The 136,648-nt window shown below is 37.7% G+C and overlaps 21 protein-coding genes and 2 pseudogenes across 29 annotated transcripts; 11 read left to right on the forward strand and 12 right to left on the reverse strand.

The window, feature by feature from the left end:
- Positions 1-10,075: 10,075 nt before the first annotated feature.
- LOC137731118 (uncharacterized protein At4g28440) lies at positions 10,076-12,895 on the reverse strand. Its single transcript, XM_068470210.1, has 3 exons — positions 12,774-12,895; positions 12,045-12,278; positions 10,076-10,599 (listed from the first exon to the last, which is right to left on the reverse strand). The coding sequence occupies exons 2-3, from the start codon at positions 12,265-12,267 to the stop codon at positions 10,409-10,411; spliced, it is 414 nt and encodes a 137-aa protein (XP_068326311.1). The 5' UTR covers positions 12,268-12,278; positions 12,774-12,895; the 3' UTR covers positions 10,076-10,408.
- A 254-nt stretch (positions 12,896-13,149) lies between these two features.
- Positions 13,150-15,688, forward strand: LOC137732167 (2-methylene-furan-3-one reductase-like). Its single transcript, XM_068471466.1, has 5 exons — positions 13,150-13,613; positions 14,156-14,479; positions 14,601-14,760; positions 15,126-15,367; positions 15,506-15,688. Exons 1-5 carry the CDS (start codon positions 13,194-13,196, stop codon positions 15,548-15,550), a joined length of 1,191 nt encoding a protein of 396 aa, XP_068327567.1. The 5' UTR covers positions 13,150-13,193; the 3' UTR covers positions 15,551-15,688.
- Positions 15,689-18,901: 3,213 nt separating this feature from the next.
- On the reverse strand, positions 18,902-23,800 carry LOC137731395 ((R)-mandelonitrile lyase 1-like; annotated as a pseudogene).
- Positions 23,801-30,971: 7,171 nt separating this feature from the next.
- Positions 30,972-33,935, forward strand: LOC137731396 (transcription factor WER-like). Its single transcript, XM_068470506.1, has 3 exons — positions 30,972-31,089; positions 31,257-31,386; positions 33,530-33,935. Exons 1-3 carry the CDS (start codon positions 30,972-30,974, stop codon positions 33,933-33,935), a joined length of 654 nt encoding a protein of 217 aa, XP_068326607.1.
- A 2,689-nt stretch (positions 33,936-36,624) lies between these two features.
- On the reverse strand, positions 36,625-40,466 carry LOC137731028 (carbonic anhydrase 2-like). The gene is made up of 9 exons (XM_068470078.1): positions 40,308-40,466; positions 40,012-40,073; positions 39,586-39,720; positions 39,398-39,446; positions 39,129-39,245; positions 38,746-38,799; positions 38,096-38,181; positions 37,321-37,426; positions 36,625-37,006 (listed from the first exon to the last, which is right to left on the reverse strand). The coding sequence occupies exons 2-9, from the start codon at positions 40,062-40,064 to the stop codon at positions 36,842-36,844; spliced, it is 765 nt and encodes a 254-aa protein (XP_068326179.1). The 5' UTR covers positions 40,065-40,073; positions 40,308-40,466; the 3' UTR covers positions 36,625-36,841.
- Positions 40,467-50,561: 10,095 nt separating this feature from the next.
- On the forward strand, positions 50,562-54,515 carry LOC137732029 (AMSH-like ubiquitin thioesterase 2). 5 transcript variants are annotated; one of them, XM_068471317.1, is made up of 9 exons: positions 50,604-50,743; positions 51,645-51,722; positions 51,849-52,143; positions 52,271-52,360; positions 52,624-52,686; positions 52,809-52,883; positions 52,984-53,046; positions 53,366-53,418; positions 54,106-54,515. In XM_068471317.1, exons 2-9 carry the CDS (start codon positions 51,700-51,702, stop codon positions 54,278-54,280), a joined length of 837 nt encoding a protein of 278 aa, XP_068327418.1. In that variant the 5' UTR covers positions 50,604-50,743; positions 51,645-51,699; the 3' UTR covers positions 54,281-54,515. The 5 variants fall into 5 exon arrangements, with proteins under 5 accessions (XP_068327416.1, XP_068327417.1, XP_068327415.1 ...); XM_068471318.1 differs by having other exon boundaries at positions 50,630-50,743; positions 51,617-51,722; XM_068471315.1 differs by lacking the exon at positions 51,645-51,722 and having other exon boundaries at positions 50,562-50,743; positions 54,109-54,515.
- Positions 54,516-55,846: 1,331 nt separating this feature from the next.
- On the reverse strand, positions 55,847-57,059 carry LOC137732106 (uncharacterized). The gene has a single exon (XM_068471398.1). The coding sequence runs from the start codon at positions 56,916-56,918 to the stop codon at positions 56,004-56,006; it is 915 nt and encodes a 304-aa protein (XP_068327499.1). The 5' UTR covers positions 56,919-57,059; the 3' UTR covers positions 55,847-56,003.
- Positions 57,060-63,711: 6,652 nt separating this feature from the next.
- Positions 63,712-69,141, forward strand: LOC137731498 (serine/threonine-protein kinase BLUS1-like). 2 transcript variants are annotated; one of them, XM_068470617.1, is made up of 20 exons: positions 63,713-63,939; positions 64,068-64,294; positions 64,407-64,661; positions 64,973-65,097; positions 65,234-65,278; positions 65,427-65,508; positions 65,797-65,865; positions 65,940-66,110; positions 66,208-66,273; positions 66,380-66,448; positions 66,581-66,675; positions 66,766-66,969; positions 67,409-67,458; positions 67,568-67,635; positions 67,908-68,006; positions 68,085-68,127; positions 68,240-68,289; positions 68,466-68,527; positions 68,605-68,656; positions 68,878-69,141. In XM_068470617.1, exons 2-20 carry the CDS (start codon positions 64,127-64,129, stop codon positions 68,914-68,916), a joined length of 1,812 nt encoding a protein of 603 aa, XP_068326718.1. In that variant the 5' UTR covers positions 63,713-63,939; positions 64,068-64,126; the 3' UTR covers positions 68,917-69,141. The 2 variants fall into 2 exon arrangements, 1 of the variants encoding a protein (XP_068326718.1); XR_011068273.1 differs by lacking the exon at positions 68,878-69,141 and having other exon boundaries at positions 63,712-63,939; positions 68,240-68,349.
- Positions 69,142-69,499: 358 nt separating this feature from the next.
- Positions 69,500-71,372, reverse strand: LOC137730436 (probable inactive poly [ADP-ribose] polymerase SRO2). The gene is made up of 4 exons (XM_068469425.1): positions 70,622-71,372; positions 70,257-70,501; positions 69,987-70,138; positions 69,500-69,872 (listed from the first exon to the last, which is right to left on the reverse strand). Exons 1-4 carry the CDS (start codon positions 71,107-71,109, stop codon positions 69,771-69,773), a joined length of 987 nt encoding a protein of 328 aa, XP_068325526.1. The 5' UTR covers positions 71,110-71,372; the 3' UTR covers positions 69,500-69,770.
- Positions 71,373-74,235: 2,863 nt separating this feature from the next.
- Positions 74,236-77,774, forward strand: LOC137732546 (proline-rich receptor-like protein kinase PERK12). The gene is made up of 8 exons (XM_068471866.1): positions 74,236-75,203; positions 75,407-75,838; positions 75,951-76,037; positions 76,290-76,360; positions 76,454-76,530; positions 76,635-76,782; positions 76,889-77,050; positions 77,143-77,774. The coding sequence occupies exons 1-8, from the start codon at positions 74,258-74,260 to the stop codon at positions 77,443-77,445; spliced, it is 2,226 nt and encodes a 741-aa protein (XP_068327967.1). The 5' UTR covers positions 74,236-74,257; the 3' UTR covers positions 77,446-77,774.
- Positions 77,775-77,910: 136 nt separating this feature from the next.
- On the reverse strand, positions 77,911-80,607 carry LOC137730505 (transcription factor bHLH90). Its single transcript, XM_068469494.1, has 8 exons — positions 80,376-80,607; positions 80,096-80,275; positions 79,933-80,020; positions 79,534-79,602; positions 78,962-79,444; positions 78,642-78,875; positions 78,364-78,540; positions 77,911-78,229 (listed from the first exon to the last, which is right to left on the reverse strand). The coding sequence occupies exons 1-8, from the start codon at positions 80,480-80,482 to the stop codon at positions 78,137-78,139; spliced, it is 1,431 nt and encodes a 476-aa protein (XP_068325595.1). The 5' UTR covers positions 80,483-80,607; the 3' UTR covers positions 77,911-78,136.
- Positions 80,608-82,515: 1,908 nt separating this feature from the next.
- LOC137731399 (uncharacterized) lies at positions 82,516-83,061 on the reverse strand. The gene has a single exon (XM_068470507.1). It carries the CDS (start codon positions 83,059-83,061, stop codon positions 82,516-82,518), a length of 546 nt encoding a protein of 181 aa, XP_068326608.1.
- Positions 83,062-85,226: 2,165 nt separating this feature from the next.
- On the forward strand, positions 85,227-86,502 carry LOC137731401 (glucan endo-1,3-beta-glucosidase-like). The gene is made up of 2 exons (XM_068470509.1): positions 85,227-85,347; positions 85,526-86,502. Exons 1-2 carry the CDS (start codon positions 85,227-85,229, stop codon positions 86,500-86,502), a joined length of 1,098 nt encoding a protein of 365 aa, XP_068326610.1.
- Positions 86,503-87,794: 1,292 nt separating this feature from the next.
- On the forward strand, positions 87,795-90,640 carry LOC137731809 (probable nucleoredoxin 1). Its single transcript, XM_068471035.1, has 4 exons — positions 87,795-88,005; positions 88,584-89,063; positions 89,182-89,661; positions 89,829-90,640. The coding sequence occupies exons 1-4, from the start codon at positions 87,892-87,894 to the stop codon at positions 90,492-90,494; spliced, it is 1,740 nt and encodes a 579-aa protein (XP_068327136.1). The 5' UTR covers positions 87,795-87,891; the 3' UTR covers positions 90,495-90,640.
- A 2,554-nt stretch (positions 90,641-93,194) lies between these two features.
- Positions 93,195-95,129, forward strand: LOC137731810 (probable nucleoredoxin 1). The gene is made up of 3 exons (XM_068471036.1): positions 93,195-93,444; positions 93,711-94,190; positions 94,326-95,129. The coding sequence occupies exons 1-3, from the start codon at positions 93,349-93,351 to the stop codon at positions 94,953-94,955; spliced, it is 1,206 nt and encodes a 401-aa protein (XP_068327137.1). The 5' UTR covers positions 93,195-93,348; the 3' UTR covers positions 94,956-95,129.
- A 1,265-nt stretch (positions 95,130-96,394) lies between these two features.
- LOC137731131 (probable nucleoredoxin 1) lies at positions 96,395-99,283 on the forward strand. The gene is made up of 4 exons (XM_068470222.1): positions 96,395-96,596; positions 97,230-97,709; positions 97,828-98,295; positions 98,425-99,283. Exons 1-4 carry the CDS (start codon positions 96,501-96,503, stop codon positions 99,076-99,078), a joined length of 1,698 nt encoding a protein of 565 aa, XP_068326323.1. The 5' UTR covers positions 96,395-96,500; the 3' UTR covers positions 99,079-99,283.
- Positions 99,284-100,039: 756 nt separating this feature from the next.
- On the forward strand, positions 100,040-102,417 carry LOC137731802 (uncharacterized). Of its 3 annotated transcripts, none has more exons than XM_068471025.1 (6): positions 100,040-100,172; positions 100,368-100,538; positions 100,608-100,757; positions 101,245-101,371; positions 101,534-101,673; positions 101,888-102,417. In XM_068471025.1, the coding sequence occupies exons 2-6, from the start codon at positions 100,398-100,400 to the stop codon at positions 102,338-102,340; spliced, it is 1,011 nt and encodes a 336-aa protein (XP_068327126.1). In that variant the 5' UTR covers positions 100,040-100,172; positions 100,368-100,397; the 3' UTR covers positions 102,341-102,417. The 3 variants fall into 3 exon arrangements, with proteins under 3 accessions (XP_068327126.1, XP_068327127.1, XP_068327128.1); XM_068471026.1 differs by having other exon boundaries at positions 100,047-100,172; positions 100,363-100,538; XM_068471027.1 differs by lacking the exon at positions 100,040-100,172 and having other exon boundaries at positions 100,179-100,538; positions 100,614-100,757.
- A 380-nt stretch (positions 102,418-102,797) lies between these two features.
- Positions 102,798-106,264, reverse strand: LOC137731801 (pantothenate kinase 1-like). 2 transcript variants are annotated; one of them, XM_068471023.1, is made up of 10 exons: positions 105,958-106,264; positions 105,660-105,851; positions 105,224-105,270; positions 105,024-105,140; positions 104,446-104,565; positions 104,254-104,348; positions 104,073-104,166; positions 103,758-103,889; positions 103,499-103,611; positions 102,798-103,336 (listed from the first exon to the last, which is right to left on the reverse strand). In XM_068471023.1, the coding sequence occupies exons 1-10, from the start codon at positions 106,043-106,045 to the stop codon at positions 103,108-103,110; spliced, it is 1,227 nt and encodes a 408-aa protein (XP_068327124.1). In that variant the 5' UTR covers positions 106,046-106,264; the 3' UTR covers positions 102,798-103,107. The 2 variants fall into 2 exon arrangements, with proteins under 2 accessions (XP_068327124.1, XP_068327125.1); XM_068471024.1 differs by lacking the exon at positions 105,958-106,264 and having other exon boundaries at positions 105,224-105,280; positions 105,660-105,793.
- A 5,661-nt stretch (positions 106,265-111,925) lies between these two features.
- Positions 111,926-115,184, forward strand: LOC137731402 (type 2 DNA topoisomerase 6 subunit B-like). The gene is made up of 11 exons (XM_068470510.1): positions 111,926-111,939; positions 112,038-112,255; positions 112,390-112,473; positions 112,562-112,588; positions 112,706-112,814; positions 112,920-113,016; positions 113,210-113,409; positions 113,591-113,735; positions 113,989-114,190; positions 114,330-114,442; positions 114,879-115,184. The coding sequence occupies exons 1-11, from the start codon at positions 111,926-111,928 to the stop codon at positions 115,182-115,184; spliced, it is 1,515 nt and encodes a 504-aa protein (XP_068326611.1).
- A 787-nt stretch (positions 115,185-115,971) lies between these two features.
- Positions 115,972-117,829, reverse strand: LOC137732334 (galactinol synthase 1-like). The gene is made up of 4 exons (XM_068471644.1): positions 117,338-117,829; positions 116,797-117,117; positions 116,510-116,644; positions 115,972-116,428 (listed from the first exon to the last, which is right to left on the reverse strand). The coding sequence occupies exons 1-4, from the start codon at positions 117,683-117,685 to the stop codon at positions 116,204-116,206; spliced, it is 1,029 nt and encodes a 342-aa protein (XP_068327745.1). The 5' UTR covers positions 117,686-117,829; the 3' UTR covers positions 115,972-116,203.
- A 7,806-nt stretch (positions 117,830-125,635) lies between these two features.
- LOC137731127 (ADP-ribosylation factor 1-like) lies at positions 125,636-128,301 on the reverse strand. The gene is made up of 6 exons (XM_068470219.1): positions 128,216-128,301; positions 127,604-127,767; positions 126,897-126,967; positions 126,629-126,748; positions 125,968-126,086; positions 125,636-125,872 (listed from the first exon to the last, which is right to left on the reverse strand). The coding sequence occupies exons 2-6, from the start codon at positions 127,749-127,751 to the stop codon at positions 125,764-125,766; spliced, it is 567 nt and encodes a 188-aa protein (XP_068326320.1). The 5' UTR covers positions 127,752-127,767; positions 128,216-128,301; the 3' UTR covers positions 125,636-125,763.
- A 572-nt stretch (positions 128,302-128,873) lies between these two features.
- The window catches only part of LOC137732096 (galactinol synthase 1-like), a 7,823-nt pseudogene continuing 48 nt past the window's right edge, over positions 128,874-136,648 (reverse strand).
- LOC137732098 (uncharacterized) lies at positions 133,544-134,751 on the reverse strand. Its single transcript, XM_068471389.1, has 2 exons — positions 133,867-134,751; positions 133,544-133,756 (listed from the first exon to the last, which is right to left on the reverse strand). Exons 1-2 carry the CDS (start codon positions 134,738-134,740, stop codon positions 133,725-133,727), a joined length of 906 nt encoding a protein of 301 aa, XP_068327490.1. The 5' UTR covers positions 134,741-134,751; the 3' UTR covers positions 133,544-133,724.

Raw genomic sequence — 136,648 nt, forward strand, 5'->3', positions numbered from 1 at the left:
ATCTGTAAATTTCATGTAAATTCATACTAATAGCAGTTGACAATTAAGTGCTAGACATAAGTTCTTCCGACTTAAGATTGTACGTATGTTGAATATTTCCATACTTCTACAATTTACTCTAACAACGTATGCTATAGCTATATAGTGATAATAACCAATCTCTCTCTCGAAACTTCTTTAAGCAGTATACTCATACCATGTAAATCTATTTAATTAAGAGTAATGCTATTTATATCATATTTTTGTACCACATTTTCATACCACCTTATGTGGTATTTGATGTGGACAGTCACATCATTTGAATTAATTAGATTTTTAAATTTAGTTCATTATTTAACAAACTAATAATTAAGAAAAACTAGTTAATTAAATGATGATTGTGGTATACGAGAAGTTTTTCTCCTTTATTTCCTTGGGTTTTGCAAATTTTTCAAATGATGTGACTGTCTACATCAGATACCACTTAAAATGATATAGAAATATAATATAAAAACATGATATAAATAACATTACTCTTTAATCGATCGGACAAACCGACATCAGGAAAGACCACGTCATTAGTCCACGAGTCCAGAGCTGCAGACTGAGCTCTGACTTTTTTAGTAGAAAAAAGCGCAAAGAGTGAGTGCACTGATGGTGTGGCAGCGCTTAGAACCGTATAAATCACACGTGTCAGGACAAGATTGGTGTTGTGGGGTCGCTATGAAAACAAATTTTTGACGCGTTTAGCCGCTTAAGTTTTTGTTCTGTAATCCGGAATCTTTTCGTGATCCATCTTTTTCCAACGGGAATGCATGCATTATTAGAATTGATTTAACACGAGCCGCATTACATCATGGACAGTGCCAAAGCTCGTGAGGATGGCACGTTTTGTAGTTTCAGCAAGAGTCCTAGGGGTGTTTCCGGAATTACAAAACGAGTATTGTCTAACTTGTTATTAGCGCCCGAAAACATGTTTGGATCGAATGTGATCGGGGATGTTTTGCACTAATTTGTTGATTAGTCTCAGCTATAAAGACGTTTAACCTACCACGAGTCTTATGGAAATTGAACAGGAGTTATTTAATAATTATTTCGTTTCTATTTTAACTTAATAAACTTATATATATTTAATGTCGAAATTTAATAACGAGGGATGATTCAACAATGTAAATACAATGCATGTCATATTTATTGTTTTTTATGAGAAAAGACAAACATGGAAGTGTAATTCCACGCTGAAAACCAACCCATAAGTATCATAATCGCTTGTTAATTAGTGTCTCAATCATTAGTTTGTAATTTTTATTTTTTATTTTTTATCAAACGATAGAATTTTTTTTTATTTTTTTTGAACAAGTTATCTACACTAAGAAGTGAGATTGGGCTAAGTTTCACAATGAATTAGCAATAATATGGTTCAAATTCGCCTTTGGAAATAATCGAACCTAACACCTCTTACTTACAAGTGTATAGGAATATCACTAGACTACAATACTAAATGACAACGATAGATTTTGTTAGATTAGATATTAAATTAACCATCGACGAAGTTTAAATCTACACCGTTTTGCAAAGGCTCAACAATATTCGACATGCGTTATCAAGAATGTACGTGATTGTGTCACTTGATATTTAATTATCTTTCATTTTCAGCATGCTTCATAAGTTATTGAATTATTCGTATTTCATGCTCAAAACAATACACTGTATACACATGTGAACGGACACAGGCTTTCCAACTGATAGATATGATTTATGTGTGAACAATGAAGACTTTTCTCTGAACTGGACCTGGTGCTAGGGTTTTTGACAAATGAGAGTGGATGAGAATGGCCCCATTAATATTTTTAATTGGTAGAGATCGAACATGCGTGACAAAACTACATCAGTAATGTGGGACTTTATAATTCAAAAATTACATCGCGTTATAATTTCGACGTGGAAAATCATGTGCTTTCATTTTCCTATGTCAATAAGTTTTGGTGTTACCTAGGCACATATATCATACAGAAGAGAAAAAACATATAAATATAAAGAAGAGTAGAGAATATTGCTAACCTTTATAAAAGATGTGCAGAATGGAGCTAGGCTGCTAGAGTGCTTTGGTCAACTTCCATATAAAAGCAGGGAAGACAAAGGCAAGGAAGAATCTGTAAAACTCATTGTCAATATCAATGGATTGTTGATCACGTCGTTTGATCCAAGTTACTCGATATTCAAGTGATTTTAAAATTCTAATAGAGCAAGAACTGTGGAGTCTTAATTATTGCCATGAGTAGTTTTTTTTTTTATTTTTTTATTTTTTTTTTGTGGAATAAATATTTACACTAAAGGGGAGAGGGTGTGCTTAGACTCACAATGAGTTAGCATAATGTGGTTCAAACTCGTTTTTGACAAGAATCGAACTTAATCCCTCTTACTTACAAGTGAAGAAGAATATCACTAGATCGTAGTACTAAGTGGCTATTGTCGTGAGTCTTTAGAAAATAGAAATGTAAATATTAGAATCCTTTATTAGGAAGGATATCTCTTAGTGCCCTTTTTTGTTTTCCTTGGAGAACAAGGATTGTATGTACTTATATACCAAATTATGCAATACATGAAAATTAAGCCGTGAAATTTTATTTGGCATCATAGCTTGGTGTATCCTAACCCTAATGTATACTGTTGCTAAGGAAAAGAAGGAAAAAAAAAAAAAAGAAAGTGAAATCTGCAAGGGTTGTATTTCTTGCTCTTGCCGTACCAGTGCAGATGTGTTTTTTTGTAACATCCCACATCGACCAACGGAGAGGGGATGATGTGCCTTATATATACATGTTCCCCTTCCTATAGTACGATGTCTTTTGGGAACTCATTGGCTTCGGATTCCATCGGAACTCCGAAGTTAAGCGAGATTGGGTGAGAGCATTCCTAGGATGGATGACCCACTGGGAAGTTCTCATGTAAGTTCCTAGCAACAAAATTGTGAGGGAGTGGTTGGAGCCCAAAGCGGACAATATCGTGCTATGGTGGAGCCGGTCTGAGATGTGACAGAAGAATGGTATCAGAGCCACTCTGCCGTGTGGTGCGAGTGTGCTGACAAGGACGTCGAGCCCCTAAGGGGGTGGATTGTAACATCCCACATCGACCAACGGAGAAGGGTGATCTGCCTTATATGTATATGCTCCCCTTCCTATAGCACGAGGCTTTTTGAGAACTCATTGGCTTTGGATTCCATCTGAACTCCGAAGTTAAGCAAGTTCAGACAAGAGCATTCCCATGATGGGTGGCCCACTGGGAAATTCTCGTCTGAATTCCCAGAAACAAAACCGTGAGGGCATAGTCGAGGCCCAAAGCGGACAATATCATGTTACGGCAGAGCCGGTCTGGGATGTGACATTTTTCCTACACTTGTCGTGTGTCTGTAATGCAGCAATTCTGTTTGCTGTTTTGTGCTGTGCAATCAGTATGGAACGTCTTGTGTCGTGCACAATTGCAAGTGTGTTTTTCTTACTGCTTCCTAAATTGTTGCGAGGGAAAGAAAAAAAAAAAAAAAGGTTGTCCCCTTCTATTTATGATGTGTGCTATTGATCATGACAAAGGGAAAATAGGGGATTGGAAGTGTAATTTGGTTTTTAAGTGTTGCTCTCTGTGTTTCTTGCAGTGTGTGGTTCCATAATTTGTTTGGTACCATAATTGCCATGTATTATTATCGATCGTGTGATTACAATGACCAATACATGTTGGATTTTAAATTCTGGTGCAACGAATTATATAACGTATGATAGAACTTTGTTTCAGTCTATGAAAGATCCTCATAGAAAATGTATGGCAACTGCCAATGATACTACTGCTGATGTTGTTGGAGCGGGAATAATGTCTCTTACACCCTCTATTCCCTTACATAATTGTTTATTGGTTCCATCATTGTCCTATAACTTATTGTCTGTACCTCAAGTCATTGAACATTTGGATTGTGTTGTATTAATGTATCCTTCATTTTGCTTGCTTCAATATATTCAGATAAATGAGATCATTAGGTGTTGCACTAAGAGAGAGGGGCTATATTATGTGGATGATGTGGTTCCTGGAAGAGCTAATTTTGTTCATGCGCCATGTAATAGTAATCTACAAAAGGTATTGTTATTGCATCGTCGTTTGGGGCATGCATCATTTGGTTATTTGAAACATATATTACCTGATTTGTTTAGTGGTAATGAGGACTCAGAATTGAAATGTGAAGTATGTATTTTAGCCAAAAGTCATCGTGCTTCATTCCCTCCAAGTATGAATAAAAGATCTTTTCCATTTGCGCTAGTACATTCTGATATGTAGGGGCATTCCCTTGTTAGTACTACTTCAAGAATTAGGTGGTTTGTTACTTTCGTAGATGATTGTACTCGTATGACTTGGTTGTATGTGTTGAAAAATAAAAGTGAGGTTTGTGATGTGTTTCGTCTGTTTCAACAAATGATTAAAACTCGGCATTCCTCTAATATTAAAGTTTTGCGTTCTGACAATGGTGGAGAGTACATAAATTCTGAGTTATCCCGGTTTCTACAAGATTGTGGAATTATTCATCAAACTACATGTCTGCATACTCCGCAACTATGGGGTTGCTGAGAGAAAGAATCATCATATCTTGGAAACTGCTCGTGCCTTGCTTATTGGTGCGTTCGTGACTAAACGTTTTTGGCTTGAAGTCGTTATTTATGTTGTGTATGTGATTAATTGTATGCCATCTCGGGTTATGGACTTCCGTACACCTCTTCAAGTATTGACAGAACATGTTCCTATAGTATCCACCAATATCCTAACTCCTCGTGTGTTTGGATGTGTAGTGTATGTTTATATTCACAAGATTCATCGTAGTAAATTGGATCCATGTGCTATTTGATGTGTCTTTGTTTGCATCCCAACAAAAAGGTTATAAATGCTACCACTTTGAAAGTCGGCACATGTATGTAACCATGGATGTGACTTTTTCTAAATCAGAATATTTTTATACTTCGATATCATCACCTTCCGATCACAATAGGGGAGAATACTAGTATTTGTGATCTTGATGGTGATGTTGGGTGGTTGGATGTACATATGTAATTACTTTAGGGGGAGTGCACCGTGACAGTGACAATGTCGTGCCTGATGTTGCAGAACCTTGGTCTCTTATTGCCTAGACTACTACAGGTGCTCAGCTATTGACTGCCGAAGAGGAATATGTCGAGAGTCCTTATGTTGTTCAGCCAGCTATTGCAGAACCTGAGGTAACTTCACCACAGGTTGCTGCCGAAGCTAGCAACCTCGAGACTTGTGCCGAAGATGCTTTCCTTTATCTCTCTAGCTTAATAGTGCCGTCGTCCAATACGTCTTTTCTGAATATCCCTGAGGTAATTACTACTGATGCTTATGTAACTAATGATGTTATAAGTACATATAAGTTGCCACCAAGGTAATATCGTGGTATACCTCTTGATAGGTTTTCTCCAGAAGGAAAAATGAAGTATCCAATAACCAATTATGTGTCATATAAAAATCTTTCACCCGAACATCAAGCTTGGGTAGACTAGAGGTAGAAGTTAATCAATTGCCGGTAAATGCATGTGCTAGTCAACTTTTTGGTGCCTACGCTGAATAGGGTTTCGAATATCTGATTTCAGTCCATCGGGGAATAGAACAGGGCCAACTTTAATCCATGTTACAACTTTGGTTTTCTGGTGTGACTTTTACTGTATATACTTCTTCTGCACCGGATGACATTTCATACATATATAACTTCATTTGGTTTCGAATTATTTATGGCCAGATCCTAGCGGAAATTTTTATTTCTATTATTTATGTATTTGATCAAAGTCTCTGTCGGTGTTTGATTTGAGAAACGTGGAATTAATATTCATTGCTTCCCGCATTACGATTACACAGACATCGATCCTTTGTTTCTGCATCTTTTTTCCTTTGAAAAAACTGGTCTATGATATGTCCCACGTCATAAATCAATATCTCGAATTGCTGTATGGGTAGAGCTTTAGATATACATGATCTCATTTATTTATCTTTCTCAACACATGATGAAAATATGAACGCAATACAATATTCTTGCATCGGTATGAAAATATGAAAATGAGATAAAGAGGAATAACCCTTAATATTCTTGCGTTCACCTTGCCCCATATGTCAGGAAAATCGTGTACTGAATACGACTTTTTTAATGTACACTAGGGCTTGAAGTAGACTCATGTTCTGTTAAATCCCAGAAGAACCGTTCGCGCATACATTTTTAAGCAAAAACAAAAGAAGGAAAGAAAAAAAAAACCCAAGTTCTTCAGACCTACCGTCAATCATTATCCACATGCCATACTCATGGATCAGACAGACATTCAAGTGAAAGCGTTCATTTTTTTATTGAAGTGGTTGGCCTATGCTCCTGCAGTTGAGTGATAATCTTATAAAATAAAGCTGCAGATCAAATTAGAAAGACATTTCTAATTTCACACTGTGGCTGACAATTTTATATAGTTCCAGAGAAGATTAATTTATTCTTGACGATTATTTTTATCTTTCATTACGATAAAATTAATCATAAACTTTCATATTAATCTATTGTTAAGTAGGGATTAAGGAGAGCAGCATCATGGTTAGAAATTTGGATCTCGAATTCAAACTCTTGACCCGATCGATCATCATGTGCTCTCACATGGACAGACGTTTTCAGCAGAGAAAACAACTCATGGTTATCGGGAATTTGAAGTCAAAGTGGCAGTCATCTTAAGTAAGATATTCTACCCAACTGCTTCTGCGCTGCGCCCACATATAATGATACTGTTTTTAAGGAGAGTGTCTCTGTAAGTTGCTCTTCTCTTTTTCTGAAAATAAAAAACTAAAGCTACTGTAAAAGACAAATCACTATAGTTTTCTTTATTATTTTTTATTTGTTCTTTCGACCGAACATTATGCTGTATGGTTTGACTGAAAAAAAAGCTCATGTCCATTTATTAAGCGTGGGTCAGCTATCCAAAGCCAAGCTTTAGTTCAGCCACTATGTAATAGACTGATCAAAACAAATTTCAGAATCCTGATGACTTCATAATGGCATCATAAAATTACAGTAGGGGAGTATGATAACTTGGTTGGTTAGGCACTCTTACAAAAAGTAGAACGTTATGTACTGGTCTAATGCTAGTGACCATTTGGGCTAGGAGAACGCGACAAATGGTAGCCACAAAATATACAGGAGGTGCGGAACATTCGAGACGTCACCTTATACATTATGTTATACACACTAGGTGGCGAATGTGTGACATAACAAATTCATTACATACGTAGTCAGATTGTTATTAAAGTGAGATGTAGTTCGCATATACATAAAATATATATTTTCATATGAAAGTGATCAACATGATCATGTTGCGTTACTAAAATTTTCTCAATCAAAACAATATACATGCTCATGCCCAACTACCCATCGCAGAAGATAGTTTACAAATTTCAATAACAAGCTAGCAACAGTTGGGATCGTGAACGTATGGATCAAATTGAGGGCTTGAAATTGATTGATTTTGCATGCATGGACCCTCTCTCTCTCTCTCTCTCTCCATGATCTAATTCCCCAAATGCAGTGATCTCATAAACGAAGCCAACTTTTTCTGCTCATAAAGAAAGCAAATTGACAACTCTTTTAAATGGCATGCATACAAGCACAACGAGAACGAGGGTAGGAGAAAACTCACATCAAAGTGCTAAAAAAACCCATAAAACCTAACTTTGATACTTTAATGCAATATATACAGACATGGTAGCTTTTATTTTTTGTGCGTTCCAACAAGTGTTTGATTTTTGAGGATATATGAACCATTAAAATGAAAAATGCAAAATGGGATCTGGATATATTGTGGTTATGAAATAGCAAGATCTTCGGTTTGCTAAAGATATTTAATGGACTTTACTACTTTAGGGTTTACTAAAGACCAGACGACGTCGTGAGTGTGCCTTTTTTATTTTTTCTTCAGTAATTAAGAACGGTGGATTGAAGAAATCCGTGTGGATTCAATGTGCCAAATGATCCGTTGAGAGATTTTAAAATGGCCACCTATAATTTTGGTCTAAAGAGGAGAGAAGAATGATATATTAAACATGGCCGCACTACCAGTCTACAGACTCTCTCTCTCTCTCTCTCTCTCTCTCTCTCTCTCTCTCTCTCTCTGTGCCACACAATAATCAATTAGCAGACCCCCAGTCAGGCAATGACTTTATATTCGACCCAAAAGCACTCAGAAGTGCAAGTGCAACATCGAAAGGATTAATAGAAGATCGATCCCAAAGCAGCTAGTAAGCTCAATCATTCAGAAACTAACCGACACTATCACCAACTGCAAATCCAACAAAATGGTAGGATCAAAATAGATAAGTTGGATTTATAATTAATTCACCTTACATTTCTTATTTTAACATACATTGAATATATCTAATAAGATAGAGTTACCTAATCTACTCCTAAGCACTAGACGTGGACGCGACCAATGTGTACAAAATGATCATATTATTCCAATCGCTGAGGTTACAAGTACATGTTAAATCCTTTAATTAAACAAGAAATTAGCACATCCTAAAAAGACGCTTATTATTCGTGTAAGATATATATCTAATATATGATATTGTTAGGTTATGAATTAGAATTGTAAACTATAAATGACAATGTCCTCCTCTTGCATGTAACAAGAAGATAAGAGTGAGAACATCAAACAAACTAGACAACAACGGACAAATCTCTTAAGATCATCAAATATCAAACAGTTATTGATCAAAACTCACCCCAAATCTCCCAAAATTCACACACGTATATATATGTGTGTGTGTGTGTGTATTTGCATGTGTGATGTCTGTCAATCGTAATGCCATGCACACACTCATATCTTCATATGATAACCCTAATTTATGTGTCATGTGATGTGAGTGGTCCTCTCAATTACTAGATGGAATTGGAATGTGGAATGTAGCCGAAGTTCCACTAAGGCAAAAACAACCATTTGTGAGTAGGAGTCCGAGTAGGACATCCCCCTAAAGTGTCGGGCAACTCATTCCCACTTATTCGTAATCCTCAAAATCCTGTTTTCACTCTAACAACTAAAGACCAATGACTTCTAGTTGCATTTGTAGGGCAGGTACAACTCCAACTGCCTGCAGAATAAGGTGGATAAGCTTTTGTCATGGTTTCTTCTGTTTGGAGCTATTTGATAATTTTCTCATCCAATCAATGGATTAAGAACCTTTAACTAAGTTTATGTTTAGTTAATGATATGTTTAATGCTTGATCCACCTGCTTCTGATTGCCTAAATGTTGGTATAACATTAGTTTAGTTTAATGCCAATCATGTGATGTGCTGTGAATCACGGCTGGCCTCTACTGCCTCATCGAAAAAAAAAAAAAAAAGACTCTGAGCATTACTAAAAATGTGATTCAATAAGCATGACGAGATAGGGAATAATGCAATATATAAAATTAGCATTTTTACTTGGTTAAAATTGAAGAAGTTATGAATCAGAGTAGTCAGAATAAGGGATCAACTACCCGTAATAATCTAATTCTTGATGTTTCATATACTACATTATGGAATTGTAGTGTAGGAATCATGTGAGTTTTTGATATCTTGGGTTAGTAAACATGGCATAATATAAGAGAAGTCGAGAATTAAAATAATTAAAACGTGTCATAAGACGGCCTCAAATATCAATTCTCTCCGATGTAACAAAAAAAAATATTAAAATGCGACTTCAACTAACATCAGAAGTTGACAACCTGCAAGTGCAAGTTCAATTTCTGCATGGGTTACATTAGATAACACGTATCAAAATCGCCGTCACTTTATTCCAACTCTAAAAGCAATTACAAGTCACAACGAAAACCCCCGCCACCTTAGGAGCATGTTTTCTACCATGTTTCGTTCCTTGTCGGAAACCCTCAAGGGAGATCCATCATGTTTTATAACTTCTACAGATCATAGGGACTAAAACCAATGTTTTCAAGAACTTTCACAAATACCAAAATAATTTTCGACACATAGCATACACGAATTAAAACATACGAAATAATGCAGAAATAACGCAGCGAAACCACGCGAAGTTACAAAAAGTATTAAACATTGCATAATATTAATCCCATATGTACTTTCCAAATGTAAATAGATTGTAAAACAGAGAAAGCCAGTTCCCTCATGATCATAAACTTACAGCCATCACCATCTAATTGGCAATCCAACCAAAGCTCCATCACAATTAGCTGCAAACGTAAGAAAAGACTCGGGTGGTACTAGTTTCAAGATTTCTTCTTCCTAAAAGTGAACTTTCGGGAACATTTTGGAGATCAGATGCCCCATATAAGCACATAACTTTTTACTTCCGGTTGTGTTTATTTTTCGGTTAAGACAAGGTAGAGAACCGAACTCCACCAGACAAGTTACTCTTCAACAACATTGACAAGTTCATATTCAATAAGGGAGAGGTTGTTGTCTTCCTTAACCGTAAAACTGGCAGGTTCAGCAACTTCGACACGGCCCCACTTGTCCACAGCAAGTCTCATTGATCCTTTCCACATGTCAATCTTGGCATTCCTTAGGGTTATGGTAGAATCTTCTTGCATCAAGTCCACTACACAACATCATCACGACATATCAGTTAATAACAGGTAATGTGTACTATATATAATGCAGAGGCAAAATCAAATGAGTGGAGATACAATATACACCCAACATTAAGACATCAATTCTCAGATATACGCTGTAAATTTTTTTATAAAGGGTTCAAAACTGTTCACCACGGATCACGCTTTTGAGAAATATACGTTACTATTCCTAATTTTAAAGATTTTTTTTTCTCAGTTTCCAGTATGTCATTTCTTTCGACGCCCCGGCAGCCACCTTCATGCTTATTTGTTGCTTTATCTTAGGTCTGGATTTCCCTCCTTGATTCCATTACAGGAGCTTTCTTGAAGTGAGCTGTGTTAAATCTTTTAATGGAGTTTTTACTCTTGAATTACTACTAGACCTAGAACCAAAAAACCCAAAGATAAAACTGGCACCGTCCAATCACAAAGTGAATTAGATTTGCTATGTGGCAAGACCAATTGTCTTGGATAGACTCAAAAAGATTGGTTCAACTGAAACACCAGCAAAAAGAATAGGTTTTGAATGGACGCTCACCCCTGCTCAGACATTACAGGAAGGTTGATCATTCAAATCTTAATTTGGTGTTTCTTTATTCTTAAGACAAACATATAGATCGAGTAAGTACTTCAAATTTCAAAATATAATTTGAAGAAACAAACCCTACTTCATAGGGTATCATTTTGGATTCCATGGATCCAAACCATTGCTCCCAGTAGGACACAAGATATGCATGGAGGAACATTGAAATATGCAGTAGTAAGCATTACGTCTTAATGAGCACACTCAGAAATTACGGCCATCACCTACTACACATGTATAAGAAGATCAATGTAATTCTCAACGTACAGAACTCTAGCATCTTAAGAAAAATGCAATTCAATACCCAAAACCTCAGAATATGAAGACTAAACAAGCTAAGAGCAAAAGCAAAAACTACACACTGAAATGTATGTAAAATATATGCTCGTAGATGGTATCACTAGCATATCCGTCTACCCCATGTTTAAGACTAAGAAGACATATTGCTCCAGAACAATTTCAATAAAAAAATATGCATGTGGTTTGGAACACAATTTATAGTTAATCCAGCTTGCAACCACTTGTATCCCCATCCTGTATCTAAAATATTGTTACCCAGGATCAAAAGCACTATTGTCAAAAGATATCAAGTAACACCACTTACTTCCTAATCACATCATCAAACATCAACTGAAAACTGATATCGGAGTGATGCAAGCAATCACTGCCAACTTAGTTACCAGGAACCGAAAATCCATGCCTACCATCCATTAGATTTAAATCAAACTTCTGATATTTTCAGAAAACCGCAATGCATAGATTAGGAGACACTGGATGTTGATCCAGCAACCGCAATGCATAGATTTTGTGTTCACCGGTAAGAATAATAAGTAAACTTGAACTACACACCTTGATCGTTTCTAGCAGTGAAGATAATCAAACCAGTTTCATCACCAACCAAGCATTCAGCAATTCGCGTTTGGCGTCCTTGAGGACCATCAGCACGACCCTTCTGTAACACCATCTTAGTACTGACAACCTTTACTGTCAGAGTGTGCCCAGAAGTACTTGGGCGGAGCTGGCCAACCTTGGTGAATACTGGTTTCCTCAATCCTGGTTTTGCTTCAGCCATTGCAGCACAACCTACCCAAAATCCACACCCACGAAATGCTCAATCACTAAAACTAACACATTCAATAAACATAATCTAAATTCGAAAATTATATGACTCAAACAAGATTCATATGACTCCAATTCAATTAATTTCTTATCTGGTTTCAACAAGGGCTTTCCTTCAAACAATTTGAATAAAGATCCCTAATTTATCTTCATTATCTACTGTTACGAAAAGATGAAGCTTCATCAAATCCTATTTTCTTCTAGATTTTCAACAACCAATCAAAATATACAAAAAGTAAAGATTAATCATAAATTTCCGAGATTTCTCGATTTACAAAGCAGATCAGAGAGAATATCTACGATAAACGAAGGATCGGAACGGTAATTGCTCCACAATGGTCAGAAACACACTACAGTCTTAACAAAATCATCACTTTTCAAACAAAAATACAAAAAAATCGAAAAAACAAACGATCCATCTGAGTCTAACGTAAGAGAAACAAGGATCGGGTTAATTACCTCCAAGAAAGTAGAAAGCCAACCTACGAATGAGAGAGAGAGAGAAAAGAGCGAAGATCTGACTAAATAGAAATCCGCCGACGCCACAACTCTCAGCCGGCTCTCAACAAACTCCCAAGTAGAAAAGGGTTATGTTTTACCAGCACTGAGTTCCTGACCGTCGATCCCTAATCCCATCACGAGATATCTTGGCCGTCCACGTAGTTTACTTTTTTCCCTTAAGTCGCGTTTCCGAGTCGCGTCTTCCGTACTTTTGGCGCGACGATATTGGTGGACTGTATATGAAAATCCTGCTCCTGACCACACCTTATACGTACTCTGTCCTACCCCGCACGGACATAAAAACAAGTTAAACACATGGCCATATGAAGGGGAGCAGAGAAAGAGACAAGCAGTTTAAGGTTGAGGTCGGAAACAACAATGTTAACCACCACCCCCGCTCTCAGTTCCACTGCTTCTCAGCTCACGTCCCCAAATCAATTTTCTATCAAATTTTCCTTCACATTCCGGGAAAGTAACAACAGAATCGCGGTACCCAAAAGCTCGACTACCCAAAGATCCAAGCTTTCTGCTGGTTTTCCTGTTCTGAGAGTGTCTGCCAGTTCCCAATCAGCCCCTGCTTCGGCAGAGGTGTCAAAGGTCGGGGTTGTGCCGTCGGAGATGAAGGCGTGGGTATATGGGGAATACGGGGGTGTTGATGTTTTGAAATTCGACAACAAAGTTGCGGTTCCTGAGTTGCTGGAGGACCAGGTTCTGGTTAAGGTTGTCGCTGCGGCTCTCAACCCGGTTGACTTCAAGAGGAGGCAGGGAAAATTCAAGAACACTGACTCTCCGCTCCAGGTAATTTCGGTTTTTGACGAACAAGAAGTTTTTTTTTAACATATGTAGGGTTGGTTTGGTGTTTGGAGTGATTGGATTTCGGTAAGTCACGATATTCAAGGTATGTCGAAGGAAGAAATGAATAAACTTTGTCCGACTTGAAGGAAGTTGATGGAATACACACTTAGGAAGCTTAGCACTTTCAATTCTCACAAAACGAAAAATCATTCACCTCTATCTGCAGTATACCTCGAATTTAACGAGTTAGGCAATCCAATCCTAAGAATTAGACGATCCCATAAAGCTGTGAATTGTGGTTGTTGTGTGTTTTGATATCTGGAATTTGTGTTGCTCTCAGAATGTTTGTTGTGATTGTTGAGATTGGAAGATTGATACTGAGGAAGAGTGACTAGAATAATGGTTTATTTTTACTTGTCAAATTGAAGTGGATAAAGAAGAAAAGTTACTACTTTTCCCTTAATTTTCTATATGATACTGCTCGTGTTAGCTTCATTCGAATGACGCTATAAACTCTAGGGCTAATTCACTTTGTTTCCCTGCAGACCGTTCCAGGCTATGATGTCGCAGGTGTGGTGGTGAAGGTTGGCAGTAAAGTGAAGGACTTTAAAGAGGGGGACGAAGTGTATGGAGACATACACGAGAAAGCTTTGGAAGGCCCTAAACAATCTAGCTCTCTTGCAGAGTACACTGCTGTTGAAGAGAGGTTATTGGCACTTAAGCCTAAGAATCTGGATTTTGCTCAGGCTGCTTCCCTTCCTCTTGCAATCGAGACAGCTTATGAGGGTCTTGAAAAGACAGGGTTTTCTGCCGGTAAATCTTTGCTTGTTCTAAATGGTGCTGGTGGAGTTGGAAGCCTGGTGATTCAGGTACCAATTCATTCTCTTCCGCCCATGATTAAAGTGAAAGCATTGCTTGACAAAATCATATGTTTCATACTTTTATTTTTTTCCCTTTTGAGTCACATTTGTTGGTTTAAACTCGAAACAGCTAGCCAAACATGTATTTGGAGCTTCAAGAATAGCAGCCACTGCAAGCACTGGAAAGCTGGAGTTGTTGAAGAGCTTGGGCGCTGATTTAGCAATCGACTACACTAAAGAGAATTTCGAAGAATTGCCAGAAAAATTTGATGTCGTCTATGATGCTATTGGTAAGAGTTTCCATAACAACAAGGGCTTTTTAATTGCAGTGGATGAGTGTGTTATCATGATTATGGCCTCAACAAAAGATGACAACAATCTAGAATTACAATGTTCGGTTCTTTCAAATGAAAATGTCATTCTTTTTTTTTCTTTTCTTTTTTCCATATAACTTGATATCAATCTAAAAACGATGGCTACTTTTACGATAGTCCTTATAATTCTGGTTATTGATTTAAGTCCATTGACAAATCATCCAGCTCAGCTATTGTTTCTGAAGTTTGATAGGAAAAAATGTGTACCAACCTAATAGCAATAGTTGTTCATTTTGAACCTAGATCTGAAAGCAACTTCATTCCCCGTTTTATAATGGCAGGTCAATGTGATAAAGCAGTGAAGGTGGTGAAAGAAGGTGGCAGTGTGGTTGCCTTAACAGGTGCAGTAACACCTCCAGGTTTCAGATTTGTAGTTACTTCTAACGGTGCAGTTCTGAAGAAATTAAACCCGTATTTGGAGAGTGGGAAGGTGAAGCCAGTGATAGACCCCAAAGGGCCCTTTCCTTTCGCCAAGCTTGTGGAGGCTTTCTCTTACCTTGAAACAAATCGGGCCACTGGAAAGGTAGTCATACATCCAATTGAATGAGAAGGAAAACAGAAAAAAGTTGAGCCATATTTTGCTGTGTATATGAATGTACTCTTTCTCTCTTTGTAATATGTATTGTTTCATATTGGCAGTAGATGTTCTTTATCAATGCAGAAAATCCAACTCCAAAGCAGCCTACTGCCTACCCTCCTCGCTTGAAGCGATTAGAAAATTAACAAAATCTGTCGAAGGTGAAGAGACTTTAGATACCCTTGACAATACAAGGGAAGTTTATTGTGTATGAAATAAAGAAGCACACATAGCAGGAGTAATAGAAAGAGCCAGCGAAGTCCCAAATTCGACTTGAACTAGAACTCAGCCGGTGAATTATTTAGGCTTAAAAAGCAAAGGATGATTCTGAATTCGGGATTGCGAGGTCCATATGCCTGCTTCTCCTTGATCTGATCTTTCTTGCAGAATTTACAACATCATGTAGAATCTCTTAGGGTGGCTTGCTGGTGTAGAAGGGAGTGTGGAGGAATCAACAACGTGCAGTGCTTTGATCCCCATAGCACGTAAATCACCATCAACCACCTTTCCAACCTCTTATAACCTCATGCAAGGTCATTCCTCGCATCAATGCGGGACTCATTCTCAACACAACAGGATGACGTGAAGCACGTGTGGCCATTTGGTTTCACACATGGGACAACCTAGCTCTGATACCGTGAAGAAAGTTGAGATTCCACTACAAAATCAATTGGCAATATAGGAAGTAGCCCAACCTCTTATAAGCTCATATAAGGTCTATTCTCTCATCAATGTGAGACACATTCTCAATACGACCCCTCACGTATGACGAATTTTCAAGCCTAACACGTGAACAACACAATAGGATGACGTGGATCACATGTAGCCATTGGGTTTCACATGTGGGATAACCTGTTCTGATATCATGAAGAAAGTTGGAGTTCCACCATAAAATCAATTGGCAATACATGAATTAATACAACCTTTTATAAGCCCATGCAAGGTCCCTCCTTCTATCAAAGTGAGACTCATTCTTAACATGATAATGCCAATATGAAGCTACTAAATCTTGACAAAATGTTTCGAAGGATACATTTTCTGCTTGGTTCTTTGGCAATGGTACTCCCACAAAGTTAAAACCTTCTATACCGGGCAACTGTTGACCGGCTTTGTAAGGTTTAATGCCTCAGTCCTTAATAAATCACCAATTTTTTCCATGACGCTAACACAATTAGCAATGCTAGAAATTGGCTATAGGCTGGAGTAGGAATGTGAGCAAAGGTCGAATTTACTACCATCGGACAAGTAAAGAGGCTATAGGCTGGAGTAGAATTGCGCAGGCTCGAGATAGAACATTGGTAGAAATCATTTGTAATGAAAATTGTTATTAGCACTTCAAAAATTTCATTTGACACTATAATATTTAAGGTTCCTAGTTCGATTACAATATATTAAGGGTTTTAGTGGACGTGGAGGCACAATGTTAACGAAGTTACGAGGATTGTCATATATAAACTCCCTAGTGTGAGGATAGTCAGGAACAACAGAGATTTTCATAATTGATAAGTAAGACTTTGGGCTAACACCACTAAGTAGTAGAAGTTGAGGGGTGTCAATAGTCTTTGAACTTAATATAACTTCTTACTCATTACACATCGATGTTACCAAGATTAATATCGATTTGTACGCATATATTAACGAATGGTTTTTTAGTCAAAATGGTCTCTAAGATTTGCATAATACATTACTTTGGTCTCTGAGATTGAAAATCAATAGAAATGGTTTCTGAGATTGTCTACCATCCATTATTTTAGTCATTCCATTAAAAACTTCGTTAAGTGTCACGGAGCTCTTAGCCGGAAGTTTAAGCAATTTTCAAAACTTTGTAACTTAATCATTTCTTAACCAAGTTTGGGTAATTTATAATCTTGTTCTACACTTTCTTATCTTCATTTTGATATATTATGGGGCGAATTTGGTTAAGAAATGATTGAGTTACAAAGCTTTGAAAATTATCCAAATTTCCGGCCAAGAGCTCTAGGATACTTAACGGAGTGACCAAAATAATGGATGGTGGACAATCATGGACTATCTCTATTGATTTTCAATCTCAAGAACCAAAGTGATGTGTTATACAAATCTCAAATATCATTTTGGCTAAAAAACCTTAACGAATTTTTGAGTATTGATCTCAATATCGAACCGTTGGTTCATTTTTCCACAGGGATATTGATTATAACTTTCTAAACAAACAAAACAAATTAAGACACACCGTATTATTAAGGGCATTTTAATTATTGTCGTTATATGAGTTCAAATCAAAATTTAAATATTTTTATATGATAAAAAGGACGCAAATTTGAACTTTTATTAGCAATAATGACAAAATAATGATAAAATATATAGAAAAACTTGATAGTTGATGCGCACACGCACATACCACAGGTGTGTCCCTGACAGCTGACGTGCACAGCGGGTCGTCCGCTTTATTTTCCAGTTAAAGAAAAAAGATATAATTATTTGCCTAATCGTAAGTAGAGGTAAATTGTCTGCCCTCTTGTTATGGTTCCCTGCTAATACTTTCTTATTTGTGTGGTCACAGTTAAGCTATATCAACATTTTATATTTCTATTGCTTTTTATTTTATTATCTCTATAAAAAAAATCAATGTAAAATGTTGACGTGGTTTAACCGTGACCGCACAAAATAAGAAGGCATGGGGAGGGCACCATATTAGGAGGGCATATAATATGCCTCCATCGTAAATTGGCATCCAATAAAAAGGGGAGGCAGACTGTCTGCCTTCTGTTTAGATGCCATTTACATCCCCTTCTATTTTGTACGATCACGGTTAAGCCACGTTAACATTTTATATTGATTTTTTTAATAGAGATAATAAGACAAAAAATAATAGGAATATAAAATGTTGACGTGGCTTAACAATAACCACACAAATAAGAGAGGATGAGAAGGGCACCCAAACAGAATGACAGACAATCTACCTCTATAAAAAGGTGTATGGCATAGCTCATGGGTTTATTATTACTTTAATATTAGAGAGTCACATTGAGTTTTGTTGGAAAATTTAATAATATTATTATTATGTTAAATTATTGAATGGAAATTAGAATTAGAGTGTTGCAATTTTTTACTCTTCATGAATAGTTACATGTTTTCCAAAGAGATATCTCACATTCTATAAATAGGGAAGTCCCCTATAATCACCAAAAGAACTTTTCATTGTTTTACATAATCATACATAAAGTGTACTAAATATTAAAGAGTCACGTTAAGACAAGTTTTTCTAATATATTATATTATGTTCATTTAACACTGGTTACTCCATGCATTATTCTGATATATATAATTGCATGAATTATTTCTTAAATTTTCATGTGATTTAATATAGCAATTAGATCCTATTTTTCCACCAATATTCCCCAAGTTGACCTTTCTTTCAGAATTTGAAGTCCCACGTACCTGCCCAAATGCAGAAAAATTGAAAGAACTAATAGAGCTGCAGTGGCATAGAGTTTGTTATTAAGCAAGCCATTCAACCAAAAAAATTATTGACAACTGCAAATAAAAGTGTATCACATACCTTCCTAACATCAAATAGAATCCCTGAGGGTGGCTTGCTGGTGCAGCAGGAAATAGGGTGGCATCAGCAACGCGTAATCCGTAGATCCCGTTAAGGCGGAAACTGCCGTCAACCACCTTCCCGACAAGGCATCCACCGTGGTAATGTCAATACGAGGCTACCGTATCTCGACAAAATGTTTCGAAGGATGCTTCATCTGTTTGGTTCTTTGGCAATGGTTGTCCCAAAAAGTTGAAACCTTCTATGCCCGGCAAATCTCGGGCTTTATATGGTTTTAATGCATCTGTCATTAATAAATCACCCATCTTTTTCATGGCGCTAACACAATGAGCAAGGTCCATCGGATCTGAGAAGTAGTTGAATCTGACATTTGGACCGACTCTCACATCAGAGGATGAATTCAACGTGAGAGAACCATGAGACAAAGGTCCTGGAATTTTGCTAGGAATGTGGGCGAAAGTTGAATTTACAACCAACGGAGTGGGGAAAAGGCTGTAGGCTGGAGTAGTAAGTGGCAAGCTCGAGAGAGAACATTGGTAGAAATAATCTGTAATGCCTAGAACCGAAACAATTGAGGCTTCTATTGGATTTGGAGGCAAAATGTTAATGAAATTACGAGGATTGTCATAAACAAACTGCCCAACGAAAGGATGATCACGTACAACTGTGATATTCAAAGATGATAGATAAGATTCTGGGCCAATGCCACTTAGTAGTAGAAGTTGAGGAGTCCCAAGTGTTCCTGCACTCAATATAACTTCTGCGTTCGCAAATACCCGATGAGATGTCCCCTTAGAATCACTATATATGACTCCTGTAGCTGACAAACCTGCATTAGAGATACTTAATGTCGAAAAAATGAATGGAAATAGGATATATTATTTCACATATTGAGGTGCAACATGAGTCACATGACAAATTTAGCATTCTTTTTATTTTAGACCCAATTAACCAATATATATATTCTAGGATAAACAATCAACCATATATATATTGGAGTTTGAGACCCTCTTGTCCCACATTGGTCAACAGTATTATTTCACTAGCCTTTATATAGGCTTATTCCTTTTTCTTAGTAATTAGAACTTGGACCATTTGGAAATGGATTGAAGGCTTGGCCCTTATGGTTGTGTGGATTAGGCTTGATGATTATACTATAATATTAATATTAATTAATCAAGACAAGGGCCTTGGGGCCAAGGAATTAGGGCTGGTTTGGTATTGTTGTGCTTTGAAAAAAAGTTGATTCTGCTGTGCTGTGAGAATAAGCGGCTGTGAAATAAAGCTGCAGAGTGTTTGGTAAATTTTTTTGTAAAAGTGCTTTTGAAAAAAAAAACAGTATTATAGTGTTTGGTAAATTTTTATGTAAAACAGATGTGAAAAAAAGCCGATTTTTCAAAGCTAGGTTTTGCAACTTCTTGTTTTTGGCTTTTTTTCACCCAAAACTGTGAAAAAAAAGCTGAAGCTGAATGTTTACCAAACACAAAAACAGCTCCCAGCTTTTTTTGATACCAGCTTTTTTCATAATCACCTCAGTACCAAACCAGGTCTTAAAATTAATCTGATCAATTAGTTTTAATTTCGAATTAAGTTTTTAATTAAATTAATTAAAAACGTTTTGATTAATAGACACAACTCTTTGGAAAGAGCTGTATCTTTTTGGAAAGAGCTGTATAGCTTCAGATACATCCAAAGGTGTTTGAAGAGGTATGAAAGAGCCTATATAACTGGAGTCCTCATTTCCATCAATCATTATCTTTTCTTCTTCCTCCTTATCTTCCGTACAAACTTTTCAGAGAGTAAACACACAAAGCAATTCGCTAGAGTTCTATAATCCAGTGCGGGTTGTAGAATTAGGTAGTTGTATCCTGGTCGAGCAGACGTTGTAGATCCACAAGCAGACGTTGTAGATCCACAAGCACACGAGTGGGACGGAAATACTGTTCGAAGGACATAGCGTTTACGCTAGCCTCTACCTTCAATTCATTCGAGTTAGTATCAAATTAATTTTTGTAATTATTGTGTTATTGCATTCTGTATTACAAGCATTTGTGAATAATAAAGTATAAGTATTTTAGTTTTGTACATTTGTTATTTTATTGTTTCAAAATTGTTCTCCAACAATATATTCTGGGAAAAACCCTCCTATTTACACTAGTATGTATAATCCACCTAGAAAAATGATTTGATAACATTTTTTAATCGAATTACAAGCATTGCCACTATACAAAGTGGTAAGTTCCCTAGCCAGAGTAATTCATTTTCAAAATTAAAATTTTTATCAATTGATTAGAAAAAAATTCTTTCCAAAATGTTTTCCATCATCATCTTTTACACACGGCACCAACCTCAAGAAGAAAACCAAGGTTAAGGGCACTGTCTCTATTGAAGGTCCATTAACCTCTATTTCAGATATCAAGTTTGATTTTTCTAAAGTGAACTATTATTAGCACTTCAAAAATTTCATCTTACACTCCTCATAAAATGTATTTTTCTTTTCAACTATAGAAAGTTTGAAACGCAATATGACAGTTTTTTGAGTGTCAATAATAATTTCCCTTCTAAATATGCACCTTTAGTTTCACCAAATTGTGTCTAAATAGTTTGACCTAATCGTATATAAACAGTCGTTGTCACCAAAGTTCAACTTATTTACGAAAATGTCATTGCCTTTTTTTTTTAACTTCAATTTATTTACAATACTGATACTAAACTTAAACTTATTTATGAAAATGCCACTGCTTTTTTTTCCTTATTATTAATAAATTTCTATTAAGTGTTTTTTTTTTTTTTAAATCTTAAGGGCTTTTCATTAAATCTCATATAAATAAGAAAATTAAATGTATACATAAATGATGTGCAAAATGCGTGCCTACTAGTTGTGGAGGGTAAAATAGGAATGAAAAATTCACTCAAATTTTGACTAAGCCCTCCTCGACTCGTCATCCTTAAAAAGAAATGTTTTCTTACGTAGAATGTTAGTCAAATGGTTTAATTTTGGGTTAAAATAAACTTTTCAATCATCAAAGATGCAACATGTCTGATTCATTGGAAGAGAAGATGATCTTGTCTACTGTAGCATGAACTGCAACTCGCAAGTTGTTAGGGTTTCCTTTATTAAGCAGTTCATCAGCTCCATGTCTCGTTCCATTATTGTGAAAAGTTGAACCGGTGACTCTAGTTCCTTTTATGTGATCTAGACTGAATCCGTTGTCCGGATCATATCCACCAGCCTCCAAAAATGCTTCTCGTATAACAGATTGCCATGGGAATGAATTTGGCTTGTATACAATAGTGTCCTCAACCCACTCGTACGTATTATTAACCAATTCCATGTCCCATTCAATTCCTGATTGATTATAAAATGACATGTTAGCTCTGGCGTGTACTCCAGCGCTGATCATGCCCGTGCCACCGAGGAGCCTGCCTCTTACAGTAGGAATACCATCTTCAGACATGATCCTTTGGACTGGCGTTGTTCCATCATCTTCTTGTTGGAGATTATATGCAAATCCGTCTTGGGTCAAGACGTTCGGATATGATGTAGGAAGACTTCCCCTTTCAAGAACGAGCACTGAGTAGTTTGCTGATAAAGTTGCTGCCAATGGACACCCTGATGTGCCCCCTCCGACTATGACGTAGTCATATTCATCTTCCAATGGAAAATCAGTGGCATTGCGTACGAATTTCAAGTAGCTAAAATCTAAAAAAATGTGAAGAGATGAAGAACTTTTAATTTGCACGCATTCATGGAGAATAAACTGTCTGCGGTGATAATATATATAGAGAGATGAAGTCTTTAAAGGAAGGAATTCCCTTTTTTTTATAAAAATGGAGACTAGGTGTAAGGCCTACTCCACATCGAACTTCAACTATCCGAACTGTCTATTTTTCAAGTTGCATCTCATAGATCATCTTTGCAAAATATTAGCCAAATAGAAAATATTTAAGACATCTAATTGGGTTTAAAAATTAACAAATACTTTGTTATATAAAAAACAATGAAATTCTATCTTGATAATTAAATAATCAAATGATTTTGGATTGAATTGAATTTTTGCAAGAATGATCTATGAATTGAGACTTACAAACTAGACGGCTTGGATCATTAAAATTCGATGTCGCGTGAACCCCACAACTAATCCTCATTTTTTGGAAAAAGTGGAAATCCCTTTGCATAAATGGTCTACATATATATACACCGCGTCTATTTGTAGGTGGCTTTTTTCCTACACACGTTTTTCATTTTTCCTTTTTGTTTTATCATTTTGAATTATAGGTGAAATAATTTACCATGATCAGAAGGGGTGGCCAACGAATGAACCTCTGATTGGAGATAGAGGACAACAAGGAGCAACACCGATGATATAGCTGACATTCTTGATTCCCCTATGTTTTCGAATGTTCTATCGTCATTGATAAGAAGAAAAAAAAAGGTTTGAAAAGAGAAAGAGATATAGCATTCGCTATGTGAAGCATGCATAATTAAACATATATATGAAGGGATTACAGATTACCTTAGACCGAACAGAAACGTTTGTTTTCTATAGCCAAACGACTCCTTTTGCATCACAGTATAGTTTACAACTGATCTTCATCGACTTATATAAGGCCAAGCGAGGCTAAGGATGGGGAACGGATAGATGTCCTAAAATCCAAAGGACTTAAAAGGCCTAAACCCTCTCTATAAATGCCTCCAGCCATATCCATATTGAAATATTAACGTCAAAGTTGTATTCATATTAATATACAACACCAAAACGAATGCTTGGTGTACAAGAGGCCACAGCTGCTAGCTTTATTGGGAAGAAAGAGTTAATCTCCCTCCAAGTAAAGGAGCCGTGTAAAATAAATGAGTGGTTGAAAGTATCTTCAACCACGTGCTTTCTCTATATATGAGAGAGTGTGTAGGAATGTGAAAGTGTGTAGAGTTAGAAACAAGCCTGGACTATAAACTTTGAGCCAGTCTCTGAGTTTTCAAAAAACACCAACCAAATCATGAAATGAATAGAAACAAGTCTAGACTTTACTGGAGTCGACTTCTAAATTTCAAAGTTCATATTTTTCTTCTTCTAATATTCCAACAAGTGTGGTTAGGGGCAGAGCCACTAAGGGCCAAAGTGGTCCCGAGCCTATTCTGACTACATTGTAAGAAATTTTCCAGCAACCTTAAACCTACAGTTGTTGTGAGACATGAGGAAGAGGGATTGTTCATCGTGAAGAAGTTGAGTTGAACCACTTCGTCATCTTATGATTCTAGCAGTTTTATTGTTTTATCCTTGTAGTTTAATAAAATGATGAGTTTGTAGATGGGGGTTTTAAAATAGATTTTAATATCATCTAAATCAACCTAATCATCTATTATTTGTGGACCTCCTTTTTGCCCTCATCTATTAAACAATTTAAATCAGAATTTTCTTGTATTATATTTTTATATTTTTTATTTGTTACCCATCTCTCTACCTCCCATTAAGTTGCATTGCACAATTCTTTTGATTCTCTCTATTAAATTTAATAGGTCTTTCAGTTTTATAAAGATTGCTTTGATTCCCATGTTATGAGTTCAATTTTTTTTTCTTTTCCATATGTGTATGAAAGATCATCTTTCAAATTCCTGACTCCACCGTTGAGGGTGGGACTATCCACACACCTATTTTTACCTCTCACACAACTTTCTTAATTTTCGGTATCAAATCGAATGAATTAAACAAAAAATCAATAAACAAAAACTAACAAAAGTACGTAGGCGTTTAAAAAATGGGTCTAAATAGCAATATCCTTCTAACAACCCATCCCTATCAGTTCCTTTCCTACTTTAAGTGTCTGCCTAAGTCGGTACCGAACTCTAGGAGAGAGTCTTTAATTGGATCCAGAAGTTTGGCACCAAAACTCAGTGGGGAGGTCCAGCGAGGCGAACGCAAGTTTCACAAATTAATTGGAGTGAACGTATGCGGTGGCTTGTAAACTGACTTCTCTCTTACAGAGGAGAAAAACTTTGATCCTTCCCAAAGGTGTTCTTTGCATGCTGAAATGAAAAATGTAACCGATTCCTTCCTTTCCTTCGGTTATTGGCCATCCACCGGGCGTTTCGGTTTTAATGGTACCAGTTGTTGCTTCATTGAATTTGCTTTATGAATAGGTTCATGATTCGACCTTGATTGTTATGGACTGGTACCACGATCCAGTCCAACTTTAGGTACATATCTCTCCTAAGTTATCCATAAGTATAGATAAGCCACCATATCGAACTATCTTAACTAATACAATGAAGTACCACGATGAAGTGACTGACCCCGAATGGCGCCCTTCCCTTTTTTCAGGATTGTTGAGGCGTTCTCTTACCTAAAAACAAACTATAATTGTGCCACTGGGAAGGTAGTCATACATCTAAAACGTTGTTACCAACTGTATACGTATAATTTCTTAAATTGGTGCCTTCTGCAAAGGGTAGTAGTGAACAATTTTGGATGGCTTTTTGTTACCAACAGGCAAAATTTTCACTCTTTTGTACGAGCCTTGTGTATCGAAGGCCACAATTTTGGATGGCTTTTTGATGTCTCAGATTTTGCCACGTCAGAGGATGTAAGGTCTAATTTACTAAATTTTTATATCAAAAATTTGCCATTCACAAACCTCAATAATTCTAATCATTGTTCTAAAAATTCCCGTCTAGTGCCGCCTATGCGTTAGGCGGTTGGCCACTACCCCGATTAATGCCTAAGCGTTTGAAAATTTAGAAAGAGCACCTAGTCCTGTTGAGGCACCCGCCTAGCCTGTCCAGACATGCCTAGACACTGGCCTGACTGCGACTCACTTGGATAGAAAATAGATAACTTTCATTTTGCATTATTTTTTTTAATAAATTGTAAGAAACTTGTTGAATACTAAAATGAAAACAAATTATATGCTTGTTCCCCATGTTTTCATTATGTTTCAATACTTCATAATATATATCTCATTCTATTTTGTAATTTATTATATATATTTTAAGTATAAACAGACACTTATTTACATGAAATATAACATATTTACTTAAATCCGCCTAGTCCACTTAGGCGTCCGCCTAGCCGCCTAAGCGCTAGGCCCCAGCCCACCGTCCGACTAGCACCTAACGTCTTTTAGAACTTTAATACTAATTGTACACATAGTTGGAGCAGTAATTTTAGCTGTTGGGTTTTATACCGTAATATGGGGAAAAACAAAAGAAGAGGAGGCTGCAGGTGAAGAATACTCCGATGTTCATGATAGCCCAGAATCGCCATCTGGCCATGACGCAGCCCCGTTACTACAAAACCATATTACTGACAAGGTTGAGATCAAATAATAATCGAAAATGTGCACAACTTTTGGAATGTTAGGGTCCGTTTGATACAGCTGCATGTATATCACAGCTTTATAATTCTCACTTCCCTACGGGACTGTTCTGATTTTAAATTCTCAAGTGCTGATGTTTAATTCACAAACTATATGCCAAAAAGAACACTCTGATTGCTGAATATTACAACTGGAAAATGGGATTTCTTACAAATGCCCTGGTTTGCATATTTTGGTTTGAATTTCCAACAATCAATCCTCCATTTGTGGCAATACATCATAAGGTGTGCTACTTTGCATATTGAGTGTCTGGCCGTGTCATTAGGATGGGCAGTTGGAGAAACCCAAATCATTTAACTTTTGGTCCCTCAACGGGTTTGCTTAACTAGGACAGGTCTTATATGTTGAAAGTAAAAACAACGTGGAATAGTTTTTGATGTACCGCCTTATACATTTCTTCTATATCTCTCTTAACATTGTTCCTCCACTCTTCGTCATCTCTCCTTTCAACCATACTTTCTCTATATCTGAAGCATGAAGAATCAAAAGTTCAACGCTATAAACGAAAAACCAAATAGTCATCGAACAATATTTTAATTTTTAGTAAGAAATAAGAACGAAAATGGTAAGTACGCAACTTTTGTGTGTGTGTGCGCGTGTTCCTAATATTAGTGATATTGGAACGCAAGAGCTCACCATATATAAGACCTGGAATACATGGTGAATTTTTGATATTTTATTTTGGTACTAAAATGGTGCGGTTTTTTTTTTTTTTTTTTTTTGAAACTAAAATGGTGCTGTTTTAACCGCGAGATAATTCATTGAGAAAAATGTGGGCAACAGTCATGGCCAGGACGAGTACAATGATTCGTGTTTTAGCCTTTAAGGCATGTACGACGAGAATTCATTGCAATTCAAAAACCAAAACAGATCGATGATGTCCACATATTATATACGTATTGGTCCACTGTAACTGGGTAGATATTGAAATATATGCATGCCTTCGGTTAGCTACTGCTATAAATAAACGATGGAGTAAGATTTTCTTCTATTTTATTCTCATTCTCTTCTTTTTCTTCGTCTTATAAATTGTTTTTTGTTTTTTTTTTATTATTAAAAAATTAGAACAAAACGTTAATCTAATTTAACTGTATATAACCGTTCAAATAAGAAGAGAAAAAAGAACAAAAAAAGATTAAAAGAGAAAAAATCCTCCTTCATGAATAGCTACTCCGAAGCCTCTCAAACGGTGATTGACTATTCCACATCAGCTAGACAGTTTGCTTTTTCTTTTAATCCCTTGCGATATAACGGTGGAAGTTTTACAGCGGTCTTTCATCAATTAATCTCTGGGCAGCAGAACATAAATGTTGTACCAGAAACATGCACAGTATATGGCTTTATTATTACTCTGCTGATGATACCCCAGCTAATTGTTTGAACAACATTTACTATGCGTTAATTGATCATGACTTCACAATGACCGATCTCCAATATATATCAATCCCAGTTTATACTCTGACAAGAATGATATGAAATAAGGTCACCATTAACAACCAGAACGACGTATCTCCTCCGTATCTCCTCGAACCCCACGCCACCCCCCCCCCCCCCCAAAAAAAAAAAAAAAAAGTGACGGTAAATTAGTCACACAATTTAGGTAAAAAATTTGAAACTTAAGAGCATTCTCAAAAGATATGTTAAATTTTAAATATCAAAATAATATTTGATGGTTTATATGTTTTGTACAATATTTTGCTTCATTCGATATGTTAAATAATAATGTCATTTACTAATTTTTTTTAAATCTTTTTATGTATTCCAATGATTAAGACAACCAATCAAATAATTGAAAAATATAACAAAATTTATTATATATTATATTAATTTATTAAAAATTTATTTAATAAATTTGACATATGCTGTCAAATTTGAGAGCAAAAGGTTTTGCCTTCAAATGATTCAGCGCCACATAAGAAATTGAAGGCTCGATTGGAGAGAGTTCGTTGCCATTTTTACTGTTATATATTTACGTGACAGTTTTGACATTTCCCTTGTAGATGCTCTAAAATGCTATATTATTAGTTCAAAATGTCACCAATAATTAAGTTATGAGGAGGACTCTAGCATATTTGGATTGGCAATTCCTGCCTCTCTTTCAACTTTCAAGGTTGTGCTAGCGTGGATTGTAGAAATCAGGTTAACAAATAATAAAAACCAACTAAACATATGAAAGCAACAAAAGGGAGAAAAAATTCTTTGATACCGGATGCCAATTATCCATAGACCACAATAATCATACTACTCTCAAAGTAATAGAGAGATCTTTTTCTAGTTAGACTTCTATCAATACAATGAAAGAACCATCCTTTCCTATTTGTTTGTCGTACGCGTGTAAATGTCAATCCAAAATTAATTGGTATCTGGTCTTGCCTCAGTAAATTAAACTTCAATGGTAAAGCTATTTGTACCAAATTTTCAAGCAAGTCACACCTTGTACTTAGTGGTTGATTCAAGATTCAAATCATGGGTGTTAAAGGTTCAATTTTTTAGATAGAAACAGAGTGCGAAGCATACAAAGAAAAAAAATTCAGTTTATTAGGCATTTCGTTGAACACTTGATTAGTGATATCGAGAGAATGTTTCGAGTGTTGTCCATGCAACCTATCGAGATATGCTCAGCAGATATCACATCAAATACTTAGTAGCTACAAAGGGACCCGTACAAAGATTCAAAGAGTCCTCAGAAGACATTCACATGTATAATTTCTGAACTCCAAATGATCTTGGGATCACCTAAGTCCCAATATGCATCCACCTCTGCTTGGACTAGTTTACGTGGTTTATGATATATGCTTTCTAAATGTGATCCTTGTATCAAAAACTTCTCCAAAACTAGGCACCCCGACCAACGAATTTATGATTTCTGGGGAAATTTTTCGCCAAGTTTTTCACTGTGGAAAAAACAGATCGAGCAGATAGTACTACTATCTGCTGTGGCGTAGCACGTGAAACTTTCCCTTTAGATTAACCAGCACGTCAGTACAATTATTGTTACTATATTGCGCAAGGAATTGAAAAAAATCAACAACCCCTGAAGTCGTGGAAACATGCAATAGTAACAAGCTATGAAATTACGAAAACCAAGCCATGCATTAGGGTTTTTATACGGTACATGAGATACATTGATGTTTGAACGGTTAAATTATAATTGTCAAAATTCAACCATGCAAATTCAGTCCTGTACTGCACCAACACATCCCATATGTCCGCGCATTGTGAAGTATTCGCATGCATTAATGCATGGTTCTCACCGTTGAGGAAAAAAAGGACATATCCAGCAGTGGAAATGAATTGTGGGGACTTGAATATTATTGTTTTTTCCTGAAACAATAATATTGTTTCTTACTGATTTCAAATTTTCAATACCTCTGTATCTGTAGCCACTTGCATGGATCATATACGGAGCTGCCATGATGCTTCTTCCTGAAAACTGGTCATTTCAGTGAAGCTGCAGTATGATTAAGCAATCAAATTAAGTTTTTCATGTTCTTGGAATTTCATTTGTGCACGCGCGTTATTTTAGACAATCAAATAAATTAATGTTCATATTGGAAAACATTTTATGGCGTTTATGCTCTAGTTTAAGAAATAATCCTATATGCAACAACAGCTTTTCCAACTCTTCTGTCTTATATATTCCCACTTTCTCATGTGAGGTGAATCCTACATAAGTCTTACATGGTTGGTTTCTAATCTTGTAGGGCACACATCACGTAATGCGGGAGGTTTGAAAAATTCTTAATTTGTGGTTTGTCCTTCTACTTTCGCAGTCATACTTGAACGCACGTGAAATATTAACTTTGTGATACATACACTAAACTATTTAGACTCATCAAAGTAAAAACGAAATTTGACCAAAAGGCAATGATGTTCTATATGACACATGTTATTCAATTAGCGTGACTCTTAGCTAGCTCACATATTTAAACAACAATCGAGCACATTAACAAAACTCGTTTAGGTATTTCATCTAAACAAACAAGAAACATCATTTGAAAAATTAGTAAAAGGCCAACGATCGAGAAAGAACTTACGGGTTTGTAGATGCTGCTTTTTCTAACAGCTAGGCCACCCAAGTGGGTAGCTCTCTTCTTGGTCCTTGGACACAAGATCATGGGTGGGTCGACCACTCACGGCCAAGCAAGCTAGCTAATATTATGTATATTATAATTAAATAAGGGACCTTACAGAGGTTTATAAGTAAGTTGGGCTATTCTCTATATTTTATGGTGGAACCGTCTTTTTCTTCATGATATCAGAGCATGTTGTCCTACGTATGGAGCCCCAACGGCCACACGTGCTCCACCTCACTCCGTTGTGTTGTCCACGTGTTAAACTTGAAAAATTTGCCACGCTAAGGGACGTGTTGAGAATGAATCTCATATTGATGAGAAAATAGACCTTGTATGGGCTTATTTATTACTAGCTAGAATACAAAGATTTCCACTGCAGTCTGCAGTACTACTGCAAACCAGGAAATTAACAAGTTCAGTACTACATAATAATATGTATGTATATATATACCTGAATATACATATAATACGCAAACTATAACTTTCCTAAAAAATCCAAGCCCTCTGAGCCCTTTCGTTTGTCTCTTAATTTGTGTATTGCGAGTTTGCAACGGAAAAAATGGAAGCAGAATATGAGTACAAGAAAGGGTTATGGACAAAGGAGGAAGATGAGATTCTGCTAGACTACATAAGGGTACATAGAAGTGGCCGCTGGAACCGCATTCCTAAGGTTACCGGTAGGGCCCTCTGTATATATATGCATATGCTGCGAAAGTGTAGTGGTAACTTAAATTTGTATACAATATTATATTGTATATGTATAATGTTCATGAAGAAAGAAAGAACATATGTAGAAGTTGAGAGCTTAATTGTGAGTAATAATGATGATACTGTATCTGTGTAGGCCTGAAGAGGAATGGAAAGAGCTGCAGATTGAGGTGGCTCAACCATCTCAGCCCAGATGTGAAACGCGGCTATTTTTCTGAGCAGGAAGAAGACCTCATTATCAGACTTCATAATCTCCTTGGAAACAGGTTTCAAAGATATATATTTCTTCTATCTCCCTACTTTATTTAGCTTCATTTCTCCTTTTTTTCTCCCTTTGTGTTTTGGAGTATTCGTAAGACCTATTTATAAGTTAGGGTAAATTATACTTTCATACCTCAGGTTTGTGGTCTATTTCAATTTCTTACAATATCTTTAAAATATTTCAATTTCATACCTTAAAGTACTATTTTATTTCAAAATAATACATCCGTTACATTTTCCATCCATTGATCCGTTAAGTGCTGACGTAGCTGCCAACGTGGCACACCACGTGGCAAAAATAATAATTTTTTAATTAAAAAAAAAACCACCTGAATCTTAAAAAAGAAAAACTAAAACCTAGCTCCCCGCAACCCCCCCTGACCCACCTCCCTCTCCTCCACCCTTTTCACCTCCTTTCCCATCAAGAAACCCAGCAAACCCCCACCTTCCCCGAGCCCTTTCTCTTCTTCACCCCCATCCTCCCTTCTCTCATTTGTAACCCCACCCACCCTTAGCAAACCTAACTCCATCCAGACCATCACTAACCAAGCACCAAAAAAATTCAAATTTTGAAGGACAAAATTAAATGCATACCTCGTTGTCGAAGCCGACCGACTTGCCGTTGAGCAGGGCATGGATGGGGGAAGGAGAAGAGGGTGGGTGTTGCAGATGAGAGGAGGGTGGGGGTCAGGTTCTGGGCGAGGTAGGTCGCCTGGGTCGAGATCTGGGTTCTGGGCGAGGTTGGACGCAGGGAGTTAGGTCCCCGCGGGGAGGGAGGGTTGGGGGGGAAGCAGGGTGAGGTCTCTGGGGGAGGGGGAAGCAGGGTGAGGTCGCCGGGTGAGGGGGGGTGAAGTAGGGTGAGGTGGCGGGGGGGAGACATCGAGGTGGGTCGCACCGTGGGGGGTGCGGGCTGAAGGAGGGTCGGGGTTCTAGCTTGGTGGGTTGCCAAGAGGAAGGGGGAAGACGAGTTGGGCAGGTGTGGGTGGGGAGAAAAGGTTATGGGTTTGTGGGGGGTGGTTGCAGGGAGATGGGATGAGGTCTATTTCAATTTTTTTTTTTTTTTTTCTTTTCAATTTTTGAGAAAATTCAGGTTTTTAAAAAAAAATTAAAATTTTTTTTTATTTGCCACGTGGTAGACATTTGGCAGCCACGTAGCATATATGTGGCAGCCATGTCAGCATTTAACAGATCAATGGATGGAAAATGTAACGGAGGTATTATTTTGAAATAAAATAGTACTTAAAGTATGAAAATGAAATGTTTTAAAGATGTTGTAAGGAATTGAAATAGACCTCAAACATGAGGTATAAAAGTGTAATTTACCCTATAAGTTAACTCTGTGATGGATAAAACACAACACGAGGTGTTGTGTTACTTGTGTAGATCCCATGATAGAAGGTAGCGTGAGTCTAGTGTCTTAGTACTGCTAGTGGTACTTTGAGATCAAACTGTCATGTTATTGCGAATTAGTTTTATGGTGGAAACCTTAACTTTCTTCATAGTATTAAAGCAAGTTGTCTCACGTGTGAAGCCCAACGGCCACACGTACTCCACGTCACCTGATATGTGTTACCCACGTGCTAGCTAGACTTGAAAATTTGCTACATGTGAGGAGTTGTGTTGAGAGTATCAATCCCACATCGGGGAAATGAGTGACATTGCATGTGCCTATAAGTAACTTTCTCCATATCACCAATTGATTTTATAGTAGAACCTTAACTTTCTTTATAATGTGGGGAATAAGATAAAACTGAAATCTTCCGTAATCTCTACTAATTAATAAAACACTCATTGTCAATCAAAACTCTATGAAATTACCAATTAATCCTCTAATTAAAATAGAACATGAATAAGAAATATAAGACAGAAATGTAATTTCACATAACCAAATTTTGTTGTTTTTTTTTTCAAAGCCTCACATACATGTAATCCTAACATATCTCCAATTAAAAAAAAATAAAAAATAAAAAACTTCCCACTCTTACATTCTCTATCACTCTCTTCCTCTCTCATTCTATTTCAAAAACAAAAATAAAAACTTTTCTCACACACTTTGTGTGTGCCCATATGCTAGTTATATTTATTTCTTTCTTTCGTCGAACGATGTTGATAAGGAATCACTGGTTTAACTACTTAATTTGTGTAAAGGTGGTCTTTGATTGCGGGGCGTTTACCAGGAAGAACTGACAACCAAATCAAGAACTACTGGAATGCTCATTTGAGCAAAAAGCTTGGCGACATAAAGAAGCAGCATACACCTGGAAAACTTGTTGTTTCTACGTCTAAAGCTCACTCTTCTGCTACTCAAGAACTGGCAGGAGACAAACTAGTACACCAACACAAACTGCTCAAAGCGCGGTACTCGGACTCAACTTCCGGTATGAAAAGTAATAATCAAACCGCAAATTTGGATTCTAATGAAGAAGAAGAGATAGAATGGATGGCCAAGCATTGTACCGAGTTGCTTTCTTGTTCTAATTATGATAATTTGATTAGCTGGGGCATGGACGATATTCTGCAAGGATACCCTCTTGACTATTGTAATTATAATTAATCAAAATTCGAACTGGTTCTGGTTGATCAAAAGTTTGAGTTGACAAATGATTTGTTATGATCAATAATCTTCACTTATCTGAATTTTGTGCCACGAAAAATAAGATGAAATTTTAGCACTGTAAGCAAGACATAAATTGGACTCTTTCATCCAAATTTAGAAATTTCATACGCATGAACTTTATATATTTAAGGAGGAATGATAAACACACTCGATGAGGGATAGTGTTTTAGTGACAATCAAGCACTCATATGGTCCTTTTCACCCATGTTGGAGGCTTTCCCACCTCATTTCCCCCATTTTTCCCACGGCAACCTACCTAACTATTGACCAAAAAGAAAATGACAAACCCACTCTTTCTAACTTTTTGCTTCTCATATACCTTTGTTTAATTTTGGTATTTTCGTTTCATTTATTTAATATGATGACAAGAATACAAATGAGTGTTTAAGAAATTAAAAATTGTTGGTAAAATAATGTCTTTATATATTTTTATATATAAGCAATACATGGAGGAAACAATTGAACTCAAAAGTCAAAACCTCTTTTATACGACTCATCCCAGGATAGAACCTAATCTAATGAAGTGTCTGCCAAAAAAATGCACTAGTTGCACTTGTGATGATTAAGAAAACTGTCCTTAGAATCTGGAACCGTCCATTACAATATGTTACTTGGTTTGGATTAAGGATTTTTGTTTTTTGGATCAGGGAGCCATTGACTCGAGCTTAAAGGTCCTGCTTGGACTCGTTTTGGGTTGTCCACGTGCCACCGATGTTTTCTTTTAAAATAGTTTCTGGCTGTATTAAAATTTCAAAAATGTTTATTTTTAACATATATTTATACAATTTTTTTAATAAAAATTGGGTCTATATGCGTTGGTGAGTCTTATCTCTATTAAAAAATGATATAAATAAATACTAAATGTAATTTACTCTCAAGATTTTATCTCCATGCATTTACTGCTTGTGTTGCGTTGGGGTTGTTTTGGGCTCTTGCCACCAAATCACCATAATTTCCAACGAAAACGCAAAATGTAGGTTATACGGTTGGTTTACGGCTCTCAAATTTGATTTTTCATTGGTCTTGGCTTCACTTTTGAAATATTTTGTGGTTAAGTTTTTTTTAGGCAAATTATAAAGCTTATTGGTCAAATTATCCAGTGTGGTCTTTTAAGACTTTGGGTTTTGTGCAAAATTTATCAAATGGTCTCTTTTTAGTGAGATTAAATCTTTTGCACTTGAAATGGTGGGTGGCTTCTCTACAGCATCATTTATTGATTGACACATGTTTATGAACTTAACTTTTCTTAATTTTGTTATCATAAATCAATGTGTGTCAAACAATAATTGGGGCCACAAAAATGTCACATCCCTTTTGATTGTAGAAGATATTGATCTCCTTTTTAGTATAGTATTCCTAAAAAACTAGGACAATGTATTGATGCTAGAAAATAATAACTTAAATAAAATAAACTATATTCACACTGATTATGAGTTTACAAATATTATTAAATAATAAGTGAAAAGAGTTATAAACATCACTTATACTTAATAATCATATGCAGCTCAATCTTAAACAAGCAAACAAACAAAAAAAAAAAAATTCAAAAACCCTAATATTTAAGTTTCACTTGAATATATATCATCATTATTCATTATATATAAAAGTGGGAAGAAAATCGCGCCTTTCGCCTTCCCCAAAGCCGAATTACGTGGTCGTGCCATCACGTACACAAAGGGATCCCGCATATTGTTTTCTTGAATTCCTATCTGTGGTAACACTCGGTTCTCTTTGAAGTCATATAGGGCCGTTGTGTAGATTTGTTTGTGACAAGAAGTTTGCATTAATCCTTGTATAATCTCAATGTCATGTTTGTTTACATGGTATGAGCATTGAAGCCAGTGACTCCTACCTCGGTTTTAAACAAGAAAACCGAGATCGCTAACAGCTTCAAAATCGAAACAGTGTCGGCCTATATAGGTAATGGCGTGGCCAATGAAATCTCGGAAGGGAGATCTAATGGATCGGTGAGATTCGAGCTCAGCATGTTGGGTTATTTTAGGCTGCCATCGTATTGGACAAATCCTAACAGCTTTCGGGTGTATTGCAACCGAGTGGAGTTCCGATTTTCTCCGGGTAATTGGACCGGGACATTGACAGCGACGCGTCCCTCGACATCATGCAAGGGTGATCCGATAAATTAAAAGCTTTGTGTTATGTAATAGAGATCACCGTCGATAATTGGTTGCTATTTTGTTAATTTGGTTGGTAATTATGATAGTTTTTCTTTTCATTTATTTAGTTTGGTATCTCACATGCTTATGTTGTATAGAAAAACGAATTAATGCATGAAGTAAAGCCACACAAGCTGAGTTCTACCAAAATAATTCACAGAGTAGTGCTACACTTATCATCTATTTGCATCATCTTTTCAACAGAGGTAGGGTCATCAACACATGTAAGTCTCATCTCTATTAGAAAGATGCTACAAATAGATGGTAAGAATTTCTCATTAACTACTTATAAAATCATAACGGTCAGTTCCTTGTGTGTTTGGTCCTTGCTTTTGGTCTTTTGGTGGAAAGCAAACAAATTCCTAGTTTAGGGAAAGTCTTAAGATAAATATGTAAGATGAAATATTAAACCAGAATACAGCATTGCATAAAGTACATGGTAAAACGGTAAATTTCATCAGCGTTTGAAGCTAAGAAACATTGCTAGTGAAAATATAACTTTTTACATATTGCAATAAACCAGAATACAGCATTGCTATACTTATTTGATATTTCAACATCACACAAGCCATAAACACAATTATTTTGCCAAATGTTGTTCCAAAGAAGATGGACTGAGTTGAAATTTTTCAAGAAACGAAAGGAAGGTTTCTGGACAACGTTCGATGCTCACACAGTCAAATTAGGTGTAATTTTGAAATCAAGATCCCAGAGCTGGAAGCTGCCCTTGACGAAATTGTAATATCCACCTTTCAGACTCAGAGTCTTGTTCACCACCGCTTCTCTCACAAATGGATATGTCAGTAAGTTTCCCAATGAGATGTTCACGGACTCCTGCGTTTAAAACACAAGATGGTTGAACTTGGAAGAATCTTAATCAATCTAATTATGATGTCTGAACTTGGAATAATCTTAATTAATCTAATTAATCCAATTGGTATGCTAATGTGTTGCGTTTCAAAAAAAAATGCTAATTAAAAATGAGTCACCGCTTGTATATAATGTCATGTCTATCTTTCTCATCATGCGACTAGTGTAATAAGAGAGGCAAGTGCATGATTGTATACAATCGGTCATAGAACATACCGTCTCTTTAAGAGGAGCTATGATTTCTAGTTTTTTCTTTAATTTAGGCAATGCAAAGTTACCTTCTCCAAGTTGGTGCACTGCTCCGTGAAACTCAAACCACTGTATGCAGCTTTAATCTTGGTCTTTGCCGGTGAACAGATTTTCACCCAGCTCTCTATGAAGTCACTGAAAATTCAGTATACAAATGGAGGACTGTCATTGCATAAAACAAAATTATTCTAACTACAAATTAACTGGATGAGAAAATACTGGGGTTTCAAAATGGTATTTAAATACAGTAGCAAAACTGTAAAAGCTGTTTGCCTTGTGTACGGACAGTACGCTATTGCTAGATTTCAGAATGTTATTTAAAAGTCGAGTAACCTGAAACCGAAAGTTACAAAGAATTTCAAAGATGAATTGAAAAAAGCAAATAATCTGAAGCTGTCATAACCACTTTAATTATCCTTCTACTTGTAGCTTTATACAACTTTGTGGATGCCTCCAAGAACAATGGTACCACAGTCACTAAAGAATAAAGTCCTTCGTATTCGATCATTTCCGATCGAGTAGGACACGACACAAATCAAATATATTATATAGTAAATAGCAATAACTCCACATGGAAGGAGAAGCCAACAATTTTGGAAGTTCTAAAAGCCAAAATATATTAAAAAAATTAAAAATGTCTATCTGCAAATTAATATCCTTGATTATTCTTCATTCGAGTATCTGTACTTAAATTATCGTATTTAGAAGAGTTATTCAACTTTTGAATCAAATTAAAATCAGAAAGATGCAAAGTGTTGAAGGCTTTAAACCTACTTCTTCTTGATATGATAAGTGAAGGCTTACCTAGCAGTGGACCCATCATCTGGGATAGACATGAGCCCCTTTATACCTCCACAGCAGCTGTGTCCAATCACCAAAATATTCTCCACCTGAAGAAATGCATTTTCTCTTTGTTTAGTACTGGCAATAATTATACTTTAAGCTAGATTAAGAGAAAGAAAGATATTTCAAACGTAAAATACAACAAACTAAAGAGAATATCCTATCTATGAAGGCAATTTACCACTTATGAAATGCATTTTCTCTTTTAATTAAGTTTTCAAATGTAAAATACAACGAACTAAAGAGAATATTCTATCTATAGAGGCAATTTACCACTTATAAAATGCATTTTCTCTTTTAAATAAGTTTTAAACTACATTGCCAACAAAGTAGGTATAGTACTCAAACATAATTAATAATTAATATTCATCCTGCTTCTAAATCTGCAACTTTTGAAGCCTTTTCTTTCTGCCCCCTTTTGTTTTGAAGGGGTAACAACCGTAACATGATAAGGTGTGCAAGGAAAGGAACAAACCCAATGACTAGGTCACCATTATTGATTGAATCACAGAATAATATAAAAAAGGTTGAATATGAAAGTAGTGGTTCCAGACTCCAGTCAGAGTAAAAGCAAAGTTGAATATGGAAAGGAGTGGTCGTTTTACATTCACCTTCAGATGCAATACCGCATATTCAATGGCCGCCCCCATTCCCGAGTACTTTGTCTGCACCACCAACCCATTAGGTCAAATACAATACATAAATAAACCACCAACAAACTAAGCATATGGTTGATGGACCATGTTGCATTTTATACAGTTTTTGAAGCATATTTCATCATTTGATTTGATTCAATCACAAATCATGCGCAATTGTCGTGAAGGTTAAGCGCTGTTAGTTACGCTTAATTGTTCATGTCATGTATGCTTAGTTTTTTATATGTAAAAAGTCGTTTCTATTGGTAAATGAATTGCAGCTTGATAAGTTATCAGAAAAATGGAAGTGTTGAAGTGATAGATTAATAAATAACAAAAAAGGGTTTTGGTAGGCGAACCAGGTCATATGGAGGGACCATGTTAGCGATGTTTCGGACCACAAAGGCCTCCCCTGGTTGGAAATTGAGGATGTGCGAGGGGCAAACTCGGGAGTCTGAGCATGCAAATACCATAAACTGCATTTTCATAATACAACTTAATTAATTAGCTCAATAATGTAACAGATTTATTTATAATAATGTATAAATGCATATTATAATTAAATTGATTGATTATATAACTGATTTAATTTAAAAAATTAGAGCTTAATCATCAGTTCATCGCTGACCTTGGGACTTTGGCCTGTGGCCAGTTTGGCGTACAAATCAACATCTTTCCTGGAAAAGAATAACAAAGTTCAAGTCCTTCGTTCAGGTAATAAAGCACAAGTGTAGTTTGGGAAGTTTGACTTGGATCAGGAAAATGGGGAATTAAGCGAACAGAATATTCGAAGAGCATATTAACTTTGGAGCTTACTCGTATTTCTCCTTCTTGAAATGGGTGAACCCGGTTTTGATCCTCTCGACCGCGTCGGTCGAGTCAGCCGACGCCAGCTCAGCCGTTATCTGCTTGATCTTGGCGGCGGCGACGCCCTCGAGGTCAGCCTTTTCACTGTCAGAAAGCAACGGAAAAACAAGAGTGTCACTCTTAGAGGCCGTCAGATAACACCAAGGTGGGACCCACGGGTGATAGAGGGGATGATCCAAAGCCACTCCGAATGGGGCCCACGTAGCGGCAACAACAAGTGCCTGATTGGCCGAAACAGAAACGCGTCCGAGACGGACGGAAACGAAAAGGGCATAATGACAGAGAAGGACGGCTACGTTCAGGATAATTACAGGAAAGGACATTACAGATCGCGGAACTGGTCGTTTCGTGTTTGTCCGGGCAAGGAAAAAGTACCTTAGGAGCTTGGAAAGTCCGGCAATGGCATCCTCGTACGAGTCCTTCGCCATGTCTTCCTTCTGCAAATTCCCCAAAAAAAAAATCAACCAGTCAGAAACAAAGGCAATTTCAAAACTCTGAAGAGAAAATTTTTGAATTAAAAACCATACGATTCTGAAATTTAAAAAAAATAAAAATAAAAAAGGGTTCATTTCTTCAACGAATCGACGGATTGACATCTCAGAATTTGCATCATTGTGATTGGACGTGCGAGGAATCGAAGAAATTAAGGAGGAGAAGGTGTGTGTACGGACCTGCGGATCCGGCGTTTGGAAAATTCGAGAGATTTGAATTCTGAGCTAACGAGGATTAGAGGAGGAGGAGGGAGGAGGGTCTGTCAGTCACCAGAAGTTGGGCACTACTCACGTAAAGCTATGATGGTTTGGCATTTAAATTTTGATTTATATGGAATCGCAAATAATAATATTATATTTTTGTGGACTAATTGGGTTACGTACGACAAATTGGACAATAGGAAATGGACATGAAAGGAGGGGAGAACGCGTTGTTTTTTTTTTCGTACATGGTAAATTGCCGTGTGGTTGGGTGTACAATAGGTGTCATGGTCGAAAGGATTATAAGAATACAAATGGATATCCACAGTTCCATACATTCATTTTTACTTTCACATACTCTTTGTTAGTTTATGTCTTTGATTTTTCTTCAATTCATTCAATTTAACAGTCAAAATATAAAAAAATATGTGAAAAGTAAAAGGAGATGTATGGGTAACACACCCCACACAAAAAGGGAAAATTAATGCCTCTTTCTTTTAAGTTTTTAGTTTTAGGTTTTTGTTTTTGTATTTTTTTTTTTTTTTGAACATACGATATTATCTACACGAAGGGGAGGTGGTGGGCTTAGCCTCACAATGGACTAGCAATAATGTGGTTCAAATTCGTCTTTAGCAAAAATCGAACCTAAAACTTCTTACTTACAAGTAAAGAGAAGTATCACTAGACCGTAACAATAAATGGCCGATTTTTGTTTGTTAGAAAACAAAATATTGAGAATGACGAAGGGAGATGATGGAAGGGAGGAAGAAGAAATCAAGGATATTATATGACAGTGAAAATTATTTATACGTATGCATTAGGCTTGAATTTTTCTTTCTGTATTTTAGATGAATTTGTATAAATTATTGCTTATCTTGTTTTTGGTTTTTTTAGTTTTCTTTTTGGAGAAAAATATTTTTGATTCAATTATAGTTTTGATCATGAACTAAAAATCCATGAGTAGTAAGCTATGAACTCATCATACTGTAGAGCCATGATTTTTTTGAGTAACTCCTTTAGAATTTCTATCTCTAATCCCATAGTTAAAACCTTTTATTTAAAATAAAAATTCTAATAATGTTACCCAAAATGACTATATTATGACAAATTCATTGACTAATAGTCATATATAAGTGCATGAATCAAAATTACAATAGGGCGAAAATTTAAAATGTTGTAACTTTGTGTGGCATTCTATGTTTATTTCTTTCACATTACTTCTATTATCTTTCTTTCATCATTCATCATTTCTCTCCCATTCATTTTATTTTCTTCTTTTTTATTTTTTTTCCAAAAGGTAAACATTCATTGTATTTTCTTAATCTTATAACACGCCGATTACCATAAATTGTTTATAGATTGAGTTTTTTTTTTTTTTTTTGGGTTAAATTGTTGAATGTTAGGAGGAATAGATGAGGATTCAGCTTACGCCAGAATGCATAAACATTATGATTTTCCACTAGTGTGGTAAAACGCCGTTTGCAACATAGATTAAGCATTGTTTGCACACATTATAGTATTTTTAATGAAATACTAATTACAAGGTTACAAATTTTAAGATGGTAGGCAAACAAGAACTTTGAAAGTAAATTAGATGATTCAACTGAACACAAAAAAATTAGAGACCACTTGGTAACCATTTTATTTTCGCTTTTTTTTTAAATAAAAAAAACTGAAAACTTCTTCTTTTTTTTTTTTTTTTACAAAAGATGTTATTTATAGTATAGGGGTGTGGGAGTGGGCACACTAGGCTAAGACCTCTCAGTTACAAATGAAGATGAATATCACTAGACTGTAGTACTACTTTCTTAAATTTTCAAAATTTGGTATTGAGTTTTTACATTTTGGTGTATTTTCAATTTTTAAAAACTAAAAATAGTTAACAAATAAGACTTTAATTTCTAATGTACAAAAAATAAAAATAAAATAATTATCAAATAATCTCTCAAGTGCTCGGAACCAAAACGAAGAATGTCAAATTAAGACACTATTTGTAAATTCTTTTAGGAAAAATAATGTATAATTATTGTAGTTGTTGGATAAAATTTCAACGATCCGATAGGCTTGTTCAGGAAAATTCTCACCCTTTACTCAAGAGAGTATCTTGATCTAGGTGAAGCGTTGTAGGTGGACACCACGTGATGGGTAGAGGGAACGTGACGACAAGCAATGATGCTTAGAAAATAAAATAAAAACATAAGGCGAGTGAGTGATTAAAAGCAATTATTTAGGAGGCATCCCTATGAACCGTCGAAATTCCAAGTTAAATTGTCGCGTGCGAAACCGACACTGAATTTTTATCAGATATCATCTTCTTCTTCTTCTTCTTCTTTTCATTGTCTTCCTAAAGAAAGACATTTTGGGTTTTGATTAAGAGTCATATTTGGCCACCTCTCCAGAGAGGACGCATTTCTGATGCACCCTTTCGAAAAAGCTGAAGGCCATTTGCCGCCACTTGTTATCGTGACATGTCTTGATGTGTTATCGATTTAATATCAACACGTCTTGATGTGTTATTAGTCTATTTGTGATTTTGATCCTTTTATTTGTTTCGTTGTTCATGGAGTACCGTAATAGGTTAGTGAGAGCAGCAAAATAGTGAAACAAGAGACCTAATTAAGCAGTTTTAGTATAGCATATATGCACCATGCATGCAAATTGCAATGCCAGATTAGTGTAAGAAAGTTATGGAGTTTCGTGAATTAATATATAATTAGTAGTAGCTACTAGATCAGACGGTAACTTCAATTATACCACGTATGTATAATAACTTCAAGCAATACATTGTTCACACGGTAACTTCAAGCAATACATTGTTCACATGCAAGTAGATTTTTTAAGGGGAGGGGATAATCTATTCGAAAAGAGAAACTGGATTAAATCACATAATAAACGCGCTACTAATTATGTATTGAATTCAATACAAATATAATACGTTCATTCTTGACATTTATGTGAGTGGAGCTTGTGAATTGGTATTAGTATACCTTAAAATTGTCCACCCAAATTGTAACATGGAGCATGTTAACAACACATGACCGTACACAAACGTTCCACCGAATCCAAACGGCAAGTCGTTCAGCAAAAAGGAGGGAAACTTTTGGAGTCGCACGGAAAAACATGTGGCACGAGCTTGCGGGGTGTGGTGTCATAAGCTCCTCTTTGGGAGGATGGTGGGTGATCGTGTGGTGTGTTCATCTATTTACAAAGAAGACCCAATTCAGCAAAAAGCTTGAAGTATGAAGACCATTTAACTGTTGAATGATTAAGGGGTGCGAAGCTGAAAGTTTGCATAAGTGCTTGACAGGTATGAAGAATCACTTAAAAAGCTGATTCCTTTTTGTTTGTCTTTCCTTTATAATTAGTGGGCTTTCCGATTCCATGCCTTGGTTGATTTGTTAGGAGGAATAGATGAGGGTTGAACTTACACCAGAGTGCATAAATATTATGATTTTCCACCAGTGCCGTAAAGCGCCATTTGCAACATAGATTAAGCATTGTTTGCACTCATTATAGTATTTTTAATGAAATACTAATTACAATGTTACAAAATTTTAAGATGGTAGGCAAATAAGAACTTTGAAAGTAAATTATGTGACATCCCGTCCCGGGATTATTGGAACGTACGTGTGAAATTACCATTTTATCCCTAGTTTGTTCGTTTACGTTTAGTGTGGTGTTGTGTGGTGTTGTAGGACCACACACACACTCACACACTCTCTCTCTCCCGGGATTCCCTCACTCTTTGTCTCTTCTCTGTCTCTCTCTCTCTCTCCCCGAGTTCTTCATTCTTCTTCTTCTTCCTTCAACATACGGACACACACATAAACTCACTCAAACCATTACCCCTCGAGGAAACTAAGGACACCATTGGACTCGTGAGGTTGAGAGGAGCACGACCATACCATTTTCAGGTGAGAAATCATTAGTTTTCACGTCGTTTCGAGGTAATCCGTTTTGAACACTATTCATGCAAACTTAATCTAGCTTGTTTTTGGACATTTGAAGCTTGTAGATGTCTTAGTGAGGTCCCAAGGAGCTTGGGAGTACTTCGTTGGACGAGTTTGGACGTCGGGATCGTCCTGTTCAAAGTTGGCCGGTTTTTGAAGTTGTGGACAGGTATGATCTAGTAGTTTTTAGGCTTTAAAACTAGTCTATCGTGATTCTACTAGTCCTAAGCTTCATTTTGGCGTTTGAATCATGAAATTTGGTTGAGAAACGAGTGAGAAAACTAAGTTTGAAATTTTCCCAGTTTTCCGGCGCCGGAGTCTCGCCGGAGAAGGTGACGGAATATTCCGTCAAAACTGACGGAATATTCCTGACGCCGTTAACGGAATCTGTCAAAACTGAAGGAATATTCCTGACGCCGTCAGTGTGCATGGCACGTGGCCGCGCGTGGGGGCGCGTAGGGCCGTGCCTTGGCCGGCGCGTGGGGGCGCGTACGGCGGAGGAAAAATATTCTAAAAATATGGTTGTGATCCTGAGGTTGTGTAGAGCACGTTGGTATATTCAATTGTCCATTTTGAGCAATGTATGAGAAGTTATATTGAGAAGTTGGTTAGGTGCTTTTAAATTAACGTTTTCGTAGCTATTTCGCATATAGGTGATACATATCCCGAGGACGAGCGTGCACACTCAAGGCAGGGGGGCTACGACCCTTCCACTTATCAGTGAGTGGGCTTTTGTTTTCCGTATATACCTATATACATTTAAATTCCCAGAAATAGATTAAAAAGGGTTAATTGATTTATGCCATGCGCTTTATTATTATCGCTTATGTATCATCACATGCATTAGTAGCGGCATACATTTATATATGTGTATTTGGTGTTGTGGATGCACAGGTAAGTGCCAGGTAAGTGGTATTCATGTTTGTATGCAGTAGTAGTTTGAGATGCTTAGAGAGCTCATAATCTGCACCCCCGGTGTTAGTGCTCCCGCCCAGAGTTAGGGGCATAGCCTTCACGTGTATGTTCACCTCCCGCACCGCATGCTCGCCTTGGATCCAAGTTAGGTGCACAGCCTGTCGTACAGACCACATTAGGTGGTTCCGACTCGTAGGTGACCCGCGATTATTCGCACAGTCTTCACGTGATCGTAGCACTATAGCGTATATATATTACACCCAAGCCTGTCGTACAGACCACGTTAGGTGGTTCCGACTCGTGTGCAGATTCAGTTATTGAGTTTGAGATTTGAGCTTTATATGCAGCCGTACAGGTCACGTTAGGTGACTCCCGGCTGCCAGATTATATGTTATTGATGTGAGTTACGCTTGAGCACTTACATTTATTATGAGTTTCTGATGTGGCATATTCTCGAGCATGAATGGCATATTTTGGAGCATGATTGGCATATCTATACATACGTATATATGTTCATTTTCTGGGAAGTATACAGGTTTTACGGCGAGGGGTTAGAATGTATTTTGCTAAAGAGTTTTCAAAGAGCTTTGTTTTTGCCCACTCACGCTTTTGTTTTTGCGCCCCTCCAGGTTCTAGTGGTCTAGCAGGTTCGGTGGGTTTTTCCCAGAGGGCGTCCCGGCATTTCTGACAGACACTCACCATTGTAGGGTCTCCTTCGGGTGTACTTATGTCGCATCTTTTCTTTTGGACTGCTGTAGACTTGCTCTGAAATTGTGTCTCACATACGCTAGCACTTGTTTTAGTATTTTGTATGCTAGTTTTTAATTATTCGTACTTTTATATTATTATCTCATTAGCTTCCGCACGTGCACATGGCTACGTCACCTTCGTGTGACGGCCAGCACGCCCTGATCTCGGTCGGGGTGTGTCAAATTAGATCATTCAACCGAAAACAAAAAAATTAAGGACCATTTGGTAACCATTTTGTTTTCCTTTTTTACTTTCATTTTTTTGAAAACTGAAAACAATTTATTATTATTATTTTTTTTAACAAAAGATGTTAATTGCACTATAAGGGTGGGGGAGTGAGCATATTAGGCTAACCATAATAATGTGGTTCAAAACCTAAGACCTCTCAATTACTACTGAAGAAGAATAACACTAAACTGTATGACTACTTTCTTGAATTTTCAAAATTTGCAATAGAGGTTTTATGTTTTGATTTATTTTCAATTTTTTAAAAATAAAAATAATTAACAAATAAATTTTTAATTTTTAATTTACAAAAATTTAAAACAAAATAATTATCAAATAATCTCTCAAGTGCTCGAAACCAAAACGAACAATGTCAAATTAAGACACTATTTGTAAATTCTTTTAGAAAAAATAATGTATTTCTGGTGAAATTTTTTTTCTTTTTTTTAATAGATGTATTTATGGTCAAATGAAAAGAGAGAAAATAATGAAGGGGCACCAAAATAGGTTAGGAGAAGCGTTGTAGGTGGACGCCACGTGGTGGGTAGAGGGAACGTGACAAGCAATGATATTAGAAAAAGTTGTGCTATCAACACATTCTATTTTACTTTTCACACACTCCTTGATAATTTATATCCGTTGATCTTCTTCAATTCATTCGATCCGACGGTTAAAAATTAAAAAGATGTATGAGAAGTAAAATAGAGTGTGTGGATATCACACTTCTATTAGAAAATAAAATAAAAAACATAAGGTGAGTGAGTGATTAAAAGCAATTATTTATTTCTATTTTTAGCTGGAGGCATCCCTATGAACTGTCGAAATTCCAATTTAAATTGTCGCATGCAACCGAGACTGAATTTTTATCAGATATTATCTTCTTCTTCTTGTTGTTTTCATCGTCTTCCTACAAAAAGACATTTTGGGTTTTGATTAAGAGTCATATTTGGCCACCTCTCCAGAGCGGTCACATTTCTGATGCACCCTTTCGAAAAAGCAGAAGGCCATTTGCAACTTGTTATCGTGACATGTCTTGATGTGTTATCGATTTAATATCAACATGTCTTAATGTGTTATTAGTCTATTTGTGATTTTAACTCTTTCATTTGCTTCATTGTTCATGGAGTACCGTAATAAGTTAGTGAGAGCAGCAAAATGGTGAAACAAGAGACCTAATTAAGCAATTTTAGTATAGCATATATGCATCATGCATGCAAATTGCAATGCTAGATTAGTGTATGAAAGTTATGGAGTTCCGTGAATTAATATATAAGTAGTTGTAGCTACTAGACCAGAAGACACAATTAAGTGAGAAGGGAAGCTTCGATCTTCTTGCAGATTGCTGAGAGATGTGTTGATCTTGAACTTTAACTAAAACGATGATGTCGCCAGCGTCTCGTTTTAATTAAATATTGGGAACTTTAACGAAAAGTTTATGGTACTATTTATTTTAACGAAAAATCACATTTTTACACTAAAAAGTTAATCCTGGTACTATTCACTTTATCCTTTATTTTGTTCTTATTATTCAAACTCAAAATTTTCAAATCACTTTCATTAGTTTTCCTATTATATTTATGCATTTAATTAGATATGTCTTGGTACCTGGTTTGGGTTGGACTTGGATCCATCATACATCTACTGGGGTCTTCCAATTTAGACCAGGGGTGGGCACTTATATGTTTTTCGAACTCCGGGTGGTTCACAATATACATTTGCTTTTGTCTGTATTTAGATTTAAATCGCTATTTAATCTATTTAGTTTTAGTACTTGTTCAAATTTGAGACTAATTGCTTGGATCTATAAATTTTTTTGACATAAAAGCTCATGACTGACTGTCGCGAGGGACAATTTTTTCGACTTAACCAGTCACGACTGATGCGCTTGTTGGGTTGAAAAATAGGGGAATCCAATCATTATCTTTGAGTTGCAACTATTGTTGAGCTTGTAGTTGTAGCTTTCTTTGGTCACCATGACACCAGTCCTATTTTTTCTTTAGAGTGATATGAAATGCTATTGAAAACTTGAAAGCAAATACCAATTTAATTATCACTAATAAATATTTTTACATAAGTCAATAAACTTAGAAATTGTTGCTTGTTGTTAATTTTGTATCAAATAATAATCGGACCAATATTGAATTGAGTAGTGCTATACTTATCATCTAATTGTACCATCACTTGTACCATGTATCTAAGAGGTAGGGCCTGTCAACGCATCTGGGTCTCATCTCCATTAGAGAGATGTTACAAGTGATGATACAAATAGATGGTAAAAATAACATTTTTTTTTCATTATTCGTAAAATCTTCTTCAATAAAATGAATAAAATCAAGTTTTAAATTTCAAGATCGTACCGTGGCCTTCGTTGTTGTGCAACATGTTGTTGTGCAACATAACAAGCATTTTCTAAGCGTCACAGCCATAACCTTTTCTTTTCTGTTATTTCTCGACCTGTCATTAATTAAACAAACAAAACATATACGTTCCCGGTGTAAATTTTCATTTTTTTTTTAATACAAGTGATGCTACATGATGAAGTGAGCTAAAAAAGAAAACCCTACCAACTAAGGCAATCCATCACTTGCGTAAATTTTCATTCTCCGAATCTCTTCTTATTAAGCAATTTGAACATGTACCCAATGAAAGTGTTGCACTCTAATCCTAGCTAGTTAAGCCACTCTCATAAAACATGAGACACCTTATAAATTGGTTGAACTCACTCAATCTCATGTTGGTTTCATATTTGCTATATTACTCTAGTCAAACAGCTCTATCAAAGTGATTATAAAAAAACAAGTGCTAGAATTAGAGGCACACGACGTGTGCATCGTTAACACTTACGAGTATCAACGACTCACTGTGGTTCACTTGACACCCTGCCTAGCATAATATGAATGTTCATGGAAAAAGCAAAAGAGAGGTTACCTAGAAAAGCTACATCAGACAGAATGGACTCCTCAGTCTTCTGCAGTTCACTGTTAAACTATTGGCCGCAGGGCACTTAAAGAAGGGAGGTTCAGCCGTCAGCCGCCACTGAAGAAAAAGTCAAGCAGCCATTGCCATCCAATATTTTGCTACTGTTCCTGTACATGTATTGGGGGCAAAACTAATGAAACATTCCTCTAACTTGTATACACCATATTATTCGTAATAAAATCCGAATGGATAGAGGAAGGCTAGGAGCCTCCTATCCGTGTGGAATGAGGATCTCATATTAGGTATGTTACTCCGTCACCCTTGGCTACCAATCCTCTCCCTCCTGGTACTGAAAGAGATGTCTTCTCTGTCCTCATCCCAATTCACCCTAAATAACCCCAATCCGTAGAAGCAATTTGAGTTTATCTTGAACACCTTCACGTAGAATTGTTGTTTTACTTAAATTATAATACGTACGTATATATTTGTTTTATATTAATGTACCACTTTTATATACAAAGCAGAGGAAGAGTTGCCCAAAACACTAAAACCTAGCTCCAACAGTCCAATATTTGCTAATGCAATCACTCAGCCTTCCCTGCTGGACTTGGAGCCGAGCAATAACTTCAAGCAATACATTGTTACATGCAAGTGGACTTGTTAAGTGGAGAGAGGTAATCTATTTGGAAAGAAAGACTAGATAAGGTCGCATAATAAGCTCACTACAAATTATGTGTTGGACTCAACATAAATATAATATATTCATTCTTGACATTTATGTGAGTCGAACTTGTAATCTTGTATTTTATCCCTTAAAATTGTACACCCAAATATAACATGGAGCATGTTAGGCCATCTCCAAACGAGGGTTGGCCAGAGAGCTCGTTTTAGCCATTTGGCCCTTTAAGATATTAATATTTTAATGAACAGTATATGACCATATTTGTCTCCGTCTCCAACCGAGGGCCATAAGGCCAAACCTAATTTATTATTTAAATTTAAAAACTACAACAACTTAAATTCAAATCCAACAATAACTTAAATTTAAAAACTACAACTTATAGTTAAAAACTACAATAGTAACTAGCCCAAAAAACCAAAAAAAATTAGAACTTAAATTTAATGAATGGTTTAAGTATTTATAGGAAAAAAAATTAGAATTTTTAAGAATTTAAAAAAAAAATTAAAAAAAAGGCCCAAAAAACCAAAAAAAAATTTAGCTAACCGTTGGATTCAATTTTTTTTTTTTAAGCATTCATGCTGATTATAACCGAAAGGAGTTTTTGAATTTTTGGCGTAACCCTCGGTTGAAGACGATTTCGGATTATTTTCGGCCCTCTGAACTTTTCGGTTAGAGATTGCCTTAACAACACATGACCGTACACAAACGTTCCTCCGAATCCAAACGGCAAGTCGTTCAGCAAAAAAGAGGGTAGCTTTTGGAGTCGTACAGTAAAACATGTGGCATGAGCTTGCGGGGTGTGGTGTCATAAGCTCCTCTTTGGGAGAATGGTGGGTGATCGTGTGTTGTGTTCATCTATTTACAAAGAGGACCCAATTCAGCAAAAAGCTTGAAATATGAAAACCATTTAACCGTTGAATGGTAAAGGGATGCGAGGCTGAAAATTTGCATGAGTTCATCTCTTTGCTTGACAGGTATGAAGAATCGCTTAAAAAGCTGATTCCTTTTTGTTTATTTTTTCCTTTATAATTAGTGGGCAATCCATAATTTCTGGATTTAATGGTGATTTAGACCCCTTATCACAAGGGTTTCCGATTCCATGCCTTGGTTGATTTGTTAATGGGTACGTGTTAAGTCCTTATTAATTTGATATCACCGTGAGATAAAGCTGAGACTAGTAGCGATGATGATGGTGTAAGGTGAAACCAAACTAACGAGTCTTAGTGGTATCCATTAACAACTCAATGAGTTGATTTGCCGTCTCTAGCTGTGTTGTTTTCTCCGGGCCCTTCGAAATTTCAATACCCTTTTGAAATTGTAAAACCAAATGGTGTCTCTGATATTGTTAGAAAATTCAAGTTAGAGTGGTATAATGGTATTGTTCTAAACTGCATTCCAGTTGGTAAAAGTTACTGAGTGATTAGGATACCTACCATGTCCGATGGTGAAGGTTGTTTATACCAAGTTGTAATATTTTTGTTTGGAACCATTAATCTAAATGGTGACCTGGAATTTTCTCTTTGTTTACTTGTAATGAAGGAAAAGGGCGTTTATAAATGTGGTAATTTGGATTAACAGACTGACGAATGACGTTAATTATAAATTTATAACTCGGCAGTCGAGTTAATTAGTAATTACTCAAGGTAATCAACAAAGAAGTTCTTGATCATAATACAAACAGAAATGCGATTTTTCAGTTTTGATACTGTATGTACTTTGAACTGGGTGATATGTGCATCATAGACATGAGGTGTCCGGAATGGTGTTTGCATCAGGAAGAACAGTTTTCAAATTATGTTTCGATCAAAACCTTTTATTTTCAAATAATGAGTTGGTGTTTTTTTTAGGGAAATCATCTTTCTTAATTTTTTGTAGCTTCAAATTGGTTTGAATAATAGTGACTGCAGTTTCTCACTCGGGTTAAAAAGCCATGGCAGGGAGAAACCATATAAGGTATAGTAATTCCTATCAAGAAGTATATCCACTTCAGCGAACCGTTCACAATTTGGCAAAAGTTAACATCTTTACGGAGATTTTGTTAATTTAGGATTATCATATCATCTCCCTTTTTTTATACAGCGCCAGGGGCATCGATGGGGAAAATCCTAGGTTGTCATCTTTGTGTTCAGTGGAATCTGGCAGTAGTTGCTTCGCATGTAAATTTCCTGGTCCAAACTTTTTGAAGACAACTAGTGACTATCAGAATATCACAGTTCATTCTGTTACTCAATGCTCTCCTTCACCTGTAATCTCTTGCACAGAAAAGCCTCAAAGTTCTAATATATCACAAGTTATGGACGCAAATACAGAACATGGTCAATCACAGTCTTCTAATAAATCAGCATCATCTGGGGTCCTGCGAGATGTACATATTGTAAAAACTTACCTCAAATGCTGGCTTTTTGTTTTGTAGTTTTATGTGTTTCATGCAAACTTTGGACGTATTTTTTCTGCATTGAGCATTGATATTTGATAATTAATTGTTATACTTATTTTTTCAGTCAGCTCGGTTAATGGAAGATTTCCTTGATCTTGCTAAAGAAAACACGGAGAAGGATCTAGAAACCTGCGGGATTCTTGGCGCTTTTCTTGTAAGATTCACACTCTGCATTGGTTCTAAAAGCGTTTGTTTGTTGCATTTGAAACTATCTTCAGATCTTCAGACTGTTTCTTCCGTCTCCAAATCTTGTTTAAAATAACCCAAGTCTCTCTCAGTTTCTCACCATTTGCAATTTCAAAATCAGTACGGGTGTGATTACTCTAGTCCTTTAGTCCATATGTACACATTCACAATGTTATATGATATCTTTCCTTGAAAAGTAATGTATATATATTTTTTTCTGTGTATGTATAGAAAAATGGAACATTCTATGTGACAACTCTGATCATACCCAAACAGGAATCAACTTCCAGCTCTGTAAGTCCTTACAGCCCTTTACTCATCTTGTTTGGACTTAAGACTATTCCTGTTGCCCATGCCGCGTCTAACCACATGGTGTGATCTCATTTCTGTTTTCTTATGACTACAAAATATGACAGTGTCAGGCAACTAACGATGAGGAAGCTTTTGCCATACAAAACGAACACTCACTTTTTCCGGTTGGATGGATCCATGTAGGTCATAATTTTATTTTCTTCTGCTGCTTGCATCCTCCTTTGTCGCTCTATAATTGACCACAGTTTCTTGCTCACTTTGTTAACCATTTGTTTTCAGACACATCCTTCTCAAAGTTGTTTCATGTCATCAGTGGATTTGCACACTCATTATTCGTATCAGGTTGGGGAACCGCTTCCATTCTTTGGTTGCAAAATTTATATAGTCTTAGAATTTTATTTTCTTGCAATTGTTTAAGATAAAATATTTGGATTTCAACGTTAGGCATACATAGGTTAGAAGAACTTAAAATTAGATACAGTAACATTATGAACTTCATACCATTTCCCATGTTGGCTTGTTCTGAAATGCTGAATTGCCTTCTTGGGTGTGGTTTTGTCTGCTTCAATTAGGGACTATAGGTAAGATGTTAATCTGGTTCCTCGATATGCTGTCATATGCGACGACTTTTAACTTTTCTCCTTCCAACTTTTGTCTTCAGGTTATGATACCTGAGGCTTTTGCCATTGTCATGGCTCCAACTGATACCTCAAGGTATGCTGCAACACTAATTACAAGGTTCAGTCGTTCTGCTTTAAACAAAATTTGGCAATTTCATTGTAGTAGCGTTAAGAGTCAAGTCTTAAATTTCAATCTCCTTCCATCTATATTTTGGCCCACAAGCTTTAGATGCTGTCGTCCATTCCCTCGGTCTTTGTCCTTGCCTTTGTTCTTGTAGCATCTTCATTCTTCACTAATCACGGTAACACCCTTTGTTGTGGTCATGAGTCTTTGTTATGCACGGCCATGCCACACTGACGTTCTGACACTGACATAAAAATTTCGGTCAGTTGTCACAAACAAGCATAAAAGGGAATGAAGGAGAGAATGCAGTAATTTGAAAGCGTATTCTTATCTGTTCACCAGTTTCCCCTTGAAAATGTGACCTGTACGCCAAACCGCATTGGTAGCGAAATAAGAACTCCATTGCAGAACTAATTAAGTATTCCAGTTGAATATCCAACTGCATCTGCATGAATATCTCATGGTTGATATTTTGTACCGAAAATGTTTCGAAATGTAAGTCATAGTGCCCAAAAATACAGATAACTAAGAGAGAGCTCGAGTATACTTCTAAGAACGCTACATAAAGGGTAGCAATTGAAGTTTGTACAAATAATATATTTTCCTAGTATCTTTTTACACAGCTATGTTAACAAATTTGTGTTGGGATTTCTCCAGGAGCTATGGAATATTTCGGCTATCTGATCCTGGCGGGATGAGCGTCCTGAAAGCGTGCCAGGAGCAAGGATTTCATCCTCACGGAGAAACAACTGACGGGAGTCCCGTTTTCGAGCACTGCTCTAATGTATACAAGAATTCAAATCTGAGGTTCGAAATCTTCGACTTGCGTTGACATAATGCCTGTTTAGAATTTGCAAGAATTTGGCACAGTGAACCCTTGGAACAGAGCTTTAGATAAGGTTTGTATGACGTAATAATGCAGATAAACCCTACCGTGACAGTAATGTGTAATATAAGTAACGAACGGTAAAAATGTGTCTGCATAATTAACCAGTGTAAAACTGTAAATAACGTTTTGAAATTAAGGATGCGAAGGAAGAGAAGATGCAGCAATGCTTGAAGATCAACTGGTGGTGGGTCAAATGTCTCTCTTTTATTCTGAACTTATTGTTTTAACTTTTGTATACTAATTATGTATCAGTTTCTCTCATCACACGATAACAAATTTCGTATATGTTCCTAATCAAGGAAAGGGAAGCTTTTAAATGCGGTATTTCATCAGGCTGTTGCTTGTAATGGAATAAAAGAGATAGACACAAGTCTGTATGCAACCGGTGAGACTCGAGAATCTCTTGTATGAGTTTTGATGCTCAATAAATAGCATTTTGAAGCTTCAACTAACCCTGCCGGGTTGGCTGTGGGAGTTTTTACGCTGGGTTCAAGTACAATAATGGTGCTGGCTGCCAGAGTCGGTGGTGGTCCACGCCGTATTATTATGGAGCCGTCCACACACAATTATGGTTTCTCTCCGGTCTTGTAGGGGCAAGTACTGGACAACTAGTACCATTTCCCTTTATGTTTTTGCTGGCATAGTGTCTTCTTCCATGGGCTTTATAAAGGCTTTTTATCATGCTTTTGTAGTCCAATAATATATATATATACACTTTTTTTTTTTTTTTTTAACATACGATGTTATAAGGATGAGAGAAGTAGGCTTAGTTTCACAATGGACTAACAATAATGTAGTTTAAATTTGCTTTTAGCAAGAGTTGAAACTTTTCACTTACAAGTGAAAAAGAATATCACTAGACCGTAGTATTAAGTGGCAGTAATCTAATAATATATTGACTTTGCAAGTTTTTCTTACATATGACAATGCATTGTTACATGTAAATTGCTCTTCATGTTTGGGCTTACATCAAAGCTTTGACTTCGAGGATCATCATCATTTAGCAATGATTTTCATTTGGGAAATTTCTATGGAAGTTTCGAGGATCATCATCATTTAGCAATGATTTGCATTTGGGAATTTTCTATGAAAGTCTTTTGAACTTAATACTTTGTTTGGACTTGAGATAAATTGACACGTTTTAAATAATTAAAAGAGCTCAAAATTAAATTTCAAATCAACACGTTTTAAAAAGTTAAGAAAATCCAAAATTAAATTGGAAGTTGTGGTGCAGATCGAGAGAAGGTGTTTATGTTGATGAGAATTTTTCTTTCATTTAATGATTTCATCATTTCTTCTTGTACATTTGAAAAAAAAAAAAAGAATATTATCAGCTCAATACAATATAAAATTATAAATGATTGTGAGTTCCTAATAATATCATTGAGAAATTTTTAGTTGGGACGGAACATGAATATTACACCACATATTTTTATGTAAATGATGAAAATTTTTAATTTTTAAGTTATTAATTTTTTTAACACACATATTCTACCATTTATATAAAAACACATGATATACTGGGTTACCTTGAAACAAAAGATTTCGTTTTCTCCGTTCCCAATAATTTACATAACTTTGCTATCAAAAATAATTTACATAAATTAGTTAAACAATTAAACAACCCAAAAAAAACTAAACAAAAATTGAATGACCGGTATATCCCTCAGAAAGGATGAACGTTTCTGCTCAATACGTTCACATTGGTGAAGAACCCAACCACCGGCCGATACGGCAAGTACGACCGCCGTTTATCCCCCTCCTTCTTCTCTCTGTTCTTCACGTAATGTTTCTCGTGCGCAGACGATACCGTTTCAACTTTCTTAGCCTTCCCCTTTACCTTCTCCGCCGTCTTTTGAATCTCAGCGTTGCTCTTCCCATCCGCCGCCGATTCCTGGCTCGGCTTCGGGCTCGCCGCCGACTTAGGGTTCAGGAAGACGAAAGCGTCTTTGCCGTCGCTGTTGCTCCGGAGCTTCAAGTCTCTGACTCTCCACAGCTTCGAGGATCCCGTGGAATTGCTCTTGTTCCGGAGCTCCGGCGCCGCCTCCACCGGCTTCCTTGACCACTCGCAGAACGTTCCTTCCGGGACTCCTTCGAGCTCGTCCAACTCGGACGCCGACGACGGCTGCGTGTCCCGCTCTTCGAAGAAGAGCCTCTTCAACGGCGGCCTTAGAGACGAGGACGAAGTTGCAGACGAGGCCGCTCTGGCTCTGGAAGCATCGCCGTCGTCGGCTTCGGCGAAGAGAAGATCTCGGTTGAAAATCGGAAATACCGGCCGGATCTGGCCGTTTTGGAATATATCGTCCGCGGAAATCGGCGAACCGTCGGCGTTGGTGGGGGCGAAAGAGAAATCGTCTTCGTTTTCGCTCTCGCATTCGCCGCCGTGGTCCACGCTTTGAGCCTCTTTATCTTCCATTTCTACCTTCTCAGCGTCCTCGAATTCAAAATCGCCGCCGGAACCGGCGACTTGGAGCTGGGAGCTGAAATTCGCAGAGAGCTGCGCGTATTCGGCTTCGAAATCGTTCACGGAATCGTTGGAATTGAAGCTCGGCGACACGGAAAACACGGAAACCGCTTGCATTTTCAATTTTATTCGATCGAGAATTTAGGGTTTTTGAAGTTGAGACTTGACAGAGAGAGAGAGAGAGAGGCAGATGATGAAATTAATTAAAGTTTGAAAGATATGGTTTGTACTTGGCGGTGGAAAATGAAACCAGCTGGGGGTGGCTTATATATAAGCCGTGGGGCAATATTGGCGGGTGACGACTTTTTGACGGTCGTTGGGGCATTCGGACATGGGAGCTTCGTATTCACACGGTGCAAGTGTTTATTACCACGCGGATGATGTCTGGAGCAGCCACTTGTGAATTTCGTCGAACCTAAGGGAAAGGGCTCTGTACTACGTGTCAGTAAATCATTTGTTGTTATGCGGACCATTGAAATTAATTTTGACGACCGTAATTTTGATTTATAGCGATCATGAATTATAATTTTACATTAATTATTGTGTTAATATTATAAAATATTATATTACAAATATAAGTGGCATCAAGTTTATAAAGAGTCTCATTAATATTTTTTTACTACATTTTGGTGGATATTTTAATAGATACGATATTATCTACATTAAGGGATTGGGGAGTAGACTAGTCATATTAATTTAAGTTGAATTCGCCTTTGACAATAATTTAACTTAAAACTTCTTGCTTACAAAAATACCAACTTAAAATCTCTCACTTATAGAAGTACCACTATACCGTAATACTGACAATTTTGATGGATATTAAAAAGAGAAGAAAAACGTGAACGCAAGAGGCAGTGTAGTAAGTTGTAAAATAAAACTTTTAAGGATCGTAACAATTCACTACTTAGTCATGTGCTTGGGATGGGGTTGACTTGCTTGGGGAGGGAGATTAGAAAGTCAATGAGGTGTATCGTGGGGTGGGCTGTAGTGGATTTTTTTTCCTCTTAAAAAATGGATATTATCTACATGAGAAGTGAACTAAGTCTCACAAAGAGTTAGTAATAATATGATTCAAATTTACTTTTGATGAAAATCGAACATAAGACCGACTAAGTCTCACAAAGAGTTAGTAATAATATGATTCAAATTTACTTTTGATGAAAATCAAACCTAAAATTTTTAACTTACACCACTAGTTCGTAATAATAAATGGCACTGCAGTGAATTAGATATTAAAAAGATGTGGGTTGGGGAGCAGGAGGAAGGGACATGACATGGGCGAAGTACTAAATGCTCATGTGATTGGGGCTGTGACTTGTAGTTGCATGGCAATTCAGGGATTTCACCTTTATCTCCTTATCGAACAGCAACAAAAAAAATAATAATAAATAAATAAAATTATTTTTCGTGTTTTTTGGTTGGATTTTGTAGTATTTGAAAAAGGGCCCAAGGAAAAATATATTTGGTAGGATTCGTTGAGGTGGCTGGAACTTGGGCAGAAAGTATTGTGGGGGAAAAGAAAAGTGGAAAAGTCCAAATTGTGAGCTGGTTGAAAAAAGCGAAAAGTAAAAGGGGGATAAGAATCTGATAATCTCATAGAAAATAGAATAAAGGTCAAAGGATGCCTAAATCTTGGATAAGGATCGTCTGCCATTTCATTTCCGATATCCTTCTATTTATGTAATCATAATTAAGTCATGTTAACATTTTATATTACTATTCAATTTTATTTTATTATCTGTATAAAAAAAGAAGCAATATATAATGTTGACGTCGCTTAACTGTGAGCACACAAAACAGGAGGGCACTGGAAGGGGGAGGGCAGACAATCCTTATCCCTAAATCTTACCTGTTATTTTCCATCCATCTTCGCATCAATACCTGAATTAACAATTGTATTAGGGCTAGTTTGGTATTGTTGTGGTTTTAAAAATAGATGTAAAATAAAGTTGTTTAGTATTTGGTAAATTTTTTTTGTAAAAATGCTTTTAATAATAAAAAAAAAAACAGTGCTTATTAAACTTTTATATAAATTGTTTTGAATATATTATATGACTAAAAATGATATAGTATTAATGTGATACAATAATGATCAAAAACAATAATGTAGGAGAAAAAAATTGTAATTTTGTAAAACATGTGGAGTATACTTGTCATTTGAAAATTTTATTAAATGAGCATTGATTATTTTCATATTACATAATAATTCAGTTTTTATTAAATCATAAGAAAAACTAGTGGTTCCTAATTACATGAGTCCGACAGAATAACATTTTCCCATCGATATATATGTATTTGGATTATATATATGCATGAATTATCAGTTTCTTCTGGAATTTCACTCCTAACTTATCTTAAAAGAAATTAATAGGGTGATGACTTACTATCCTTAGCACGTGATATTGCCTTAAATATTTATTTTGTGTAATATATATATATATATATATAATTGTTATTAGTATTTCACAAATCTCATTCTACACTTCACATAAGTGTATTTTTCTTTCTAATTATAGAAAGTTTGAAGTGCAAAATGAGATTTTTGAAGTGTCAATAACAATTTCCTATATATATATATATATATATATATATATATATGTTTGAAATTCTTATCCTTCTAGATGGATACTTGCTTATAATTATCTACTCCTCATCCCTTATGGATTAAGGTTTTTGAGCTTTCTGACTTTCTCTCTGGTCACGAGAGGAATTGGCAGGACAAGTCAAAACCCCACTTGTTCTCATCTTTAGCTTGTCAATCTTGTTTTGACAAACAATATATATATCATTTTTATAACTGCTCAATGCATCAACCACAAAGTAACGTCATCATAATTTACATGTGTTTATAAATAATTAGAGTACTTCTTATGTTGTCAATTAATTTTATGATGAAAAATTAATTTTGTTAAACTTGTATAATATATCCTCGCATTCTTACAAGTTGAAGAATTATAAACAGGATACCGAAGACTTGTTGTACCTAGCTAGTATGCGTGTCTGTCAAGTTGTCAACACTAAACAATATTGGAACAAGGAACAACTCACTAAGCACTTAATTAATGGTGTATTAACAGATAAAATATTTAAGTTTGAACCGACTGGGTCATTATTCCTTAATCCTTCATGTGTAGGAGACTTGCGACCCAGGCAACAAAAGTATAAAACCCCCTCCTCAAATTCGACTTTCTGGATTAGTTGATGCCCGTTTACTATTTCGTAGGTCGTACCAAGCACATACAGCGCACACAAACAAAACACAGAATGAGGATCATCTCCAAATCCTCTTTGTGAGGATTCACGATATCCTTTAATCGTGTTCGTTCGTCATAAATTGTGCGGTAATTTTTCGTCAAACTCTATTTGTATTTAATTTTAAATAATTTATAACCACATAATATACGATAAATGAACACAATTAAAGAATTTGAAGAGGACCCTCATTCCAAAACACAAACTTAGCCCACGTTATTGTCGCCCTTGGTTTGGCGCAGCAAAGCAGAATCCTACTGTCAACATTTTTTTTCTGCGAGGATGAAAAAAGAAGATTCGGATATCCATGGAAATTGAATTGACATTCCTCACACGTTTTCGTAGCAATATACGCCCACAAAAAGGGAAGAAATTAAATTGTTCATCTTGTTTCAACAAAAGCAAATGAATTAAGTAATTGCAAATTGTCCAGGAAAATTAGAAATAAGTTTGGCTATTTTTGACCTTAAAAATTACAAAATCTATGTGGCGCATAGGCCGAATAACTAATAAGTTAACTACATCTTTCGGTTGAATGCGGGGTGTGCCAACTGGTCGGCCGAGGAGTAAAATTTGTTGACGTTGCGTTGAGCACGTTGCTGACTTCTTTATCTTGCGACTGCGGCCGAGGAATGAACAAATCTCAGCCTTTGGATTCTCGAGCCTGAAGACAAGGCTGCTGGTTCTGCGAAGTTCATGAATCGTCGGCACCAAATTCGGTCACAGTGATTATATTCGTGAGAGTATAAGCACGTCGAATCGACATCATACTATATGGACACAAATATTCAAAGGTGATGTATGTCTTGATGGTAAATATGGTTCGGCTGTCAGAATGTCGAACTCTAAAACTCACTTATGAGTATCCAATCATAAAATCACTCGGCGTTCAATGCAGTAACTCGTAACACCTTCATTCACCGAGAAGGCTAATAAGATGATATCTGCCAATAAGGATTCGGAAACCTTTCTCGACTGAGACTTGGATAGGTAATCAGTTGGCCTCGACGCAATGCTGTTTATCCAAACTGAAGGTGCCTCGCGGTCGGCTAATTCTACGGCGACAATGTTGTTTATCCAAACTGAAGATGTTCATCGATTGCCTTCACAGTGTTGTTTATCCAAATTGAAGGTGTGTTGGCGAAAAAGAAAAATGAAAAATGAAAAATCTCAAGTTGTTTGAGAGCGTTGCGCAGGGCAATTGTGTGTTCAATTAGAGGGCCTTGATTGTTGCATGACGTCTTGTACTTATAGCACCAAATCCTTCTTGAGATCGAGTCCAAATCATACCTGGATTGGAACTTCTTGTTCTATTCCAACTCCACTTCAACCAATCCTACTCCTATTAGGACTTTGAACTCACCCCTTTTTGAGGCCGTATTCATTGCTGGTTGAGAATCCAAATTGCACTAGAACCCCTTATCGTATCAGGACTTCTTCGACCCCTTCGCTCATCTGAACTACTCCTTCTTGAGATAGGATTCGACCATCCTTGCTGAACGGCTCGGGACCACCAGGCAGCCCATAGTATACTGAAAAACTTTGAGTTGAACATAAATCCACACTCAGCCCAATAATATTATTTTGGGCCCGGGCCTAAACAGCTATATACCCAACTTCCATACAGAAAAATGTGTTACAAGAAATTAAATTATTAAGCTACTAAGCTTGGTTTCATACATCCATTAGGAGTTTATGAATTGTATATTGGTTTAGTGATATTCATTTTTTTAATTTTCAAACTTGAAAGAGTTTCTATAGTCGAATCTCTTAACTATTGTCCTCACCGGTAGTCCAACCGTATATCTAGTAATATATATATGTCAAATAAATTGCTAGACTAGAACATATTCCACACCCAGGGTTGGAGTCCATTCTTTTACAATTGGTCATAAAAAACTAATCACATTGCTGACCACATGTAAATTCATCACTATATGTGAGAGTCATATGTATAAGGGAGGTGATCTTTTTTTTTTTTTTTTTTAAAAAAGGACCAGCTGATGACTTCGCCATGACAATCACATCCTTTCAAGGACTAGGAAGACTCACAAAGACATTTCATTCTTTCTCTAGTCACTATCGTATGATTCACCGACGCTATAAATCAAACTCAGGACGTGCCGTGTGAAATCGGGTCTGATATTCATCCCTAGCCCCTAAGCTGCCGTGTAGTGATTAAGAATAATCAATTTTGTGCTCTAAATATCATTTTTCAATGACTTATGACTAGTGTTTTAAAAAACGGCCTAGGCGCTGGGCGGTGGTGACCCGATGTGTTTTCTTGCAAATCGGTTAGGCTTTAGGCGGGCTAGCGGTGCTAGGCAGTTTTTTTTTAATTAAAAAAAAAATCCTATCTATATTACTATATTTCCTTATTTTCCTCATATTTTGTATTTTATGTGGTTTTAATTTGTGAACTTATTGTACATGTGTCATTCTACAATACTCATCAGTATGGTTATATGGCATATATGCTTAATGTGCTCTTAAATTTTGGACTTGTTTGATACTCTTTTTGCATTTTATTATCTTATCCATGAATTTCATACAAGTATAATTTTTTGTAAGTGTCAATATGAACTTATTTACAAGATATACAAGAAATTTACTTAAATTCGCTTAGGCTGCTTAGGCGTCCGCCTAGATCTTGCCGTCTGACTAATGCCTAGCGTTTTTTAGAACCTTACTTATGACAGACGCCATCTAATCAGATTAATATTACTCAAACGTTAATTTCTTTATTTGAATCTTTTATGTGCAAATCGACATCTCCACATAAGAAGCACTTAAGACGGTTTGACCAAAACAGGCTATAAAATTGGGCTGGGTAAATGAAAGACAGGCCCAATATGACTTAATCATTTTGGGCCCAATAATCAAGAAATCGCAGGAGGCGGGAACGAAAGGCCTGAAGAAAACAATTACGCGCGCACTTGTCTAATCTAATTAATAGCTGGAGCCCCAATACTTGATCACTAAACACAGCATTTCTCCATTTTTGTTGACAATTTATTTATTGTTTTTCTTTCAGGTAATTTATTTATATATTGTTATGCAAACAATTTTTTTTCCATTAAAATAATTTATTTATTTGACAAAAAAAAAATACAATAATAAATTTATAAAGATATTTGAACAAGTCGCACATTAAAATTATCTGAAGGAAGTAAAAATCAACAATTAGTGAATTACTCTAATGATTAAGATATTCTATTGAACTCATTTTTTTCTGATTGAAACGCTAATTTCTCCTCTTAGCCGTACTTTCCTTGAAGAGAACATATATCATTATATATAAAAGAAATTTAAACTTAAATTGCACAGTAAACTTGTCATAATAATAGGAATTGAATATTCTCCTGAACTCCGGCTCAAGAACCCCTTAACCAACATACAAGGATTGGTGAATCATTATTTGTGTGTTGGTCAGGCTCTGAGCCCAAACTCAGGAGAGCATCCAATTCCATAATAATGCAGTACGGAACTCTCAAATCACAATTCACGAAAATAACACTTAAAATCTTTTAACTTGCAGGCGGTTAAATACTGAATTAGTGATAGTATATGTCGTAATCTACAATCTGAAAAAGGAAAAACCCTCCATTGGTAGTCTCTCTGACTCTGATTGATTTGAATATAAAATATCCTTCAGAAATATCTTTTGATTGCACCAAAGCAAGGTGAGTCACGGACAGGGCGAGTGAGGGCTTTGAGGAGGAAGCACAAAGGGACAAACCCTCACGGAGTTTCGAGTTTATTGGCGGATTCGTCGAAACAAGTCATTGGATTCATCTCTCTGCATATTTTAATCTCCCCCCCTTTTCTCCTTCTTCTTCTTCTTCCTCCTCTGTCACCTTGTTGCAGCCTTCCAGGGCTTCCTGCTGTAATCTTCAACTTCTGCATTTTTTCCACCATTTTAATCAATGAGTTTGCTTTATTATTGGGTTTAATTTGCAAATTAATTAGCTTTATCTTATATTTTTTTTATCTGTGTGATTTTTAATTTTGTAGGGAGCAAAAGCAGGAGGGGTTTTGATTGTTGATGACGTACTACTACAGTGAAAAAAGCCATGGAATTTTTACCCAAAAAGGACTTTCCGGTGAACCCAAAAGACTACAAACTGTACGAAGAAGTCGGTCAGGGCGTGAGCGCCACCGTCTACAGAGCTCTCTGCATCCCACTTAATCAAACCGTCGCTATCAAAGTCCTCGACCTTGAGAAATGCAGGAACGACTTGGTATTTTTCATTCCCCACTCCCTCTTCAACTTCCCTTTCCATTTTATGGTTTTTATCTTGCACACTTCCCCCAGTTCTGTTGTAAATTGCAATTTTCACCCTGCATCCACAGGACGCTATTCGGAGAGAAGTGCAGACCATGATCCTGCTTGACCATCCGAATCTGCTCAAGGCTCACTGCTCTTTCACTGCCGGCAGTAGCCTCTGGATCGTCACGCCTTACATGGCCTCTGGATCGTGTCTTCACATCATGAAATCTGCCCACCCTGATGGTTTTGAGCAGCCCGTTATCGCGACTTTGTTGTATGCGGTTCTCAAAGCCCTTGCTTATCTGCATTGCCATGGACACATTCATAGAGATGTTAAGGTACGTTAATAGCACTCAGCCTTGTATTTGTGTTATGAACTTATGGTGTTTTTTGGACTCTCCGTTTGGATTTAGCTTACTACTATTTGCATATCGGGGCAAAATGTTAAATACAAGTGTTGCTATATGCACATTTATGGCTAGCCATGAGTGGTTGTATTGGCACATAGTAGTTTACTAGATTTGATCATCCATATGTTTGATTGCATTTACTACAAGTCCATGTATGTATGTATGTATGTATATTTTCTCGACAAAGCCAACTTGACCAAATGTGTCTTATTAAAGCTTTTTAACCCTATTATTTACAGGCTGGTAATATACTGGTTGATACAAAAGGTGCAGTTAAGTTAGCAGACTTTGGAGTTTCAGCGAGCTTGTTCGACACTGGCCACAGACAACATGCAAGAAAAACGTTTGTTGGAACTCCTTGCTGGTGATGGCCTGGACCTTCTCTGTCTACATATCGTCTATCGACTATTGGGAACTATTTCAAAAATATATAATGTTTGAGTTGGTCTTCGAACTCCTTGCATTTCATATTTAACAGTGTGATCCCCTTTTTTTCACAGGATGGCTCCGGAAGTTATGCAGCAATTGCATGGATATGACTTTAAGTGAGTGGATGATTTGTTTACAGTTGGTCATGGAAGAGTACTTATTGATGTGTATATTTGATAATCTTGAATTTCATTTCTTTAAGCTTTCTCTAACTTTAACTTGTCGTTCAAATCCTCGTGGGGTCTGTTATTCGTATCCAAACAGAGCAGACATCTGGTCTTTTGGGATAACAGCACTGGAACTTGCTCATGGTCATGCTCCATTTTCCAAGTACCCACCAATGAAGGTAAATCTCATTACTCTTCGTAGTTAGATTGCATGGGACATGGAGCTATTGAATTTTTCGCAAAATTAAAATCAAACATTACAAAATTTTTACCGAGATTGCATTTGTGTGCATTCACATTTATTAAACACCTGTTTATGTTATTTTTATTTATGGTAATTGACATGGTCATGGTTATATTATTTATTCACGAAACATAGCTCAAAATAGTGCCTTTCTTTTCTTGAGGAAATCATTGTTTTTATTAACTTTTGGTATGTGGTATCCCTATTATTATTGCCTTTGTAGGTTTTGTTAATGACCTTGCAGAATGCTCCTCCTGGCCTTGACTATGAGAGGGACAAGAAATTTTCAAAGGTGTGACTCCAGTAATAATCTTTTATATGGTCACTATTTTTACAACCTGCTCTGAAATCAATTTTCACCTGTAGTCATTTAAAGAGATAGTTGCTGCCTGCTTAGTTAAGGATCCAAAGAAGCGTCCTACTGCGGAAAAGCTCTTGAATCACCGTTTCTTCAAACATGTGCATTCAAAGGAGCTTATAGCGGAGTCAATTCTTAATGGTCTTTCTCCCCTTGGAGATCGTTTTAGAATGTTGAAGGTTGGCATTCCATTTCAGACTTGTATGGCTTTCATAAAGTCCTACTATTCTGTAGTTTTTCTATATTGCATGTTTTGATGTGCCTTCTTTTTATCAGGAAAAAGAGGCTGAGTTCTTTGCACAAAGTGAGTCTTTTTATGGTGACAAAGACCATTTATCACAGGTAATGACTAATATTAATTTGCAACAGTTCTTTTACAAAAGTTCACAATGTTATGTTTCTTTTAAATTCAAATTTTATATATGATTTAAAAATTTCTTTATTCCAGCAAGAGTATATACGAGGGATCAGTGCATGGAATTTTGATGTAGATGATTTGAAAAGACAGGCTGCTATTGTGAGTAGGTCATTTCTAATATGTATATGTCTTTCTTTTTACTTTGCGGAACGGTCTGCAAGAGGCTAAGAGTTTTTTATTGCATAACTTAAGGTGATTCATGCTCAGATGAATACTATTTTCTGTGTTTAGATTCAAGATGATGATGGCATCACCATTGCTGAAAACCAAGACTGGAGCTGCAAACAGAATGGTGGATTTGGTAAATCAGCTGGTCTAACAGAAAGGTGTGTGGGGGAAGGCAAACGTAAATTGTTTAATTCTGCACAATCTATAATGTCTTGGGAAGTATTAATACTATGCTAAGTTGTATGCAGAGATCCCATTAATGCACATGTGGATAGTTTCAATTGTAGTAGATCGATATGGAAAGATTCTGGCCTTGGGGAAATTGAAGAAATTGCTGATTCATCACCATCAGTGCAAGGAAAAAAGAGTAGCTGTTTTGGCGCTGATTTGGAAAGAATAGTACCTTCCTCAAAAACCGATCATTCCCCTTCTGTCAGTGGTGATGAGGGCAGGCAAGTTCAGAACTCTGATTACTTTTAATATTTTTCTTGTTTCAAAGCAACCATAATTTTTCCACTTAGCAATACTTCCACTGCTTGGTTGTGTTTATGAAGCCTTTGCTTGATTACTTCTTCATGCACCTCAAGTGAATGTAAATTGTTTCAGATACATCTCAAGTCAATGTAACTTGTATCAAATGCTTGTACACGTAGGAAACATCACATGCTAAACTTCCTCCTAACACCCCCCACAAACCCCCCCCCCCCCCCCCCCCTCTTTTTTTTATTTTTTATATGGATGTTTGTTTCCTGCATTCATCATGTTGACTAGTTTAATGATTTGCAGTTTGATTACCCTTTTTGTTTTACCATGATATTGGAGAAAACTAGTTCAGTATCTGGATTTTGTTAACCGAGGGATTCCTCAAATCTACTTGTTGATCTTGAGCAGTGATCACTTGGAACATCATCAGAAGAGAGATGGTAGTTCTTCTTCATATGGTATTTATATTTCTCTATCTATATCATCGGTTCACATCCTTATTGAAATTGAATGTTTCTTTATCATAACATAAGAAAAATTCTTATCAATTTTATCTGGGGTTAACAGAGACGGCATCAGATGACCAAGGGTTGCAAGGGCGATTCAATAGCACGGTCCCATATTCCAGTCCTAAGGTATGCTGGCCTATAACATTTAGTGTAATAAGTTATCATGGAACATGAGTTATCTTTTAACAATCTACATGCAGATGATTCGGAAACACTGATGTTTTACTATGCATATGAAAACTTTTAACTTGCTTTCTATAAGTGTTTCTCAGTGTAAACCTTAAAACAATCGTCTTCTCTTCCTCTAAATTTTAAATTGATTGAATAATTGTTTGTTTTTGGGATATTTATGAACCACTGGCACTTATGCCGTAATTCTTATTGATGTTTCCCTTCAGGACACTCCAAACGGCATTATAATCTCTTCTGTAATTGGTACATCCGCTTCCATTATTCCTGCGCTCCATTATATTTTGCAGAAAAACGCCATGCAAAAGGTGCACATTGAAACCTTTTCTTTCACATACTTGAGAAATTATGTTTTGGTATTCTTACTATTATTGTAATTCTAACAGGAAGAAACAATGAGATTGATTGAAATTGTAGATCAAATCACTGGTGAGTGGTGATTCTCCTGTCATTTATCAGTAGTATTTTGAGATTTTTTATTTGTTTTTAAAATTGACTTTCTTATACGTTAATGTATTTTCTTTAATTTTCTCAATGACAGGAAATCATACAGAGATCACAGAGGCAGTAACCAGTGTCAAGAACTTGCAGGTATTGGATCTTTATGTGGCTTCTGAACCTGTGCATTATAGCTGACTGGTTAAAAACCCGGTACAGTGGTTTTCAAACTTCAGTTCGATACACAAATCAAACGAGGTCTAGTCTGCAGTTTGTATACTCCAGAGTCCAGACGTACTTATATTGATTATCTTGTTGTACTGTTGCAGATGTGTACGGCTTCTGCAAGAGAGAGAGTCTTAGAATCCCATGTGATTGGTATTCAACAAAGGTGCGCGAGATTTCTTCTATTATTTCCAAGAAGCATGCTCCATTCAATAATCTAATCGTGTTTGATAATCTTTTCAGAATTGACAAACTTGTCGAAGAGTTGCAGATACAGAAAACAAGGAATGTCAAGGTTTGTACCCATTACCGGACTTCCCCTGGTTGTTTACGCGCACCTTCTATTAATATGCTGTTCCAATACGGATGCCTTGATAGCAGATTTGAATTGGAGATAGGATGTAATGATGTATTCAGGTTGTTAGTTTTGGAAGAAAAAAAAAACTCTCTTTTCGATAGGTGTTTAAAACCCTAATCATTGTTTATATTGATCTTAGTTTTGTTTCTTTTACACAGCTGGAGAGGCGATTAAGTGCTTTGGGTGATAAGAAGTAGGAGTTGTCGGGCCTTCTTTCCATATTCAAGAGGATTTACATTTGTTCTTGTTAGGAAAACAAAACTTCACGTTGTATATCGGCGAGGGCATACATCATTGTAATTATAAGAACTCATTTGTAAACTAATCTTTGGTTCTACCTTAACCCGTTCGGCTTGTTTGAACAGTCAATAAATCTGGCCTTCTACTATGGAAATGAGATAAGTTATACAATTGCACATCAACTTTTTTAACTTTTTCAAATTTTGTACAATCTGGCCTTGTAAAAAAGAGTACAACCACCACTCTTATCTCACTAAGCAGTGTCAGCGGTACGAATCATAGAACGTCATTGTGCTTGATTTTATCTTCATTTTTTACTTCAATTCTTAATTGGTTTTTGCTTTCTACCCTCATCTCCTCTTTCTTCATGTGAAGGCAACCAATTTCTCATTTTATTTTTTTTATGCTTGCTGATCAAGCAATTGATTAATATTCTCAGCCGGCCAAGGGCGACGAAAGTCAAACACAAAAAAGGGCCGCTATAATTCAAAGTGGGTCACAACTTGCTACACTTCACATATCTGCCAATTCAAAGTCGGTCACTGCTACACATGAAGAAACAACCAGAAACCACCAATTTTGAGAACCAATCTGTATATTTTGATTTCGATTTTTCGTTACAGGGCAGAGTTTGATGCAATGAAGAAGGAAACCGGCTTGAATTTTGCTAATATTCGACATTTGGAAAAACAAAAAACCTGTGGGTGACTTGTCTATCTAAATCATCTCTAAATCTGTGTATCCAAAAATAAAGCCCTAAGGGTTGTTCAACAAAAAACTACACCAACAACGTCATGCATTTGCCCCGGCATCAGTCATGCCTCTTGACAGATTTGATCACTCCAATCAACAGCCTGTCACCGGCAATCTGCCTCACTCTCTGTATCAGCTGCGGGCGCGTTATCTTGTTCGCCTGTAAAATCCATCGAACACACATAAGCACAATGAATAACCGGAGAGTTCGAAATTAGGCGTCGCCATTCATGAAAATTAAACATGCTAAATAGAAAACTCCATAAAAACTTACTCTGAATTCGTTGTGACAAACAACGAGCAACTGCATTTTCGTCGGAGGCAAGAACTTTGAGAGAATGGACAGCAGAGCAGGGAAGCTCATCCATGGAGACGTGGGGGGTGGTCTCAAAGCACTCCGCTGCATTGTTGGAACACCTGAAATAACTGAACATACGAAACCAGAGTCAAATCTCATTTCGAAAACCCGAAATCTCCATCGAACAAATCAAAAGAAATAACAGAAACCAAATCATCAATTTGACTTTCGAATTGCGCTACTAACCATTTGGGAGAGTACTAGGAGCTTTGAAGCTGATCAAATAGCAAGGGTATATGTGAGAGTTCATGATAGCACTCCAAACAACATATCTTCTTGGATTGACCAAATTGTCCACTCCAGTGTCCACCTCCTTGGAGCTTGGTTGTGATTGCTTCGACCCCGGCACGACCATTTCCGCCTTCCCCAATATCACACGGCACAGCAAGATGTGCTTCAGCCCACTTTCATCAACAACCGACGACAATGCCCTACCCAAACGCTCAATACAACCCATCAATTCTTCGATAAAAATGAAGCGCTTCGATTTCAAAGATAGCAAATTTCTCAAAGATCAAACACAAACAAGAGGTAAAAATAAAAAAACTCACCCATCACATGTAAATTCGGCAGGAATCATATGAACACCGACACCGTACGACACTTCATTTGGAGCAGGCTCCCTGGACCGACTGAAGCCATGGATCAAAACATCACAAAGCTCCTCCTTCGATCCGCCGTACCAGCCGTACTTAACGTTGGCGTTCCCGCCGCATTTCCGAGCCACCGCCTGAATGAAAATCTTGAACGATTCGAACCTCGCCCTCCTCGTAGGATCGGAGCTCAAGTTCTTGTGCACCGCCACAATATTCGTGTCCCTCCCGGCCAAACCCATGCCCAAAACAAAGCTCTTCCTGATGATCTCGTGTTCGAAACTCTCGTCGTCCACCCGGACCATCCCGCTCCGGGTGAAAACCCCAAACCGACCCGAAACTGCGTCGTTCGAATCGCCCCCATCAGACCCAGAATCCAGAATTTCTTCGCCATTATCAATAGTCATCGAGATTTGGTCTTCGAATTCAAACTCATCGGTCGACATCGCTGCTAAACTTACGAATTAAGCGACCGGATCGGCGAGAAATTGAAAGAAAAATAACTACAAATAACTCTGAATACAAAATTTAAAAAAAAAATCCAGAAGCAAGAAACGGTTCGAAATCTGAGAATCCGGGACAAATGGATCAGGAAAGGTTTTATTTATCGGAGGCACTTCGGAGATTCGTGGCGGTTTAGAGTTTTAATTTACGGCGGAGTCACTGTGCGTAACTAGTCTCAGGCGGTGGGAACCTTTCGTGGCCTCTAGAAAATAGGATTTTGAATTGTATGGATTGTCTAATTTGCACAGCGGCAAATTAGATATGCCGCCCGGGAAGGGACCGTTTTGTGGACCGTTGATAGGGATATTTTAGGTATCTGCGGGTTTGGTGGGAGGGTGGTTTGGTAATTTCGGGAATTTAATGCCGGTCATGCGGGACGTGGGTTGTTTTTCATCCGTTTACTTTCGCAGCAAGTTTTCCTACTCAGATTTGGATTTGGTTTCCAATTTGCGTAAGGAAATATTTAATAAAATTTAATATAAATAAGAGTTTATAAATAAAATTTGGATTGGACCTTGAGTGGGTCCATGGTCCAATTGGGACGTGGGCTATAGAGAATTGTTCGTTTTTATCGCACGTGGGGGTACCCAAAAAAAAAAAAAGTGTTGTTTTGGTCACGTGACATGTCTTCATCTTTTCTTTAGTTCCAAGCAACAGAGGTTTCAAAATTGTATATGGTATTTTGTGCTATTTGAGGGAAAATAACTCCCTGAATAAATTGAATTTAAAATTCTTGTTGGTTTAAAAATCACTTAAGAAGTGTAGTGTGCTTGAGGCCATGCTGATAATCGTAGTAAGAAACACGTAAAGTATCAAATTATGAAGAAAATTACTTATTAATGGGTGATGTCGAATGTAGATTCTAAGAGATTTTCAACCTTCAAATTAGTGTTTGAGTGTTATGATGTGATGCACATTTAGATTGCTAAAGATAATCTCTCCCAAATTTGCCCATTGTTCTACAAGTTCTCTTTGGCAATATGGCGCTGGTTTTTATTTTGGCAATGTAACTTTGATTCGTAAGAACAGTCATATTACATTTTAGTGATGTGAGTTTTTTGGTTTCTCTTTGCTATTTTTGTCAAGTTTATTTTATCTTTTTTAAGTTGTTGCTTTTGCAATCCCTTTAATACTTATCATTGATGTTGCTATGCACATTCTTAAATTCTTACTATACTCTTGATTTGGTAATTGGTGTTTTTGAGACACGTAATAAGATACCCATTTGGGATCCCATAATTCGTGGATATTACCATTCAAAAGTACAATTTTTGTAGCAAATGGGTGGTGCTGTATACACCAAATTTATACAACAAATTATGTGACATATTTTACATCATAAATTCTTTTATTGCAATTATTAGTTGAATTTTAACTAGAATTAAAGTACATATTAAGTTGGGTTACCTAGTATTACGCATGCGGTCCAATATCTTAGTGGATAGGGTGTTGGTTTTCTACACATGTGCCCAGGTTCGAAACTTCTCTCTTTCTTAAATTATTATAATAGTTTCGAACCCTCCAATCTCTTCATCCCTCCTCCCTTTAATGATAATAAAAAAAATTCTATTAGTAGGGAGACATTATCTTTCCTCTCTTAGCGAAAAGAAGAAGAAAAAACACGATCTTTCCTCAAAAAAATCGATGAGCATTATTTATGCTTATTTTAGCTATACTTTCTGGAACTCGATTTTGATCTCAGTTTACTCTTGTAACTCAAAAATCATCATTTTATTCCCTAAAACTCAAAATCCATTCCACTTTAACTAGTGGACTCTCTCTCTTTCTTACTAAAACTCAAAAATGACCTCCTGAAACATTTATGGGACCCACAACCCAATAAGACTATGCCACATGTGTAAGTGGATTTGATTATAAATCTTCACTATGCGTTAACAGTCAACTTTTAAGAGAAAATATTAAGTTTAAAAGAAGAAATTAAAATTTTGGAATTTTTGGATGGATGTGCTTGAGTTGTAGAGATGAAAGAAATAAAAAAATAAAAATTGATTAGCCTAGTGCACCCAAACGAAACTTACCTAATGAAATCAACATAATTAAGGTGATGTGGAGCGAATTTTTAGTTTTATAGAGTCAGACGTCGACTTTTGAGTTTTAGGAGGCAAAATTGGGTTTCCCGGGGGTGGGGCAAATTGGAGTGGATTTTAAGCTTTATGGAATAAAATGACGACTTTTGAGTTAGAGGAAGAAAAATGAGATTGAAATCGAGTTTGAGTTAGAGGAACAAACACATTCACCACGACGCCGATTCCGATCCTGCTCGACCCGACTGGCACGACTTGGCGTGACACAAAAGCATTACCCACCATCCCGTTTAGGTTGGACGGTAACCCGACATACAAGGAGGAGCAGCAGCTCAGAAATAAGAGAGCGACAGTTGGGGTTTAACCAACCCAAAAAAACCACAAAATACACACATACAAAAAACACCTTAATAAGAAAAACCAAGAGAGAAATTTTCGGGATTGTTTTTTTTTACCTTTTTCAAATCATTTTTCTTTATTTTTAATTTGGTTGTTTTTGGTGGCATTAGGTGGTGGTGTGGGTGGTGTTGAATGCTTTTCAGTTCTCTCACAACCACCCTCTCGATCTGTATCCATCTCTGTATAATCTCTCTAATTCCGCTCTCTCTCTCTCTCTCGGAACGCAAACACAATTAATTTGTTTGAATTAGAGAGATAGGTTTTTATTTAATCGTACGTACGTGCATGGTTGCTTGCATGCAGACGGAGTTGAGGCCAATTGTACGTACGTGAAGTATGTACGTAGCTGCTACCGCATCCATGCAAACCTATCCAACGTAAAAGTTGCATTATTGCATGTACAGGTTCTTGTTGCTTTTTTCGTTTTTTGCGTGCTTCAAACCTTTGCCGCATTACATAGGATTATTGGGTTTATTATTATTATTATTTGTTTAGGCCTTTTTTTCCTCTGGTAAATATTGGATTTAATGAAAGGTTTAGTTAATTAATCTTGTGCTAAACTAATTATTACAGGGGAAATTGGGAAGGAGGAAACCTTGATAGAAAGAAAAAGGGAGAGAGGTTACGAATTAAAGGAAGGAGAATTATGTCGGACTCAAATGAGCATGAATCTCACCCTCCTGACCCTAATTCACCACCTCATCATGACTCACCAATCGCGGCAACGTTAAGTGACAGCAAGATCACCGCGCAGCCCCACGATAGTACCGAGGACAGCAAATCAACACCGTCTACGCCTTCCCCACCTCCGCCATCACAAGCGCCCCCTCCGAAATCAGAGTCTCCGCCTCCAAAATCAGACTCACCTGCCCCAAAGTCTTCACCATCCCCCAAACCTTCACCACCACCACCATCTCCGCCGCCATCATCACCTCCACCATCGTCACCACCTCCGTCTTCACCACCACCGTCATCATCGCCACCAAAGTCACCTCTTCCTCGTCGCTCACCACCACCTTCACCCTCTAAAGACAAAGGATCGCCATCTGGATCATCGTCGCCTTCTCCTCCAGCTTCTCCACCGCCACCTAGCGGTTCTTCCGATGAGAATGCTCCTCAACCATCATCCTCTGGCGGCAGTTCATCATCTAAATCACCACCAACTGATTCATCACAAGGCGGAGGCTCCTCTCAATCCTCACCTAGTGACTCTCAGTCGCCTCCAGCCTCTCCACCTCCAGGTACACCTTCAACCAACCCCACCACCCCATCTCCTCCTACAGTGCCTAGCCCTCCAGCGGTTCCAGGTTCAGGAACTACAACTCAGCCTCTCCCTCGCCCTGCTAATTCCATCCCCACCCTCTCCCCTCCCTCAACCAGAAGTCGGTCTGCAGCTTCAGACGACTCAGGGGGTAGTAGTAGCAGGCATACAGGCACTGTCATTGGCTTGACGTTAGCTGGAGTTTTCCTCATTGCCTTGGTAGCCCTCATTGTTGTGTTTGTAAGGAAGAGAAAGAAGCAGGCCCAACCATACCCCCCAAATTACATGCCTCCCACCCCTGGTCCCCCTGGCACTAACTTATCAACTCCAGGTAAAGATTGTCCGTTAATTGTGTACATTGTTGACTCATTTATACACCCTATTCTGTAATGACATTGTAAAGATAATATTATTTTGTAGTGGCTAATACCGCACTAGCTATACTCAGTTTTTCTTCTAGTGGTGGTCTAACATAAGGGTAATATAAAGTGTACGTAGAATGAGCTCAATAATTGTGCCTCGTATGTGATGCAGGTGCATATTATCATGCGCAGCAACAGAGTTCTGCAGCTTCTGGTCCAACAGAGAGCTTCTATTCGAGTGGACAGCCCGGACCTTCCCCGCAGAGTTCTGGAGATTCCGGTCTCATTGCTGCTAACAAGGTTCATTTCACCTACGAAGAGTTGATGGAGATAACGAATGGATTTTCACGTCAAAACGTTCTCGGTGAGGGTGGTTTCGGATGTGTGTACAAGGGCTGGATGCCGGACGGAAGAGTTGTGGCAGTCAAGCAGCTCAAGGCTGGTAGCGGACAGGGAGAGAAGGAATTTAGGGCTGAAGTTGAGATTATTAGTCGCGTGCATCATCGTTACTTGCTCTCTCTGGTGGGATATTGCATCTCTGAACAGCAAAGATTGCTTATCTATGAATTTGTTCCCAATAAAACTCTTGAGCACCATTTGCATGGTAGGTGATCCAGTCTAATTAACCTCATCTTTTGATGTTATTAGTTTTATTTCTCCCATATTCAGCTACTTGTTATGGTATTTCAAAATGTTGATTTGTTATCTAATTTCAGGTGCCGGAATGCCGGTGTTGGAATGGACCAAGAGACTCAAGATTGCTTTGGGGTCAGCAAAAGGCTTGGCATATTTACACGAAGACTGTACGTACCTATATGCATCTTTGTGACTTTATGTTATTAGATCCGATAATAGTCACTGACATTAGCGGTACATAATGGAGTGGGTAAAAGACGTATCAGTGGCTAATAATGCTATTAGCCACAGGTATGCATCTTTTACGCGCCTCATTAGCTGCTTGTAGGCCTTTTGCCCACTCCCTCAGTGGCTATTGTCAGCGCTTTCTGTCCAAATTATCTCACTTTGTCCATTTTCCTTGTACGATTTGTTTGAAGGCCATCCAAAAATCATTCACAGAGACATTAAATCGGCAAACATTCTGCTGGATGATGCCTTTGAAGCACAGGCATGTCTATACCTGTTCATTTCATGTTGTACTGATTTTGTTTTTATGACAGCGAGCCTCTAGTTTCTAAATCTTGAATTTCTTCAAACACAGGTTGCAGACTTTGGGCTTGCCAAACTTACAAACGACATGAATACTCACGTATCCACTCGGGTCATGGGAACATTCGGGTAAAACAGACCTTGTAAACTCGGGAACTATTGCCTGATGACCGCATTGCTCATCTGTGACACTTAAATTACAACCTTGGAACTTATGTTCGATTTGGTTTCAGGTACATGGCACCTGAGTATGCAAATAGCGGCAAATTGACAGACAGATCAGATGTATATTCGTTCGGAGTTGTGCTTCTAGAGCTTGTAACTGGGCGGAAACCTGTTGATCCAAGTCGACCTTTAGGGGATGAGAGTTTGGTTGAATGGGTATGAACACCTTTCGCTTTGCAAACATGTCAAAATGCAGCTCGTCACTGATTTAGCAATCCACTTTGTTTTCACATTCAATAAATTTCTGTCTAAAATTTTGCAGGCTCGTCCGCTTCTTATTCAAGCCCTTGAAACTGGAGATTTGAGTGAATTAGTAGATCTTCGGCTTGAGAAACATTATGTGGAGGGTGAAATGTTCAGAATGATCGAGGCTGCAGCTGCGTGCGTGCGTCATTCTGCTATAAAACGACCACGAATGGCGCAGGTGAATACTAATAAACAGAACAATGATGACAATTATTTGCGTATTGGACTTATTGTCACCACTACAGACTTACTGGATGATTTATTTTTCAGGTGGTAAGAGCATTGGACTGTGAAGGCGAATTATCTGATCTAACGAACGGAGTGAAAGTTGGGCAGAGTACTGCATATGACTCTGGCCAGTACAATGAAGACATTAATAGATTCAGAAGGATGGCATTAGGAAGCGGAGGCAGCTCAGAGATATCCAGTGCAGATTTCACTTCCAGAGAGGTATCAGGACCCCAAAGTTTATGGACTCGCCAGGATCCTTCAAGTGATGAATCAGATACTCGAGCTTTTACCACGCGTGGTGGTGAGCAGATAATCAGTAGAAATCAAGGCAGACGGTTCTGAATAGAAAGAGTGGCGAAATAATTGTGAATTGATTTCTGAATGTCCACACACTCGTCATCTTGACATTGTTAACTCATGGTACTCCACAGAGAGTTTGAGAGAGAGAGAGAGCGAAAGAAACAGGGAGACAGTAGACCACATTCGTTAAATTTATTGACTAAATCTGACATATTAGTGTAAATTAAGCTGCTGCTTGTTTTTTTTCTTCTCCATTTTTCCTTGATGAAGGTCGTTCCCTAGACGCATTACCAGCAGGGAAGAGCTTGTAAAGTTTACTCAAGGTACTTTTTTTAGTCATTAATACGAAGAATCTGTATTGATAATAGAGTTAGAGAAATAAGATTTCAATTAAATGTGCCTAATTTTTGTATTTACACACTTTTGGGATCTCGGAATGTATCAATCATATGAATTTAGCATTGATTAATCGACGATGCAATCATTAGCAGAATATTTTACTGTAATTGTACTTCATTAGACCCAGTAATCTATTTTTAAAGGTCCTTGAAGAATGAGTTTGCTCATATATGAGGAGATGAAATGGAAAAACCTGTCATGTTGGCCTCCAAAACTTCCATACTTCCGACGATAAATGAAAGAAGAATAATCTTCCATACTTTGACATGGCTAAAGGAGCTGTTTAGATGTTCTTGGATGAAACCTTTGGTATTCTGAAATCAACGATAATCGATCAGATTATCCCTTTATGAACAGTCTGATTTGTCTCCCTTGTTAGCTGGATTAAACTGTCTCTCAATTTCTTTGCCTGAATGTCTTTGTTTGCCTGTGGATGAACACAACAATGCAATGTGTATTTAAGAAAAATGAGCAAAATAAATTGTTCTTACTCACTCGATAAGTCATGATTTCTTATGAAAGGTTCAAATACAAGATGAATTTTCTTTATTGGAATATTACCTCAACCTTGAGAATATTTAGGACATTTCCGTCGAATGTGGTGACATTGGCATCAACAACTTGAAGTCCTAAGGAATCCATATTCTCCATCAACCTTGCAAACCCGCCTCGGTTATGCTCAGAGAACAGCTTAATCAAGCAATCTCTTTTGCCAATCTGGTTCACTTCCACTTGCACCTAAGAAAAAGCAGGACATAAATGAACTGAAACGTATCTAGTGTGTAAGTTGGATGTGAAAGCTCAAGTAGGTGCGATGATAAATTAAAAGCTATGCATACAACGGTTGGACTTTTTCGGACAAAACTGGAGGAACTCTTGTTTTGCTCTGCAGAAGTCAAGCAAATTCTGCCTTCTTTTCTCTCGTCCAAGGCCAAAACTTTCATATCCGCTTTGGTCTTGGTGAGGTCCTCCTCTTCATCAAGTTCCCTGAGCTCATCTTGAAGTTCTTTCTCCTTCTTCTGCAACTCTTCTATATATTCAATAGCATCTCCTACAATAGCAGCTGTATTCATCTACAATAATTCAACGGACGGATGATAAGATCAAAAGATAAATAAAAAGCAAAGAAAAAGTATTTCATAGATAAGAGGGTCTCAACCTTGGTTATTTTCGGGACTAGAGAACGCAGAGCAAAGAGCCCGTCTTTGATCTTCGTCCTCCTATTTCTCTCAGCTATGAGATTCTTGGATCGGTAGTGCCCGCTTTGTTTCCTGTTAACCTTTGCATTATGTTCCTCTTCCACACTGACACTGCCACTGCCCGAAGCAAAGCCTGCTGGTTGCTGGAACAAGTTGTCGCCACACTTGGGCTTTTTAGAGTGCGAAGACAGCAATGGATGTTGATGACTTGAAGGGTTCGAACCACTGGATGATCCCTCAGGGCAGGAGGTCGATGGGGAAACTGAGGGGAAAACGTGTGGCCTAGGAATGACGCTTGCAAAACTCAAAGAAGGTAGCACCCTTTGTGGTTCACTAGCATTGAGGCTCACACTGGCATAATCATGTGCAGATATGACTTCTTGTTTTACAGAGACATTAAATGAAGCCATAAACAACTCTACCATCTTTCGATTTTCTGGAATCTGAAAAGCGAAATGTACGCTATTCAAGTTGGAGAAAATGTATACCGCAGTCTGAATACAATTAGAAAAGACAGGAATTAAAATCGTACGTTCTTTGTGGAGAAGAGCTCAATAAGGCCACTAAGCATTGGGATCAATACTCGGGTTCCAGTTGAATCCTGTCAAAAGTAAGATTATTCCATGTTAAGAAGAATGTCCAACTCCCACCCAGTGTAGGAAAACATCTAATGAGCTGTTTGGTTTCCGGGAAAATTAGGAAACGAAACAGAAAATGAAAAGATCATTTTTCAGTAAACAATTTAGAGAGGCACTTTCAGAAGCCTGGAGCTGGGGGTTTTCTCTGTTTTCACTGAAAACAATGCAACTATTTGAATGATTGTGACCAACCTCGAAAGCCCATATTTTAAAACACAAAGCCTACGTACTGTTTGGTTGCCGAGAAAAAGTGATGAGAAAAGAAAAAAGTGAGAGACTTGTGGGGTACCCACGTGAGATTGAGAAGGATTTGAAGCCGAGGCATTGGGATGCCCACAGAGCCACCTGGGTTGCATCGATATCACCACCTCCGTATGAATCCTGCGTTTAATCTCTCATAAGCAAAAACACAAACACATAAAACGCAACCCAAAACAAAGAGAGCTAAAAGCTTACCCAGAATACAGAGGCATGGAACAAGGAAGCTGAGCAAGCGCCTCACAAGCCTTAGTCCTGATCGAGTGCTTCAGAAACCCATCTCTGCAAACCCGAGTCTCATCGCTCTCTCCTTCTTCCACTTTGACAGTACCGCCGTCGTACCCGCCGCCGCAGCAGCAACCCATCAGCTCAATAAATCTGCAAATTTTCAATAAGCACATAAAAAGTACAAATTCAAACCTTTAACGAAAAGAAAAAAAAAAAAAGATTGGACGTGGGGTTCTGGTGGTACTATTACCTGGAGGGGTCGTCGCCGAGTTTCCAGACGACACAGTAGTCCCATTGCTTGGCTTCTACGAGGGGTCGAAGCCTTTCCATTGCTCCCTCCAAACCTATCAATCTCATTGATTTTCCTTCTCCTCCTTTTTGTGACGGTTTACTGTGACTAATGGGTTGGAGTGGTGAGTCCACGCTAATGAATTTTGGGGTAGATGGTACACGACAAGGCTAACAAACTTCTCTCTGCTTTTGGAATGGGGACCCTGGGAGTGAATCGTTTTGATCAGAGGGGCAAATCTGTGACAGTGGCAATCTGTACCACCGGCAGAGAGAGAGAGAGAGAGAGAGAGAGAGAGGGACAGTTTTGACTGACTAAAGCCAGTGTCCAGAAAACGACCACCGAATGGTTCAAACGATCCCAATGGAATTGAAAGCTACCCTTAACAGCAACAGGTAAAAAAGATACTAAAGTGTTTCTTTCTTGGGTAAGAAGAATCGAAATGGTTAATAAGCAATCTATTTTTAAAGTAAGATAAGACTGCGTACAATAGACGTTTTCATTTGTCATTCGTAAAGTAGAGAGTTTTATTAGCTTAGAGTCATCCTTTTAATAAACAAAAAGGGTCTAATCTTGAATCATGACAGTCGAAATGAATGAACTTACATCAATTAGATTAATTGGTTGTGTTTGTCCCCTTCACTTAAGTTTGAATTCCCTCAAACATATTTTGGAACATTGCATTGTCTAAAAATAATACATAAATGCAAAATAGAACTTGGTAAAATCGTCGGGTCTATAGTCATAATTTTTCCAAAACAATCATTTCTTGAGTAAAAAAAAAAATGCAGGCTCATCTCTCATGTATGTGTGGTGAATTGGGTTCGGTACACGTAGCATTACAATTTTTACACTTTCCTTTCTCCCGTGCACTCAGCTTTCTTGTTAAACCTTGATTGAATAAAGCAAAGAAAATTAAACAGACAAAAATAAAGATAGAGTGCATAATGAAAAAACGAAAGCGTGAAAATCACTAAAATTTATGTAAGAAGCGTGGTAATGCAATATTTTGAGGTGGAAATATTGAAAGAAACCCAAATGTAATTGTGGTGGAGGATAAAAACAAAATTTAGGAAAAAAAATATTAGCTAGAAGGTACATATCATCTCAGTATACGTTGTCCGTCTTTCGCCGGACGGTTACAATTCTCTGATAATTCCTCAACAGTACTGTTTGAGGCAGTTGTGTACAGATGAAGCCAGTCATATAATTGGGCCTCTTACTGGGTCTGGGCTTAAGGCCCAGATACATGATGACAGCCTACTTGCTGTTTTATACATACACATAACATCAGCCTAAGCCCAAGTTCCATGAAAGATTGGGTATATTTGCAGTGAATTTATTCAAGGCTTTTGAGAAAAAATGATCATATGTATAATTTCTTACTTTAGTCCATGACAATGAAAATCGATACGAATTATCTTTGAATTTGTCCACCGTAAATCATTTTGATTATTTCGTAAAAAATCTTCTTACGAACTGTTGTTGCTTGTTGGTGAATTTGTCGTCAATATAATTGATCGGGGCATGGACAGTGGTTGGTTCCATTTTGTTTGGGCGGAAATCTGAAAATGGAGAAAGACTTACCTACAATTTTCAGGATGCAACTGTGGCATTATAAATTAGTAACAAGATGCCGCGTGTTTTAAATTTCTCATATGACATTGAATGGTTGGTTTGAGACACTTATCTTCTCGTCCCTGTTTTAAACAACTCTTTCACTTTAGAATAAGCCCGTTGCATTTTTTTAGTATAACAGTCACGTGATATTACTAATACATGTAACGATCAGGGTTTTCCACTTTCATTTTTATGAGAGAAGTTATTTTGTTTTTTTATCTATGCAAAGAGTGTAGATCATTGATCAACGTTTTGGCCTTCTGTGATTGAAGATCATGCCATGCCATAAATTTGTACACTAGTCCATAATATGCCACAAACCTTTTAACATTACCTATATTAGCACTTGAAGTTTCAGAGTTGGAAACAAATTAAAAATAAAAGAAAATAAAAAAAAATAACACGAACGTAGAAAACAGGAAGATTAATTTAGAAAGGAAAGCCAATCCAGCTACAACAAGTTACTAAACTGATCATCATTTCATCCACTGGCTCTGGGATCTCCCCTTCCTACGTGATGCTCGCCGTCGCCGCCAGGATGCTGGTTCATTTCACCCTTCATGTGATGATCCATTTCACCATTTCCGTTATGATGTGGTTTGTTGTGATGATGATTCATGGATCCTCTGCCCTCTCCTCTGCTGCTGCTATTAGCATTCGGGTTTTTCCTATCGAATCCGAATTCGACGTCTGCTACTTTCGGGCCTGCTCGAAAGCTTGGAGCCCTGCCAAACTCCATGTGATGATCTCCACCACCGCCATCAGGACGGCCAGCTTCTTTCTTGGGACGAAAGTTATGCTGCGGTTGCCTATGGGGTCTCGAGCTGTTGAGGCGGCGGTTGCAGAGCCTTCCTAGAAAGCAAGCGATGGCAGAGATGACGATTATAACGGCCAGCACGATGAAAACAGTCCCGAATGAGCCGTTTGAATGGTGGGAAGATGAAGGCTGCTTGTTGACATTGTTAGGGTAAACAAGAACAGGGCCAACAGGCGGCTGCTGCGGCTGCTGGGGCTGCAAGGAGGACATGATGATGGTATGGATAGGATAATACAGAGGATATGGGATTTAGGGATTCATTAGTGTTAAAGTCTCGGCAGGTCTTTGTTCTTTGAGTGCAGACAAAGGGAGAGAATTGGGTTTACCCATGGATCAAGCAAGAACATTAATATGATTGCATGTGAGATTGGGCCATGCGAATATTAATATTAAAATCAACATAATATGAGAGCGTGTCAGCCTACTATACATGGCCACGATGGTATTATCTCGTATTTCCGTTTCATGTCATGTCGTATTCTTTCGGAATCATACAAATTTTTCTTGTTAATTTGACGTATCTTCGTATCGTACCGTATCTTCTGTTCATATCCATGCATTATAGTCAACGGTGTGATGAATTTTATGTGGCTAAATAGCGTTACTTTAACACCGGGATTCAATTGTTTGGTATTTGTGTTAAAAAAGTAGGAAATTAACTTTCTTTAATAAAGAGACAAGTAAAGATATTCCCTGTTGATCTCTTTACTGTGGAAGAAGGAGCTGCGAGAGATTGCTTTGTATGGAGAGAAAGCAAGATTTTGGAGCCTTTAGAGTTTGGACAGTGCATTGGTGTTTCTCAGAAGGCCCCCTTGAGAAATAAAAGTAGCATTTGTTTGCTAGGGAATCGCATAATTGAGCATATGATTGGAATCAATCCAGCACATATCCATCTCAACCTTTGATCTGGGAATATATAAGTACATCTTTCCAAACTGTTATTGCACTTACATATGATTGTTTTAATATGTTCATCCAAAATTATTTTACCCAAAAAAAAAAAGATAAATGCTAAAGAGACTCTTTAAAAAAATATGACTTCATGAACTATCTGTCATCTAATTTTTTTTTGTCAATGTTTTATAATATTGATACGAGAGTTAATGTTCAACAGTGAGGTGGCAGAGAGTCCACGAAGAGTTTTACTTTGAAATAATCTCCTTAGCATTTCTCAAAAAGAAAAAAATGTTCATCCAAAAATCATTTAGGGTGCAAATTTGAACATAATAATTGTCAAGACATCAACTTGTTTGAAAATTTGTTATTTGTGGTGAATAAATAAGTATCAAAGTGAGACTTTACAAAAAATAAATGAAATGGTATTTTAAAAATTGGTGCTTTTAGTGCCAGCCTTTATAATTTAAAATATCATGAAGCATTTTACTCAGTGCTCACTCATTGCCATCTTTATTCCCTTTTTTTTTTTTTATAAAGGAACGATTCTGCCACGTGGGTTCAGTTTGGATTTAGGTTATTATTATTATTATTATTATTAGAGAAAAGCTAAGAGTGTATACACATTATATGTGACACTAATTGGGAATTGTTATACTCGTTTGAGAAGTACACAATTAAAATTTTGAAGTCTCAATAATTGTTTCTTATTTTTATTTTGTCATGACGTTCATCAATTAATATATAATGCAGTACTATAGTAACGTACGAGGAAATAGAGTTAGCTTAAGAGTGATCTGTTCACTCGAAATTTGAAAATATGTCATTAACGGGTCTAATCCCTACCTCAACCCTTTCCTTAAACCTACCATGTAGAAAAGGAATGTCTTTACATCTAACACCTCCTAAGTTCTAACAAACATAATAAGCCCTGGCATGGTTTGAATGTCAAAAAATCAGCTCAAACGTGTGACTCTAGTCAATCCTAATTTTATTTCAATGGGCGCTGGCTGGTCAAAAAGTGTGTTTATCCAAACACTCAAGGTTACTGTGGGACCACATATAGAAACAGCTCAATTACGTGATTGATTAAGTTATTTCTGAGTTTTTTGTATTTAGTTTTAATTTAGCTTTACAATAGCTAATGCACATAATCTCATTCTTTATGAGAGTGTCTCATCAATGATGTAAGTCAGTTGTCGTATCAAATTTTTTTTTTTTTAAATCCTTCAATAAGAAGATGAGAAACTGTAATTTAGTAGGTGAAACAAGCAAAATCATGACCAAAACATGGTCTTAAACTAGAAAGCCCAAAACGAAAGCACAAACTACTTTAAAACCAAAATCAAAACAACATAATTAACCGAAACAAATCATAGCTTAGCATCCCAATTTAATTAAAATAAATTTCAGCAAGCAATTAATTAAGTACTAACTCTGCATATCAGCTTGATTGGGGTCAATTCTTCAAATTAACTAAAATGCCAAAGAAATTTGATCATAATCATCTCCTCATCCTTCTCTATCTTCTCTCACACTCATTAGGTAAAATTCATATTCATTCTCTTTTGTCTATTACTTTCGTTGATACGATTCAGGAAGGTAAGAAGCAAATTGGGATATCGAGTGTAAAGAGAAAATACTCTTAGTAAACTGAGTTATAAACGTCAATCTAATTTTGATACAAATATATATAGTTGCATGAATTTATGCATGGCAAGGCATGCACTAAATAACTAAATTAAGTTTCAATAAACTGATTTTGTAATTACATTTGTAGGTTCAGCAGTAGCAGAACCAATTGGAATTTGCTACGGCCGAGTAGCCAACAATCTCCCGCCACCCTCCACCGTCCTCGAAATCCTCCAAGACAACGGAATCTCATCCGTCCGCCTTTTCAACACCGACCCCGCCATCCTCAGCTCCTTCTCCGCCACCCCAACAATCCACCTCACCATCGGCGTCCCCAACGAACTCCTCCCCACCCTCGCCTCCTCCTCTGTCGCCACCACCCTCGACTGGCTCCAATCAAACATCCTCGCTCACATCCCCGCAAACCAAATCCGTTACATCGCCGTTGGCAACGAGATTTTCCTTAAAGACCCTTACTACACTCCCCACGTCCTTCCCGCCATTCTCAATCTTCATCAAGCCCTCCAAACCCTAGGCCTTGACAATTCCATCAAGCTCTCTTCTCCACAAGCCGCCTCCGTTCTGTCCGCCTCATACCCTCCCTCCTCAGCCTCCTTCGACCCCTCCGTCCAACCCTCTCTCCTCCCCCTCCTCCGCTTCCTCCGCGACACGAACTCTCCCTTCATGGTCAACTCCTACCCCTACTTTAGCTACCTACGCAACAAGAACTACGTCTCTCTTGAATACGCGTTGTTTCGAGCCACCAGTGAGGTGGTTAACGACGGCGAGTTGGTGTATAGTAATCTTTTCGACGCGAGTGTGGATGCTTTTGTGAGCGCGATGGAGAGGGAGGGAGTTGTTGGAGTTCCCGTGGTGGTTTCGGAGACGGGGTGGCCGACCGGCGGAGGGGAGGCCGCTAGTGTGGAGAATTCGAGGGCGTACAATGCGGAGGTGGTGAGACGGGCGGTGGAAGGGGTTGGGACGCCGAGGAGGCCGGGGGTTGGAGTGGAGGTTTTCTTGTTTGATTTGTTTGATGAGAATGAGAAGTATGGGGAAGAATTTGAGAGGCATTTCGGGATTTTTGGGCCTGATGGGCTCAAGGCTTATGACCTTAACTTCAACTAAAATTATACAATGTAATGCATCTACAGAACCACAATAAAATTACATCGCTGTAATGGGCTAGTCACAACTAGATATCAAACTTATCACAAAATACATATTTCATTTACAAAAGTCGAATCTGATACCTTATCCAACCAAACGCAGACAACTACCAACAAACCAAATACTAGGTATGCCAGATTGGGCTCTTGTCAACAATCAAAACGGGCCAAAGCCCATAAAGAGCACGGGTTTTAATTTTACGCTTGACGACCCGGAAAGGTCAATGATTCCATCAAGTCGATGTTGATGATGTTGTGGTCCAGGTATACTCTGTTTTTTTTTTCCAATGTTCACACTTGGAAACTTAAGTACGAAGATTGCAATTGTGCCTTAAATAGACAAGGTGATGTCAAATAGACAATATGTGTGCCTTAAATAGGCTTTTATATAGAAAAACGTATACTTCTCTGCTAAGGTTAAGGATTGTGAAAATAGCACATGCTACACAAGGCTGGCAGCACAAAATTCAACATCTATTGGTTATGGATGCCTATTTCTTCAGTGGAACATCCACCTTTATAATACAAAATAATAACTTAACTTTTGTGACCTAAATTTAAACCACAGATAGAGAAAAAAAGACATGTACAGAATTTTGAACACGTCTTTCTCTCTACTTTGCATAAAATCCAATAGAAAACATAAAGTTACAAATTTTTATTAGTGATGGATTATCTGGCTTTTCTTCCCAAACTCACAACATTATAGGTTTAATCTCTTTTACCATTTGGATTAGTATACAATTTCGTTTGTGCTAAAAAATAAATTTGAGTTTAACCAAATTAAAAATAAATTTGAGTTTAACCAAACTAGCAACAGTTTCGGTTAAAAAGAGAATGTGGCTGCTTTTTGGTTTGACATCAAACCAAATACTAGGTATGCCAGATTGGGCTCTTGTCTACAATCAAAACGGGCCAAAGCCCATAAAGAGCACGGGTTTTAATTTTACGCTTGACGACCCGGAAAGGTCAATGATTCCATCAAGTCGATGTTGATGATCTCGTGGTCCAGGTACACTCTGTTTTTTTTTCCAATGTTCACACTTGGAAACTTAAGTACGAAGATTGCAATTGCGCCTTAAAAAAACAAGGTGATGTGAAATAGACAATATGTGTACAGTGACAATTAAAAATTTCTCGAGATCTGAGTGGGGTGACGCTGACGCGTACATGCTGACGCATCCAACGGAGCTCGTACGCAAACCTATGCAAGAGAGAATTCTAGACTCCCTCGCAATATAAATACACCCCACCATGGGTTTCCCCCACACTACTCGCTTTCACAATTCACACGACCTCCGGTGAATTCGAAGTTCGAAATCCCTACCTAACATCCTAAAGATCAAAAATGTCGGACGGCGAAGTTGAAGCTGCCGAGCTGGTCGGCGCCGAACCCCACGACTTTGTCTCGCTTCTTTCGTCTTCCGAGAGGGACTTTCTTGTCCGTAACAATGGTGATCAGGTAAAATTTCACCTATTTTTTTCGATCCTCTGTTGGGTTGAATTTTTATTTCTGCGGTTTACTGAACTGAGCATTTGTTTGTGCAAACTGAAGTTATGGGATTGCTTAGGGACCTTAGCGTACGATCTGGGCTGTTTCCCTCTCGACTTTGTGGATCTTTTCCATATCAAAACAAATTCTCGGATTTTAAGAAAAACTGATTTAAGATGAATTCTTTTTGGTTGTTTTGGGGAAAGATGGCAAACAGTCCCTAAGTTCCTCAACCCCTCCAACTATTTGATACATATTGTTTTACTAAACTGTCTTTAATTTGATTAATTTCGAACAGGGATGATGTTTAAGTGATAATTATGAAAATAAACGGTTTGGATTATGATGTAACTACTGTCTTTGAATTGTGATTTTTTCGGAACCATGTATCAACTTGAATAGTGATTGGTTTAGAGAGACTAATTTCAAAGGCTCGCTGAACTATCTGGAAAACAAAATTTAGAGGTGTGGAGGGGTTAGTTTCGATCGTTATATTGGCGATGGGATGATATAAGAGAGGAATCATATGTCAAGTTTTGGATTTGCAGATTAAGGTTGAGAGCTTGAAGGGGAAAAAGCTTGGGCTGTATTTTTCTGCATCATGGTGCGGTCCGTGCAAACGATTCACCCCAGCTTTGGTTGAGGCCTACAATGAACTCTCTCCAAAAGGTGATTTTGAGATTGTATTTATCTCCGCTGATGAAGACAATGAGTCATTCGAAGAGTACTTCGCGAAGATGCCATGGCTTGCAATTCCGTTCTCTGATTCAGAGGCGCGCGATCGCGTGGATGAGTTGTTCAAAGTTAGAGGGATACCCCATCTTGTGATCCTTGGCGAAGATGGTAAAGTTTTGAGTGACGGTGGAGTTGGGATTATTCAGGAGTACGGAGCTGATGCGTACCCTTTTACGCCGGAAAAGTTGAAAGAGCTGAAAGATCAAGAAGAAGCTGCCAGAAGGGATCAGTCCTTGAAAACAATCCTGGTCACCCGCTCGCGCAACTTTGTAATTTCAAATGATGGAGAGAAGGTAAGTTTCAGTGCTGCTACTTGTTTATGAAACTGACTTACTAGTATCGTATTTTTATGAATTCTGCATGAATTGTTGCACAATCTGAATTTTGTTATTGATGTGTGCATAAATCAAGGTGCCCGTTTCTGAACTAGAAGGGAAGATAGTGGCTCTCTATTTCTCATTGTTCTCGTACGGTCCGTGCGTAGAATTTACTCCAAAACTTGTGGAGGCTCATGAGAAGCTAAAAGCAAATGGAGAGAACTTCGAGATTGTGTTGGTGCCACTTGATGATGATGAAGAATCATTCAAGCAATATTTGGAGAAAATGCCTTGGTTTTCTTTACCCATCGGGGACAAAAGTGTACAGAAGTTGGCTCGGTACTTTGAGCTCTCAACCTTGCCCACAGTGGTTGTTATTGGGGCAGATGGTAAAACACTTAATGAGAACGTTGCCGATGCCATTGACGAGCATGGGAGTCTGGCTTACCCCTTCACACCAGAGAAGTTTGCAGAGCTCGTTGAGATAGAAAAGGCAAAGGAGAAAGCTCAAACCCTGGAGTCAATTTTGATTTCCGGGGATCGAAATTTTGTCATTGGAAAAGATGGAACTCAGGTAAGATATAGGTTCCCGTTTTATGGTTTATACTGTGATTCTTTTGTGTAATGTGAGGACAAATGCCCGAAGATGGCTTCTTTCAGGGCATGTAATTTGTATGTGCGTGTGCATCTGTGTGTTTTCTGTGGCAATAAGTGAATAACAACTATTATTTCTGCATTCAGATCCCTGTGACAGATCTAGTGGGGAAGAACATTCTCCTGTACTTCTCAGCTCACTGGTGCCCTCCATGCCGTGCCTTTCTGCCAAAACTTGTTGAAGCCTACCACGAGATTAAGGCCAAGGACGATGCATTTGAAGTCATTTTCATCTCCAGTGACAGAGACCAAAACGCATTTGATGAGTTTTTCGCCACAATGCCATGGCTTGCTCTTCCCTTTGGTGACTCAAGGAAAGCCTTGTTGAGTCGCAAATTCAAGGTCCAGGGCATCCCCATGCTCATAGCAATCGGTCCTACTGGCCAAACCGTCACAAAAGAAGCAAGAAATCTCATCACGCATCATGGGGCAAATGCTTATCCTTTCACCGAAGAGCGAGTGAAGGAGATTGAAGCGGAATTTGAGGAGATGGCAAAGGGGTGGCCTGAGAAGTTGAAGAGTGCACTCCATGAGGAGCACGAGCTTGTGCTCTCCAAGCGTAAAGCTTTTGTGTGTGATGGGTGCGGAGAACCGGGAGGGGGGTGGTCATTCTACTGTAAGGAGTGTGATTTCGATCTCCACCCGAAGTGCGCGTTGGAGGGAGATAAAAAGACCGAAAACGGTGCCAAGCAGGAAGAAGAGGAATCCAAAGAAGGATGGGTTTGTGATGGTGGTGTTTGCACAAAGGCTTAAGAAGTATGCATCATGTTTGTGTAATGTGTGTGTGAGATAATAAGGCTTGAAACTGCATCTAGCAATTAGTGGCTTGTTATGTTGATGTCGTTTCAGATGGTGTAATATTATAATTATCATTATAAGAGAGTGTGACAAATTAAGAACTCTACGGTTTTTATTTTGCTTTAAGTACTTTTTTATGCATTAGTTATCAGAAAAATATGTGGAGTGCTACTTAAGCGTTTATTGTTACTTTTTACATATCTTGTTAATTATTTTTAATCATCTCTCACCTTTTGTTTTTCGGTCATAAAGTCCACAAATGAGCTCCTCCCACCTCCAACAAAACCAAAAATGCTACTTACTACAGAAAACACTAGGGATACGGAGGTTTGACCCAAACTCGTCTCCCTTCTCTTTACTCTTATTTTCATGCCACTAATCCGCTAACAAAAAGGGTATCCAAACATACTGGGTGAGAGAGAGAGAAAGAGAGAGAGGGAGAGAAAAGCGATTGGGTGAGAGAGACAGAAAATTGATCAAGACTCGTTTGGAAAGTACTTATAAATGATCAAAAACACTTTTAGAGAGAGAGAGAGAGAAGCGATTGGGTGAGAGAGACAAAAAAAAAAAAAAAAACGAACCAACGAACCGAACTGAACGTCGAATTGGAGCCAAAGAAATCAAACCGGAATCTTTTGGTTCGGTTTCGATTTTAGTGATTCAGAAATCGAACCGAACCAAATTAAATATGTATTAATTTTATTTATTTATGTTGGATACAGTGTTCTAAAAATCGACGGCCAACCATTCCGATTAAAGTCAAATTGTTTCATAAGTTGCAAACCCATTCGATGGTGCCTAAGCAAGGGTCTAGACGGGTTAGGCGGGCTAGGCGGGGCTGGACGGTTGAGAGATCTGCCTGGACGATTGAGTTTATCCAAAAAAGAATTGCATCCAGAACGAAAAACGTAAAGTCTGATGGCCACCGACAAAAAGATGCATTAGCAGGAGCAACGGGTGAGAACATGAAGACAATAAATAGTTTAAATGACATATACTATACGTAGTCATTTGCTATAGCCTATTTAAGTGGACCCGCAACTTTCCGTTTTCCAAAGCTAAATGGACTTCAAAATTTAATGGCCTTCTTGACCAAACCAAAAACGTCCAAAACAACAATACGACAAAAGAAAGTTAATGGGCTTCTTCATTTCTAGTTTTTTATTAGACTTAGTGGACCTACATTAAGTTTTTAATATTTGAAAATTTCAAGTATAAGAATGTAATTATTTATATGTTTTATAGTAACTTCAATAAAAAAATAAAGAAATATATATACATATATGTAATGTCATCCAATTTATAGGTTTTCTTCTAAGTAAAAATAGACACTATTTTTATGAGATATAATAATTTACTTAAATCCGCCTAGCCTACTTAATTCTTGCCGCCTAGATGCTAGGTCTCAGCTCGCTGTCCGATTAGCGCTTAACGTTTTTTAGAACATTGGTTGGATGTTTATTTTGCAAGTACAATTTCAAATAAATTGTTCACCTAATTTTAAGCTCAAATATGTTGAAAGCCCTTTCTTCCTTTTTTTTTTTTTTGTTTTTTTGTTTTTTTTTCTCTCAAGTGCTATTGAAAACTCTGCTAAGGTTTGAAGACAAACCGTAGAGCACATAAAGCGTGGTGGAGGCAGGCAAGGAAGGCTTGCTGTTTCTGGTTTTGACACGAAAGAAGAGAAATACAACAAAAGCTACCCCAACTTTCAACAAACAGGGCTTAATCTCACCATCATTAGAAGCCATAATTGCAACTCATTAAACCAAATAATTTAGAAAATAATAATATTTTTCAATTTAAGAAAAAAAAACTGAACCAAACTGAAATCAAACCCAAAAAATCCAAAGGAAAATTGAACCGAATAGTAAATTCATTTTGGTTTTTGGTTTCGGCAAAAAACCAAATCAAATGGAACCGAACCCACCCCTAATATGAATTGGCTACAATACTTACATGTATTTAATATAATCATCATTTCGAGTCTTTGATGGTCAAACAATGGTTACATTAAGTACATATACTCGCATGAATTCTATATGATCATTAGATGTTGATTGTATTAAATACATCTAAATATTGCAGCTATTTCCACAACATACGTATTTCAACAATAAAAAAACTTGCATTTACATGATTTTACTGTTATAGTTGTTATATTTAATTTTCACAATTATTAAATCTTTTATTTTCAACCCTTCATTTTTCTTACCGCTCAGTGCTACGATTTTCTGCTTTCGTAAATTCAACAAGAGCTACTATTTTTAAATAAAAAAAAAACTATAATCTAGTGGGATTTACATTTAGGGATGATAACAAAGAATAATAATTGGCTACTCAAAAATGAGTAGAAACTCCTATTTAAAATTCCTCAAAATTGTTCGTTGTCAATTTATAGAACTTCGTGTTTATAATCAGAACCGTTCTTAGTATAAATCATGCTATAAAGATCAAAGATCGCCTATGCAAAAAATCAATTAAAATTAAGATTGTTTAGTGATTAAACTGTTTAAAAACAAATAAACGGTATCGATTTCATACTCATCTTTGAGTAGCCAAGTATTATCCCGTAACAAAAAGAAGCATCCAACTGAAACTCGAACTTGGCCGGCCACCTCGTATATTTATCGTTGAATTACATTTAGGGATAATAACAAAAGAAAGCATTCAACTTAGCTGGCCAGCTCGTATATTCTCAGTGGTTACTTGTGCCCTGGACGATCCTTTAAAAGGTCGCAAACTCTCACCACCAAACTTGAATTTACCAAACTTTAATTGCAGCACTCAGAGATAGAGAGACTCAGTAAGCATGGCTGACGGCGACGAACACGGCGTCACTCACGACCTCCTTTCTCTCCTTTCCTCCGCCGACAGAAACTTCCTCATCCGCAACAACGGCGACCAGGTAAAACTAAAAACCATTATATTTTCTCGTCAAAGTTTCCGACGGTATGTTCATTAAGATCGCAGGAAACTACTTGTATTTTGTTCGTAAAGTATTAAAATGTTAATCTATATGTAATTATAATAGCAACCCAGGTGATTAAATGCTCGGGAATTGCCTAGTTCAACCTCAAAATTTTGACTTTGGCATTTATGATAAGAAAGACTGATTGAGATGGCTGGTTTTTGATTTCTGGGTAAAAGGGTGATTTTTTGATGAATATGTAGGTTGAGATCAGTAGTTTGACCGGAAAGATTGTGGGGTTGTATTTCTCCGCCTCGTGGTGCGGCCCGTGCCTCCGGTTCACCCCAGACCTGGTGGAGGTTCACCAGGAATTGGCGGCCAAAGGCGACTTTGAAGTTGTGTTTATCTCTTCTGATAGAGATGAGGAATCGTTCACTGGATACTTCTCTAAAATGCCTTGGCTTTCGATTCCCTTTTCGGATTTGGAGACCCGGAAACGCCTCAAGGAGTTCTTCAAAGTCAGGGGGATTCCCAATCTTGTCATTATTGATGCCAATGGGAAGGTTTCTATTGATTATGGAACTAAAATTGTGAGGGACTACGGTGCCAATGGTTATCCGTTCACTGCGGAGAGGTTTGCAGAACTCGTTGAGATAGAAAAGGCAGAGGAGAAAGCTCAAACCCTGGAGTCAATTTTGATTTCCGGGGATCGAAATTTTGTCATTGGAAAAGATGGAACTGAGGTAAGACATAGGTTCCCTGCTTTTGTGATTTATACTGTGATATTCTTCTGTGTAAATAACTTGTATGTGCGTGTGCATCTGTGTGTTTCTTTTTGGTGGTAATAAGTGAATAATGGCTGTTATTTCTGCATTTAGATCCCTGTGGCAGATCTAGTGGGGAAGAACATCCTCCTTTATTTCTCAGCTCACTGGTGCCCTCCATGCCGCTCCTTTCTGCCAACACTCGTTGAAGCCTACCACGAGATTAAGGCCAAGGACGATGCATTTGAAGTCATTTTCATCTCAAGTGACAGAGACCAAGACTCTTTTGATGAGTTTTTTGCTACAATGCCATGGCTTGCTCTTCCCTTTGGTGACTCAAGGAAAGCGTTCTTGAGTCGCAAATTCAAGGTCCAGGGCATCCCCATGCTCGTAGCAATCGGTCCTACTGGGCAAACCGTCACAAGAGAAGCAAGAAATCACATAGTGGCTCACGGGGCAAAAGCTTATCCTTTCACCGAAGAGCATCTGAAGGAGCTTCAAGCGGAATCTGAGGAGATGGCAAAGGGGTGGCCTGAGAAGTTGAAGAGTGCACTCCATGAGAAGCACGAGCTTGTGCTCTCGAAGCGCACAGTTTTTGTGTGCGATGGGTGCAGAAAACCGGGAGCGGTGTGGTCATTCTACTGTAAGGAGTGTGATTTCGATCTCCACCCGAAGTGCGCGTTCGAGGGAGATAAAAAGACCGAAAATGATGGCAAACAGGAAGGAGAGGAATCCAAAGAATGATGAGTTTGTACAACAGCTTAAGAAGTATGTATGTGTAATGTGTGTGTGATATAAGGCTTGAAACTGCATTTAGCGTTTCATGACAAGCTAAGAAATATGTTTCCAGTTTAAAGTGGTGACTTGTTATGTTGATGTCGCTTCAGATGGTGCAATATTATAACTATTATTATAGGATGGATTGATAAACTAAGAATTTGACGGTAATTATTTCGTTTTTAGTTTTTTTTTGTTTTTTTTTTTTTTTGCGCTTTAGTTAGCAGAAAAATATGAAAAATGTTATTCATACATTTATTTTTTTACCGTTTACACTTCTTGTTAATTTTAATTTTTTATCATTAATCTTCTTTAGTTGAATTAATTCAACGATAAAAAAATAACGATAAATTGTCTAATATGACGATAAAAAATTAAATATTCAATGATAAAACATTTAAAAAATGTGTGATACGTAAAATTAAAATTAAGATATAGCAGTACCCTACCATGTCTCTCTCACCTTTTCTTTTTTCGCTCATAAATTCCACAAATGAGGCCCCCACGCCCCACCCACCCCATCAACACCCAAAAATGCTGTTTACTACAGGGAGCACTATGGATAAGGAGGTTTTGACCCAAACTCGTCTCCCTTATCTTTTCATGACCCAAGTTTGTTTGGAAAATACTTATAAATAATTAAAAATATTTTTAGAGAAAATACTTCTGAAACAAATTTTTATTAAAAATGTTAGTTAATCATGGAAAAATACATAACTAATGCTATTGAAACTCAATAACATTTTCGCTAAAAGCACTTTCAATTATTTAAAAGGAACCCAATAACATTTTCTCTAAAAACGTTTTCAGTCATTTAAAATCACTTTCTAAACGAGCATGAGTTCTTTGTGGATACATATATTCACATGAATTCTATGATTATCAGATGTTCCATTGTATTATTTAAATACATTCAAATATTGTAGCAAGTCCCACAATGTATATATTCCAACAAAAAAAAAATTGCATTTACATGATTTACATACAAGCATTTTACAGGGAGTAATGCTAGGTAGACTAAATTTGCAAATTAAATGACGTGTTACCAATAAAAAAATAAGCAAATTAATCAACACTTAAGTAATAATTTAATCATCAATTTTATGTCATTTAGTTTACAAATTTAAATTTCTCTAGCATAACCCTTTTACAAGTTTTATAGTCATTAATTTGATTTTCACAAATATAAATCTTCTATTTCATCCATTCATTTTTCGTACGGCCTTAGTGCTATGATCTTCTATTTTCAATTGTTCATGGTTGTGTCGTAAATTCAACAATAACTACAATTTTTAAATAAAAAAACTATTACCTCGTGGGATTTACATTTAGGGATAATAATAAGAAAAAGCGACCAACTGAAGCTCTTAGCCGGTCAGCTCGTTTATTGCGTGTCTTTATTATTATATTCTCAGTGGTAACTTGTGCCCTTGACGATACTCAAAAAAGTCGCAGACTCTCACCACCAAACTTTCCAATTGCAGCACGCAGAGATAGAGAGACTCGGTAAGCATGGCTAACGGCGACGTACACGGCGTCTCTCACAACCTCCTTTCTCTCCTCGCCTCCGCCGACAGAAACTTCCTCCTCCGCAACAACGGCGACCAGGTAAAAGTATAACCATTATATTTTCTCATCAAAGTTTCCGACTTTATGTTCATTAAGATTGCTGGAAACTATTTTTATACCGTTCGTGAAGTATTAAAATGTTAATCTAAGGGAGTGAATTTAATTGTGATTTTGAGGGATTTTAATTTTTTTAATAAATCTAGGTATTTAATCAGGATTTTAAAGTGAATTTTTGAAATTCAAGTGTCTTTAATTAGAATTTTAAGATAGTTTATTAAAATTTTTAGAAATTCGGTGTGTTCAATTAGGATTTTAAAGAAGTTTATAACATTTCAGATGTATTTAATTAGAAATTGATTTTAAATAATTTGAGAAAGTTGAGGAACTAGAAGAAAGTGTATTTTAAGTATCTACAAATCTCACGTCTCCCCATGAGATTTTGAAGGAATATTTTACAAATCAATTAAACTCTGTAAAAATCAATTAAAATTTATCAAATTCCCAATTGAATACATCCTTAAATGTAATTATAATTGAAACCCAGTTGATTAAATGCTCGGGAATTGCCTAATTCTATTTCAAAATGTTGGCTTTGGCATTTATGATATGAAAGATTGAGATGGCAGGTTTTTGATTTCTGGGTAAAATGGTGATTTTATGATGAATACGTAGGTTAAGATCAGTAGTTTGACTGGAAAGATTGTGGGGTTGTATTTCTCCGCCTCGTGGTGCGGCCCCTGCCGCCGGTTCACCCCAAACTTGGTGGAGGTTTACCAGGACTTGGCTGCCAAAGGCGACTTTGAAGTTGTGTTCATCTCTTCTGATAGAGATGAGGAGTCGTTCAATGGATACTTCTCTAAAATGCCCTGGCTTTCGATTCCCTTTTCGGATATGGAGACCCTGAAACGCCTCAAGGAGTTCTTCAAAGTCAGGGGGATTCCCCATCTTGTCATTATTGATGCCAATGGGAAGGTTTCCATTGATGATGGAACTAAAATTGTGATGGACCACGGCGTGGATGGTTATCCGTTTACCGCGGAGAAGATGAATTTCTTGATTGAGCAGGAAGCCGCGGCGAAGGAGAATCAGTCCCTGAGTTCTCTTTTGGTCTCTAACTCCCGGGATTATTTGATTTCGAAGGATGGGAATAAGGTACAAATTTTCCCCTTTGATGCTACATTGCTGGCACTTCTATAATGTTGGATTGCTATTGATTTTTATATGATTGAGATAGTTGATGATCGGGAATACTGAAAAAATGTATTGACAGGTTTCTGTGTCCGAGCTTGAAGGAAAGATTGTAGGGTTGTATTTCTCGCTTTATACTCACAAGCCATGCAAAGAATTTACTCAGGCACTTGTGAAGTTCCATGAGAAACTGAAGGAGAAGGGAGAGAACTTTGAGATTGTATTGATATCTCTAGACCTTGAAGAGGAACACTTCAAAGAAGGATTTCAAGTGTCATGGTTGGCATTGCCGTTTAAGGACAAGAACTGTGAAAAACTTGCTCGCTACTTTGCGCTTGAGAGCTTACCTAGACTAGTTATAATTGGGCAAGATGGGAAGACCTTACACTCCAATGCGGCTGAACTCATTGAAGAGTATGGCGCTGAAGCCTATCCGTTTACAGCAGAGAAGATTGCTGAGCTTGCTGAGTTGAAACTCGAAGAACAGACTGTACAGTCACTTTTGGTTGCTGGGGGCAGAGACTTTGTGGTTGAAAAGAACGGTTCCAGGGTACAATTTTCTTGCTGGTTCCTTTCCTAATGTTCTATGATATCAATTAAATTTCAAATGTTTCTTTATTGTCATTAGTCAGAGGTTTTTTAGTTGCATGCCTCAAGTTTCTGTTGTGTGTTTGATTAGGTACCGGTGTCTGAGCTTGCTGGGAAGCACCTTCTGCTCTATTGCTCTGCTCATTGGTGCCGTCCATGTCGTGCATTCATGCCTAAGCTTATAAAAGCATACAATCAGATAAAGGCAAAGGACAATGCAATCGAAATAATCTTCCTCTCAAGCGATCGTGATCATCATTCCTTTGAAGAATTCTTTGGGACCATGCCTTGGTTAGCCATCCCATTAGGCGATCCAAGGAAGACCCTCCTGCAGCGCAAATTCAAAATCCAAGCAATTCCTGCATTGGTAGCCATTAGCCCCAGCGGCCAGACGCTCAGCACGCAGGCCCGGCAACTCATACAGGCGCATGGAGCTAATGCTTATCCATTCACCGAAGAGCACTTGAAGCAATTGGAGGAAAAGCTGGAGGAAGAAGCGAAGGGGTGGCCTGAGAAAGTGAAGAGTATACTCCATGCTGAACACGAGCTCACTCGTGTGCTCCACCACGACTATATTTGCTGGTGTAGGGAGCCCGGAAGTGGCTGGTCTTTTTACTGCAAAGACTGCGACTTCGATCTCCACCCAAGATGTGCTTTGGGCAACAATGGAGGAACAAAGGATGATGACCCTCCCAAAGCAACCGAGGATTATATTTGTGACGGCGATGTGTGCCGTAAAGTTTGAGAAGGCATTTGAATTCCCCTATGCACCTGGATTTTGTAAACTGTGTTGTTTTATACAAGGTGGTTTTGTGTGTCTGATGCTAATTGCATGATGGAGGATGCTTTAAGAGCTTAATTAAGCGATGTAAAATTGTTATCCAATGTGAACATTTTATTTGCCTGAAGATTGTCTCATAAATAAATTTGTCGTGAGAAACTTTTATTCATGTGAAACTATTTTATTATGAATGTGTTTTCTGTTGTAAATTATATTCTGCATCCTTAAGTTTTCTAATTTTGAACTCATACGTTAATTTTTTTAATTTTTTTAATTTTTTTAATTTCTTTAATTTCATACAATGGCTCGCGGATCACTTGTTTACTGACACGGGACTGACAATCCAAATAATAATATTAAAATATGCCACATTGAAAAAGAAAAAAAAAATGGAAAAAAAATTTATAAATTAAATTATGTGTCTTCAATCAAAATGAGCATGTTGAAAAAATTTGGGGATAAAATTTACAAATTAAATTATGTGTCCCTAATAGGAATGAGTATGTTTATCAACGCTTAAGTAATAAACCAACCAATTGCCACTTAATACTATTACCTAGTGGTATTCCTCTTCACCTATAAGTAAGAAGTTTTAGGTTTGATTCTTGCCAAAGGCGAATTTAAACCATATTATTGCTAACCAATTATAAGGCTAAGCCCACCCTTTTTTCTTAGTGTAGATATTAACATTTGTTAAAAAAAAAAGTAATAAATTAATCACCAATTTTCATATATTTTAGTTTTAAAATTTTACCTACAAATTTAGTCTCCCAAATGTTTGTTTGTTACTCCATTTAGAAATTGAACACTAGTGTCATTTGCACACTTTTTAAAACTTTTTAAACATTTTTTTATTTTTATTTTTCCGATCGAAATAAATAGAAAGGATCAAACCACAAAATTAACAATTGCAGTGAAGGTAAAAAGGAATTTGAACCTTTGACCAAAAAAAAATAAAAAATGGAATTTGAACCATAAAAAACCCGATTCTTGGATCAGCTTCATAAATTCGACACTGGAATGAATATTCTTCCGATTACATCTTCTCTTTAACCTCTGTAAGTTAACCCAATTTATTCTACTTCCTGCTTAATCTTTGAGCTTTGTTTGCTGGGTTGGTTCTGTTAATTTCCACAACTATGGGGTTTTCTGAAATTTTGAGATGGGGAATTCTCTAATTATTCCGTTAATGTTTGAGTGATATCTCTGAAATTTGAGATGGGTTTTGTTTTTTCTTGATGTGGAAAGTAAAGGTCTTGAATTTGCTGTAAACGGTTGTTTCGATGGGTGAGACAGAGGTGACCACGACAAACGTAAACGTTGGCAAGAACGAGAGAAATGGGCAGCTCAAGCTCAAGGCCTTTAATTTGGCGTTTTCCAAAGCGTTGTTGCAGGTTCCTCAGAAGCTGCAAAATTGTGTAAAGGTTAGTCATTTCACTAAAGGCTGATGATTTGCTTGTGGCGTTATGGATTTGACACCCGCCTCGTGACAGTCGCAGCTAAAGAGACTGGTAAAGGATGACGGAGTGAAAACGGTGAGCTTTCTACCGAAAAAGGCTGCATCTTTGGAGGTTGAATTGGAGAAGCAGTTGCAAGCATGGAGAGAAAATCCTTCTTGGGTTGATCAACCACCAGATATGAAGGTGAGAATTGCTTTTTTCTCCTGTTCTAAACTTGTAGTATGCCATATTGGGAATAGACGCCAATAGAAATAGATGGATTCCATTTCTTAAACCATATTTGTGAAGTTCTTTGGAAAGGATAATTTCATATCAGTCAAGTTCTTGCATGTGATGGGGAGCCTTGGTGTTGCGTCAACGGAAAGGTTGCTCCTTGGTAAGGTTGCGTACGATAGATGTTCCCCCACCCTTACAAAGCAGGGAGCTTGTTGGCTGGGGGTCACCCTTTTAGTTAAGTTCTTACATGTATAGTCTTGGTCCCCTATGTACTAAGTATTCGTGCATAAATGCATCATGTTTCCATACCTGGAGACCTTCACGAAGCATATGTTAGTTAAGTGAGAAATTCTAGGCCGGAAGCACATTCTCTTTGGAAGGAATATCTCAAGAGTTTGTGGCTTCTCTTGATATCTACTGACCTTAAGTCACATAATATGGTTACTCTTTGCAGGTCAGCGTACCAAAGGGTTCTCTTTGCAACCTCAGTGTAAGCGTTGACGTTGGGTTGCCCCCGGATGCAGTATATAATATTGTAACTGACCCTGATAATAAGAGGGTTTTCAAAAATATTAAGGCAAGTGATATTATTCTATCGACTTTCCTTTCAGATTGAACTGGCAACAGCTCTCTCTTTGGAAGTTGAAGAGGCCTGGGAACCAATCCTTTTTTACTTTTTGATGTGTAGTGCGTTTTACTTTGTGTATTTCTTAATTCGAAAAGTTATAATCTGTCTCAGGAAGTGATATGCAGAAACGTTTTGGTTGACGAAGGTCATAGGCAGGTGGTTGAACTGGAGCAAGCTGCTATATGGAAGTTTCTTTGGTGGTCAGGGACCTTTGCGGTTTGTGTTTTAGTAGATCAAAACAGAAAAGATCACTCAGTAAGACTCAATCTTCTTCTAGTTGCACTGTAACATAAGAACTTGGTTTTTTTGTTTCATTTCCACTGGTTCTTTGTTACCCCATCACATATTTAGAATCTCCAGTATGCTTTATTTTATCGGCAAATCATATAATAAAAAATTAGTTTAGAAACATGTTCTGCAATGTCATGGTAAAATTAGATTTCTAATTTCTAAAAATGCCATTTGCCAGATGAAGTTCAAGCAAGTCAAAACAGGGTTTATGGAGAAATTTGAAGGCTGCTGGAGAATGGAACCTCTTTTTGTCGATGAAAAGACCTGCTTTCCGTTCAAACCCAAGACATGGGCAGATTATAATTCTTGCACAGGAGGCAAAGGAAGGATCGGTTCAAAGTTGAGCTTGGAGCAACTAATCCAGCCATCTATAGTTCCACCCCCACCTATTTCTTGGTACCTACGGGGAATCACCAGCAGGACTACTGAGATGCTGATAAACGACATGCTTGCGGAAGCTGCCAGATTAAGAGGAGAATTAAATCCTGAAGAGTCTAATAAAGAGATTGAAATGTCTCAGGACGGGGAAGTACTTAGTCACGTTGATAATGTATCTGACATCAAAGAAAGATGGGCCTTGCACAGGAGGAACGCAAAGCAATGCCATCGGAGGCTACTGCCTGTCAAATGATCGAATTCTGTTGAGTTTGTAATTAATACCAGCACTTATCCCTATTCGTTATGATGGAAATTGATATGTAATACCGTCAATAATCCGTGAAGTGTAGTGGCCTTTGCGCTGTGTATCAACTCCTCCCTTTCAACGAGGGTGGAGGATGAGATCGAGGATGATTCAACCCCCATGTATGTTGTACATTCTGATTGCCCGTCAGAAACTGTTTGTTGCTGTCCGCCTTGTAAGTTATGTTAATGTTGTAATGAGTCTGATGACATTGAAAGAAGATGCTATAATTTGCACTAAACATTATGTTTTTGTGTCCCCAAAAAGTGCTTTTAGAATTCATAAGCACTTTTAGCATTTTGGATATTTGGAAGCGGTTTTAACCATTTCAAAAACAATGTCGAAATAGACCCTTAATAGAAGCCAATAGAAGTTTGAAAGCTAAATACAAAACGCGAAACTGTAGTAACAGTTGAGAATTCATTTTATTGAACAACGATGCGCAGTTACAGTTTTTTTACAAGATACAAAACCTAGACGGATGGTCACAATTCAAAATCGAACAAGTGAAGTTACATTATGTGCTACTATAAAGTGTTCCTCTTTCTCCATCTGAAATTCTCTCTTTTAGTTTTGAATACATGTCCTAGTATTTTATCGACAATGTTACATACGCTACGGAAGTTTCAAGCCTTTGAACTCCACAGAATGCAGACAGGCAACCAAGAATTGCCTTTCGAATCTAACATCCAAGCCCCGGGGAGAGCCAGCGCAAATTATTGTGACAGGTAGACGCTGCAGTCTATACTTTGGTTTTCGTTCAAGTCCCCATTTGGTGGATCATGACTCTTATCACCTCCGAGGGATGCACCCACTGGGGATTGTTGCACCGACTGATGGACTTTCAAGTCCTCAAAACCATGCTTTTCATAGCTCATGAATGAACCCAATGCTCCAAGAAATCCTTCGTGTTTTAAGAACATCGCTTTTGCTTCACCTTTAGACCTGCAAATAAGGATCAAATGAATGAAATTTTAACCCCAAAACCACGAGGAAAGATGGATGTAAAAATCTAAATCAGGCTCAGAATGTGACGCAACAGTCAAATTTTGACATAATTTATACTTCCAATTCTTAGTACGAATCAATTCTGACGCACAGGCTTACCAGAAATGAACGGCAACAGCAATTGTGTCCATGGTGTAAGCATGGCCCCTAATGAAAAATCCAGCAAAAAATATTCGCTTGAGCCCAAATCTCAGTGCATTCAAGTATGAGATCTGGAGAGAAGATAAAATTTGAAGCAATATGATCGGCATGTTAACAAAAATAGTTTCAATCTTCTGGAAAAGGTTATGACAGAATCAAATAGTTGAAAAAATTTGATTCATTGCAAGTGACACATGTTTCTTTCCCTATGGTTTACCTGTCCAATATTATTTGAAATCATTCTTAAGAGGGACCGAGAAATATCTTCAGGTTTGTAATCTTCCAGCTCCTTGTTATCAGAAATTGCTTTGCCAAAGCTACAAGCAATGGCTGTTGATACAAGACCAATCTGTAATCATCAGAGAAATTACATCGCAATTAAGTACCGTGATACGAAAGCTAATGGAAACTAGGATCCCCTCATCATTGTTTAAATTTAGGAACCCTTTTAATTTGGCATACAGAAATACAACCAGAACGTATTCAACATCCAAAGTCAAAAGAAGGACCCGGCTATCATGAATGTGCATACCTTTGTATAGTCCATTCCACCATAGATGTCCCCGACAAGCATGTCTATCACTCTATTATTTCCCTGATGACTTAACTCCAGCAACTCGTCAAAACTGAGACACAATTGCAGCTTTGGCTATTAAGTGAAGTCATATAACAAGAATATCAATAGCTCTGTACATAAGCAAAAGACAACGTACTTCTTGCACTTTGTTAAAAGCTTCCCCAAACCCCAAAAGGTGCCACCACCAACACTAGTTCCACTCACTCGCTCAAACTTACCAGGTCCATCTACCTATCCAAGCACAATGCATACGACAATGTCAAGCCTTAAAAAGGTTAAACATATGAAACTAATACAGTAAATAAAGCATTGGCTTTGATGAGAATACCTTGATCATGCTGACACCAGAACCAATATTGACAAGCAGATAGGGATATAGATCTTCATGGTCAATCTTCACAAATTCTTTCTGACCACCCATGTATGTGAATGCTTCAGGGTGAACTGCCTACTTAAATAACAACCAAAATGGGAAGCTATTTTCAGGCAAGAAGGCAAACAAGACAGAAAATTTGCAATAAAGTTACTCGCATAGAGTAATGAGCAACAATACTTGAGGTTATCTTGTGCAGAAATATCTCTATAAATAGAAGCTGAATTTTGCAGACAAGCAAAGAAAACTTCCAATGAAATTGTCCATGGTTTTGTTCATCCCTATATTTCTTTAGTGCTAAACAATAAGAAATATCTCTATAAACAGAAGCTGAATTTTGCAAGTTCCATATTTCACAACTCATTCACTTTGATCTTCCTTCTGAAAGAAAACCGAGAGAATTTCCTCTCGTTTTGAGCTTGCTAGTGCTCATCCCAATTCCCAACCCACACATTCTATGACTCACATGACAGGACTTAGGAAATGCACCAAACTGAACATACCAATCTATGTAAGTGGTATTAGGATCCCACCTTAAGCAGAAAATTTGCTCCGGCCACAAGACAGTCCATTTCATCTGCCTTGTCAAGAGAAATCCCAATCTTTTCTTTAAAGAGATCTGCGTACTTGAATGCCCCACCACCTGTGGCCTGCTCACCATTGTCAATAAATTAGCTTGCATACATGGCAGAAAACAGTCATACAATGGCCAAACCAAACAATTGGTTTTTACCTTAATAACACACTTCGCGCTCCCAGAAGCTCCGTGTTGTTCGGAGCCTGAAATCATCTACAACCATAAGCAGTGACCCAAAACCAGAAAATGATAACTACAACTACTGAACAAGCAGATATATTCAGAGCATATATGATCTTCTTTCGTATTTCATTTTCAGAAGTTCAAATCTTCCGAAACTATAAAATTTTCGCAGTCAAACATATGGGTACTAATTACTTAAGCTGAAGTAGTTCATTTACCAATAAAAATGGTAGTTTGAACTTTCAATCCAAGATTTCAACATCAACACTTAGTTTAACAAAACAAGGTTAAATAGTCTCAATGAGTGAAAAAATGAATCTTCCCATTTCCCAAGTTGATTGAAACGAAATATGATACAAATGAATCAGGAGAGCAAAGCAATCAAATACTTGTTAAGCATTAAGCATACCAGTAAGGCGAAGTTGCTTGGATCGAATGAAGTCTATACAGTCATTGATTTTCTGAGTTTCGAACTTTGCAAAATGGAGCTTCCCTTCAAGAACAGGACTCCCTCTGTCGCCATTAGAAGCTGCTAAGCTATCATTCGAAGAAGACGAATCGTCACTGTTCGTTGAGAAATACACCAACTTTATCAGAGAACCTGCCAACAGACAAAACAAATACAAAAACAATCGAAAAATCATGAGAATTTGAGCAATTGAACTCCAAAAACAAAAACCAGGTTATGATCGAGGAGAGTGAATTGCCTCCAATATCGAGAGCAAGGTGGGAAATTTGAGCTTCCGAATTGGTGGGTTTTGAAATCTCTGTAATTCCAGCGTTCCCAATTTCCATTTCGGGTCGGCTTCCTCTTTTGATTTGAGCTTTTTTTGGAATCAAATTGCACTGTTGCCCCTCTGCAGTCTGCACTGCACCTAACCCATTATATATATACTTTTTTTTGTGGGGTCCGTCCTTCCTTCCTTCCTTCCTTCCTTCCTTCCGTCCTTCCCACAGAGAATTTCAACATCCAATGCGTTAGATTTCTTGGGAGATCACTCTGTTCAATCTCAACCTTTGACTTTCCAACGGGAGAAGGTAGGCGTTCGCCTTTCTTTCATCTCTCTCTACTTGCAGAGGCGCCGTTGGGTCATTCGTCGAGGGTAGTTTTGTAACCTTACATGAAGTAGTTTATATTTTACGTCTCTCCACTTATGTTATGACATCTAAAATACTAGCTTATACATAGAGCACTATAAAAAATTTCCCGACTTGTGAACACACTTTCTAACAGAAATAACCATACTATTGTATGTTTAAAGTTCATGTGTATTCTCGAGAGTATCTGAATGTGTTAAATATATGTTTATACATTTCCAAGCGCATTAACGAAGCTAGAATTTTAGCCTATGAGGACCCAAATGTCTCAATCCAAAACGCTTCTGATCTTACAAAAATTATTTTGTTGGGTGGTGAGCAAACAACCAACGTTGCTTGGGTTTAGTATGGTGTCATCCTCATTCTTAAACCTAAACTCCAAGACTCTTTGACTTTCTTCATCCCACTAAATCTTATACCACAGTCCTCAAAGCGCACAAGCAACAAATTACCTGAACTCCAAACCCAATAAAAGAAATTAAAGTAAAAATATTGGAGTGGGGCATTGAGCCTACGGAAAACTTTAAAAATCATAAGTATAACAATAAACTTTTCTAACAAAAAAAAAAAAAAAAAAAAAGTTAGACTTAGGACATCCTGGTCCCTTCATTACTCCACCCAAGCGTTGTCAACATGTACTAAAAATGTGATTATTGCACCTAAATCACAAAACACTGTGTATGGTAATGGTAGTTATAAATTATTGATAAATAAGTAGCAACTAGTCCAACTGCCCAACTCTCAACCTTATAATTCATCGCTACTCAACTGCTTTCCTCCTACCAAATTATTCCTCGATGCCCTCCAGCGATTTGTTTGTCTTCGCCCGCTCTACAAAACATTATCATAAACATCATGTGCTTTTATTTTGAATTTTTACTAAACAAGATAGGGAATTTTAGGTCGCTAAGCCGACCGATCGCATCACTTTTAAGACATTTTCGCTCGTAAAATATGAGCTTACTTTTTCTATATTTTGATCTTATCTAAATTTATGTTATTTTTTAAATTTTACGATATGAGAGTCATCATAATCTTACAGCAGAAGTTTTTGATTCCCGTTTACATTATAATATTATATTGAACCCCTCTCTGGTGCTCATTACTATATATTAAACGTGCGTGGCATCAACAGATTAAATAGATTATTATTGAGCATCTCTTGCAAATTAAATTGCAATCTGGGGAGTGGGGAAAGCAGATTATACATATCAAGCTGACCGGCGCACTGGCGCTTGTTGTTGACCGCAACCGGTGTCGTGACAGTGAACACGATTTGACCGACTGTTTCTTTAATAGGTAATTCCAAAGGGAGGCAGATTGTCTGCCCCTGTTTGGATGCTCTTTTCATCTCTTTTTATTTGTGTGATCATGATTAAATCACGTCAACATTTTATATTTTTATTATTTTTTATCTTATTATCTCTATAAAAAAATCAATATAAAATGTTGACATGACTTAACCGTAACCGCATAAAATAGTAAGGAATGAGAACGACACCAAACAGGAGGATAAACAATCTGCCTCCATTCCAAAGAGTTCATCCAGTAGTCTTTCGGAGACTGATGGAAAAAGTTACTCTCTAGATAAAGCAACAAACGAGGATCCATTTCAGATTTTTTTTTGAGAATTTTGAGAATTTTTTTATTATGTTCATTCATCGTACATTGTGTGGTTAAAAATTATTTTAAAATTTTTATTTAAAATTAAACATAAATAATACTTGACGAAAACAGATCACACAATTTATAATGAATGAACACGATTCAAAAATTTTTGAATCCTCACAAATAAGATCAGGAGAAAATCCTCTCATTATAGCAACAAGGAAAAAAGAGTGCTACTTTTCATTTATTCTCTTAATCATTGACTTGCACTTCGACAACTGAGAGTTGAGTGGTGGTGATTTGTGTGGAAGGAGAGCTAGACTTTATTTTCCACGTTCTCATCGACTTTCATCATTGTTTTATTTCCATCTATTTCATCTCACATTCACCACATGATTTACGTGATGGGTATGATATAACATGCATGGAAATATGTTTGACAATGGACAATATGTAAAATATATCATTTGTACACTGTCACGTGATGTCTCATGCTAATAATACAAGAACATGTATTTAACATTGTCCTACATATTTTTATGTTATTAACACATAACGCTACCGTGGCAGTGCATGTATGTCATACAAGTTTCATGAGAGGACCAAGAGTCCACCATTAAAAGCTTTATGAGGGGACCAAGAGTCCAAGACCGCATGTATAGTTTTAATAGAGATGTTAAATTGTGGAAGGACAGAGAGTTTATGGGACAAGGATTGTCTGCCCTTCACTTTCGATGCCCTCCCCGTGCCTCCTGTTTGTGAGGTCACGGTTAAGCTACGTCAACATTTTATATTACTATTCATTTTTGTCTTATTATATCTATAAAAATATATATATATAATGTTGACGTGGCTTAATCGTGACCACACAAAACAGGAGGGCACGGGGAGGGCACCGGAAGTGGAGGGTAGACAATCCTTGTCCGAGTTCATGGGAGGACAAAGTGTCTACCATTAAAAAATTTTTGTTTCCTCATATATATGGCACAATATTTTATAATATCAGCACGAAAATTAACGTTAAACTGTGGAAATGACAAATAGTCAATAGAAAGTCTCTTTGAGAGAATCTCCTTAGCATTTCTCATAGTTTTACCAAACGCACCCTACTTTGCTAGTTTTCGAGCTTTACGAGGGATTAGGGCTAGGTTCAGTTTGAAACGGTTCGGTTTTTTTCCAAAATCGAAACCGAAATTTCTTCGGTTCGGTTTTTTTTTTTTTTTTTTTTTTTTCGTTATTCGTCTTCTTCAATAGAAAAAAAAGAATTCCAAATTGCCAAAAAAAATTGAATACATTCTTCAATCAGTCCTCAAATGCACTTAATAAGATACCTTAAAAACAAACATATGCAACTGGTTGTTGGCAAATTACATCTAAACCAATCAAGAAATTTAAGTGCACCATCAGGAAACATATGAGATTTAAGCTGCTCATCAGCAATTAAACAACAATCCTTGCATTTCTTAATTTCCAAGTGAATCAAATTACATTCAAGAAATTTGAATTATGCATTACAGCTGACATCTACCATTTCACCCTTCTACTACCATGCACAATCAAGAAAAGCAAGAAAAGCAAAACAGGTGCATCATAAAAACCCAGAAATCGACAAATAAATAAGAGAGATTGGGGATCTTTGGTGAAGGGAGGGCTGCTGCGGCCCGCGGGTTATAGAGAAAAGGGTAACGATTTGGAACCCAATCCTTCAATCACAAATTAAACAAATTTACAAGATTAGGAACAAAATCGATGAAATTGATACAGCAAGAGCATCATTTTCGAACCTGAGCTTCTTGAAACAGGCATTGCGGCGGTGACCCACCTGAAAATGATGAACAGATTGCTGCAAATCCTTGTATAAATCGCTTATAGTTGCAGACATTTGAGCGTTCAAAGAAGAAATCATTCGAGTTGCCAGAATTCGACGGTGGGAGAGAGAGGCTGAGAAGTTAGAGAAGGTGAAACAAGAGTAAATGGGTGGAAGGCTAGGGTTTTGTGTTTACAAATCTTATAAAGAATTACAGTCCTGAATCAGTATAAATATTTTACTAATACGAATATAACAACACAAAGCTTGTTGTTAAGTTGGCTGAAGCAAGCAAGCAAACGCCTTTAACCAAGAGGTAAGGGGTTTGAAACCTCTACCCTTCAGATTTTAAATATAAATTGGTTCGGTTTCTGGACCACCAAAACCGAAACCGAACCAACCTATTTTGGTTCGGTTCGGTTCACCTAGTTTAGTTTGGTTTTTTTTTTCGATTCGGTTTTTTCCGACTTCGGTTCAGTGTTCAGTTCGATTTTTTTCGATTTTCGGTTTTTTAAACCCACCCTTACGAGGGATGCGTTACCCAACTTCTAGGAGGGACAATAAGGGGGCGTTTGTTGTACCAGACTGTTTCAGATTGGACTAGCTTCAAGGACTAAGCTGGACTGTCATAGACTAGACTAAGTTGGACTAGCTTAGTGAAGTGTTTGGCGTAGTGTCGGACTAAGAAGCAGACTAATTAATAAATTATAATATTATATTTATATCTATTAATATTTTATGTATCTATTAATATTTTATCTATTTTATTTTTAATTTATTTTTTTCTTTTTGGATTCTCTTCCTTTTTTTTGGAAACATCCACCATTTTTCCACCATTCTCCCTCGTTTTCTTCGGCACACCGTCTCCCTCTCATCCCTCTTTTTTCTCCCTGTTTTCTTCTTCAACGGAGGAAGCTGTGCATTTTGCACCTAATTTGGATCAAAGACCAACAAGTCTTTCTTCTTGTTCCTCTAACCAGAGATAGCTCTCTTTTTCACAAAAATCCCAAATCAAGGTAGAACATTTCTGGGTTTTTGGAGAAGAGCATTGTGGATTTTTGGAGGTCTTTCGTTTTTTGCCTACAGATTTATGGAGAAGTGCACAGCAACCCAAGGTAATAGATTTCTAGGTTTATTGCAGATTTTGATATTTTCTATATTTGGGATTTATAAGGTTTAATCTTCGAATTGAAGTGTTGTGTATGGTGTGGATTAAGCTTATTGGAAGCTTAACTTAATGAATTCATCTCTGAAGCAAAGAGGGGGTTGGGTTCACGGGACGGAATGGGCAGAGCTGTTTCAGATTTGGTGACCGGAGAAGAGGGTGGAAGGCATGATTTGGTAACTGGGTTCGCGGGAAGAAGGAGATCGGGGATGCATGCTTGCAGACGACGTGGGCGCTAGAGACGGGATTAGCAATCCACCAGTTTTCGAGGGGACCATCTAAGAACAGCTAGTGAAGCTTTTAGTCGGTGCGAGTCCAACTTAGTCTCATTAAAGGCAGTCTTTGTTTGCGCCAAACACGGGCTAGGACTCCTACCTAAGGCAGTCCAGTCCAGTGAGACTTAAAGAGGCCAAACAAACGTGCCCTAATTGGCTTCATTAATTTATGATAATGAGAAGTCTTATGATCAAACCAAATTACTATGACGGCTTCTCCATCTTTAAGTAAATATATCGTTATATATATATATATATATATATATAAATGCATGAGTAAATATACTATTGCTGCATATCAAGGCTCTAACAAAGGCAGAACACAACCCCAAAAATGCATAATTTCCTAATCAGATAACACATTAGATTCTATTTTTTTTATTTAGTAGTTGTTATTAGCATTTCAAATTTTTTTTTTGTGCAAATTGGATAACTCACTAGATATTTACCAAGGGAATTGTTATTGACACTCCAAATTTCTTATTCTACACTCCAAACTTTCTATATTTAGAAAGAAAAATACACTTGTGAGGAGTGTTGAATGTGATTTTTGGAGTGCCAATAACACTTCGCTTTACCAAATCCGAGACATGTTTTGGATAGTCAACCACGACCCTTGACCAACATGGGCCTAAGCCCATCCATTCTGATTCAATTGGTCCCAATTCGAATCCTACCCATTCGGATAAAAACTGGCCCAAATAAAAGCCCACAATTCAAAAATGTTCATAAAACGGTGAGGAATAATGTATCGCTACATTCACGCACGGAAACGGCGGGAGTTTCAGTCTTCTCTCCCAAAATCTGAACAAAGAAAGATGACCATCGCTTCAGCCCAAGACCTCTGCCTGCAAGTGAGTTTAAATCTTCACCTAAAAACCTACGAAACACTCGGATCGATTCGCTTTCTGTCGCCGTTAACTTCCGCAATTCGGTTTTGCAGTTAATTTCGTCGGCATTTCAAAGATGCCGCACGTCGGAGGACCTCTGCAGACTCTCCGTCCTTCTCAAGCGCTCTCCACCGTCTGATCCCCGTTCCGTTCAAATTTCAGGTATCTCGCCGCCCTCTAACTCTGTCACTCTCTACGAGTTCGATTTTTGGAAACGAAACGGCGTGGTCTCGAGCGGCAAACGGCGTGTGTGGTTAGTAAAATGACGAATATGGGCTTGGTTTCCGTCTGATCAGTCTCGGATACCGGCGTGGGGAGCTGCGCAGAGGACTTTGGAGGTTTGAAGCTTCGTAGGGAGGCTTTTGGCGCGCAAATTTGGGGTACGTATATGAGTGAATTTACCAAAATGCCTACTCGTTTGCGGTTTCTATGTATCAATTTGGTTTACATGGCCGCATTGTGATGCAGATGGATTGCTTTTCGTCACAACCACCAGTGAGTTCCGATTTCTCTGCAGTAACTGCGCTTTGTTTTGATTAAAATTCAAAACGACCGAGTTTTGAAGTTTGGTTTTGTGATTGCTGATATTGAATGAATTTGTAAGAATTGCAGGTATTGGTGATGATCAGATACATCATTACCAGTTCAATCTGAAAGAAAGTGCATCGGGGAGACGGTTGACCAGGCTGTCTTCAAATCCTAAGAATGGACTCCAATTCAGGTTTGCAAATCACTTCAACTTTTGTGCTGCTGAATATTTTACTTTATGTACTTATCTTTGAAGTTATGCACATAACTGCTTCGTGATTGTTTCATCGTTGTTCAGTGGGACTGAAGTATGTCTGTCAATATCCGAAAGCATTGATGTTTTGCTGGCAGCGTTTAGTTGCTTCTTTCGGAAGATCCTCATGTTAAAGATCCCTGTAAGATCTACTTACAACTTCATGTCCCAAAAGATTTTCAAGTTTGAAATCCTATTGTATTATATCGAGTTGGTTAATTAAAAAGAGAGGCGTTACTTGATCAAATGTGTGTATAGTAGTGTGCCTAACTTCAATGATCAATGATGACTTCAGCAGCGACTAATCGATCAGCTTCAATTGTTTTTTTCCCCAGAATGTTTCAATTGAACTGGTAGTTGAACAAGGGGATGCTCCTGGATCTAGATACGTAAATGTTTTTCTATCGAATGAGGGGAGGAACCCTTTACCTTTTGCAGCTTCAAATCTTGAACGTTTAAAGTCAGGGGTTGAAGACTATGTTTTTAAGCACAGGAATACTTTAGGAAAAAAATGCGAGTCATGCTTCTCAAGTGGGTAAGTTACAATGAAATCCATGCCAGTTTCCCCTCTATTTGGCCCGACTTGCCATTGATTGAAAAGTTAGTAAAATACATCAGGCTGCTGTGGTGTAGTGTAGTGTATAACTGCTTGGAGATTGCATGACACATTGAAAGTTTGTTTTGTGAGTCTTAACTGTTACTTTCAATCTTTTAAGGGAGCATCTCAAGATTGGTAGTGGAACAGCATGCTGCACAGAAAGCCGAAGGTATCCTGGATCAGTGATGGAAGCAGTGATTGTAATTAGTGAAATGTCAGAGGTAGCCAGTACTTGTCCGAGGACATGTAGCTCGAAAACTGAGGTTTGTTTGATCACTTTCATTCTTCTGTTTTTCATATCCCTTTACTATATCGGAACCGTAAAATATGTAGCAGTCCTTGTGATTGGCAGCAATTCATTTATGTAGTTATTTGCCCTTCTAATCTTCTCATGGAATTTTGCTTGTGGTTCAAAAATAATAACAGAAGTGACAAAATGCATTATTTTGTTCGTCTTTGTTTTGGTGTGAATAAATGTATGGTTTGGTTGTTATGAATGCGTGTATTCACTTTCAGGTCTTGTATTTCAAAGATTTCACACCTTGCACAATCCCTCAATCCTCTCTGAAGGCGTTAACTAGCATTGACTGGAAAAGTTACGGATTGAGCTTTGGAAGCGTTGTGGATCAGGGCGGCTTTGCATTAGTGGAATGGGAGAACTTGCCCCCATCTGTTCAAATTGATATTGTCCTCCACCACTACCACGAGCAATATCCAAAATCGTTCATTGCTTAACATCCTTGATATTGGTTAACTTCCTCCTTGCATTCTTTTATTTATGTTTCCTACTAAACATGCCATATGTTATATGTATATGCCTATTCCTTGACACACTGCCAAGATTACAATACCCTCAGCAGGGCGAAAGACGCGACCTGATCAGAATCTCATTAAAAAAGCAATTAAGCTTGCATTGAACGATTTGAAGGACAATTACGCTGGAGTTCTTCTAAGTGCCCATGCCGTCAAGGTACGTTTCTCGCTCTCACAACTCTGTCATCTTTGAATTTTCTAGCATAGTGGGTCTTCTAAGAGACCAATGGCTCGAAAATTATCCTCTTACACGCGATTATCCTATATTGTGTTTTACTTTTCATCTTTATTGCTTGAATTGTCTTACACGAAAACAATTTTATAAAAACCAAGTTTCTGCATCAAAATATCTGCTGAAAATTCAAATTTCCGAAATAATTAGTGTTTACGTCTTTGTTGTATGTGGTCATACCTTCAGTGATTGGTTGTTACTATGTCAAACTCCATAAGGTAGAAACATATTCCACTTGAGAATGACAGACGAAGCTTCTGAAACTTAGACTTTCCATCTCAATCGTAAATCCGTAGACTTCGCTTAACAAAGTGACGTCTGCATTTTAGCACCTTGGTTAACCGATTGCCTTGGTTCCCAGGTCCGTAGCTATGCCCCCGATCTCGCGAGAATAATTTCTAGCCTAATCTTGTCTTCCAATGACGCGGACTTCCGAGAAGAATGCTGTTCTTTTCTTGGATTGCAGTCTCAAGGAGTTGGAGGTGAAGTCGTTGAAGATTGTATAAGGGAAAAGATCATTGCGGTAGTAGAAATGCATGACAGAGAGCCCCAGAGAAGCAAAGAAATGCCAACTTTTCTTTTCGAGGATGATCACATGCAGGAATTAGGGTCTCAAGACGGGGAATATGAAGGAGAGGGTGCATTTGGCTCTATGGATATATGTTAAAACGCACATGAGGTGGTGATTTGCGGTGGTATTCCAAGTCAATAACGCAACGTCTGCATTTGTTTGACATATCGACATTGTATAGTAATCAATGCACGTAAGTCGTTCTCTTTTAAAAAGGTTTTAATATGTTTTGACATTAAGACGATGATGATCCTGAACATATTGTCCCACCCGAAATGAGCAAAAGGTCAATTATCGATTATCTGGTGGGGTCTTGGTACCGAGGTCCAGACCCATTGTAAGTCTGCCACGTGTATAGCTAGACAATTGTTACCATACGTTTGGAAAGGTACCTGTTTAGTTGGATTGAAGGCAGTGCCAATTGGACGAAGTTGGGCTGTTCCGATGTGGTATTGTAAGCGAATCGAGTTGTCCGAGTTTGGGACCGAGTCATATTTCAGTTCAGAACTACTAGAAATTGGGTTGATAATGACCTAAACTCTATCTCAAATTGCATTTGGGTGAAGCGACTGCTGCATGGGACCCCACATGTATAGAGTCGACTTCATTATGAGAGTTATGCAGCAGTCCTTAACCCAGCATTTTTTGAAGAAAAAGAGGTGGAATTCAAATTTTGGCGTAAGCAGAAAATATTGTTGTACGTTAAATGCACCGAAAATAGAATGGGCTTGTTTGAAATTGTTTTTAAAATGGCTAGAAATGCCTTTTATGAAAATGTTTTTGGAACCATTATTTAGTCAAAATGCAAGTAAATCTTGAAAAAATATTTTAAATTTTAAAAGTGTTTTCAGTCATTTTAAAATCACTTACAAGTAAACTCGTATATTTTTAGTTAGTATTATAGAGCTCTCAAGTACACTAGGTAATTAAGTCATACCAAATACATTAACTCAATCATATGAACCCTCACCACCAAGAAAATAAGGCCAATCAGAAGCAATCTAATTAAAAAGGAGTATATAATACAAGTATGAGACCAAAAAAATTAATGAAGGATCACTAATCACACCATTAACTTGTGAATAATAATTAGTCGCTCAAGATTATATTATATATCAAGCAGCAGATGGAGCAGGAATATAGGGAATCGTAGGCTCCGGCATGGAAGCCATGATCGACGACGGCTTCGAGAAAGTTTCTTCCTCCGCAGCTGCTGGGGTTTCAGCCTTGAAATCCAGGGACTCGTCGTTGTAAATTTCCCACCATTTGGCCACTAACACCTTGATGTCCTCTCTGTCCATGTTAGCTTCCTTGCCGGTATACCTCCATGGTTTTGATCCCTATAATTAAAAAGAAACAATTCATTAAAGAGTGATTAATTAAAATAAATATGCTTAATCAATCTGTTAAATAGTACTTACAGCAGCACAGTAGTGAACTACGTTTACTTGATCAAGCTGCACGTTCTCTGGGTGGCGCCATAGATTGGCAAGAACTAAGTTGTATATATTTGGGATTGGTTTGTACGTCTTTTGGAAGAACTTGTTCAAGAAATCCTGTAAAATTCATAAACAAAAAGATTGGTAACAGCAACTTTATGTTTCCTTTGATTCCAATTGGCGATGAAATTGTTGTCACGTAGCAGAAATAGTCATACTTAAATTTTTTCTTGCAAAATAATTATGATTAATTTCTAATATGTACTTACTTGTTCTGCGAAAGGGGTGGGTGGGACGACTTTGAGAGTCTGAAGAAGGCCGTCGTATGTCAAGCGGCTAGGCTCGAACACGAACATGCCGGCGTTGAAGTAGAGCGGAGGAGGAGAGCCCATCTCAGCAGGCCATGAAACCTTGTCAGGGCACTGCTGGCAATACCCGATTGTGTATTGTGGTGAGCGACTCCATGTTTTCTCACAGAAGCAGTCCATCACAGCATAGAAGTAGCCATCAGGCGTATCAAACAGATGATCAATGTTCTCAAACACTTGGATATCCGCATCCAAATATATCATTTTGCTGTACTCCTCAAACTGCATATATGCATAAGTTCCATATACTCAAATATATATACATATTTACTGTAACCATAAGAGAGTGCCTGCGTGATGTATTGTTCACCACACAGTCTGATATGTTATGTTTTAATCATTGGTAGACTAGTTTCAATTGACAGTCTGACAATATAACATATTAGATATCTGATACATTATCATGATAAATATCAATATGTCTATGGTTTTACGTACTTACATTCCAAATACGGAGCTTGGAGTAGTTGACGACATAGTAGGCCATTGCAAACTTAATCTGGTTCTCAGGAGGATAAATAGGTTCGATCTCATGAACAATACAACCCTGAGAACGTAAAATCTCACGGTGCTCCTCTGGCACGTCCGGTAATATCGCAACCACAAGAGCGTACTCACTCTTAACTCTGCGCAAGCCCTTAGCCAAACCCACAACCCCTTTGAAATAATCACCATCTCCAGCTAAAAACGTCACAAATGCCCTCTTGGAGCAGCCTGTAGTAGTAGTAGTGAGCGTTGAGACTTTCCTTGTGGACTGAAACACATCAGCTGGAACTTCTGGGGGTGCCATTGCCTGGAACTTCTGGGTGTGTTGAGAAATGAGGAGTGTGGGGAAAGTAAATTAGCTACACTGAGGAAGCCACCCCCCACTAACCTTTGGTTCTGGGTTGTAATCTGCCCCTTGGATGCCTTATATAAACAAATGAGGACTAAATGCATGTAAGATGAACCCCAAATGAAACCCAAATGCAAAGTATGGTCCAAGTTTGTTTTTATAAATAATGTTTTTGTTAAGGTTTATGATAGTGTTGGAGGGAAATAAAAAACAAGAAAGAATAAACGAACAATGTTTTCTGTTCAAACCCACCATTCATCTAGGGTAGCCTTATCATCAAGTATCAAGATGGACGGCTGAGATTAATGGGAGGTAATAAGGTCATGGTCAATAGAAAATATATATAATACTATGTAATTACTTGCAATGGGGAAAATGCATTAGGCTTCAAGTGGGAGTAATTTTTCTTTGTGGAAAATATATCTTCGAGAAAGTTAGCATCAAAGGGTGGAGTAGTCGGTTGAAGTGGGGCCTTTGACCAAGTCATGTAAAAGATTATTTTTAAATAAGCATTCTGTAGTTTGGTCTCATCTAATTCTATGACAGATCTCTAATATTAATTGCAGATGAGACCTAACAATACTACGATTTTTCTTTTATAATTTGGAGAGGTTTGTTTCGAGGCTTAAGCTCAGCTGCTCAGTAACATCCATCAACTTCTAAAACATGATTAGTACTAGAGAGATGAGTTTAGCATATATTTTCAAATCTTTTTTCATAGTACAGATAAATTTAGTGTATTATTCTTTCCCAAACACAAAGCTTGCCTGAAGAGCTTATATATTATTATTAACCAAATTCTAATTTTTTTTTCAAGGTGAAACAACTTAAGACATGATTAACACACCAGCTTTCTTTTGGTGAAACACATACATCATGCATGCTTTTAGTAACTTAGAAATTAATGATGCCTTTATCAAGGAAAAATCAGATGTGGGGTTTTTATTTTGATGAGAAAGTTTAACAGTAATCGCAAAGATTGACTAGCTAGCTTAATGATTGGGAAGATTACTGATTAATTGACCTTAATTTGGTGTATTCCTCTATACCAACAACGAGAAAGGAAGGGAAGTACCAAAAAAATGTTGGAGAAATTAGTATGGTTGAGACCATGCATGTGCATGAATCCCTGTCGTCAAATTAAGTTATATTTTTTGTCCGTACTGAATAATCAAACCCTAATTTTTGTGTTTAAGAATGGTATATATTTGTTTGACATTTCATACACTAGTAGAAACTTGGATTAATTACACTGCATGCACTTGGTTGTTCGTCAGAGTTTTTTTTTTCTTTTTTTTTTTATGAAAAAAAAATGATATTATTTAGACTAGGGGAAGGGGTAGGTTTAGACTCACGATAGACTAGTAATAATGTGGTTCAAATTCATCTTTGATGAGAATCAAACCTAAAACCTTTTACTTACAAGTGAAGATTAATATTATTAGACCGTGGTACTAAGTGGCAGGTGCATTGAGGGGTAGGGGGTCAGTTGACCCCCCGAACTTCGGTGACCATCCATGGATACCTTGAGTGCTGACCCTCCAAACTTCAGTGAATATCCATGGATACCTTGGGTGCTTCCCTTTTGAAGATTAGAGTTGGCTTTATACATGCCCTTTTGATAAAATGTCTGAAATAAGAGTGAATGAAATGGTGATCTCAGTGAATAATAAAGCATCACCATTCTTAGACAAACATATTAATGGGATGCAATGATATCAAACGTTGTTAGTGTGTTCAAGATAAGTGTGTTTCTTTGTTAAGCATTCATATGGAAGTAGCCTTAGCATAAGTTAGTTACCCTCGCAAATGAGACATTAACAGGTGTGCATTATGCCTTTCCAAATGACTTTAGGCCTACCAAGACTCGATGAAATTGGGATATGCATGCTATTTATGGTAAAAAAATTGCGCGCTATTCTTATTGAACCCTCTAATATTATTTTTTGGATTCGTCACAAATTGCTCCTTAGAGTTAGTCCTTAAGCAAAGTAATATAAATACAGTTTGAGTGACGAGTAATGCTACTGTTGTGATCTGTTATTAATCGTGACTGAGAAGAATTAGGGTTAGCTTTTATGTTTCCTTTTTTCTTTTGAGATTTGACTGCAAGCAGACTTCAGCACACTGTAAAGTAAAAAATTTTGTTTCCCATGGTTTGCTTTCTTACATGCATACTACAATATCTTGAAAAGTATGTATGTAGCATTTTAAATACCCAAAAACAAATCTGAAAATTTTTCAACAACGAATTTTGGAGGGGGCAGATACAAAATTGTTTTCCTTCGTTGAGATGTCACCGACGTCATTAAAAATTTCACATATTGTTGACGTTGGATTAAATATATATTAATGGTTGATATGATGTTTTGATTAAATACATTAATGGTTGATACGATGTTTTGATTAAATATATATAGGGTAAGCTACTTAATGAAAAGTTTGTAATTTAGAACATGAAAAACGTTCCAAGAAAGCAACGCTTGCTATCTGCTGATACAGAACCATCTCTTCCTTTGATTAATTTACTTGCAGTTATAAAGTCATCTTATCTATGGATAAATATGCGCAAACTGCCTGTTGAATCATATAATATATATATATATATGTATGTATGTATGACACACCCCGACCGAGATCAGGGCGTGCTGGCCGTCACACGAAGGTGACGGAGCCATGTGCGCGTGCGGAAGCTATGAAGATAGTAATATAAAAGTACTAATAATTAAAAACTAACTAGCATACAAAGTACTAGTGTATGTGAGACACAATTTCAGAGCGAGTCTACAGCAGTCAAGAAGGAAAAATGCGACATATATACACCCGAAGGTGACCCTACAATGGTGAGTGTCTGTCAGAAATGCCGGGACGCCCTCTGGGATAAACCACCGAACTTGCTAGACCACTAGAACCTGGAGGGGCGCAAAAACAAAAGCGTGAGTGGGCAAAAACAAAGCTCTTTGAAAACTCTTTAGCAAAATACATTCTAACCCCTCGCCGTAAAACCTGTATACTTCCCAGAAAATGAACATATATACGTATGTATAGGTATGCCAATCATGCTCCAAAATATGCCATTCATGCTCGAGAATATGCCACAACAGAATCTCATAATCAAATATAAATGCTCAAGCGTAATTCACATCAATAACATATAATCTGGCAGCCGGGAGTCACCTAACGTGACCTGTACGGCTGCATCTAGAGCTCCACTCTCAACTCAATAACTGAATCTGCACACGAGTCGGAACCACCTAACGTGGTCTGTACGACAGGCTGGGTGTAATATATATATGTATGCTCTAGTGCTACGATCACGTGAAGCTGGGCGATAAATCGCGGGTCACCTACAAGTCGGAACCACCTAATGTGGTCTGTACGACAGGCTTGCACCTAACTTGGATCCAAGGCGAGCATGCGGTGCTAGTGAACATACACGTGAAGGCTGTGCCCTGGCCTCGGGCGGGAGCACTAACACCGGGGGTGCAGATTATGAGCTCTCTAAGCATCTCAAACTACTATTGCATAACAACATGAATACCACTTACCTGGCACTTACCTGTGCGTCCACAACACCAAATACATATATATATATATATATATATATATATATATATATATGTATGCCACTACTAATACATGCGATGATGCGTAAACAACATTCATATGATGCATGGCATAAAACAAATAACCTTTTCTATTTAATTTCTGGGAATTAATATGTATATAGGTATATACGGAAAACAAAAGCCCACTCACTGATAATTAGAAGGGTCGTAGCCCCCCTGCCTCGAGTGTGTACGTTCGTCCTCGGAATACGTATCACCTATACGCGAAAAAGCTACGAAAACGTTAATTTAAAAGCACATAACCAACTTCTTGTAATAACTTCTCATACATTGCTCAAATTGGACAAATGAATATACCAACGTGCTCTACACAACCTCAGGATCACACCCATATTTTTAAAATAATTTTTGGACCCCGCACGCGCCCCCACGCGCCGTCCTAGGCACGAACCTACGCGCCCCCCACGCGCGGCCACGTGCCATGCACACTGACGGCGTCAACTGACGCCGTCAGGAATATTCCGTTAAACTGACGGAATATTCTGTTAAACTTAACTGACGCCGTCACTGCCGTTAGGAATATTCCGTCAGATTTGACGGAATATTCCGTCACCTTCTCCGGCGAGACTCCGGCGCCGGCGACGGCGCCGGAAAACTGGAAATTTTTCAAACTTTGTTTTCTCCTTCGTTTTTCAACCATTTTTCACGATCTTTATACCAAAATGAAGCTTAGGACTAGTAGAATCACGATAGGATAGTTTTAAGGCCTAAAAATTAAGGAATTATACCTGTCTTCAAGGTCAAAACTCGGCCAACTTCGAACCTAGCCTTCCCGACGTCCAATTTCACCCAACGAACCACTCCGAGGCTCCTTGGGACCTCACAAACACAACTACAAGCTTCAAAATTGCAAAAACAAGTTAGTTTAAGGGTTGCATGAACAGTACATAATTCGGCCATTGTTGAAACGACGTGAAAACGTTCGAATTCTTACCTGGAATTGGTATGGTTGTGCTCCTCACAACCTCACGAGTTCAATGGTGTAATTGGTTTCTTGATTGGTGAAAGTTTTGAGTATGTTTGTGTGTGGTCCGTATGTTGAGAAGAGAAGAAGAAGAGAGGAACTCGGGGAAAGAGAGAGAGAGAGAGAGAGAGAGAGACAGAGTGACAGAAAGTGAGGGAAAGAGGGAGGGAATCCCGGGAGAAAAAGAAAGGGTATGAGTGTGTGTGGTCCTACAACACTACACCACACAACACTAATGTGATAAAAACGAATTAGGGGGTAAAATCGTAAATTCACACGTACGTTAAAATGAAATTTGGGACGGGATGTTACAATGTATGTATCAATCATCTCCAGGAATTGTGTAGCACAGTACAGGGCGATTGGGCCCTGTCCTGCCTTAAAAAAAAAAAAAAAAAAAAAAAAAAAGCAAAAGATACAGTAAAGTAAATATGCTTCTTGCTTGGTCGATCTTGCTTTTTTTTTTTTTTTTTTTTTTTTTTAATTATTCCTACAAAACCCTAGCTCTCAAACAAAATGCGTATAAGTTAAAAATATCAGAAATTTTGTCTACCAAAACTTTATTAAAACTACTACTACAAAGAAAATCAGTAGATTTAGGGTTTAGGGTTTATGAGTCCAAATTAGACACTGAGGCTCCAACTTTGAAAATTGAAAATTTGTTCTTTAGGCTTTCACCTATCAAGCAATTGTATAATCTTATCAAGGATTTATGGAGAAGTGTACTGGCCTCCAAGAGTAGTTTGACATACATAGAAACAACACAGTTGACGCTTCTGTAGACAACTTAAATTGAGGTACCAAACTTTGTTGGAAGTGGGAATCTTCCCCTGCCAACTTTAATAAGGTAGAGATCCAAGAAGGATTTAGTCCTAGGCCCCTAGCCCTAGAGAAATAAAACAAGGAAGAAACCCTAATAAGTTAATGTTGGTGACTGGTCTTCCATCTGTTGAAATGTCTCACATCGACCGTATCAATGAGAAAAGAAAAGTTTAAATATTCTAACTCCACTCCAACTAATACCGAGACCTTTTGTGATAAAACTCCACACCTGACGGATTGTGCAGATTGTAATTACCAAGTGAGGGACATTATCAGTGTTGTTGGAAGTGGGCCTTTGGCCCGTTTCTTTGATAATTCTACATGGTATCAGAGCTAGGGAGCAGGCCCGTACTGTACTGCCACATGATGGGTGGGTCCCCTTGGCCTCGCGCGATGATGATGGGTCCCTTGGCCCCACTTGTAGGGTGAGTCTTCTTGACTTCATGTGGTTGTTGATGTGTGGATCTCTCACGTGTGACCCACTAATTGGGTTCACGTGAGGGGGCGTGTTGAGATGTCTCACATCGACCGTATTAATGAGAAAAGAAAAGTTTAAATATTCTAACTTCATTCTTTTGCACCTGACGAATTGTGCAAGTAGTAATTACCAAGTTGGGAACAATATCGATATTGTTGGAAGTGGAGCCTTTGGCCCGTCTCTCTGATAATTTTACACCATCATCAGCAGGAAGAGCCAAAAGTTGGGAGCTTAATGCTGAAAGCAAGCTTTTCAGTTTCTGTAGTTTAGTCATTTACAAGTGGTCCTCAGTTCAAATGGCAAGAGTGGCCAGTACTGGACGTGCATGCAGCATTCAGGCCCCTCAAACATGCATGGCAAGAGCCGCAGGACACAAACCTTGTCTTAATTTGTATGCATCTGCATGCATGCATGACTACTGCAGATGCCCATAATATTCATCCAACCTGCTGTTGTTGTTTTTTATGAGTGTTGTTGTTGTTGTTGTTGTTTTTTTTTTTTTTTTTTTTTTTTTTTTAAACAAACGATAATATCTACACTAAGGGGTTAAAGAATGAGTTAAGTCTCGTAATAGACTACACACAATGTCACATCCCAGCCCGGGGCGGAACCACTTTCCTGGCCCGCTCCACCACCGTAGCACGATATTGTCCGCCTTGGGCTTACCATTCCCTCACGGTTTTGTTTTTGGGAACTCACAAGCAACTTCCCAGTGAGTCACCCATCATGGGATTGCTCTAGCCCCCTTCTCGCTTAACTTCGGAGTTCCTACGGAACCCGAAGCCAGTGAGCTCTCAAAAGGCCTTGTGCTAGGTAGAAATGGGAATATACATTTAAGGATCACTCCCCTAGGCGATGTGGGATGTTACAATCCACCCCCCTTAGGGGCCTAACATCCTCGTCGGCACACCACGACCAGGGTTAGGCTCTGATACCAAATTGTCACATCCCGGCCCGGGACGGAACCACTTCCTGGGCCCGCTCCACCACCGTAGCACGATATTGTCCGCTTTGGGCTTACCATTCCCTCATGGTTTTGTTTTTGGGAACTCACGAGCAACTTCCCAGTGGGTCACCCATCATGGGATTGCTCTAGCCCCCTTCTCGCTTAACTTCGGAGTTCCTACGGAACCTGAAGCCAGTGAGCTCCTAAAAGGCCTTGTGCTAGGTAGAAATGGGAATATACATTTAAGGATCACTCCCCTGGGCGATGTGGGATGTTACAATCCACCCCCCTTAGGGGCCCGACATCCCCGTCAACACACCACGACCAGGGTTAGGCTCTGATACCAAATTGTCACATCCCGGCTCGGGGCGGAACCACTTCCTGGGCCCGCTCCACCACCGTAGCACGATATTGTCCGCTTTGGGCTTACCATTCCCTCACGGTTTTGTTTTTGGGAACTCACGAGCAACTTCCCAGTGGGTCACCCATCATGGGATTGCTCTAGCCCCCTTCTCGCTTAACTTTGGAGTTCCTAAGGAACCCGAAACCAGTGAGCTCCCAAAAGGCCTTGTGCTAAGTAGAAATGGGAATATACATTTAAGGATCACCCCCCCTGAGCGATGTGGGATGTTACACACAACAAGTTCAAATTTGTATTTGACGAGAATCAAACATAAAATCTCTCACTTACAACAGTTAAACTTAAAGGTGAAAACGTTGTTACAATATAGTGTTGTGTAGATTCACCAAGTTATCAACATTAAAGAAATGCTTCGCGTACGAGCCTCATAATCCTATTGCTGCTTCGGATGTAAAAAGTGCTTTAGGTAAATCGGACCTATTCTGAAAGAGACGAAGGACACAAATTTTTAATAAATAAACAAAAGCAATTTGGAGGAGAGAGAAGAATGAGGGAAAGCAACCAAGAAATTTGGTCACCTTGGTGCCTCTTTTCCCCAGCGCATTTGGACAATGGAAGTGCTTTTGGCGTGAGTGGCTCTCTCATTCTATTTTTCGTTCATTCAGTAGTTCATAGGGTTTTTTTTTTTTGACGGTGCAAATTTGATACAAATGAGTTTTATATATTAATTGTGGAACTCACCTATTGTTTTATTTTTCTCTATTTTATAATCTCTCTCTCTTGTTATTTATTATATGGGTAGTTCATCTTTCACGATAATCGAACCTAAAATCTCATTTTTTATTTATTAGAATAGCAATAGCAATTGCAATGTTGTTGGAGAGCCAATCCAGCCCCTCATATAGACCCTCCCCGGACGTTGCACAGGTGCTCTGGATGTACCTGGAAAACCATACAATGGGTGTTAGACCTAATTAAAAAAATTAAAAATTAAAAAGATGAATCACAGGAGGGACAAGGAATCCCATAAAGATTACCAGTGACGCTGTCTCAGAGAGTGGAGGCCAAGCTTATCAGTAATTTCAGCAGCATTCATGGCATTGGGAAGATCTTGTTTGTTAGCAAATACGAGCAACACAGCATCACGCAGTTCATCCTGAAAACAGGATATTTCAATCACACAAAATAATGGAACATAAAATAACTTGTCCTAGTATCTCCAACATCAATTAGGTAAACCTGGAAGTATTGAAAGGTTCCAGATAACAGGTCCAGAGAACCACTCTTCAAAATTAACATGACCGACCTTACTAAGCACATATGACTCAGTGAAAAGAACGTTTATCATTCAGCCACACCATTCAAAGCCAATACAGCAAAGCAAATCAGCCAACGATATCAACAGAGTAAGAAAATAGGATAACTAGTTTTGTCAATATCCACAACACGCATCAACAGCATACTAACACAGTTCAGGAAGCTGCCACTTAGGCCACTGCATCTTTATCATCTCTAATCAATAGAAAACCTTACGTTATCTGTTATAAACTACAGGCTTCAGTCCTAAATCTCATACACTAAAATCTAGGAAATTCCAGAAGTTGAAGGGATGATATTTTAAAACATATCAGCACAGAATACATCCTGGAATACTCAAAGAAGGATGGATACAAACGCTTGAGCAAAATGACAACAAACCTCATTCAACATCCTATGCAATTCGTCCCTTGCCTCAACAACACGGTCTCTGTCATTGCTGTCCACAACAAAGATAAGACCCTGCGTGTTCTGGAAATAGTGCCTCCACAATGGTCGGATCTGAAAGGAAAGAAATAGGTTGCCAACTTGTCATCCACAATTTTCAAGATATTCTAAACTTGTTATCCACAAGTCAAGAAAACTTTTGGAAATCACCAAAATTTCTTTAAATAACTTTACATCTCTCAGAAACATGAACTAAACTAACCTTGTCCTGACCCCCGACATCCCAGACGGTGAAGCTGATGTTCTTGTACTCCACGGTCTCCACATTAAACCCTACAATTGTATATTTTTCAAAAATCTTAAAAAAAATTACAAAACCTAATGAACTTCATAAAGGAACAGCATAGAAAATGAACGAAATAAAAGAAAACAAAGCAGAAGAAAAAGCCTTTACACTTTTAAGTCTAGCATAAATATCGTTGCTGTTAAGTTGTGACAATTTATAGTTACAAACTCACAAAAAAATAAAGACATAGAGATTTTCAATGTGCCGGAACACAGGTTGGTACACCACATGACATTATACAAGTGGAGGGACACTAGAAAAATAAAACTTCCTTCCACTTGTATAATGACATGTGACGTACCACCCCATGTTCAGGGCACACTGAAAAATTTCTCCTGCTTTCAGATCACAAGCTATGCCTCCCAACCATAAAACAACCATTTTAGATATAGCCACATGTTGCCATCCAAACTATCTAGCATCTTGGACTGAAAATTTTCATCTCCACCAGCTCACAATGAAACCATATCAAACATTAAGATCAACAATTCTAATAAAAGTAGATTAGAATGTCCACGATCAGTGACGAATATCATCCAATGTTAAAGTCTCGACATATTCTACAAAGCTAGCATAACAACAATGAGCACACGATTGCCTTGGGAGGGGAAGAAGGAACTCACCGATGGTGGGAATGGTTGTGACGATCTCACCAAGCTTGAGCTTGTAGAGGATGGTGGTCTTACCAGCGGCATCGAGACCAACCATCAGAATTCGCATCTCCTTCTTGGCAAAAAGCCGGCTGAAAAGCTTCGTGAACGTAAGCCCCATTTCTGGCTACGGATCCCTACATATCAAAACACCAACTCACTAGCATCAACAGATCAAACTCCGGCAAGGCCAAACGTAAATCATTAGCAATTCATATTTTTACATCCAAGAAACTAAAATTACAAAATTGAAGGATTCAAACTAGTAATTATGCAGCATGCAGCAACAGATCGAGCAGATCTGGAGTTACAGCCAAATTTTGCAGTGGAAATTCGAGCAAAATTCTAGAGATCCGAATGATTAGAACACGTAATCTTCGAATCACAGTAAAAAAATCAACACAAATCTCACGGTATTCAAGCATTTGACCACATTAAACACAAATGAACGCTAAATCTGACCGTAATCAACAAAATTACCGCGAAATTAGAAACCAAATCGAGCGCAAAAGTACCGAAATCAAACGGAGAAGTACAAATGCGATTAAATTCAGAGAAATTCAAGATCTGAGAGTCGGAATTTACCTTCGATGAGCTTTCGCAGAGGGACCTTGAAGATCGAGGGAGAGAGAAGGAGAAGGAAGCTTTGAACCAACGCGTGAATGTGGGGGGTGAGGATCGACAACTGGGGGGTTTATAAACTCCCGGTCCGTAGTTTGTTTGAAATACGAAAATGCCCCTGGCGCACTGCGTAAACGCTGATCCTGCGGCCGAAGTGAATTTTCGGTATAACCGGCACATATCATAACTGTATAAATGGTGGGATATATCATTATATAAATAATGAGATATATATATTAAAATGTTAATAACTTAACAAATAAAATTTCTTACCACTTACATAAAAACACATGTATTTTTAGTTACAACTAAAAGTACCACTTACATAAAACATTTTAAATTTTAAACGTACTTTCAGTCATTTTAAAATCACTTACAACTAAACTCATATATTTTTAGTTAGTATTATAGAGCTCTCAAGTACACTAGGTAATTAAGTCTTACCAAATACATTAACTCACTCATATGAACCCTCACCACCAAGAAAATAAGGCCAATCAGAAGCAATCTAATTAAAAAGGAGTATATAATACAAGTATGAGACCAAAAAAATTAATGAAGGATCACTAATCACACCATTAACTTGTGAATAATAATTAGTCGCTCAAGATTATATTATACATCAAGCAACAGATGGAGCAGGAATGTAGGGAATGGTAGGCTCCGGCATGGAAGCCATGATCGACGACGGCTTCGAGAAAGTCTCTTCCTCCGCAGCTGCTGGGGTTTCAGCCTTGAAATCCAGGGACTCCTCGTTGTAAATTTCCCACCATTTGGCCACTAACACCTTGATGTCCTCTCTGTCCATGTTAGCTTCCTTGCCGGTATACCTCCACGGTTTTGATCCCTATAATTAAAAAGAAACAATTCATTAAAGAGTGATTAATTAAAATAAATATGCTCAATCAATCTGTTAAATAGTACTTACAGCAGCACAGTAGTGAACTACGTTTACTTGATCAAGCTGCACGTTCTCTGGGTGGCGCCATAGATTGGCTAGAACTAAGTTGTATATATTTGGGATTGGTTTGTACGTCTTTTGGAAGAACTTGTTCAAGAAATCCTGTAAAATTCATAAACAAAAAGATTGGTAACAGCAACTTTATGTTTCCTTTGATTCCAATTGGCAATGAAATTGTTGTCATGTGGCAGAAATAGTCCTACTTAAATTTTTTCTTGCAAAATAATTATGATTAATTTCTAATATGTACTTACTTGTTCTGCGAAAGGGGTGGGTGGGACGACTTTGAGAGTCTGAAGAAGGTCGTCGTATGTCAAGCGGCTAGGCTCGAACACGAACATGCCGGCGTTGAAGTAGAGCGGAGGAGGAGAGCCCATCTCAGCAGTGTAAGCAGTAATATAAAGAATCAAACTACAACTGCATAGCAAACCAACACGACATTAGGATTACCATAAACATATACGCTTCAGTAACTGAAGGACCATCCCGTGCAGTACAAGAAACCAACTTACCTGGAGGTATCGCCATTCTGAGAGCAACAGATGAAGTCTTCTACTTCCAACACTCGTTAATACTTCTCTATAAGTGAATAGGGTTTTAGATATCACGGAAGCCCTAGTGTGGAAGCAGGGACTTCAACTATTTATACAATCATTCATCGATAGAGATCCACTCGGTCCAGCCTATTAACAGAAGGAGTGTTGATCTCTATCTCAAAGAGTTTTAGTCCCATCATGACTTGATATACTAGTGTATATCAGATAAGGATCGAAACTAGGACAGCTGCAATACATGAAACTCCATGACTCTTATCGCATTAGGGCTCTCAAACTTCTCGTGTTTCACACAACCAGTACAACCAGTTATGCGCCACACAAGTAGTCCAGTTGTGATCTCATTGTCATTCAAACAAGGTTTTACATTCTCCCACTTGAATGTCAATGATATGCCTCAACACAATAAGAATCACGATGATCATTGAGTTCACAAAAAGCTTGCAACTGATCCTACTCAGTGACTTGTCATTTTTAAGAAAAATATAGGACCACAGAAAACAAAGCACGCATTGCTTGCACTTTGCACTCTGTGATCACATACATATTTATCATGAAAACACTATGCCACCTTTACGAGTCATGATGTTGAGAACTGATAATTTGTACCGTCAGATATCAGTTCCACATAACAAACTGAAATGATTCCAGTACCAAAGTCGTTTGACAAAGCATAATCAGCTATTCAAACAAGTCAATAATAATTAACAACTGTCGACAATAACAATAAAGATAACTGCAATAAACCCTACGTAGTTCATGGAGTGCTTACTCCCACTCATCAACAGAATCAAAGAGTTCTTTCACTCCCATGTTGAAGACATGTTTCTTGAAGACTCCCACTGGTAGGGCCTTTGTCATCGGGTCAGCTACCATTAAGCTTGTGTGGATGTACTCAATTTCGACAGTCTCCTTCTTCACTTCATCTCTCACTTTTAAGTACTTAATATCCATCAATCTACTAGCATATGACATTTTGTTATTCTTTGAAAAGAAAACTGCAGCTTTGTTGTCACAATACAACTTGAGGGGCCTGTCAACATTGTCAATGATTTCCAATCCTCTCACCATGTTTTTAAGCCAAACAGCTTGTTGAGTTGCTGCATAGCACCCTATAAACTCAGCTTCCATGGTTGAAGATGCAATACCCTTCTGTTTTGCACTTTTCCACGATACTGCTCCATTAGCCAACAGAAAAATGTAACCATTCGTCGATTTTCTGTCGTCCACACATCCTGCCAAGTCTGAATCTGTGAATCCCACCAACTCCAGCTTATCCACATAACTGTAAGTTAACATGAAATCTCTTGTTCTTTTAAGATACCTCAGTACCTTTTTCGCTGCAACCCAATGTGCTGTACCAGGATTTGATTGAAACCTTCCTAGCACACTTACTGCAAAAGTCAGGTCCGGTCTTGTGCATACCTGGGCATACATAAGACTCCCTACAAGAGATGCATATGGCTTATCCTTCATTCCCTCATTCTCTAATTCATTTTTGGGACATTGATCACTGCTCAGTTTGTCTCCTTTGCCAATAGGCAATTCTCCATTCGAACACTTGTCCATATTGAATCTTTTAGTGACTCTGTCGATGTACTGCCTTTGGGAGAGACCAAGAGACTTCTTAGCACGATCTCTTACAATTTCTATTCCCAAAACGAATCGAGCTTCCCCCAAGTCCTTCATGTCAAAGTTTTGAATGAGCATACTCTTAGTTGTCTGTAGTAGAGACATATCGGAGCTAGCTAATAATATATCGTCCACATACAACACTAAGAATATGACCTTTGACCCAAGGACTTTCAGATAAATACACTCATCCATTTCGTTTTCTTGAAAACCTGAAGCTGCCATTACCTGATCAAATTTCTTATTCCATTGCCTCGAGGCTTGTTTTAAGCCGTATATAGACTTATTCAACTTACAAACCATCGTTTCTTTCCCCCTTTCAACAAATCCAGGTGCTTGTTGCATGTAGATATCTTCTTCAAGGTCTACATTCAGAAATGCCGTCTTGACATCCATTTGGTGAAGTTCTAAATCAAAGTGTGCCGTGATAGCTAGGATTATTCTCATGGAATCTTTTGTTGAGACTGGAGAAAACGTCTCATTGTAGTCAATTCCTTCCCTTTGTGTAAAACCCTTCGCTACTAGTCTTGCTTTGTGTTTGTCAATGTTGCCTTGTGAGTCTCGTTTTGTCTTGAACACCCACCTGCAACCAATGATTTTTGTTGTCCCAGTTGGCTGTGGAACTAGACTCCACACATTGTTTTTCTCCATAGATTCCAGTTCTTCATGCATGGCTTGTTTCCATAACGTTGATCGTGCACTTGATATTGCTTGATTGTAGGACAAGGGATCATCTTCATCTCCTATAGTGTATTCTGCCTCATTTAGGTACACGAAATCAGGCAATAATACTGCTTTACGTACTCGCTGTGATTTGCGAACATTCGATTCCAACCTTGTAGTGACTGGAGCATTTATGAGATCTTCTTCAGTTGTTTGTACAGGTGCATGTACTTCACTTTCTTGGACATCTGCACAGGCCATGTGATCCTCATTTGCTGTCTCATCTTCATGGGACATATGTAAACTCCTATGAAGAGGACGTGGCTGCATGGGAATAATGAGAGTGGATGCGTGCTGATCAGGCAACACACTGGCAAGTGGGATTTCTTCGAAATCTGGGGATGGAGCTGGTAAGTTACTGAAGTCAGTCTCATCCTCATCTTCAAGAAATCGTGCATTATGTGTTTCCATGACCCTCGAGTGACTGTTAGGGCAATAGAATTTATACCCTTTAGACTTCTCAGAATACCCAATAAATTTGCAACTGATGGTTCTTGGATCAAGTTTCTTCTCTGTTGGATTATAAAATCTGGCCTCGGCATTGCAACCCCATACATGAAAGTGGTTAAAACTCGGTTTCCTTCCAGTCCAAGCTTCGAATGGAATCTTGTCCACTGACTTGCTTGGTACCCGATTCAATATATAGTTTGCAGTTTTCAATGCTTCTCCCCAGAGAAACATTGGAAGCTTTGAATGTGCAAACATGGATCTGATCATGTCTTTGAGGGTTCGATTCCTTCGTTCAGCAACTCCATTTTGATGCGGGGTCCCAGGTGTAGTGTACTGAGCCACGATGCCATTTTGTTCAAGATAAGTTGCAAAAGGTCCTTTGTGTTGTCCAGCCTCAGTGAACCTGCCAAAATACTCACCACCTCTATCGGATCTCACAATCTTAATGTGTTTGTCCAGTTGTTTTTCAACTTCCAAATGAAATGTTTTAAAACATTGCAAGGCTTCAGACTTTTCAGAAATAAGGAAAATATATGCAAACCGTGAAAAATCATCGATGAAGATTATGAAATATGATTTTCCACAGATGGTTTTAATTGGAAAAGGTCCACAAATGTCAGTATGTATGATTTCTAATAGACATTGGCTACGGTTTGACCCTATTTTCCTAGTATTAGTGAGCTTTCCCTTAAAACAGTTAATACACTCTTTAAAGTTGCTGAAATCAAGTTGTGGCAACAAGTCTTGTTTTGTAAGTGTGATGATCCTTTCTTTAGAGATGTGCCCCAACCTATTGTGCCAAAGCATTGAGGTTTTTGCATGAGAGAGCACTTGTTTAGAACCAACACTTTGAACATTAAAACATTCAATCTCATAAGTACAATTCATTTGCCACATATCAACTTTGAGATTAGCCTCACCAAGCAATTTATTCGAATCATTTGAATGGAAAAACTTTACACTTTGACTGTCACCCACAAATGTAAAGCCGGACTTAACTAACTTAGATGCAGAAATTAAATTCCTTCGCATGGAAGGTACATAAAGTACTGGACTTAATTCTAAAATAAAGCTAGAGGAAAGAACTAATTTGACACTTCCTATGGATTCGACAGCAACTTTGCTCCCATTCCCCACATAGACATTGTAGACTTCATTGTTTATCACCCTTGTTTTTGAGAAGCCCTGCAAGGAATTGGTTATGTGAATAGAACAGCCCGTGTCAAACCACCAACTATTAGGAGGAATATAAACTAGATTGGTCTCAACACACACAAAAACATTTATTTCATTACCTTTCTTAACAAGCCAATTCTTGAAGCCATTGCAATTCTTTCTTAAGTGACCTGTTTCTTTGCAAAAATAACACTCATTTTCTTTCTCAGTTTCGACATTAGCAGTTTTAATTTTATGAGATCCTTTAGAGATGATGTTAGCATTTTTAAATGAAGAAGAAATTTCTTTCTTCTTCTTCTTACCAGCAGCCACGGTTGAACCTTGAGTGAAGTCCCTTTTGCGTTTTTCTCCTTGCACAAAATTTACATCCACTGATTTGTCATTCCTGAGCCGATCTTCTTCTTGTGCACACATAGTGATCAGTTCATCAATGCCCCATTTAACCTTCTGAGTGTTATACGAAACTTTGAGCTGCCCATATTTTGAAGGCAGGGAGTTCAAAGCCATATGAACTAGGAACTGATCAGTCATGGGTACTTCAAGGTCTTTCAACTTTTGAGCAAGATCAACCATCTTCAGAATGTGTTCCCTGACACTTCCCTCACCATCAAATTTCATTGTAGTAATTTGAGTTAGAAAAGTCCCAGTTTCTGCCTTGTCAGACTCTTTAAACTTTTCCCCAACTGCAGCCAAGAAGTCTTTTGCATTATCTTGTTTTGGAACACCCCCTTTAACTGATGGAGCCATTGCTTTCCTCATAATCATCAGTGACATCCGATTTGTTCTCTCCCACTTCTCAACCTTTGCTTTATGATCTGCTGTGCTCTCTGCAGTGATAGCTGCAGGTTTTTCCTCCCTTAATGCCAAATCGAGATCCATAAGCCCAAGAACCATTTCAACATCCTCCTTCCACTTCTTGTTGTTAGAACCGGTCAAGGTCTCAATATTGTTGAAATTGAGGGATGTCATGTGAGGAGCTGCAAAACCAAACATTAATTCTAACAGTTGTTAGTCATCTAAGTATCAACAAATAGACGGAAAATGATACTTAATCTTTTCCTAACACATAATCGTATAAGCACAGTATCATCTTTGGACAGAAACCATTTATACTAGATTTGCATAGCCAAAATATTGAATACAAGGGCAGTTTACATAACTCCAACACTTTTGAGCAGATGAAGAATGTAATCTTGTCAATTCAATACTTCACTATACATTGATTCATTTGTTTAACTTGAATAAATAAACACTTTTGAGCAGATTATTATTCACTTAATACAGATGAATCACATGTTTGACTCTTTAGACAACAAGCCAAAATCAACAAACTAAACACTTTTGAGCAGATTAGATGTTGAGATCCTTGTTTATGATTCAAATCTTATTTGTCCATTTGGTTTTGATAAATAGAATGTGAATCCAAAAGTTCTTATTGGTTGAGTATTCCAGTATCGTAACCATGTTTTAAATGATCTTCTCTGCACATGATAGCAAACACAATCTGGAGGTATCCACAGCAATAGTTGATTACATATAGTGACCATGCAAACAATTGTCAGTATGCAGCGGAAGCATTTTAATGACACAGGATCAAAAACATATTTGCATGTATTAATATCGAGAGTTAACCATATACTGATTAAGGAACCCTAGCCATGTTGGGTTGGCTCTGATACCACATGTAAGCAGTAATATAAAGAATCAAACTACAACTGCATAGCAAACCAACACGACATTAGGATTACCATAAACATATACGCTTCAGTAACTGAAGGACCATCTCGTGCAGTACAAGAAACCAACTTACCTGGAGGTATCGCCATTCTGAGAGCAACAGATGAAGTCTTCTACTTCCAACACTCGTTAATACTTCTCTCTAAGTGAATAGGGTTTTAGATATCACGGAAGCCCTAGTGTAGAAGCAGGGACTTCAACTATTTATACAATCATTCATCGATAGAGATCCACTCGGTCCAGCCTATTAACAGAAGGAGTGTTGATCTCTATCTCAAAGAGTTTTAGTCCCATCATGACTTGATATACTAGTGTATATCAGATAAGGATCGAAACTAGGACAGCTGCAATACATGAAACTCCATGACTCTTATCGCATTAGGGCTCTCAAACTTCTCGTGTTTCACACAACCAGTACAACTAGTTATGCGCCACACAAGTAGTCCAGTTGTGATCTCATTGTCATTCAAACAAGGTTTTACAAGCAGGCCATGAAACCTTGTCAGGGCACTGCTGGCAATACCCGATTGTGTATTGTGGTGAGTGACTCCATGTTTTCTCACAGAAGCAGTCCATCACAGCATAGAAGTAGCCATCAGGCGTATCAAACAGATGATCAATGTTCTCAAACACTTGGATATCCGCATCCAAATATATCATTTTGCTGTACTCCTCAAACTGCATATATGCATAAGTTCCATATACTCAAATGTATATACATATTTACTGTAACCCTAAGAGAGTGCCTGAGTGATGTATTGTTCACCACACAGTCTGATGTATTATGTTTAAATCATTGGTAGACTAGTTTCAATCAACAGTCTAACAATATAACATATTAGATATCTGATACATTATCATGATAAATATCAATATGTTCTATGGTTTTACGTACTTACGTTCCAAATACGGAGCTTGGAGTAGTTAATGACATAGTAGAGGTTCGATCTCATGAACAATACAACCCTGAGAACGTAAAATCTCACGGTGCTCCTCTGGCACGTTCGGTAATATCGCAACCACAAGAGCGTACTCACTCCTAACTTTGCGCAAGCCCTTAGCCAAACCCACAACCCCTTTGAAATAATCACCATCTCCAGCTAAAAACGTCACAAATGCCCTCTTGGAGCAGCCTGTAGTAGTAGTAGTGAGCGTTGAGACTTT

Source organism: Pyrus communis, chromosome 4, assembly GCF_963583255.1.
Source record: "Pyrus communis chromosome 4, drPyrComm1.1, whole genome shotgun sequence".
In the NCBI taxonomy this organism is placed as follows: Eukaryota; Viridiplantae; Streptophyta; class Magnoliopsida; order Rosales; family Rosaceae; genus Pyrus; species Pyrus communis.

Coding starts and splice junctions, on each gene's coding strand:
- LOC137731802 (XM_068471025.1), top strand. CDS start 100,398: ATGGGTGAGACAGAGGTGACCACGACAAACGTAAACGTTGGCAAGAAC. Junction 100,539..100,607: donor AGCTGCAAAATTGTGTAAAG/GTTAGTCATTTC, acceptor GCCTCGTGACAG/TCGCAGCTAAAGAGACTGGT. Junction 100,758..101,244: donor ATCAACCACCAGATATGAAG/GTGAGAATTGCT, acceptor TACTCTTTGCAG/GTCAGCGTACCAAAGGGTTC.
- LOC137730436 (XM_068469425.1), bottom strand. CDS start 71,109: ATGTCGACCGATGAGTTTGAATTCGAAGACCAAATCTCGATGACTATT. Junction 70,502..70,621: donor GCCGAATTTACATGTGATGG/GTGAGTTTTTTT, acceptor GCGTTTGGGTAG/GGCATTGTCGTCGGTTGTTG. Junction 69,873..69,986: donor TTTGTCACAACGAATTCAGA/GTAAGTTTTTAT, acceptor TGGATTTTACAG/GCGAACAAGATAACGCGCCC.
- LOC137732098 (XM_068471389.1), bottom strand. CDS start 134,740: ATGTTTGGTTTTGCAGCTCCTCACATGACATCCCTCAATTTCAACAAT. Junction 133,757..133,866: donor GAATTGGCTTGTTAAGAAAG/GTAATGAAATAA, acceptor AATTCCTTGCAG/GGCTTCTCAAAAACAAGGGT.
- LOC137731399 (XM_068470507.1), bottom strand. CDS start 83,061: ATGTCCTCCTTGCAGCCCCAGCAGCCGCAGCAGCCGCCTGTTGGCCCT.
- LOC137731401 (XM_068470509.1), top strand. CDS start 85,227: ATGCCAAAGAAATTTGATCATAATCATCTCCTCATCCTTCTCTATCTT. Junction 85,348..85,525: donor CGTTGATACGATTCAGGAAG/GTAAGAAGCAAA, acceptor TTACATTTGTAG/GTTCAGCAGTAGCAGAACCA.
- LOC137731810 (XM_068471036.1), top strand. CDS start 93,349: ATGGCTGACGGCGACGAACACGGCGTCACTCACGACCTCCTTTCTCTC. Junction 93,445..93,710: donor TCCGCAACAACGGCGACCAG/GTAAAACTAAAA, acceptor ATGAATATGTAG/GTTGAGATCAGTAGTTTGAC. Junction 94,191..94,325: donor TTGGAAAAGATGGAACTGAG/GTAAGACATAGG, acceptor TTCTGCATTTAG/ATCCCTGTGGCAGATCTAGT.
- LOC137730505 (XM_068469494.1), bottom strand. CDS start 80,482: ATGAGATTGATAGGTTTGGAGGGAGCAATGGAAAGGCTTCGACCCCTC. Junction 79,445..79,533: donor AGCTCTTCTCCACAAAGAAC/GTACGATTTTAA, acceptor TTCGCTTTTCAG/ATTCCAGAAAATCGAAAGAT. Junction 78,541..78,641: donor TCCGAAAAAGTCCAACCGTT/GTATGCATAGCT, acceptor GCTTTTTCTTAG/GTGCAAGTGGAAGTGAACCA.
- LOC137731396 (XM_068470506.1), top strand. CDS start 30,972: ATGGAAGCAGAATATGAGTACAAGAAAGGGTTATGGACAAAGGAGGAA. Junction 31,090..31,256: donor CCGCATTCCTAAGGTTACCG/GTAGGGCCCTCT, acceptor GTATCTGTGTAG/GCCTGAAGAGGAATGGAAAG. Junction 31,387..33,529: donor CATAATCTCCTTGGAAACAG/GTTTCAAAGATA, acceptor ATTTGTGTAAAG/GTGGTCTTTGATTGCGGGGC.
- LOC137732334 (XM_068471644.1), bottom strand. CDS start 117,685: ATGGCACCCCCAGAAGTTCCAGCTGATGTGTTTCAGTCCACAAGGAAA. Junction 116,645..116,796: donor CCACCCCTTTCGCAGAACAA/GTAAGTACATAT, acceptor TGAATTTTACAG/GATTTCTTGAACAAGTTCTT. Junction 116,429..116,509: donor TAGTTCACTACTGTGCTGCT/GTAAGTACTATT, acceptor TTTTAATTATAG/GGATCAAAACCATGGAGGTA.
- LOC137731402 (XM_068470510.1), top strand. Junction 112,474..112,561: donor TTTTGGCGCGCAAATTTGGG/GTACGTATATGA, acceptor ATTGTGATGCAG/ATGGATTGCTTTTCGTCACA. Junction 114,191..114,329: donor CTACCACGAGCAATATCCAA/AATCGTTCATTG, acceptor CAATACCCTCAG/CAGGGCGAAAGACGCGACCT.
- LOC137731131 (XM_068470222.1), top strand. CDS start 96,501: ATGGCTAACGGCGACGTACACGGCGTCTCTCACAACCTCCTTTCTCTC. Junction 97,710..97,827: donor TTTCGAAGGATGGGAATAAG/GTACAAATTTTC, acceptor ATGTATTGACAG/GTTTCTGTGTCCGAGCTTGA. Junction 98,296..98,424: donor TTGAAAAGAACGGTTCCAGG/GTACAATTTTCT, acceptor GTGTTTGATTAG/GTACCGGTGTCTGAGCTTGC.
- LOC137731801 (XM_068471023.1), bottom strand. CDS start 106,045: ATGGAAATTGGGAACGCTGGAATTACAGAGATTTCAAAACCCACCAAT. Junction 103,890..104,072: donor GTGGAATGGACTATACAAAG/GTATGCACATTC, acceptor TGATGATTACAG/ATTGGTCTTGTATCAACAGC. Junction 103,337..103,498: donor GCTGTTGCCGTTCATTTCTG/GTAAGCCTGTGC, acceptor CCTTATTTGCAG/GTCTAAAGGTGAAGCAAAAG.
- LOC137732167 (XM_068471466.1), top strand. CDS start 13,194: ATGTTAACCACCACCCCCGCTCTCAGTTCCACTGCTTCTCAGCTCACG. Junction 14,480..14,600: donor TTGGAAGCCTGGTGATTCAG/GTACCAATTCAT, acceptor AACTCGAAACAG/CTAGCCAAACATGTATTTGG. Junction 15,368..15,505: donor CAAATCGGGCCACTGGAAAG/GTAGTCATACAT, acceptor TTATCAATGCAG/AAAATCCAACTCCAAAGCAG.
- LOC137732106 (XM_068471398.1), bottom strand. CDS start 56,918: ATGCAAGCGGTTTCCGTGTTTTCCGTGTCGCCGAGCTTCAATTCCAAC.
- LOC137732546 (XM_068471866.1), top strand. CDS start 74,258: ATGTCGGACTCAAATGAGCATGAATCTCACCCTCCTGACCCTAATTCA. Junction 75,204..75,406: donor CACTAACTTATCAACTCCAG/GTAAAGATTGTC, acceptor TATGTGATGCAG/GTGCATATTATCATGCGCAG. Junction 76,531..76,634: donor CGGGTCATGGGAACATTCGG/GTAAAACAGACC, acceptor ATTTGGTTTCAG/GTACATGGCACCTGAGTATG.
- LOC137731127 (XM_068470219.1), bottom strand. CDS start 127,751: ATGGGGCTTACGTTCACGAAGCTTTTCAGCCGGCTTTTTGCCAAGAAG. Junction 126,968..127,603: donor CACAACCATTCCCACCATCG/GTGAGTTCCTTC, acceptor ATACAATTGTAG/GGTTTAATGTGGAGACCGTG. Junction 126,749..126,896: donor ATGTCGGGGGTCAGGACAAG/GTTAGTTTAGTT, acceptor CTTTCCTTTCAG/ATCCGACCATTGTGGAGGCA.
- LOC137732029 (XM_068471314.1), top strand. CDS start 50,688: ATGGTAAAGGGATGCGAGGCTGAAAATTTGCATGAGTTCATCTCTTTG. Junction 52,361..52,623: donor GGATTCTTGGCGCTTTTCTT/GTAAGATTCACA, acceptor GTGTATGTATAG/AAAAATGGAACATTCTATGT. Junction 53,047..53,365: donor ACACTCATTATTCGTATCAG/GTTGGGGAACCG, acceptor TTTTGTCTTCAG/GTTATGATACCTGAGGCTTT.
- LOC137731118 (XM_068470210.1), bottom strand. CDS start 12,267: ATGGCTGAAGCAAAACCAGGATTGAGGAAACCAGTATTCACCAAGGTT. Junction 10,600..12,044: donor CACTGCTAGAAACGATCAAG/GTGTGTAGTTCA, acceptor GATGTTGTGTAG/TGGACTTGATGCAAGAAGAT.
- LOC137731809 (XM_068471035.1), top strand. CDS start 87,892: ATGTCGGACGGCGAAGTTGAAGCTGCCGAGCTGGTCGGCGCCGAACCC. Junction 89,064..89,181: donor TTTCAAATGATGGAGAGAAG/GTAAGTTTCAGT, acceptor GCATAAATCAAG/GTGCCCGTTTCTGAACTAGA. Junction 89,662..89,828: donor TTGGAAAAGATGGAACTCAG/GTAAGATATAGG, acceptor TTCTGCATTCAG/ATCCCTGTGACAGATCTAGT.
- LOC137731028 (XM_068470078.1), bottom strand. CDS start 40,064: ATGGCGAAGGACTCGTACGAGGATGCCATTGCCGGACTTTCCAAGCTC. Junction 39,721..40,011: donor GGACTTTCCAAGCTCCTAAG/GTACTTTTTCCT, acceptor GCTTTCTGACAG/TGAAAAGGCTGACCTCGAGG. Junction 37,427..38,095: donor GATGATGGGTCCACTGCTAG/GTAAGCCTTCAC, acceptor CTGAATTTTCAG/TGACTTCATAGAGAGCTGGG.
- LOC137731498 (XM_068470617.1), top strand. CDS start 64,127: ATGGAATTTTTACCCAAAAAGGACTTTCCGGTGAACCCAAAAGACTAC. Junction 64,662..64,972: donor ACATTCATAGAGATGTTAAG/GTACGTTAATAG, acceptor TATTATTTACAG/GCTGGTAATATACTGGTTGA. Junction 65,098..65,233: donor TTTGTTGGAACTCCTTGCTG/GTGATGGCCTGG, acceptor TTTTTTTCACAG/GATGGCTCCGGAAGTTATGC.